The 142,094-nt window shown below is 42.9% G+C and overlaps 6 protein-coding genes across 16 annotated transcripts; 3 read left to right on the plus strand and 3 right to left on the minus strand.

Moving 5' to 3' along the window:
* The first annotated feature begins 55,441 nt into the window (after positions 1-55,441).
* Positions 55,442-64,465, plus strand: nudt3b (nudix (nucleoside diphosphate linked moiety X)-type motif 3b). Its single transcript, XM_003976292.3, has 5 exons — positions 55,442-55,748; positions 56,658-56,768; positions 61,409-61,453; positions 61,535-61,619; positions 61,769-64,465. The coding sequence occupies exons 1-5, from the start codon at positions 55,650-55,652 to the stop codon at positions 61,963-61,965; spliced, it is 537 nt and encodes a 178-aa protein (XP_003976341.1). The 5' UTR covers positions 55,442-55,649; the 3' UTR covers positions 61,966-64,465.
* A 247-nt stretch (positions 64,466-64,712) lies between these two features.
* On the minus strand, positions 64,713-66,629 carry rps10 (ribosomal protein S10). Of its 2 annotated transcripts, none has more exons than XM_003976293.3 (6): positions 66,502-66,629; positions 65,944-66,093; positions 65,549-65,723; positions 65,038-65,115; positions 64,914-64,969; positions 64,713-64,800 (listed from the first exon to the last, which is right to left on the minus strand). In XM_003976293.3, exons 2-6 carry the CDS (start codon positions 66,091-66,093, stop codon positions 64,759-64,761), a joined length of 501 nt encoding a protein of 166 aa, XP_003976342.1. In that variant the 5' UTR covers positions 66,502-66,629; the 3' UTR covers positions 64,713-64,758. The 2 variants fall into 2 exon arrangements, with proteins under 2 accessions (XP_003976342.1, XP_029682140.1); XM_029826280.1 differs by lacking the exon at positions 66,502-66,629 and adding an exon at positions 66,311-66,334.
* A 10,297-nt stretch (positions 66,630-76,926) lies between these two features.
* On the plus strand, positions 76,927-89,396 carry pacsin1b (protein kinase C and casein kinase substrate in neurons 1b). Of its 4 annotated transcripts, none has more exons than XM_029826952.1 (10): positions 76,927-77,118; positions 81,320-81,450; positions 85,659-85,815; positions 85,887-86,122; positions 86,213-86,368; positions 86,508-86,683; positions 86,763-86,883; positions 87,199-87,323; positions 87,575-87,735; positions 88,651-89,396. In XM_029826952.1, the coding sequence occupies exons 2-10, from the start codon at positions 81,379-81,381 to the stop codon at positions 88,758-88,760; spliced, it is 1,314 nt and encodes a 437-aa protein (XP_029682812.1). In that variant the 5' UTR covers positions 76,927-77,118; positions 81,320-81,378; the 3' UTR covers positions 88,761-89,396. The 4 variants fall into 4 exon arrangements, with proteins under 4 accessions (XP_029682812.1, XP_029682813.1, XP_029682815.1 ...); XM_029826953.1 differs by lacking the exon at positions 76,927-77,118 and adding an exon at positions 79,517-79,647; XM_011617223.2 differs by lacking the exon at positions 76,927-77,118 and adding an exon at positions 79,523-79,728.
* Positions 89,397-92,251: 2,855 nt separating this feature from the next.
* Positions 92,252-99,786, minus strand: spdef (SAM pointed domain containing ets transcription factor). Of its 6 annotated transcripts, none has more exons than XM_029826961.1 (6): positions 99,550-99,786; positions 95,093-95,536; positions 94,279-94,476; positions 93,694-93,741; positions 93,457-93,564; positions 92,252-93,125 (listed from the first exon to the last, which is right to left on the minus strand). In XM_029826961.1, the coding sequence occupies exons 2-6, from the start codon at positions 95,532-95,534 to the stop codon at positions 92,947-92,949; spliced, it is 975 nt and encodes a 324-aa protein (XP_029682821.1). In that variant the 5' UTR covers positions 95,535-95,536; positions 99,550-99,786; the 3' UTR covers positions 92,252-92,946. The 6 variants fall into 6 exon arrangements, with proteins under 6 accessions (XP_029682821.1, XP_029682819.1, XP_029682820.1 ...); XM_029826959.1 differs by having other exon boundaries at positions 93,457-93,591; XM_029826960.1 differs by having other exon boundaries at positions 93,694-93,744.
* An 8,072-nt stretch (positions 99,787-107,858) lies between these two features.
* On the minus strand, positions 107,859-114,092 carry ilrun (inflammation and lipid regulator with UBA-like and NBR1-like domains). 2 transcript variants are annotated; one of them, XR_965548.2, is made up of 6 exons: positions 113,799-114,092; positions 111,754-111,908; positions 111,430-111,627; positions 111,039-111,343; positions 110,139-110,417; positions 107,859-108,254 (listed from the first exon to the last, which is right to left on the minus strand). XR_965548.2 is itself a non-coding variant. In XM_003976294.3 (5 exons), exons 1-5 carry the CDS (start codon positions 113,954-113,956, stop codon positions 110,382-110,384), a joined length of 852 nt encoding a protein of 283 aa, XP_003976343.1. In that variant the 5' UTR covers positions 113,957-114,092; the 3' UTR covers positions 108,049-110,381. The 2 variants fall into 2 exon arrangements, 1 of the variants encoding a protein (XP_003976343.1); XM_003976294.3 differs by having other exon boundaries at positions 108,049-110,417.
* A 1,374-nt stretch (positions 114,093-115,466) lies between these two features.
* Positions 115,467-120,547, plus strand: snrpc (small nuclear ribonucleoprotein polypeptide C). Its single transcript, XM_011617225.2, has 6 exons — positions 115,467-115,860; positions 116,327-116,369; positions 116,442-116,550; positions 116,816-116,875; positions 117,237-117,338; positions 120,101-120,547. Exons 1-6 carry the CDS (start codon positions 115,853-115,855, stop codon positions 120,220-120,222), a joined length of 444 nt encoding a protein of 147 aa, XP_011615527.1. The 5' UTR covers positions 115,467-115,852; the 3' UTR covers positions 120,223-120,547.
* The last annotated feature ends 21,547 nt before the right edge of the window (positions 120,548-142,094 follow it).

Consider the following 142,094-nt stretch of genomic DNA (forward strand, 5'->3'; position numbering starts at 1 on the left):
TCCGTGACACTCCACCTTCTGCATCTATTCCCTTTACTAAAAGAGGCAGAAGACTAACTAAACATTTAACACACTGAACAGACACAGACACCAGGTGAAACAGAAGGTGAGGCCATGCTAGTGCCAATGATGCTCATGATCAGCAGAGTTCTGTATTTGTTTAATATGAATTATTTCTCCTTTATCGTCATCGAGTAACTAGAATTTCCCGAGTATTTAATTTTAAATAAAGTGAATCCAACACACTCACACCATGCACAGTGCACCAACGAACTCTATTAAGAAGACAGGAAGTGACACAATACGTTACCCAACGGAAGCAGCAAGAAAATTTAAGGGAGCTGACAATGAATTTGTAGTATTGGCCTAGCTTAGGCTAGGTCAAAAGGGGGGATTGAAGAGAACTTTCTGTGTTTTGTATATGTTTCTGTTTTGTATTAGAATTACTTTAGATGTTAGGGATAATATAATCATTCGTAAGTGTAATAAAGTTAAGCAGTCAGTTGACCCTTCCATGACATGACTGTTGTTTAGATAACTGTAATCAGTGGAGACGGTCAGGCTGAACGTGTTAAACGACCCATCGTAAAACTGGACAGCATAGTTTACTGGTGTTGATAAGTTCATCTGCAAGAAAAATGTGAGCTTTGACCTGGCTATATGGGAAACATTTGGCACTTTTCTTCAAAAATACCCTCTTGTCAGGTTGGAGTTAAAAAACAACGGAGAACAAGGACTGTGCCAGCATTCAATGGGACTGGAAGGAGAAAACTTGGTCATCCAAACAGAGTACAACATCATACTGGATTAGCGTCAAAGATCTGACTATTTGTTTCTATAAAAGACTGGGTCATGGGATAGTTAGGTCGTCAGACTTCATGCCCTGACAATTTTCTTTGTTATTGTAGGGTTTTGAACTGGCCCGGAGCTCTGTATTATTTGAATTTTTAATTAATTCTATTTGCTAAATACATTTTAAAATTGGCATTTTTCTTCTTAAAGTCTTCATTCAGAGAACACACGGATCGGCAGTGACACACGTGAAGGTATTGCGATCCAACTATCTATCTATCTATCTATATCTATAGATCTATCTCTCTCTCTCTCTCTCTCTCTCTCTCTCTCTCTCTCTCTATATATATATATATACTGTATATTGCTCACAAAAATTAAAGGAGCACTTTAAAGAAACACATTAGATACATCAGATCTCAATATGAAGTTGGATATCTATACAAATAACAACAGGGCAGTGTCTTAGGAACAAAAGGATGCCAAGTCTTTTAATGGAAATAAAAGTTTTCAGCCTACAGAGGGCTCAATTGTGTAGACACCATAAAATCAGAGTGAAATGAAGATGTGGCAGGCTAGTCCATTTTTTCCAAAACTTAATTTCTGCAACTCAAAATGCTTTTCAGTATCTTGTGTGGCCCCCACGAGCTTGTATGCATGCTTGACAACGTTGCGGCATGCTCCTAATGAGACGACGGATGGTGTCTTGTGGCATTTCCTCCCAGATCTGTGTGAGGGCAACTGGAGGTGTGTTTGGGTCTAGGATTAACGAATAACTTCGGAGTGATAAATTGCTGCCAGTCCCCCTCCTCAACCAGTAACACGAGGAATATAAGAATTAAGATGGGTAGGAGGAGTAGATTTGTTTAAGCTAACATACTCCTCCTCCTGAAGCCCGGTCTGTTAGACAACATAACTTAATGTGATGATCCACTATCAGGTCATCCACTAAGAGGGATTTGCACAAAAGAGATCTAATATTTAATAGTCCACATTTAATTGTTTAGCCCCTACTGGGCTTCCACCTAATCGTGGTGGAGGGGTTTGCATGTCCCACTGATCATAGGAGCTCCGTTGTCTGGAGCTTTATGCCACTGGTAGGGCCACCCATGGCAAACAGGTCCTAGGTGAGGGATCAGACAAAGCATAGCCCAGGACCCCCCAATGATGAAAAAGATTATTGGTCCCAAGTTTCCCTTGCCCGGATGCAGGTAACCGGGGCCCCCTCCTGGAGCCAGGCCTGGGGGCAGGGTACGTTGGTGAGCGCCTGGTGGCCGGACGTCTGCCCATGGAGTCCGTCCCGGCACAGCCCGAAGAGGCGACATGGGACCCCCTTCCTGTGGGCTCACCACCTGCAGGAGGGGCGAAGGGGGTCTGGTGCATTGTGTGTTGGGTAGCGGCCAAAGGCAGGGATCTTGGCGGTCTGATCTCCGGCTGCATAAACTGGCTCTAGGGACATGGAATGTCACCTCTCTGGTGGGAAAGGAGCCTGAGCTGGTGCACGAGGTTGAGAAGTTCCGACTAGATATAGTCGGCCTCACCTCAATGCATAGCAAGGGCTCTGGAACCAGTCTTCTCGAGAGGGGTTGGACTCTCTACCACTCTGGAGTTGCCAATGGTGAGAGGCCACGGGCAGGGGTGGCAATCCTTGTTGCTCGCCGGCTCAGTGCCTGTATATTGCAGTTTATCCCGGTGAATGAGAAGGTAGCCTCCTTTCGCCTTCGGGTGGGGGGACGGATCCTGACTGTTGCTTGTGCCTATGGCCCAAACAGCAGTTCAGCGTATCAACCCTTTTTGGAGTCCTTAGAGGGAGTGGTGGCGAGTGCTCCTTCTGGGGGGCTCCCTCGTCCTCCTGGGTGACTTCAGTGCTTACCTTGGCAGTGACAGTGTGACCTGTAGAGGTGTGATTGGGAAGAACAGCCCCCCTGATCTGAACCCGAGTGGTGTTTTGTTATTGGACTTCTGTGCTCGTCTCAGATTGTCCATAACAAACACCTTGTTCAGGCATAAAGGTGTCCATATGTGCACTTGGCACCAGTACCCCTTAGGATTGATGATCGACTTTGTGGTCGTGTCATCGGGGGGGATTCCGGACAGACCCGGCAGACACAAACGTATTGTGAGGGTCTGCTGAGAACACCTGGCAGAGTCTCGTGTCAGAAGGAGCTTTAATTCACATATCCGGGAGAGCTGTGACCATGTCCTGGGGGAGTCAGTGGACATTGAGTCCGAGTGGACCATGTTCCGTGCCTCCATTGTTGAGGTGGCTGACCGGTGCTGTGGCTGCAAGGTGGTTGGTGCCGTCAGGCTGAAGAAGGAGTCGTATCAGGCCTTATTGGCCTGTGGGACTCCTGAGGCAGCAGAAAGGTACCAGCAGGCCAAGCGGAGTGCAGCAACAGCGGTTGCCGAAGCAAAGACTTGGCCATGGGAAGAGTTCGGTGAGGCCATGGAGAATGACTTCCGGATGGCTTCGAAAAGGTTCTGGACCACCATCTGCCATCTGAGGAAAGGGAAGCATTGCACTGTCAGCACTGTGTATAGTGGCGATGGTGTGCTGCTGACCTCAACTCGGGATGTTGTGGATCGGGTGGAACGAATACTTCGAAGACCTTGTAGTATCTGACCTGTTCTATGCAGGCTTTACGTCTGTAAGGCCTTAATGTGTTTAACTGCCAACCTAAGCACAATATCAGGACATCCTCCACATGTGTGTCCGGTGTCTGGTTCCTTTAGGTAATAGGAGCTGCTAAAGGACAACACTGGAGCCTGGGGGCCCCTGATACCCCTCACTAGGAGGATGTATATCATGAAGCATCTTCAAGTATTACCTTTTTTGGTCATAACTGAACACCAGACCATTGGGTTGACCATACGGTATAGTGTGAGGTCATCAGAAAAGAATGTGTTTACTCGGCTCTATAAGAAGGGGGAATTGAGGTTGACTCCCCGGAGTTCTTCACCATCGGGACCTCGAGACCTCCCTCGGACAAACTGCAGTGTTCGATTGATGCCTGACTGTTCTCTCCAATAAACATCTTTGATAACCAAGTCGGTGTCTGCGAAGTTTCCTTCCTCATCAACACATCTCGGCAACCACCAGGAGAAGATTCACAACAACCTCCTTAATCCCACCAACATGCCTTCCAATGAGAAAGGGGACCTAGGGACAGGCTCTCGTATCTCCGGGGCTGAAGTTGCCAAGGTAGTCAAAAAACTCCTTGGTGGCAAGGCCCCGGGGGTGGATGAGATCCGCCCAGGGTTCCTTAAGGCTCTGGATGTTGTAGGGCTGTCGTGGTTGACTTGACTCTGCAACATCGCATGGACATCGGGGGCGGTGCCACTGGATTGGCAGATCGGGGTGGTAGTCCCTCTTTTTAAGAAGGGGGACCGGAGGGCATGTTCCCACTATAGGGGCATCACACTCGTCAGCCTCCCTGGTAAGGTCTATTCAGGGGTACTGGAGCGGAGGGTCCGCCGGATAGTCGAACCTCGGATTCAGGAGGATTCAGGACTATTTCGTCCTGGGCGTGGAACGGTGGACCAGCTCTACCCCCTCAGCAGGGTCTTCAAGGGTGCATGGGAGTTCGACCGTGTCCCTCGGGGGGGTCCTGTGGAGGGTCCTCCGAGAGTATGGGGTGCCAGGCCCCCTGATAAGGGCCATCCGCTTCCTGTACGATCGGTGTCAGAGTTTGGTCCGCATTGCTGGCAGTAAGTCAAACTCGTTTCCAGTGATGGTTGGTCCCTGCCAGGGCTGCCCTTTTGTCACCAATTCTGTTCATAACTTTTATGGACAGAATTTCTAGGTGCAGTTATGGTGTTGAGGGGGTCCAGTTTGGTGACCTCAGGATTGGGTCTCTGCTCTTTGCAGATGATGTGGTCCTGTTGGCGTCATCGGCCCGTGACCTCCAATGATCACCGGATCGGTTCGCCGCCGCGTGTGAAGCGGCTGGAATGAGAATCAGCACCTCCAAATCTGAGGCCATGGTTCTCAACTGGAAAGAGGTGGAGTGAATTATCCGGGTCACGGAGGAGATCCTGCCCCAAGTGGAGGAGTTCAAGTACCTCGGGGTCTTGTTCACCAGTGAGGGAAGAATGGAGCAGGAGATCGGCAGGCGGATCGGTGCACCGGTCCGTTGTGGTGAAGAGAGCCAAAAGGCGAAGCTCTCGATTTACCAGTCGATCTTCATTCCAACCCTCACCTATGGTCATGAGCTTTGGGTAATGATCGAAAGAACAAGATCACTGGTACAAGTGGCCGAAATGAGCTTCATCCCTAGGGTGGTTGCTCTCTCTCTTAGAGATAGGGTGAGAAGCTCTGCCATCCGGGAGGAGCTCGGAGTAGAGACGCTGCTCCTCCACGTTGAGAGGAGCCAGATGAGGTGGCTTGGGCATCTAGATAGGATGCCCCCTGTACTCCTCCCTGGTGAGGTGTTCAGGGCATGTCCCTCCAGTAAGAGGCCCCTGGGACACCTAGGACACGTTGGAGAGACTATGTCTCTCAACTGGTCGGAACGCCTGGGGATCCCCCCGGTTGAGCTGGAAGAAGTAGCTGGGGAGAGGGAAGTCTGGGCCTTTTTTTATGGCTGCATAGTTTTTGTTTTACTGAAGCATGTCATCAAGTATCATGTCAAACACTAACTGTTTCAGTTTCAGGTGTATTGTTATGTCTGAAAACACTATAGAATTAACTATAGAATTAACAACTGAAGGCTTTTATTTAGCCTTCAGTTGTTAATTCTGTTAATTTTTTTTGAACGCATAGTTTTTGTTTCACTGAAGCATGTCATCAAGTATCATCTCAAAGACTAACTGTTTCAGTTTCAGGTGTAATGTTATGTCTATAGAAGAATATGTGTTATTTGTGGATGACTTAAGGAAATGAGTAACATTATGGCATAATATACTGTACTTGATCACATACTGTATTTGATCACATGCCCAGTTCACATAAAAATGTGAATACACTAGGTTTGTCCATTATTTAACATATGCCCAATGTACATGTCATACTAACAGGAGTTTCTAGACAAGAAAGTAATATAACTGAAGAAATGAGATTTTAATGTTCCCAAAGGTTTTTCCGACCCTATAGAGTGATTCAGAGATGAATTTCCAGAAATATTAAAGTTGTAAATGATCATTTTTGTCAGTTTGTGACTATATGGTTGTTGTATGTGTGCAACATTTAGGCAATGTCTGCTCAGATGCTTTCTAACAAGAGTAGGAAGAATGTAGTCCAACCTACAATCAGTGATGATGACACGGAGGAAGATGATAATGTGGCAGATCCTGATAATACCTACCCAACAACCAGGACATTCCAGGCCAAAGTGACACTGATCCCACTATGAAGAAAAATGGATTGAACCTATAATGGAGGTGCTCCACAGTGTGGATGACAACAATGATGAATGTAACGTGCAGCCACCACTACAAGCCTAGACGCCAAGAATATTCAGTAAGTTGGTGCTCTGGCCAACCACCTGGCACAAAGTTGACCTGAACAACACAGCCCTTCCTGAATACCAGGCCTGCTCCCCTGACAACATTGAAATTGCCTTTAAAGTTCTTTGTAAAATACCATGTAAAAATGTAAAATACCAAACTACTACATTGCTTCAACACCACTTTCACCACCAATGACGATTTAAAAAAATGGCCTTTCCGGTCATTGTCATCAGTACGGTGATCATTGAGCAGATCCCTTGCGCCACCTCATTTCTTCAAAGTCTGGCCACTGTCCAGTTCCCTTTACTACATCCTACAGGAATAAGCCACAGACCCCAAACAGTCTGTACATGAGGGGATGGTTGGCTATAAAGGTAAAACAGGTAGAAACCTGAGGCAGTATATCAAACACAACCCAGACAAGTAGGGTTTTAGGATCATGTAGGTTGGTAGGCTCCAGCAAGTCCACAGCCATCTTGGCTAACAACGATTTTACCAACATGGAGCTAATGCACCCTCTTAAAGGTAACTAGAGTTATACTGTTTATGGTGACAGGTGTCTGTATCAGCACTTATATTTTATTGTTTGAAGAGAATTGTCTTTATTTTATTATCATGTGTTGTACCATATGTTTCTGTTTTCTGTTATAAGCACCTTAGAAGTTAGGAATAGTAGAATGTTTAATCAGTGGAATAAAGATAAGCAGTCAGTTGACCCTTCCTTGACATGAATGTTGTTTCGACAGTTGGAGCCAGGAGGAGACAGTTAGAAGGAAAGTGGTAGACCCCCATCGTAAAACGTGACAGAATAGTTTACTGGTGTGGATAGGTTCCTCGGCAGGAATGACCTCTGACCTGGCTATCTGGGAAGAAAATGGAGAAGAAGGACTGCACCAACACCAAATGAGGCGGGAAGAAGAAGATGAGGTCATCCAAGAAGAAGGACTGGATTGGACTGAATTAGCATCAATAATTTACATATATTGTTCTATAAAAGACTGGGCCAAGGGATAGTTAGGGGGTCAGACTTCATGCCCTGACAATTGACTTTGTTGTTTGTAGGGTTATGAACTGGCCCAGGGTTCTGTAATATTTGTATCTTGAATTCATTCTATTGTAAATACATTTTGAAATTGGCATTTGTTTACTTGAAGTCTTCATTAAAAGAACACGCGGATTGGCAGTGACACACGAGAGGTATTGCAATCCAACAATTTGGTGACCCCGACGTGATGAAGACAGAAAAGACATCTGAGGCAAAGAATTCAACAACGGTCACTTCGGAGGACAACTGACGACAAAGGGATCCCTAATAAAAGGTAAGCAGACACCTGTTTAATCAAAAGTTCTGCACATTGGCAATTTCCAAAAAATTTGTCGTCACTGTCAATTGAAGTGTCCTAGTTATAAATTCCAGATACAATATTGCAAATATTGAAACGACTGCAGTAAGTACGGTTAGAGTCCGTAAATTTGAACGGTTAGAGTCCGTAAGTACGGTTAGAGTCCGTAAGTCGTTGAGAGTAAAGTTGAACGGTTAGAGGCCGGAAGTACTGTTGAAAAAACAGGGAATAGACGGTTAGAGTAAACCGGAACTAGTACAGTGCTGTATTGCTGTACAGTGCACTGTATATGAAAAAGATTTGGGTTGGGACTCGGCGCAGTTGACGGGACGGACACTCCCGACGCCGAGATTTGTTTTTTGTGTGGGTTGGAAAATGACAGTGCGAACGTGAATTAAAAGGCTCTTTGTCCTTGGGAATTAACCCCCAGAGTGGAACCGGACCAACGAAGTTTGGTCTAGAAGCTTGTTTCACTGAGGCATTGAGTTGACCGTTGGAGTCATTCACATTCAATCTCACTTGGGAGCATAGTTAAGTTATGAGATGAACTAGAATGTGGAAATCGTGTTGGGATCAGGGAGAATGTTCTCCCTATCCTCGGTCTGTGGAAGAACAGTGGAAGTGGACTCTTGATCAGGTGGTGAGTGGCATGAAAGAAGAGGACAGGGAGAGAGAATTGGATGCAATAAAAAAGTTGTGGAAAGAAGCTCAGAAGCAAAAGATACTTCCCCCTCCAGAGGTGAAGGTTAATTTAGCTGAAGCATTGTGTAAGTGGGAGTCAGAAATTCACACTGGATTACAAGATCATTTGGATAATCCAAAATCCAAAGGTTTTATAGCAGGGAAATCATGGAAAAAACAGGGTAAGGAGTTGGAAGATAAGCGTCGAAGGATACATGTTGTGGCTGTGGCATGTGCAGCGGTGCACTATTGCAGATCTAGGGGGGTCACACGAGTGCCCAATGTAGAGAAGCCTCATTAGAAGATCCAAACCAGACACTGACACTTAACACCACTCTTTACCATCATTACCTACTACCACTTCCCCACCCCCATATCAATTGCCAGTTTTGACTACTAATAGTGGTCAGTTAGATGTGGACAGAATGAAGAAATGCAGGAGTTACGTGAGACAGTGTGGGACCTTCGGAGACAGGTTAGAATGATCAAACAGGGACAGGGAGAGGTTGGAGATAAGTTCGGAAAAATGAATTTAGAGAGGAAGCTCAGGTGGTTCGCCCTAAAATCTCCCAACAAACTACATTTAAAAAACAGGACAGTCCAAAAATCTGCATTAACGTCTTCAAAACACTTTTCAATCAACAAAACAGAGAAAAGAGCTGATCCCTCAGGAGGATTTGCCAGGGCTGAGCGCAGGGAGGAGAAGGCAAGAGTTGATTTATGGCAGTGATAAAGAGGAGAGTGAGAGTAGACAGACACCCTCAAACTTCCAGCTACATTACTGGAGAATCGGATCTTCAGGAGCCCGTTGAAGCTCAGACAAAATTATATGAAAAAGACCCAGCTTCAAGTATGGAAAATTATGAATCAGAATCATGGGAAGAGAGGAGGATGTGAGTATAGAGGTTACCGTTGACAGGGGCCATAAATAATGAGGAGGTGGGTCAAACAGGAATACACACGAGGAGTAAGGGGCCCATTTCAGGAATGCCGCAGCTACAGGCCCCTCTGATACAGAAAAGAGGACAGGAACCGGTATATGTTCCATTTGCTATCACAGACATTAATTGTTGGTGGATAAATGCCCCCACCCGCAGAGGGAGGCGGCAAGTGGATGTCCAGCCTTTTTAGTTTAACACAGAGCATGCAGTTGGCGATGGGAGACTTTAGAGGAATTTTAGGGAGACAAGTGTCTCTCTGGGATTTGGATAAGGTCGAGGTAGCAGCAGGTATTAAAGACAGACCTAACGCTGCACGTTTTGGCCCTTGTGCAACCAGGGTTGGTGAAGCTATGAGACAGATATTTCCAGTATCTCCAGGAGCAATGTAGAACTTAAGATTTAAGTGGGAGGAAAGTGAGTCGGCACATGGGTTCCTTATGAGGTGTAAAGAGGAATGGATGTGTGCCACAGGGTGCCATCCTGGCTCAGATAATCTACACACCACTTTGTTCCATCAGGCAATAATTTTAGGACTTCCACAGTCAGTGAAAGAAGCCATGGAAGGAAATCCTGACCTTCCAGGCAGTACGGCGGATGTCTGGGAGAGACATCTTCACACCACATCAACACATTTAAAGTTAACAACAGGGAAAGAAAGAGGAGGTGATGACAGCCCAGGAACAGCTCCTAAAAATGCAGTTAGATGAGGCATGGAAAAAGCTTAATGATAAACGAAAGGAAGAGAAACAGATGGTTCAGCAGTTTTTCTCGGCAGGTGCAGTCAGATCAGTTAGGTCCTCAACAAGATTTTGCCTCCGATAAACCTGTATTGGGTCAGTTCCAAGGGAAGGCATGTGTGGGAGACGTGGCGGGCAGGGATACGGCTTGATAGGCGGGTACTTAGGCCGAGATCAGTGTCATGCCTGCAAAGGGTACGCGTCATTGGCAAAGGGACTGTCCATATCACAACTACCGGAGGTGTACCAAGCAGCGTTTCCACCATCTCATGGAATTTATCACCGGAGCCGATCTCATCTGACACCGTCGAGCTTGTGGGGTTCTCAGGAAGCCCGGAGAGACTGCCGTTTTCGGTGCCATTAGTGACTCGTTTTGCCGGACAGGACTGTGTTGCCACCCTTTTTGATTTCACCACATTGCCCTATCAACCTGTTGGACGAGATCTCCTGGTGAGGACAGGAGCAGCTATTCTGTGTGGAGACAAAGCTCTTGTGGTGCAATTTCCTAATGGACTGAAACTGAACTGCTGTATTTCACACCAAGGTGTTAAAGGGACAAATGCTGATGAGTGCGACACCCTCTCCAGAACAGGGGATGTGGCGGATATTTATTGGGGAGAACTTGAGCCTGAGACCTCACCTGGTATCGGTGTTTGTGGCATTGTTTCAGAGCTGGAGGCCCTGGTTTGTCGATGCTAGGTTCCTTTTGCCCCGCCAGTTTGATCCCTATCATGTCACCCTATTTTATGACCGTGAGAATAATGAGGTGTATCAGGATGCGTTTAGAGAAAAGTTACAGGGAAATTTTTGGATGATTACATCACCGTGTTTGTGTGTTGGGCCTGAAGGTGTGGCTGCGCAGGTTGACTTTACTGCTGAACAGAATGAGTGGCATGAGAGACTGTAAAGGAAATGTTGTCATTTCTGGGTCTCGCGAGCTATAGAAGACATTTTATTCCTACATATTCAGAAAAGACTATGCCCCTACGTGCAATGGTGAATGAACAGGGAATGCGTGATTTGGCAGCTCGGTTAACATGGACAACTGAGGGAGAGAAAGCGTTCATTGCTCTTAAACAGGCACTCACCACAGCTGCACATTTGGCAGTTCCAGATTATAAGGAAACTTTCTTTTTGGATGTTTCTGAAGGAGAACATACAGTAAATGGTGTTCTCTTTCAGAAAAAAGGGGGTGAAAGGAAAGTATTAATGTATGCAAGGATAATACAGTGTAAGGCATGTAGCAGGGGTAGCAAAACTTTTACAAAAACAGCACATTTAGTTACGCTCTGACAGTTCTTACAACACATAGTGTGGTATCACTGGTCAGCTCAGCAGCATTCACCTTGACCTCACTTAGGCAGACCAGGATGGACAAGATTTTAACTGCACCACACATAACATACACTCATGAAGGGATAAGTATGGCAGATGGTATAGGAGAGGGTGAACCACACAGATGTGAGAAGAAAGTGAAGAAAGATGAAAAAATCAGAGTAGACCTCAAGGCGGAGCTGTTAAAGGATCCAGATGAAATACTAATCACAGATAGCTGTTGTTTCAGACACCCACAGGAGGGGCTGAAATCTGCCTAGGCAATAGTTAGAAAATGGAAGTGGAAACAGGAAAGATAACAGGTAAAGAGTCAGCACGACTTGCAGAATTGAGGGCAGTTATTAGAGCATTAGAAATATCAAAGGGAAAGAGAGTGACCATCAATACAGATTCAGCGTATGTAGTGGGAGTGATTCACTTCGAACTTTGTCAACTTGAACTTTGGTTGCAGGCAGGTTTTAACACAGCATCAGGATCTCCTATAAAAATGAGGCAGAGATGGCAACTGACACAGGCACTCATGGAACCAGCGGAGGTCGCAGTCGTAAAGTGCAAAGGTCACAGCAAAGAGAACTCTCTGGAGGGAAAAGGTAATGAGGCGGCAGATCAGGCAGCAAAGAAGGCTGCAGGTATAAACCAAGTTACAATTTGTTGATGGCAGAGAAAACAGTTTACGGAATTCTTCCAAGATACGACAGGGAAAGACTTGGTTGTGATCAAGAAGAAGCTTCTCCACAAAAAACAGTTTGGAAGGAAAAGGGGGGCAGTGAAAGTTGAAGGAATTTGGCGGGGGCCCAGACAGCAGACCTGTTTCTCCCGCCCGGTCTGGTAGATGCCGTTCTGGAAGAGGCCCACGGCCTGACACACTGCGGGAAACCACGAATGATGCAGAGAATGTTCAATATGCAAACACTTTAATGTAAAATCAACAATTCGACCACATGAGGGCAAGTTTCCATGGCAGGGCAAGGAAAATTATAGATTTCACCAATATGATAGACCCAGTCAATGGGTTCCGATACCTCTTGGTGGCAGTGGATGCATACACTGTCTGCCCAGAGGCAGTTCCCGTAAAAGCAGAAGATGCAAAAAGTGTTATTAAATTTTTGATTAATCCGACACATGGTTTCCCCAAACAAATTAGGACTGATAATAGAACTCATTTTAAGAATAAAGATTTACAAGAAGTAGAGAAGGCGTTAGGCGAAGGTAGAAAGAATGAATCAAACACTGAAGAGCAAAATTGGCAAGATATGTGCTCACAGTGGAATGAAATGGACACAGGCGCTTCCAATTGCCTTGATGTCAGTAAGAAGCTCTGTTAAGCTCCCGAACAGGATTCACCCCCTTTGAGCTCGAGTGGGGTGTTCTCTTTCTGGGACCAGGAGCAGAAAATCCATAGGCCAGCCTAGCAAATATGAAAATGAAATATAAATTTTATTGTGTTCAACTAAAAACGACTCTCTCAGTTTTCTCCCAACAGCCAACCTCTGTAACCACAGTCAGTGAGGATCCAGGAATTCCACACACAGCTGAGTGGGTTCTTCTGAGTGTCATCAAGTGAAAGTGGTCAGAGCACAGGTGGACTGGTCCCTTTGAAGTTGCAGAGTGAACATCACATGTTAACCCTAACATCCTAACATACTAACACCCTAACACATTAACCCTAACTCTGGTATCACTGGAATCAATGTACCCCAGCAGGTAATCCACAGAGAACGCTTGGACAGATCCAGGAACATCCAAAGAGGATGGCACCATGATTAAACTTCTATTATTCTTGATTACAGCAAAGGGAGCGGTCAATGAATTGTTATATTGGCCTAGCGTAGGCTAGGCCAAAAGGGGGGATTGAAGAGAATTGTCTTTATTTTATTATCATGTGTTGTACCATATGTTTCTGTTTTCTGTTATAAGCACTTTAGAAGTTAGGAATAGTAGAATGTTTAATCAGTGGAATAAAGATAAGCAGTCAGTTGACCCTTCCTTGACATGAATGTTGTTTAGACAGTTGGGGCCAGGAGGAGACAGTCAGAAGGAAAGTGGTAGACCCCCATCGTAAAACGTGACAGAATAGTTTACTGGTTTGGATAGGTTCCTCGGCAGGAATGACCTCTGACCTGGCTATCTGGGAAGAAAATGGAGAAGAAGGACTGCACCAACACCAAATGAGGTGGGAAGAAGAAGATGAGGTCATCCAAGAAGAAGGACTGGATTGGACTGAATTAGCATCAATAATTTACATATATTGTTCTATAAAAGACTGGGCCAAGGGATAGTTAGGGGGTCAGACTTCATGCCCTGACAATTGACTTTGTTGTTTGTAGGGTTATGAACTGGCCCAGAGTTCTGTAATATTTGTATCTTGAATTCATTCTATTGTAAATACATTTTGAAATTGGCATTTGTTTACTTGAAGTCTTCATTTAAGGAACACGCGGATTGGCAGTGACACACGAGAGGTATTGCAATCCAACATGTTCTAAAAGGGCCTTCCTAGTGTTGAAACATGTTTTTGCTGTATTTGGCAAATGATTAAATATGGTAACTTTGATCACTTTGATTTTCAAGAATTTGAAAAAAAATGATAAAGAAATTGTATTTTGACCTATAGAGTGCCCTATAAATGGCTAATATATTAATATGAGGAATACTCATTTAATGAGTTAATGTACAAAAACAGGTGGCTTGTCTTTAAGGGTCAGTTTTTCTGTTGTAGTTGTGTTTCTGCCTTTGCAAATTAGAAGACTTTGTGTCACAATGATGTGCATTGTAGAAAAACAATCTGGTTTTGAAATGTCGACAAACGTGTAACTGCACATTGTTACATTGCTGTTTTCACCTACAAATATAAGCCAAAGCTTTTCAAAAGCTGGCATATAATTATAACAGTAAATAAAGATAAATCATTGTAAATATTAAGGGGGAAAAAATCAGGAATTCAGATGTAAATGTGCAGACAAATGGAAGTCCTTGTTAAAAATGCAGTGACATGGCCACAAATGAACAGACTCCTGTCCAAATGACTCAATAAATCTAAAATGTGAGCAGTGACTCACACTACTCAGACAGCTGAGTAGATTGTATTCTATTGGGTAATTGCAATTTTCTGAAAATGGGATTTTGTCCCAAAATGCACTTTCTTTCATGGAGTATCAATTTGCTACACATTACCATGATCTAAAACTGTAACATGCCCCTATCACAGTACTTGAAATACCAAAGTAGATTTTTAAATGCTAATGTGCCTGAACATGTATTATTTAACAGGGTGGTTAATTATTTATATGCTTTTTCCAGCAAGGCTATCAGAATCCCACTAGATTTCGTGAGAAAATAATGCTTAGAGATAGCTGCAGAAGGTAATCTGTAATTGACTATTCATGCTAGACCATTTTTATTCAGGACTAAAAATTGCTTTACTATTTTTTGGCAGTTTGAGGTACTCTTCCTGCTTAAAATTGAGTACAGCAATACCATATCAACATAGTAACACGCTGCTTCAGCTCAGTGGCTCTATGATCAAATAAAAATGTCATTTCTTTTATTTTTTGCTGCTTTCAAGAACTTTATGTGATATGACTCAACATTTCTAATATACTCTTATGAGAAGCTGCATAAACAATAACCCAGTATGTCATCTTTGGTTCATGCTGAGAAACTAAGATGCACAAGCTAAGGCTGAGAGAAAATGTCAAAATGAGTGGGATGTTAAAGGCCTGTTTGGTGTTCAAAAACTTTAAAAAATAATAATTTTCTTCATTTTCAACTCTAAACTGCTCCTTTCTGCAAGTATAACTAGATACGCTTCGGTAAATGTAGGATTGCCCAGCAGTCATTTGTAACGTCAGAACATGTGACCAGTAAACTCCAGCCCAGTGAGCAGTAAAGACCAGTGTGCTCTGAGCTTCTGATGACCAGGTCATTGCATCACACACACGTGTGCACTACAGTTGGAAACAAATCAAATTCAAGTTAAATTGGCTCATTGTAGGGTTAATACTATTTTATTTTCTGAAATAAACCTCTGTCAAGACCCGACTGAGTTACTAACCAAGGGATAGACCTGGCATTACAATCTGTGTTGATGTGATTCAAAACCAAACCAGCTCAATTTAATAACACAATACATCAGACAGAGCATGTGTATGATTACGATATTTTGTCAGAATGCAAGCCACACAGGTTAACAACTCCCAGAGGATTATACCAAAATGTTCTTGCTCTCTTGCTCCAACTAGCCATGTTACTATTACACAAGACTGTATTAAAATATTCATCAAACCACTCTGGACAAGATCTGTATGCTGTTGAGTGTTGAGGAAGAATATGTTACAAGCTCCTTACTAACTAAACCAGATTGGCTACTGCAGGCTTTAAAGTTGTTAAAATATATGATTGCTTTTATGTTTCTAAGAATTTGTATGCTCAGCCTGATTGGTACATGTTCATACGGCCAAGCATGCACACAGTAATGGCTTTATCAGTTGCTGACTTTTTACACTGTGCAGGCACGTCCTTTATTAAACCAAACATGCATGTCTCGCATTAGAGCCAGTCTGTGTTGAGGTGACTGTGACTAAGTGCATAAAGGTAACCAAAAAAGACTGGATTTCTGGAAAGCCATACCTTAAGCGCACACTTAAATGTCCAAACAGGAATCTCCATTTAAGGTTTACTGTTTAATTTATAAAAGTGACCAAAGCACTTTAGATGGCAGGAACATTTGTTTATTGCTTGAGTAATGGTATTATTCAGTGGGAGAGCATGTTGACTTATTGGGGACTTGCATTTGACATTTGACATGACTGAAGACGAACCAACAAAAATCCCACTGTGTTTATCTACTTGACTGTTTTAATTATCTCCTAATCTCAAGAAGTCTGCCAACAGAAAAGGTGAACGCCACTATATACAGAGAGAGAGGAGATCAGAGAAATCCAACATTAACTATGCAAGGTCACTGCGTGCATTAAAAAATCATAGAAGAAGCACCATGCTCATGACAAATGACTCAAGGCTTCCAAATGAGCAGGGGATCAAGAGAGAACTGCAGGAGCAGAAGCTTATTTTATGTGTACCTATGAGTATGATACCACAGTATGGAATTCATGCCCAGGACATTGCAAGCATCTCTGTGTATATTATCATGAGTGTTGCCAACTGACATATTCAATGCAACAATGCATACAGAGGAAGAAATAAAAGAACAGTACAGTGGATTGATATCTAAAATTGCACCATGCAGCAGATTTATGATGTGTCAGTGTTATTCTGCATTAATGAAAAACATGATGAAGAGAGAGTGCTTCATTACTACAGATTTCCACAACCTTTGTGTGCAAGAGGCTATACAGTAGTCTACTTTACAGTAGTCTACTGTATAGCCTGTCTACTGTTGGAGATGTAGCTCTCAGATTCCAAATGTGGGTTTCCCTCTTTTCTAACAATTTCCCCCCTACCTATATCTCCATCCTTTTATATGCAGACAGCAGAAAGCGTGCTGTGAAGACACCCTTTTCAGTGATCTGATGAGAAACCAGCATATGTCAATTCTGGCAAGTCCAGCCCAGTGGACAGTGTTACCGACCATCTCTCTGGGTGTCTGACGGAAGTAGCATGCCCAGACTTGTCGGGAGGGTGCTAACATTTTACTGTTTATTTAAACCATACAACATAGATGTGCACCAAAATACATTTGCACTTCAGCACTAGCTTATCACAACGGATTTGACAAGTTAGATTGCCATTGAAGCTATTTTCATCCTTTAGTGCTGTTTTTGTTGGGGTCCAGGGTTGTACCTGTTTGTCCTGCAGGGGGCGTTGTGGAGCTCGATTGGCGGCAGCTGGCACTGCAAGCAGGCGCACCTGTAGGCAATTTACATCCTGCTGCCTAATTAAGGAGGGTGCGCATGCCTATCAGGGGCAGAGTGTTTTTCCATTGTTGAGTGTTGGTTGGCTTCGTGGGAGTGTTGTGGAGTATTGTGGCTTTGCTTGGTCCTTCTTCCCTGCATGTGTTGGATCGCAATACCTCCTGTATGTAGCTGCCGATCCGCGTGTTCGTTGAATGAAGACTTCGAGAAGTAAAGTATCAATTTCAAAATGTATTTAACAATAGAATCAATTCCAGACACAAATATTACAGAGCTCCGGGCCAGTTCATAACCCTAGCAACAACAAAGTTAATTGTCAGGGCACGAAGTCTGACAACCTAACTATCCCTTGGCCCAGTCCTTTATAGTCACACACATGCAAATTCACAATGTCCATGCAATCCACTCCAGATCCCCTGCTGAGATGTCCTCGTCCTCTTCCTCCAGTCCCTTTGGTGTTGGTAGAGTTCTTCTTTTCCATTGTTTTCCCAGGTGGCCAGATCCCCATCTTCATGCAAATGTGATCATCATCAACCCCCCTGATATCCTGTTTACAATGAGTGTTTGACACCCCCTGCCTGACTGGCTCCTGAGATAACAGTAGATCAAACAACAATCCTGCAACTGGAATGTCTCTGTTTTTAATTACATTTAGTCTACCTTGCCTAACTTCTAAGGGAAGACAGGAACATATGGTGAAACACATAACAACAAGATAAAGACAATTCTCAACAATCCCCCTTTTGGCCTAGCCTAAGCTAGGCCAATACAAACAATTCATTGACAACTCCTCTTGATGTAATGAAGAATAATAGACGTTTAATCATGGTGCCATCGTCTTTAGATGTTCCTCGATCCGTCCAAGCGTTCTCTGTGAATTACCTGCTGGGGTACATTGATTCCAGTAATACCAGTGTTAGGGTTAAGGTGTTAGGGTGTTAGTATGTTAGGGTTAGGGTTAACAAGTAATGTTCGCTCTGCAACTTCAAAGTGGCCCGTCCACCTGTGCTCTGACCACTTTTACTTGATGACTCTCAGAAGAACCCACTCAGCTGTGTGTGGAATTCCTGGATCCTTACTGACTGGTTACAGAGGTTGCCTGTTGGGAGAGAACTTAGAGATTCGTTTTTAGTTGAACAAAATAAAATCTACATTTCATAAAAGTGCTGGGCTGGCCTATGGATTGTAAATCTCTATTCTTAAAATGAGTTCCATTGTCAAATCTAATTTGTTTGGGGAAACCATGTATCGGATTGATCAAAAATTTAATAACGCTTTTTGCCTCTTCTACTTTTACGGGAACCGCCTCTGGCCAGCCAGTGTATGCATCCACTGCGACCAAGAGGTATCGGAACCTATTGACCCTATCTAACATATCAGTGAAATCTATAATTTTCTTGCCCATTGGGGCAACTGGAAACTTTATTCTCTGCATCATTCGTGGTTTCCTGCAGTGTGTCAGGCCGTGGGCCTCTTCCAGAACGGCATCTAACAGACCGGGCGGGAGAACAGGTCTGCCGTCTGGGACCCGCCAAATTCCTTCAACTTTCACAGCCCCCCTTTTCCTTCCAAACTGTTTTTTCATGTGGAGAAGCTTCTTCTTGATCACAACCTATTCTTTCCCTGTCGTATCTTGGAAGAATTTCCTGAACCGTTTTCTCTGCCATCAACAAACTGAAACTTTGTTTATAACCTGCTGCCTTCCTTGCTGCCTGATCTGCCGCCTCATTACCTTTTCCCTCTAAAGAGTTCTCCTTGCTGTGACCTTTGCATTTTACGACTGCGACCTCCGCTGGCTCCATGAGTGCCTGTGTCAGTTGCCTCATCTCTACTTCATGTTTTATAGGAGAGCCTGATGCTGCATTGAAACCTGCCCGCAACCATTGACAAAGTTCTAAGTGTATAGCTCCCACTACATATGCTGAATCTGTATAAATAGTGACTTTCTTTCCTTTTGATATTTCTAACGCTCTAATAACTGCCTTCAATTCTGCAAGTTGTGCTGACTCTTTACCTGTTATCTTTCCTGTTTCTACTTCCTCAAAATCCTCTTCTAATTTTCTAACTATTGCGTAGGCAGCTTTCAGCCCCTCTTGTGGGTGTCTGAAACAACAGCCGTCTGTAAATAATATTTCATCTGGATCCTTTAACGGTTCCGCCTTAAGATCTACTCTAATTTTTTCATCTTTCCTCACTTTCTCCTCGCATCTGTGTGGTTCACCCTCTCCCATACCATCTGCCATATTGATCCCTTCATGTGTGTATGTTATGTGTGGTGCAGTTAAAATCTTGTCCATCCTGGTCTGTCTAAGTGAGGTCATGGTGAATGCTGCTGAGCTGACCAGTGATACCACGCTATGTGTTGTAAGTACCGTCAGAGCGTGACCCATCACTAAATGTGCTGTCTTCTGTAAGAGTTTTGCTACCCCTGCTACATGCCTTACACATGGTGGCTGCCTGTTCTCAATGGGGTCCAGTATTATACTTGCATCCATTTATACTTTCCTGTCACCCCCTTTTTTCTGAAAGAGAACACCATTTGCTGTATGTTCTCCTTCAGAAACATCCAAAAAGAAAGTATCTTTATAATCTGGAACTGCCAAATGTGCAGCTGTGCTGAATGCCTGTTTAAGGGCAATGAACGCTTTCTCTCCCTCAGTTGTCCATGTTACCCGGGCTGCCAAATCACGCATTCCCTGTTCATTCACCATTGTACGTAGGGGCGTAGACTTTTCTGAAAATGCAGGAATAAAATGTCTATTATAGCTTGCGAGACCCAGAAATGACAACATTTCCTTTACAGTCTCTTATACCAATCATTCTGTTCAGCAGTAAGGTCAACCTGTGCAGCCACACCTTCAGGCCCAACACACAAATACGTTGATGTAATCAACCAGAAATTTCCCTGTAACTTTTCTCTAAACGCATCCTGATAGACCTCATTATTTTCACGGTCGTAAAATAGGGTGACATGATAGGGATCAACTGGCGGGGCAAAAGGACTTAGCATCGACAACCAGGACCTCCAGCTCTGAAACAATGCCACAACACCGACACCAGGTGAGGTCTCAGGCTCAAGTTCTCCCCAATAAATGTCCGCCCACTCCCCCTGTTCTGGCGAGGGTGTCGGACTCATCAGCATTTGTCCCTTCACACCTTGGTGTGAAATACAGCAGTTCAGTTTCATTCCATTAGGAAATTGCACCAAAATACCTTTATCTCCACACAGAATAGCTGCTCCTGTCCTCACCAGGAGATCTCGTCCCAACAGGTTGATATGGCAATGTGGTGAAATCAAAAAATGGTGCAACACAGTCTGTCTGGCAACACGAGTCACTAATGACACCGAAAACGGCAGTCTCTCCGGTCTCCCTGAGAGCCCCACAAGCTTGACGGTGTCAGATGAGATCGGCTCCGGTGATAAATTCCATGAGATGGTGGAACACTGCCTGGTACCTCCGCGTAGTTGTGATATGGACAGTCCCTTTGCCAATGACCATACCCTTTGCAGGCATGACACTGATCTCGGCCTAAGTACCCGCCTATCAAGCCGTATCCTTGCCCGCCGTGTCTCCCACACATGCCTCCCCTTGGACTGGCCCAATACGGGTTTATCGGAGCAAAATCTTGTTGCGGACATAACTGATCTGGCTGCACCTGCCGAGGAAACTGCTGAACCATCTGTTTCTCTTCCTTTTGTTTATCATTAAGCTTTTTCAGTGCTTCATCTAACTGTATTTTTAGGAGCTGTTCCTGCGCTGTAATCACCTCCTCTTTCTTTCCCTGTTGTTTAGCTTTAGATGTGTTGATGTGGTGTGAGAAATGTCTCTCCCAGACTTCCGCTGTGCTACCTGGGAGGTCAGGATTTCCTTCCATAGCTTCTTTTACTGATTGTGGAAGTCCTAAAGTTATGGCCTGACGGAATAAAGTGTTATGCAAATTATCTGAGCCAGGATGGCACCCTGTGGCACACATCCATTCCTCTTTAATCTCCTAATGCCAGCTGCCTGCTCTGTGTTAAACTAAAAAGGCTAAACATCCACTTGCCGCCTCCCTCTGCGGGTGGGGGCATCTTATCCACTAAACAATTGATATCTGTAATAGCAAATGGAACATATACTGGTTCCTGTCCTCCTCTTTTCTATATCAGAGGGGGCTGGAACTGCAGCAATCCTGAAACGGGCCCCTTACTCTGCATGTGTATTCCTATTTGAGCCGCCTCCTCATTATTTATGGCCCCTGTCAACGGTTCACCTCTATACTCACACTCACTCTCTTCTCATAATTCTAATTCACAATTTCCCATACTTAAACCCTGATCCTTTTCATATAATTCTGTCTGAGGATGAACATGCTCCTGAAGCTCCAATTCCCCAATAAATGTAACCGGAATTTTGTATGTATCTGTCTTATTCTCACTCTCCTCTTTATCACTGCCATAAATCAATCTTGCCTTCTCCTCCCTGCGGTCAGCCCTGGCAAAACCTCCTGAGGGATCAACTCTTTTCACTTGTTTTATTTGATTGCTAGGTGTTTTAAAAATATCTAAAGTAGATTTTTGACTATCCTGTTTTTTAAATGTAGTTTGTTGCGAGGTTTTAGGGTGAACCACCTGAGCTTCCTCTCTCAATTCATTTTTTCCTAACTTATCTTCAATCTCTTCCTGTCTCTGTTTGATCCTGCTAACCTGTCTCCAAAGTTCACACACTGTCTCACGTAACTCCTGCAGTTCTTCATCTCTGTCCACATCTAACTGACCACTATTAATAGTCAAAACTGGCAATTGATATGGGGGTGGGGAAATGGTAGTAGGTAATGATGGGTAAAGAGTGGTGTTAAGTGTCAATGTCTGATTTAAATCTTCTAATGGAGGCTTCTCAACATTAGGCACTCGTGTAACCCCTTTAGATCTGCAATTGTGCACCGCTGCACATGCCACAGCCACAACACGTATCCTTCGACGCTTATCTTCTAACTCCTTACCCTGTTTTTGCCATGATTTTCCTGCTATAAAACCTAATTTTGGATTATCCAGATGATCCTGTAACATAGTATGAATTTCTGACTCCCACTTACACAATGCTTCAGCTAAGTTAACCTTCACCTCTGGAGAGGGAAGTATCTTTTGCTTCTGAGCTTCCTTCCACAACTTTTTTATTGCATCCAATTCTCTTTCCCTGGCTTCTTTCATGCCACTCACCACCTGATCAAGAGTCCACTTCCACTGTTCTTCCACAGACCGAGGATAGGGAGAACATTCTCCCTGTTCCCAGCACGCTTTACCACATTCCAGTTCCATCTTTAACTATGCTCCCAAGTAAGATTGAATGTGAATGACTCCAACGGTCAACTCAATGCCTCAGTGAAACAAGCTTCTAGACCAAACTTTGTTGGTCCGGTTCCACTCTGGGGGTTAATTCCCAAGGACAAAGAGCCTTTTAATTCACGTTCACTCTGGCACTTTTCCACCCCACACAAAAACACAAATCTCGGGCGTCGGGAGTGTCCGTCCCGTCAACTGCGCTCCGAGTCCCAACCCAAATCTTTATGATATACAGTGCACTGCATACAGCAATACAGCACTGTACTAGCTCCGGTTTACTCTAACCGTTACAGCACTGTACTAGTTACGGTTTACTCTAACCGTCTATTCCCTGTTTTTATCAACAGTACTTCCCTGTGTATTTCAACAGTACTTCCCTGCTTTTTCAAACAGTACTTCCCTGCTTTTTCAAACAGTACTTCCCTGCTTTTTCAAACAGTACTTCCCTGTGTATTTCAACAGTACTTCCCTGCTTTTTCAAACAGTACTTCCCTGTTTTTTCAAACAGTACTTCCCTGTTTTTTCAAACAGTACTTCCGGACTCTAACCGTAATTCCTAACGGACTCGAACCGTTCTTATTTACAAACGGACTCGAACCGTTCTTATTTACAAACGGACTCGAACCGTAATTCCTGCAGTCGTTTCAATATTGTCTATATTTGTATCTGGAATTTATAACTAGGACACTTCAATTGACAGTGACGACAAATTTTTGGAAATAGCCAATCTGCAGAGCTTGATTAAACAGGTGTCTGCTTACCTTTTTATTAGGGATCCCTTGTCGTCAGTTGTCCTCCGAAGTGACCGTTGTTGAATTCTTTGCCTCAGATGACTTCTCTCTTCATCACGTCGGGGTCACCAAATTGTTGGATCGCAATACCTCCTGCATGTAGCTGCCGATCCGCGTGTTCGTTGAATGAAGACTTCGAGAAGTAAAGTATCAATTTCAAAATGTATTTAACAATAGAATCAATTCCAGACACAAATATTACAGAGCTCCGGGCCAGTTCATAACCCTAGCAACAACAAAGTTAATTGTCAGGGCACGAAGTCTGACAACCTAACTATCCCTTGGCCCAGTCCTTTATAGTCACACACATGCAAATTCACAATGTCCATGCAATCCACTCCAGATCCCCTGCTGAGATGTCCTCGTCCTCTTCCTCCAGTCCCTTTGGTGTTGGTAGAGTTCTTCTTTTCCATTGTTTTCCCAGGTGGCCAGATCCCCATCTTCATGCAAATGTGATCATCATCAACCCCCCTGATATCCTGTTTACAATGAGTGTTTGACACCCCCTGCCTGACTGGCTCCTGAGATAACAGTAGATCAAACAACAATCCTGCAACTGGAATGTCTCTGTTTTTAATTACATTTAGTCTACCTTGCCTAACTTCTAAGGGAAGACAGGAACATATGGTGAAACACATAACAACAAGATAAAGACAATTCTCAACACATGTTTGAGGTCTTCACGCCAATTGCTGGACCGGAGAAGTGCAGGACCTGTTCTCGAGTTCTCTGCAGTACAGGGGGGCTGCTTCTGTTGGAGGACTCGCCTGTGGACCTGTGAAGTGCTGACGTCGACTCCCGTGCTCCCTGCAGTCCTGGAGGACTGCTTCTGTTCCCAGGTTCTCTGCAGTCCTGGAGGACTGCTTCTGTTCCTGGGTTCTCTGCAGTCCTGGAGGAATACTTTTGTTCCTGAGTTCCTGCAGTCCAGGAGGACTGCCTCTATCTTCCTTGTGTTCCCCCCCGTAAATAAAACTCTTTTGGACCCTCTTACCACCGTGTCATGGCTTGCTCTCGGGTTCTGTTAAAACAGTTTGGTTTGTTTTTTTCATTTTTTGATGTGCTTCTGTACACTGCAGGCATATTGTTTAGATTCCAAACTTATTGTATTTAAATGTAATATTTATTTCAGGTGTACAATACTTGGATAGATGCTAAATGTGACTGAAATAGGTTTGTGGAGGCTGCACAACCATTAGAAATGATCAGACCCGAGCTTCCTAGACCCCCATTCAAACTGAATATATTTACTATAATGGTATCCAACATAGCACAAATATCATGTGTGATTGAAATAAGCCATAACATGCCTGTTTTTGCATCGGTAGCAAAGGTGTTGTGCAGTGCCAGAAACTAGTAGTCTAACATTCAGAACTGGAGTGGAGAAAATCTCACCATGGGGCTGAATTAATATCTAAATTATTATATAATATATTTTTTCATTTTAAAAACTTTTTTTTTTCCAAATAGATCTTTCCTCGTCTTCCAGAGCTGCAAAAGAATTCAACTATTTCCCAGAGCCTTTTCAAATTGGTTGTTGTGCTTGAGTCTGTTCTCAAAGGAAAAACATTTTCGAGTATATTTTTGCTCTCCTCAAAATGGGGTGGAACATGGGAAGTAAAGAAAAAATAAAGCAGAATTACTTAAAAACTTAATTCAATATATTTCAGGCTAAATGTTTTCGTCACATTAGACAGGCATTTTCCTACTCCAGTAACAGTGTTGTTAAGATACTAAATGTAATTTTCCTGTTTTACATTGTACAGAGAGACCAAAAAGAAACAAGATGCAAACATGTAATTAGCTTTGAGTGCATTAAGACCAAAGCAATTCAGCTAAACAGTCAATCTGGTTGAATAATTAGCTAAATAACAAAAATAAAGTAACATTAGGGATGTTATAACAGTAATACCTTCTGTCTAACCTCTCAGTATTTGTCAAATATGGGAGAATGTCTGTTTGACATAGTCAAAAGACCAGCCGGTCAGAGCATATAAGACGTCTTTCCAAATGTGTTCATTTGAGTCACCAAAGAATTCAAAGCTGTACCCAGTACGTAATTTGAGTTGAAGGTTGTAAAAATTCCATGAAAAAGTCCAAACATTGCCGAAGGCACCTTTCACTATTGTCAGTAAATGAAGAAAAGCTATTACCATGCTTTAAGAAAATGTGTTTGTAGATATAATTCTGATAAGGGAAGTAAGGTGAGGTTTTCACAGAGAATGGCAAAATAGTTCCTACTAATATTCTAATTAACCTACTCACTTTATCTTCACTTAAAAGCCTTTTGTTTTTATGAACCCAGTCACTAATTGAAAACAACCAGTTTAGGAATGCCTTCTGCTTAATTGACCCATGTTTAACATGGTGAGAGTACCGTATTTTCACAACTATAAGGTGCACCTAAAACACTGAGATTTTCTCAAAAATCGACGGTGCACCTTATAATATGGTGCGCCTTGTGTGTGGACTGAGTTCCAAAATCTGCTGTGCGCCTTTGGTTGGTGCACTACGGTAAACGCTCCGCCAATCGATTAGCGGCACACCTACGCGTAAGGATCCCCTAAAATGGCACCAGTCAAGCGAGACGCGTATGAATGAGGCTTACTTTAAACTGCAGGCCATCGAATATGTGGCTGAAAATGGCAATTGAGCAATCTTAGTGTTTTCGCTTTATGAGGAGGCGGCATCTCTCCATACGCGCGAGAACAACTGTTGCGCGGCGGCTGCCCGCGGACTACCAGGAGAGGGCGGCCATCTTCCACACCTACTGCCGCGACAAGATAACCGCGCCTAGCCACATTACTAACATGGATGAGATCCCTCCGACTTTTAACATCCCTTTGACCCACAAAGTGGAGAAAAAGGGATCGGCAGGGTGGCGATACACACAACGGGGCACGAGAAGTCATCGTTCACTGTGGTTCTCGGCTGCCACGGAAACGGACAGAGCGCTGGATGACGGAAGGCGAACACTCCTTCACAAAGACTATGAGGCAGCGGCGGGCAAGTTATGCCACCATATGCGGGTGGATAGTAGACGCATGGGCTATGATACCGTCTTCATGTATTGTAAGAGCTTTCACAGAATCAACGCTGAACCGGAACCGGTCGGTGAGTCCGATTCAGATGATTAAGAAGAGGAATTCGGCATGTTGGACATTGAAATAGTGCAGCTGTTTAATTCAGATACAGAAGATGAAAACTTTGATGGTTTTGAGGCGGAAGAATGAATATTTTGTTCAATAAATGTGTCGAAACTCACTGTTTTACTTCCATTTTTTACTGTATGTTTCAGCATGTGCCTAATAATACGGTGCGCCTTATGTATGTTTTAAATACAGAAATGGCACCCATAACTGAGACTGCGCCTTTTAATACAGTGCGCCTCATGGTCCTGAAAATACGGTATTTGTCAACAGTTTTCAAGCACATGTGATAGTGACTATTGGGCAGTGGCGGGCCGTGCATTTCACACCTAGGCCTTCAGTGGTGCTCCGTCTGAATCAATAAAACGTCCACTGCAGGTACAGCTGCGACACACATTAAAAAAAGCATCAAAAATAACCTGATAAGATAGTTGTTGCTTAGCCACCAGCTTTTGCCAAAAAACACAGCGGAAAAAGCCTCCAGGGATCAGGGAAAAAATATAAAAACATTGAAGACCAGATTCTATCACTGTTTCCAAAGTTAAAGGTTGAACAAATGATAAGCCATGTGTCTCAGTATCAAGAAGTAATTGTAGTGGAGATGTCACACTGATACTTATCTGGCCAATACAATCTAAACATGTGCGATGATGCCTTACCTTAAAGAGGCGGAGTATGTTGGCCACCATGATGGAGACAGAACTGGAAGAGGCACCTTCGACCCTCTCTGGTTTGGTGATGATTGGCGAGCCTCCTCCCAGACATTTGACATCTGTGCTGTCCTTCTCAATCAGAGCCTGAACAAAAGTCAGTGATTGCTCCAAAGCATGAGTGTCCCTGGAGCAGGTATCAAGAATGCGTGACCCAAGTGTGATATTAGGCAGTAGATTATTGTCATTATTAATGCAGTCAAGGGCAAATAGCATGGCCTCCAGTCTGTGTATGCCCTTCTCTTTTTTAAGCTCCCCGCATGGTTTTCCATCATGGCCCCTGGCATGCACTGGGAAGAGCCCTCCTAAAGAGATATCTCCATCAATGCGGATGGAGTTCAGATGTGTGTGTCCTGGTCCCTTAGGTTTGGTAGTGTCTGCTGATTTAAGGGTACTGCTAAGAAACAAGATCAGCAGCAGTGATACAGTCAGGTTGTTTTGTTGAGAGCCGGTCTGGTCCGGTCTATACACCGGTGGCTGGAACATGACCACACAGAATAACAAACCCTGGAACTAGAAAACAAGAAGTCTGAAATTACTTTAAGATAGACAGAGGATTATTTTCAATGTCTCTTGAAAGGACTAGTAGAGAAAAGACACTGTCTCATGTCTTTCATCTTTTAGAAGGATTCACTAAATGCAAAATTAGAGCCAGTCTCTTCCAGTGGTAGTAGCTCCTTTATTCTCCACTTTTCCCATCCCTTCAATCCAGCATCCCACCACATAAGTAGGCAGCAGCTCTTCAGCCTGCTGTTATTCACAGGCTTGTCTATGGAGATCCTTTACTTCAGGCATTCAGATGAACAAGGGTGAATGATAAGCTTTTTCTCACTTTCTTCCCCCTCCTTCTGTGTTCTTTTCCTCTTCACCTCAATCAGAAGTTTTTAATCTCCCTGGTCCTCCTGGACAGGGATTTGGTATATGTCAAACCCTCAGGCTTGGTTAGGTCCATAGGCTTCAGAGTGAAATCCTACAGATGAAAGAGAAGAAATGGACCACTTCTTGTCAAAGTGACAGGTTGACCTTTCCCTGAACCCGCCCACATCTCAATCAATCAATCAATCAATCTTTATTTATATAGCGTCTTATACAATCAAAATTGTTTCAAGGCGCTTTCCAGAATCCCAGAGCCTGACCCCAGACAAGCAACAGTGGCAAGGAAAAACTCCCCTTTAACAGGAAGAAACCTTGAGCAGGACCAGGCTCATGTAGGGGGACCCTCCTGCTGATGGCCGGCTGGGTAAAGAGAGAGGAGAGGTGGGAGGACAGGTAGAGGATAGGATAGGTAGGAGAGGAGAGGGGTAGAGGAGAGGAGAGGTAGAGTGAAGGGGAGGTAGAGGAGAGGAGAAGGAGGAGGAGGGGAAAGAGGAGAGGAAAGAAGAGGAGAGGGAGAGGAAAAGGAGAAGGAGAGGAGAGGAGAGGAGAGGAGAGGGAGAGGAGAGGCACAGAGCACAGAAACACAAACAAAAAATATGCACAATCACTTCAACGGGGCCGGCGGTCATTATGCAGCTCCGATGGCAGTGATACCTGCAAATAAATAGAGGGGGGGGGGGGGGGGGGAAGCAGAAAAACTACACAAGAATCAGCATAACTAGTCTGCTTGATGAGGAGAGGAAAGGAGAGGAAAGCATGACCCAGTGGAGTGACAGAGGCCTGTCAGGTGATCATGTTTCCGGACCCCGGCAGCCTTGGCCTATAACAGCATAACTAAGATGTGACCTAACGATTAGACGACCCCCTAAGTATGATAATTTGTCTGTCTATGATAGTAGCTGGAACTACTGAATTAGTAACAGTAAGCTTTTTCAAAGAGGTAGGTTTTGAGTCTGATCTTAAAAGTAGCGATGGAGTCAGCCTCCCGTACCTGGACAGGGAGCTGGTTCCAAAGCAGGGGGGCCTGGTAGCTAAATGCTCGGCCCCCCATTCTACTCCTAGAAACTCTGGGAACCACAAGTAGACCAGCATTCTGAGAGCGGAGCGGTCTATTGGGCTGATAGGGTATCACTAGCTCCTCCAGGTAGGATGGAGCTAGGCCTCTGAGGACCTTGTAGGTCAGAAGAAGGGTTTTAAAAGTTATTCTAAATTTAACGGGCAGCCAATGAAGCGACACCAGTACAGGAGTAATGTGATCTCTTTTGTCAATACCTGTCAGAACTCTGGCTGCAGCATTTTGGATCAACTGGAGGCTTCTTAAAGAGTTGTTTGGACACCCTGATAATAAGGAGTTACAGTAGTCCAGCCTGGAAGTAACAAATGCATGGACTAACTTTTCAGCGTCAGGCTGTATCAGTAGCTTCCTGATCTTTGAGATGTTCCTCAAGTGAAAAAAGGCACTTCTAGAGACTAATTTAATGTGTGAGTTGAAGGAGAGATTTTGATCAAAAGTTACTCCTAGATTCCTCACAGAGAGACTAGATGTTAATGAGATACCATCTAGAGTGATCATGTGATCTAATCTATCCCTGAGAGGTTCAGGACCAAACACCATGACCTCAGTTTTTCCTGGGTTAAGGAGGAGGAAATTTGAAGACATCCAGGACTTTATGTCTTTAAGACAGGTCTGAAGCTTCACTAACTTCTCTGTCTCCTCTGGTTTCATGGATAAATAAAGCTGAGTGTCATCAGCATAACAATGAAAATTTATCCCATGCTGCCGAATAATGTTCCCTAAGGGAAGCATGTACAATGTGAAGAGGATTGGTCCGAGTACGGAACCTTGAGGAACTCCATGGCTAACCCTACTGTATGAGGAGGGAACGCCGTGGACATGGGCAAACTGGTATCTATCAGATAAGTATGATCTAAACCAGTCTAGTGCTGTCCCTTTAATCCCAATCACATGTTCCAGTCTCTGTAACAGGATGCTATGATCAACTGTATCAAAAGCAGCACTGAGGTCCAGCAGAACCAGCATAGAAACCAGTCCATGATCGGAAGCTATGAGAAGATCATTAGTGACTTTAAGAAGTGCTGTTTCTGTGCTGTGGTGAGCTCTAAAGCCTGACTGAAACATCTCAAACAGGCTGTTCCTCTGCAGGTGCTCCAGTAACTGAGTCACCACCACCTTCTCTAGAACTTTAGAGATAAAAGGAAGGTTGGATATTGGCCTATAATTTGCCAAGACATCAGGATCCAGTGATGGTTTTTAAGCAACGGCTTAATCACTGCCACCTTGTAGGACCGGGGTACATAACCTGACACTAAAGAACCATTGATCTGGTCCAGGATAGAACTGCCTATCAGTGGTAGAACATCCTTCAACAGGTGTGTTGGGATGGGATCTAAAAGACACGTAGTGGTCTTGGATTTCTGAATTAGCGATGACGCCTCAGAAAAATATATAGGGCTGAAGGAGCTTAAGGGCTCGTTGGAGACCCTGTATGTTCCCACAGTCGGCACATCTGGTGATGGTCCAGTTGTAGGGATGGCCTGGTTAGCTTTCTCTCTGATAGCTAGAACTTTATCAGTGAAGAAGCTCATGAAGTCTTCACCACTAAGGGAAGAAGGGATACGTGGATCTAAAACACTGTGACTCTTGGTTAATTTGGCCACAGTGCTGAAGAGAAACCTGGGGTTGTTCTTATTTTCCTCAATCAAAGAAGAAAAATAAGCTGTTCTAGCCTTGCGAAGGGCCTTTTTGTAAACTAATAGACAGTCTTTCCAGGCTACATGGTAGCTGTCTATCTTACAAGAATGCCACTTCCTTTCCCTTTCCAGTCTTCGCACTTTCTGCTTGAGGGTCCTGATATGTGAATTATACCAGGGGGCACACCTCCTCTGATTTACTATTTTCTTTTTCAGGGGGGCAACAGAATCAAGCGTGATTCTCAGTGAGGTTGCTGCACCTTCAGCAATAGAGTCAACCTCAGCAGGGCTAAGATTATAATGATTGATCCCTGGGGAAACACACGGTGGTCCTGGGATCAGCACAGGGATCACTTCCTTAAACTTAGCTACAGCATTATCTGAAAGACATCTGCTATAGTAAGACTTTGTTCTGAGCATAGAAGAATCCTTAATCATAAATGTAAAAGTGATCAAAGAGTGGTCTGACAGGACTGGGTTCTGAGGGAACACTGACACATGTTCTACCTCAACACCATAAGTCAGAACTAGATCTAGGGTGTGGTTAAAGCTGTGAGTTGGTTGGTTTATCTGCTGGAGGAAACCAACTGACTCAAGTAATGAAATGAAGCCATTTCTAAAGCTGTCGTTTATAACGTCCATATGGATGTTAAAGTCTCCAATGATAATGACTTTTTCCGTTCTAAGGACCAAGTCAGATAAGAAGTCAGAGAACTCAGATAGGAACTCTGAATGTGGCCCAGCAGGGGGCCGATATACAACTACAAACAGAAGTGGCTTTTCTGTCCTCCAGTTCAGATGAGTGATGCCAAGAGTCAGGCTTTCAAATGAACTGAAGCTATGTTTTGGTCTGGGATTAATTAATAACTTGGAGTGATAGATTGCTGCCACTCCCCCTCCTCGACCAGTAACACGTGGAATATGATAATTAAGATGGGTAGGAGGAGTAGATTCATTTAAGCTCACATACTCCTCCTGAAGCCAGGTCTCAGTAAGACAGAATAAATCAATGTGATGATCCGCTATCAGGTCGTGCACTAACAGGGATTTACACAAAAGAGATCTAATATTTAACAGTCCACACTGTTGGATCGCGATACCTCCTGTATGTAGCTGCCGATCCGCGTGTTCGTTGAATGAAGACTTCGAGAAGTAAAGTACCAATTTCAAAATGTATTTGACAATAGAACCAATTCCAGACACAAATATTACAGAGCTCCGGGCCAGTTCATAACCCTAGCAACAACAAAGTTAATTGTCAGGGCACGAAGTCTGACGAGCTAACTATCCCTTGGCCCAGTCCTTTATAGTCACACACATGCAAATTCACAATGTCCATGCAATCCCCCGCTGAGATGTCCCCGTCCTCTTCCTCCAGTCCCTTTGGTGTTGGTAGAGTTCTTCTCTTCCATTGTTTTCCCAGGCCAGATCCCATTCTTCATGCAAATGTGATCATCATCAACCCCCCTGATGTCCTGTTTACAATGAGTGTTTGACACCCCCTGCCTGACTGGCTCCTGAGATAACAGTAGATCAAACAACAATCCTGCAAATGTCTCTGTTCTTAATTACATTTAGTCTACCTTGCCTAACTTCTAAGGGAAGACAGGAACATATGGTGAAACACATAACAACAAGATAAAGACAATTCTCAACAATCCCCCTTTTGGCCTAGCCTAAGCTAGGCCAATACAAACAATTCATTGACAACTCCTCTTGATGTAATGAAGGATAATAGACGTTTAATCATGGTGCCATCGTCTTTAGATGTTCCTTGATCCGTCCAAGCGTTCTCTGTGAATTACCTGCTGGGGTACATTGATTACAGTAATACCAGTGTTAGGGTTAATGTGTTAGGATGTTAGTATGTTAGGGTTAGGGTTAACATGTAATGTTCGCTCTGCAACTTCAAAGTGGCCCGTCCACCTGTGCTCTGACCACTTTTACTTGATGACTCTCAGAAGAACCCACTCAGCTGTGTGTGGAATTCCTGGATCCTTACTGACTGGTTACAGAGGTTGCCTGTTGGGAGAGAACTTAGAGATTCGTTTTTAGTTGAACAAAATAAAATCTACATTTCATAAAAATGCTGGGCTGGCCTATGGATTGTAAATCTCTATTCTTAAAATGAGTTCCATTGTCAAATCTAATTTGTTTGGGGAAACCATGTGCCGGATTAATCAAAAAATTTAATAACACTTTTTGCATCTTCTATTTTTACGGGAACCGCCTCAGGCCAGCCAGTGTATGCATCCACTGCGACCAAGAGGTATCGGAACCCATTGACTCGGTCTATCATATCAGTGAAATCTATAATTTTCTTGCCCATTGGGGCAACTGGAAACTTCGAATTGTGGTCGAATTGTTAATTTTACCTTAAAGTGTGTACATATTGAGCATTCTCTGCATCATTCGTGGTTCCCGCAGTGTGTCAGGCCGTGGGCCTCTTCCAGAGCGGCATCTAACAGACCGGGCGGGAGAACAGGTCTGCCGTCTGGGCCCGCCAAATTCCTTCAACTTTCACAGCCCCCCTTTTCCTTCCAAACTGTTTTTTCATGTGGAGAAGCTTCTTCTTGATCACAACCTATTCTTTCCCTGTCGTATCTTGGAAGAATTTCCTGAACCGTTTTCTCTGCCATCAACAAACTGAAACTTTGTTTATAACCTGCTGCCTTCCTTGCTGCCTGATCTGCCGCCTCATTACCTTTTCCCTCTAAAGAATTCTCCTTGCTGTGACCTTTGCACTTTACAACTGCGACCTCCGCTGGCTCCATGAGTGCCTGTGTCAGTTGCCTCATCTCTACTTCATGTTTTATAGGTGAGCCTGATGCTGTGTTAAACCCTGCCATATTTATCCCTTCATGTGTGTGTGTGTTATGTGTGGTGCAGTTAAAATCTTGTCCATCCTGGTCTGTCTAAGTGAGGTCATGGTGAATGCTGCTGAGCTGACCCGTGATACCACGCTATGTGTTGTAAGTACCGTCAGAGCGTGACCCATCACTAAATGTGCTGTTTTTTATAAAAAAAATTGCTACCCCTGCCACATGCCTTACACATGGTGGCTGCCTGTTTTCAATGGGGTCCAGTATTATACTTGCATCCATTAATACTTTCCTGTCACCCCCTTTTTTCTGAAAGAGAACACCGTTTGCTGTATGTTCTCCTTCAGAAACATCCAAAAAGAAAGTATCTTTATAATCTGGAACTGCCAAATGTGCCGCTGTGGTGAATGCCTGTTTAAGGGCAATGAACGCTTTCTCTCCCTCAGTTGTCCATGTTACCCGGGCTGCCAAATCACGCATTCCCTGTTCGTTCACCATTGTACGTAGGGGCGTAGACTTTTCTGAAAATGCAGGAATAAAATGTCTATTATAGCTTGCGAGACCCAGAAATGACAACATTTCCTTTACAGTCTCTCATACCACTCATTCTGTTCAGCAGTAAGGTCAACCTGTGCAGCCACACCTTCAGGCCCAACACACAAACACGGTGATGTAATCATCCAGAAATTTCCCTGTAACTTTTCTCGAAGCAAAATCTTGTTGCGGACATAACTGATCTGGCTGCACCTGCCGAGAAAACTGCTGAACCATCTGTTTCTCTTCCTTTCGTTTATCATTAAGCTTTTTCCGTGCCTCATCTAACTGCATTTTTAGGAGCTGTTCCTGCGCTGTCACCACCTCCTCTTTCTTTCCCTGTTGTTTAGCTTTAGATGTGTTGATGTGGTGTGAAAGATGTCTCTCCCAGACATCCGCCGTACTGCCTGGAAGGTCAGGATTTCCTTCCATGGCTTCTTTCACTAATTGTGGAAGTCCTAAAGTTATGGCCTGACGGAATAAAGTGGTATGCAAATTATCTGAGCCGGGATGGCACCCTGTGGCACACATCCATTCCTCTTTACACCTCGTAAGGAACCCATGTGCCAACTCACTTTCCTCCCACAATTCTAACTCACAATTTCCCGTACTTGAACCCTGATCCTTTTCATATAATTCTGTCTGAGGATGAACCTGCTCTGGAAGCTCCAATTCTCCAATAAATGTAGCCGGAATTTTGTATGTATCTATCTTATTCTCACTCTCCTCTTTATCACTGCCATAAATCAATCTTGCCTTCTCCTCCCTGCGCTCAGCCCTGGCAAATCCTCCTGAGGGATCAACTCTTTTTACTTGTTTTATTTGATTGCTAGAAGTTTTAAAAATATCTAATGTAGATTTCTGACTATCCTGTTTTTTAAATTTAGTTTGTTGCGAGGTTTTAGGGCGAACCACCTGAGCTTCCTCTCTAAATTCATTTTTTCCTAACTTATCTCCATCTCTTCCTGTCCCTGTTTAATCCTGCTGACCTGTCTCCAAAGTTCACACACTGTCTCACGTAACTCCTGCAGTTCTTCATCTCTGTCCACATCTAACTGACCACTATTAATAGTCAAAACTGGTAATTGATACGGGGGTGGGGAAATAGTAGTAGGTAATGATGGGTAAAGAGTGGTGTTAAGTGTCAGTGTCTGATTTAAATCTTCTAATGGAGGCTTCTCTACATTGGGCACTCGTGTGACCCCCCCAGATCTGCAATAGTGCACCGCTGCACATGCCACAGCCACAACATGTATCCTTCGACGCCTATCTTCTAACTGCTTACCCTGTTTTTGCCATGATTTTCCTGCTATAAACCCTAATTTTGGATTATCCAGATGATCCTGTAACATAGTATGAATTTCTGACTCCCACTTACACAATGCTTCAGCTAAGTTAACCTTCACCTCTGGAGAGGGAAGTATCTTTTGCTTCTGAGCTTCCTTCCACAACTTTCTTATTGCATCCAATTCTCTTTCCCTCTCCTCTTCTTTCATGCCGCTCACCACCTGATCAAGAGTCCACTTCCACTGTTCTTCCACAGACCGAGGATAGGGAGAACATTCTCCCTGATCCCAACACGCTTTACCACACTCCAGTTCCATCTTTAACTATGCTCCCAAGTGAGATTGAATGTGAATGACTCCAACGGTCAACTCAATGCCTCAGTGAAACAAGCTTCTAGATCAAACGTCTTTGATCCGGTTCCACTCTGGGGGTTAATTCCCAAGGACAAAGAGTCTTTTAATTCACGTTCACTCTGGCACTTTTCCACCCCACACAAAAACACAAATCTCGGGCGTCGGGAGTGTCCGTCCCGTCCACTGCGCTCCGAGTCCCAACCCAAATCTTTATGATATACAGTGCACTGCATACAGCAATACAGCACTGTACTAGTTCCGGTTTACTCTAACCGTTACAGCACTGTACTAGTTACGGTTTACTCTAACCGTCTATTCCCTGTTTTTCAACAGTACTTCCCTGTGTATTTCAACAGTACTTCCCTGTATATTTCAACAGTACTTCCCTGTATATTTCAACAGTACTTCCCTGTATATTTCAACAGTACTTCCCTGTATATTTCAACAGTACTTCCTGCAGTCAATATTTTTATATTTGTATCTGGAATTTATAACTAGGACACTTCAATTGACAGTGACGACAAATTTTTGGAAATAGCCAATCTGCAGAGCTTGATTAAACAGGTGTCTGCTTACCTTTTTATTAGGGATCCCTTGTCGTCAGTTGTCCTCCGAAGTGACCGTTGTTGAATTCTTTGCCTCAGATGACTTCTCTCTTCATCACGTCGGGGTCACCAAATTGTTGGATCGCGATACCTCCTGTATGTAGCTGCCGATCCGCGTGTTCGTTGAATGAAGACTTCGAGAAGTAAAGTACCAATTTCAAAATGTATTTGACAATAGAACCAATTCCAGACACAAATATTACAGAGCTCCGGGCCAGTTCATAACCCTAGCAACAACAAAGTTAATTGTCAGGGCACGAAGTCTGACGAGCTAACTATCCCTTGGCCCAGTCCTTTATAGTCACACACATGCAAATTCACAATGTCCATGCAATCCCCCGCTGAGATGTCCCCGTCCTCTTCCTCCAGTCCCTTTGGTGTTGGTAGAGTTCTTCTCTTCCATTGTTTTCCCAGGCCAGATCCCATTCTTCATGCAAATGTGATCATCATCAACCCCCCTGATGTCCTGTTTACAATGAGTGTTTGACACCCCCTGCCTGACTGGCTCCTGAGATAACAGTAGATCAAACAACAATCCTGCAAATGTCTCTGTTCTTAATTACATTTAGTCTACCTTGCCTAACTTCTAAGGGAAGACAGGAACATATGGTGAAACACATAACAACAAGATAAAGACAATTCTCAACAACACTTAATTGTGATATTAGTTTCTCCAACTTGTGCTTCAGTATTAATTTTAATAAGATTTTGGTGATTGACCGCTCCCCTGCTCTGTGCTTGGTGAACTTTTAACCGTGGAACAGAGACTACCTCTATAGTGTTAAATATGTTATTGTTGGTGGATGAGGGTTCTAAGGAAGCAGCAGAGAGGTGTGTAAGACCACAACTCTGCATCCTGGTCTGGACCCTGGATTGTCAGGTCACTTTGGGTCTAATAAAATTAGCCAGATTACTAGAAATGAGAGAAGCGCCATCTCGAGTGGGATGGACACCGTCTCTCCTAATCAGACCAGGTTTTCCCCAGAAGGTGCTCCAATTGTCTATAAAGGCCACCTGGTTATCGGGGCACCACCGTGACAGCCAGCGACGAAGCGATGACATGCGGCTAAACATCTCATCGCTGGCCAGATTGGGGAGGGGACCAGAGAATGCTACGGAGTCCGACATCGTTTTTGCGTAGTTACACACCGACTTCAAGTTAATTTTAGTGACCTCCGACTGACGAAGCCGGGTGTCGTTGGCTCCGACGTGAATAATAACTTTACCAAATTTACGATTACGTCTCGCCAGCAGCCGTAAATTTGCTTCTATGTCGCCCGCTCTGGCCCCCGGAATGCACCTAACTATGGTCGCTGGAGTCGGCTTCACGTAGCGCAAAACAGAGTCTCCAATTACCAGGGTCGGTTTCTCGGCGGGTGTGTCGCCGAGTGGGGAAAAGCGGTTAGCCACGGGAAGCGGTTGGTGGTGCACCGTGGGCCTTTGTTTTGGGCTACGCTTCCTACGAACCGTCACCCAACCGCCCTGGCTAGCCGGCTGCTCGGCTGCTGCCGGGGGACCGCTAGCTGAAGCTACGCTAGGCGGCTCCGCAGCAGCTAGCTTACCCTGGCTACATGACGCAACTCCAGCTAACTCCAAGCTGCGGAACCGCGTCTCAAGCTCGCTAAGTCTCGCCTCCATAGCCGTAAATAAACTACACTTTCTGCACCTATTCCCTTCACTAAGGGAGGCAGAGGAGTAACTAAACATTTCACACTCTGAACAGACAAAGACACCGGGTGAAACAGACGGTGAGGCCATGCTAACGCTAGTGATCGGCGAAGCCCTGTATTTGTTTAATATGGGTTCTTACTGTTGATATCAGGTGACTAGAAAGTCTCAAGTGTTCAAAATTTTAAGTAAAGTGAATACAACACACCAAGTGTTCAATATTAAGTGAGTACAACACACCAAGTGTTCAATATTAAGTGAATACGGCACCCCGTGCACAATGCAACCAACGAACGATAGAAGAGACAGGAAGTGACGCAATACTCACGCAATCTGGATCTGGTGTAGAAATGTGTCCCATCTGTCCCCCCCCCCTCCACCTCCCTTTCTCCCTCCCGCCTCCCGCCATTCTCCCTTGCCCACCTGTTTTTAATAAGGAATGGCGGGAGTTACAAAACAGTTACAAATCAGTTTTGCCATAGTCCTGGCATATCCATCTGTGGGCAACATGAGTAGTTCTACATCCGTGATTGGTGAGACGGCTGTGACCGTTATAAGAGAATTGTGTGGAAAAGTAGTTGAAAAATCCACGGTGTTTGTACAGCGTTCTCAGGCGTCACCTTCTGAGCCTTTGCAGCAAGAATGGTCTTTGGAGCCTTATAGTCAAACAGGGAGTTTTGGGTATGTGTTCCGTTACAAGACGGGGGAGTTGATTCTCTATCAGCGGGAAGAATCTTCCACTGAGGGGCCTATGTTGTCGGCTACGATGTCTTCCAATGACTGGGGTGTGTTGAAACTGATCAAACCGGGAATGGTGTGTGTGACTGAAGAAGGCTGTGAAGAAAGAAACAACACAGAACAGAAACCTTCCACAGAACAAACATTTTGTGAAACATTTGTGAAAACTAGAGAAGAGAAAACTATTGGAGAAAGTTAGACTGTTAGAACCCTAACACTGTGGTTCAGAAGAAAAGAGAAAAGAGTTGGTGGCCTCAAGTAAGAAATTTAGGGGCCTACGTTGTCTTCCGGTGTCCGAGGTGTGTAACTGAAGAAGCTTAAATCCCCTGGAGACCTGGAGGCCCTCCTGGAGAAAAACATTCTTAACATGAGTTATATCGCCTGAACCTGTTGTTTGGTAGAGTTCCCGTGTAGGGACTTATCCCCATGGGAGCTACATCACCACCAGTTGGTCCACCGGGGCAGTCGTCAATATCAGACTTTTCGGCGCCAATCAACTTTTTTTTTTTTTTCCTTCTCGCCAAGCATTGTAAAGCGAATATATACATGATCATCTCACAGTCATTAGCTCAGTCCTCCAGAACTTCGTCGGAAGCTTCACCGTCTGCGAGCGCGTGTAACAAACAAAGATGGCTGCAAAGATGACTACCGGTAAGCCTCAAATTCTTCCCAAACTTTTTCTCTGTAGTTTTCTAAATAGTTTTAGAAAACTATTAATGAATGAACTATTAATGATTAACTACTATTTACGAATAACTGTGTTTTAGAAGTTACAGTAGAGGTTCACCATATGCCAATTTATCCTGGTAAGCAATCCGTGATCTTTTTAACCTGAAAGTTGTTCTATTTTTATTCTAGATTTTTAAGTGTAACTTTCTGTATCTTTAAAGTCAGCGCCGATGAGTTTGAAGGAATAACCCTCACGCAAACAGACATTGGTATTTTACATACAGTTTTTTTTTTGTTTTGTTTTGTTTTGTTTTTTATGAACAGCTCAGTTGTTCATAGATTGCTGAAATATAACTTTTTATGATACATTTTTCAGATCTGTTAGCCAGGGCTGAAAGATTGGTATCCGAAGACAACCAAGAAACTGAAAAAGCAGTAAAAGCATTGCTGTGTTCTGAAACCCCACCCCCCGTGCAGGGGACAAATTGCTGTGTAACTGAAATTGGTGAAATTGAGATTGAGAGGGAAACCTCGGCACTTCAACATGGGACTGACTCAAGTAAGCAGACGAACAAACTCTCCAGAAGACGTGTGAGACAGCCAGGAGGACCGAAGTCGACTGTACAAGGTAATATATTTATCTGTGATTAGAAGTATATACAAAATATGTGCCGTTTTGATGATTTGTATTTTAACGATTTTCCCCTCTGTCTAAACAGAACCATCAAAACAGAACCTTCAAACGTGCGCCTCTCTGAGCACTGTGACTCCCACGGCAGCTCCACTCTCCCGTGAACCTTCTGCCCCTGCGAGGAGACGTAGAATACGGCAAGCGTGTACCACTCTGACCCCTGTACTTACAGCGGGACCCACGGCAGCTCCACTCTCGCTTTCACCAGATCCTTTCGAACCTGCGAGGCCGATAAGGAGACGTAGGAACCAGAGACACAAGTCTAACATTGTCAGGAGATTGTTTGATGGTATATTTTATACTATATCTTCTTGACTAATAATAATAATAATATATAAAAAAAAATAATAACTCATCTCTCATCTAATTACAGATTCAGGGTTGAGATTAAACGAGAGCGTTCCTGAACCGTCCTTCAACAGGGTCGAGGGGGATACGGGGGGGCAACGATCATCCCCAACAACAGCACAAGCACCACGAGAGCGTTCGTCAACCGTCCTTCAACAGGGTGGACGGGGATACAGCCGGATACAATCATCCCCAACAACAGCACGAGCACCACGAGAGCGTTCCTGATCCGCTCTTTGACAGGGCTGAGGATACAGGCTGCTACATTCATTCCCAACACCCCCAAGACAAGGTAGTGCTGGAGATTTTCAATAATGTCATACGGTATATTGTTTCCTCCAATTGTAACCAAAGGTGTACTAAAACAGTGTTGAAAAAGCTGTAATTTTTTTTTTTTTCCTTTTTCTGTCTTTTGTTTAAGATATGGATGAGGATTTCAATGTTGAATATTTTAATCAAGTACCGATTGTTTTACAAATAGCTGTTGATCAATTAAGTGATGAGGATTTCAATGTTGAATATTTTAATCAAGTACCGAATGCTTTACAAATAGCTGTTGATCAATTAAGTGAAATTCCAATCTCCATTCCAATAAATTTACATTTTACAGAGCAAAATGAAAACGTCCTAGAACTTGACACCTTACAACTCATAAATGATGCCCTCGAAAACCTTAATGCAGTTAATGCAGTAGAGTTTGAAAATCATTCTCCTTCATCAGCTCTCCACACGCAAAGTGATCATGTCTTACACGCGGTAACAATCAGATCAGAGACGGATTCAGCCGAGACACAATCGGCTCTTCCTAACCCCCCTCCTGAACAGGATGAGAGGCCAGGAGAAGGGGGGTCAGAGAGCAGCCCCTCAGCCCATCTTTCTCCTCAGCAAGGGGGAGGAGGGCTAGGAGAAAATCCATCCGATCTCTCTCCTGAGCGGGGTGAGAGGTTTTTTAATGATTTTATCACATGGAGAACAAGACGCTCCTTTAACATTCCCACTCGGGGAAATGTGCCTGACATTGCAACATTCTATCGAGATGTAACAGGGGTTATCAGCGAATTGGTGGATGTTGCCAGACGACATAGTAGTCGCAATGATTTAATACAGTTGGAGGTGGTGGGTGAAAACGTACACAATCATGTTACAGTTGCTGTGGATGAACAAGGTGAAAATATTCTACCGGCTTTTAATGGAATGCTAGATCGGATTGTGCAGTCAAACGGTATCATTTCATCGGATGAGAATATAGAATTCATCCTTCACGTGGTGCAGAACCCAGGAGGAGGTGCCAAACGTAAGATGGAGAAAACTCTAGACTGTGAAATCATTGACAAAAAAAGACGTCACTTATTTATCGTAGACAACAGAGACAACCAGCTTTGCTTCGCCATCAGTCTAGCTCACGTTATCTACCCGAAACTTACTGAAAGAGAATGCCTTGATATTGCGAGGAAGTTGCAGCATCAGGCTGGTTTAAATGATGAGACCCCCGTCACTTTCAGTGACATTGGTAAATTTGAAAATATTCTGGGGCGTAAAATTGTTGTGTTTTACAGAACATGCCACAGTAAACCCCTCTCACATTATGAGACAAAATTCTCTGATCGTTCCAATCAGTTGTTTCTCTTTTTACTACAAAATCACTATTATGGGATAAAAAATCTCAAAGCCTTCCTGGGGTCGTCAGTCTGTAATTATTGTTACAAGACTTTTAAGCACCCCTATACCCACTTTTGTAAAGGTTACTGCGCAGTGTGCAACGATCCTGCCTGCCCCACAGAAGGGTTCAACACAGTGGTTTGCTCTGACTGTAACAGAACGTGTCGCTCACCCTCTTGTTTCACCAGACACAAATTGGTCGGTTCAAGCAGAAAGTCCAGCCTCTGCGACCAAATCAAAAAATGCGCACGATGCGAACTATACTACAGTGTCAATTTGTCGTTAGACGATGCAAAGCATCGCTGTGCGGTGAAAAAATGTAAAATCTGTGGTGAAAAACTGCAGAGCGACTCTAAAGTCGATCATAGTTGTTACATTCCTACCCTCCAACCAGACATCTCACATCCTGATTTGGTTTTTTATGATTTTGAAACATTTGTGGGTCAAAATGGAGAGCATGTTCCTTTTTTAGTGCATACAAAAACATCCAAAGGTGAAGAGAAGGCGTTTTATGGTCTTGACTGTGCTAAAATGTTTATTTTGCATTTCAGGAAGCCACGATACAAACAGAGCATCTTTATAGCCCATAATGCCAAGGGGTTTGACAGTTATCTGGTGTTAAAAGGTATGTTGGAACTGGATGTGACGCCACAACAGATTCTGATGAACGGGAGTAAAATCCTCAGTTTTGAGGAATCCCATTATGGTCTCAAATTCATAGATTCCCTGTCATTTCTCCCCATGCGTCTCAGCGCTATGCCCAAAGCCTTAGGATTCACTGACAAGACCAAGGGGTATTTCCCACACAAATTTAGCTCAGAAATTCACCTCAATTACGTGGGGCCCTATCCCGTTCCGTCCGACTACGACGTAGATCGCATGACGGTGCGCGAACGGGAAGAATTTGACCCGTGGTACAACGAGGTCAGCCGCGGTACCTTTGACTTCAAAAAGGAGGCCTCGCTGTACTGCAAAAATGATGTTGACATTCTCACCCAGGGCAGTCTTAAATTTAGAGATCAGTTCCTAGGTGAGACGGGGGTAGACCCTTTTGGTTCTATCGCCATAGCCGGAGCCTGTATGAAGGTGTTTCGCACCAATTATCTGACTCCTAACACTCTGGCTATCCCCTGCCCTCACAACTATTTGAATCAGAGCAAAAGATTCTCTAGCGCATCGGTTCAATGGTTAGAATGGTTGATGCACAAAGAAAAAATCTTTATACAGCATGCTCTAAACATGGGTGAAAAACAGATTGGTGCATTTTTCGTAGACGGATATGCTGAGATTGACGGTGTAAAACATGTCTGGGAATTTCATGGATGTTTTTACCACGGCTGTCCCAGTTGCTTTGATCCCACAGTACAGTGCGATATGAGAGGCGTCACCTTTGGTGAACTGCACTACAAAAGTGAGAAGAGGGTGAGTGAGCTACAGACCACACATGGGGTTCGTGTTGTAGTCATGAGAGAACACACGTGGAACCAGATGAAAACAACATGCACGGAGGTTAAAGAATTTCTCCGTTGCTTTAACGCTCCTGAGCCTCTCAACCCCCGAAAAGCACTTTTCGGAGGTAGAACGAGCGCTTTAAAACTGCGACACACGGCAGCGCCCGATGAAACCATCCACTATGTTGATGTCACCTCACTGTACCCGTTTGTCAACAGTACTTGCTCTTACCCCTTTGGTCACCCCGTGATCATCTACAAAGATTTCGAGGACCCACGCAGCTACTACGGCTTCATCAGAGCCACTGTGTATCCTCCTCGAGGTCTTTTATTCCCCGTGTTACCGCACAAAAGTGAGGGAGGTAAATTACTCTTTACACTGTGTCGCACCTGTGCCGAAACTAACAATGAGGGTGGCCCCTGCGAACACGACGATGAGGGCAGAGCTCTGACGGGGGTCTGGGTCACCGTTGAATTCATCAAAGCTCTGGAGGTGGGGTACAGGGTGGGTAAAATTACAGAAGTCTGGCACTTTGACAAGAGCAGCGACACTGTGTTTACCGACTACATACACACCTTTTTGAAAGGAAAGCAGGAAGCCTCGGGTTACCCCGCTGAGGCGACGGACCGAGAGAGCAGGGAAAAATACATCAGGGACTATCAGGAGCATCAGGGCATTCTTTTAGATGCTGGCAAAATCGAGACCAATCCTGTGAAAAGACAGGTTGCTAAATTGTGTCTCAACAGTTTGTGGGGAAAGTTTGCACAGAGAGATAATTTGTTTAAAACCACCATTGTCTCAGATCCTAAAGAATTCTTTAGTTACATGTTTTCAGGTAAATACAAAGTCGAATACTTTTCCGTTCTCCACAGCAACAGAGCTCTCATCAGGTGGAAATACACCGACAGGTACGTTCAACCCCCAGGTAAACAGAGTAATGTTTTTATTGCAGCATTCACCACAGCACACGCACGACTGAAGCTGTACAGTTATCTGGAAAAACTACAAGACAGAGTGTTTTACATCGACACAGATAGTTTAATCTATCTGGTCAAAGAGGGTGAGAAACCTCTAGAGCTGGGTAACTATTTAGGTGACCTGACGGATGAACTGGATGGTGACAGCATTCAAGAGTTTGCAGCGGCGGGTCCCAAGAGTTACGCGTACCAAACACGAAATAAAAAGAAAGTCGTCATGCGTGTGAAAGGTATCACTCAGACCCGGGAATGTTGTGAGCGTGTGAGCTTTGACAGTGTCAGAGAGCTGGTGGAGGGTTACCTGAGTAATAAACAAGAGGGAAACACGATCGAGATCCGTCAACACAGCATCAGACGTGATAAAAAGGGTTTTGCATTGAGAAATGTGTCATTTGATAAAAAATTTAGGGTGGTGTATGACAAAAGACGACTCTTTGCTGACGGAACAACTCTGCCTTTCGGGTATTAGAAATGCAGGAAATTGAATTTGATCCTAGGTTTATCTTTCCTTTTTCTTGTTTAATCGTGGGTCCGAGCGGGTGTGGAAAGACCTATTTTGTAAAAAATGTATTGGAAAACTGTGACCGTGTAATAAATGTTGTACCTGACAATATCGTGTGGATTTATACCTCTTTTCAACCTATGTACGCTGAACTGCAAAAGATGATTAAAAACATTAAATTTGTCAAAGGTCTGCCTGATTCTTTTGAAGATGAAACACTGTTTCCTCCTGATCAAAAGCATTTGATTATTTTGGACGATGTTATTTTTCAAGCCTCTGACCATCCTGAAGTGGTAAAGATTTTTACACAGTATCGCCACCACAGAAACATGAGTGTTATGATGTTGACTCAAAACGTGTTTCACCAGGGTAAACACAGTCGCACCATCAGTTTGAACAGCAATTATTTGGTCATGTTTAAAAACCCACGGGATAAACTACAAATGAATATATTGGCTCATCAGATTTTTCCATCACAAAAGACATTTTTCTTGGAGAGTTTTGAAGACGCCACAAAAGACCCTCACGGGTATTTAATAGTGGATCTCACCCCCGTCTGCCCAGATCCGTACAGACTGAGAACGGGTGTACTTCCTCACCAGCAAGCGGCCGTTTACATCCCCAGAGCGTCGACGTAGATCATCATGTCAGCGCGTATAAAAAGAAACGCACCCCTGCTGAAGGCCCTGTACCGTGCCACACCCAAGAAACGTAGAGACATTCTTATTCACAGCTCCCCGGATTTTATCCAGACACTGTGTGAGATTTCTTTAAATCTTCTAAAAGGAAACATCCCCCTGACTCCTTCTCAATTTAAAAAACTGAAGAGACAGAAAAAAATTATCAAACTGTTGGCTGATAAAAGAACCAGTTTAAAGAGGAAGCAACAGGTTCTAAAGAAGCAGACGGGCGGATTTCTTTTACCTCTCCTCTCAGCGGTGGTACCTTTGATCGGGAACCTCGTCGGAGGATTGATACGAAAATGACTTTGAAAAAGGCCCAAAAAATGTTTCTCGTCACTCCTCATCAACTCAACCGCCTGACGCGGCCCTCCCAGTCCATCAGAGATGTCGCGGAGGACGATTTGGATGCTAGGATGAGAGCCATCTTAAACGAGCAGGGGCTGAGCTCTCATGAAAAAATTAAAAAATATAACGCGTTACTGCAAAGATATCTGACCTTTGTGAAGCAGGATCAGACAGAGAATCTGACAGAGAATCTGACAAAGACGGAGGCAGAGGCAGATTCTGGGACGGACGTACGGACGTCCGATAGCATCATCGACGACGTGTTGCAGAGCCTCCCACCGCGAGATCGCAAGAATGCCGAATACGTCTTAAAGAAATTATCCGACCGTCACGATGTTTGGAATACAAAAGGGGAATTTGTGTACCGGGGCAACGTTGTAAAAGGGTCTCACATGATCGATCTATTCAAACGACTCTTGTTTCCTTTTAAAAAGAAAAAATCAGAGGGTTCTGAACCTCCCCGATGGACACATTTTTTAAATACTCTCTCAGAATTAAACATCCCTTTGTCTTCTATAAGTAACCCAAAAGCGCGTAATCAATACCGACTCCTCAAGATGGATGCGATCGGATCTCAAGACTCTGAAACACCTGCGGATCTACCGTCAAAAACTAGAAGACGAACAAATGACCCCCCGCGTTGGATTAACATTTCATCGTGAATAAATGTAATACACAAAGTTTTGTCTTTTACCAATAAAGCGTTTATTAAACATTTTTTCGAGCGTACAGTCATTCATTCAAAAACTTTAAAAATCTTTAAAACATTGCAAAAAACAACACCCCTGATTGGAGGGACCATTGATTTTATTTCTAATACAGCGCTGATATTTCCTCACATAGTCGTACACCGTGAAGTCATTCTTTATTACATCATCATTGTACAAAGACAGTACTTGATCAAAAGATAGCCCGCACGCGCGGTGACAGAGGTAATAGATGCAATGTTGTCCGCAGACCGTCGACATGTGGTGCTGCAACTGAACGTCGTGGTACTCAATGTTTTTAGAACGTTTTTCCAGAAACTGTAAGATGCTCGGGGGGTAGTGATCAAAGTCCGGCGGAAATCCATAAGAATCAAAAAAGGTGGCTATGCCACCATTTTCCAGCGTCAAAGCTAACCAGTGCTCCCCCGGCATGTGAGCCGGATGTGTGTTGACGATAAAGTAGGCCGGGGTTCTAAAAGAGGGATTCAGCATGGGCAGTTGATCGGACGCCCACACCCCGCAAAACACATCTCCCAGCAGGCTATGCAGAAGGTTCTCTAGTTGAACGTTGTCCATCTTTTAATAATAGTCCACCAGCACCTGCCTCTTGGCGTTGATCTCCAGAATAGAATCGTAACAGGCGTAGACGATAAGGGTCGCGGTGTGCTGCAGGGGTGTTCTAAATCTCAACTCCAGCCTGAGGTTTCCGTTTGAGACGGTAGACAGTGCGTCGTTGTCATCGCTCGGATTGAGATTAAACACAAACAGAGAGTAGCCGTCATTAAAGTCATCACGGCTGATACTCAGGGGTAAATCTTTGAGATGTCTCCCGGTAGCCAGGAACATGTTGTAGAATTCTCTGACGGACACCCCGTTGTTAAAATCGGGTTGGAAAGCTTTAGCCGGAACTTGCCGGCCGTCCTGACAGAGAGCCAGGTATTCGATGTCATAGTGTCTGAAATTAAAAGGCGACAGGTCTCGTCTTCCTGTGAAAGCCTCGTGGTGTACCATACCCAGAACCACGTACTTTGGTATGCTACCCAGAAACAGATTCTCCTGGTTGCAAACCCTAGAGTTTGCCGGAATAGAGTAAGTTTTCACATTAACGCGTGAAAGGGGGTAGAGAGCGTTGCCCTTCATTAAGGCGGCGGCGTGACCTAACCTGACTGCAGGGGACACGGCTACTTTTTTAACAAATAGGGAAGCCCCCAGTACTTTTAGGCTAAAAGCAGAGTCACGCGTCCCCATGAGGCAGAAAGCATCGTTGGCTCGCATCAGTTTAATTCTCAAATCGACAGAGTTGAGCAATAGTCTCTCGCAGAAAAAGATGTCCCCGTGGAGAGGACCGAGCAGGTGTACTTCTCTGGAACGGGCTGTGGACGCGGCTCTCCTCGTTAACCCTTTATTTGGACCGTTCACGAGCACGATAGAGTCCACTGACCCGGCGGTATCTTTGTAAAAAAGACCCCCGGTAAACTGACTGGAGAGCGTGTCCGGTGAAAAGTTGAGCAGGGTCTCAATCATGCAGCGATAGGGGTGGGTAGCGCTCGACTGAGAGATGAGTCGATCCCCCAGGGTCACGTCGCATTGACTGAAAATTGTATTTAGAGGATAATTGATAAGACCCACCGCTGCGTCATTAGCTAGGTTCGATCCGTTAGCGTTGGTGATTTTTACACGGAGATGCAACAGAGTGTCGTTCAGATCCAGATACCGGTCCCCGTCTCCGGGGATGAAAAACTCAATGGGTCCCCCGTCGGTGATGGCTGACAGGGGAGAAATTTCCGTGTAGGTTTTTTCATCGATAGACAGCTGCGTCATAGGTGCTGAAAATAAATCCAATTCGGCCAGAGTACACTCTGGAGATTTCTGATGTACTAGAGCCATTTTCTTTTTTCTCAAAGAAAAGATATTCTTAAAAAATATCAGAGCTCCGGACGGACTTCTTCTTCACACGACGGCCTTTTGCAACTGATTTCTTCCTTTTACCGAACGGCTGTTTATTAAAGCTCGAGGGGATGCGTTCTCCGGGGGGTCGTCTTCTCTTCCTACGCGACAACACCATAATGCCCCCGGATCCTTCTTGCTTCATCTCTTGATCATCTTCTTGATCACCGGCGAACCGTTCCATCACGTGTTTGACGGCGTTGGAGGCGATGTTACTCGCAGCGGCTTTAAGATGAGGTTTAGCTATTTCGAAACCTTTCTTGGCCAAAGGGCTGACGAAACGAAATAATTTAGAAAACAAAGATCCTATCCCCCGACCGTACATGACCGGTGCACCGTAAAACCCCGGCAAATTCCCCCCTACTTGACTCTCATAATATTGTACAAATCGGTGAGGATCTTCTCTCAAACCTACCCGAGCCATTTTATTTTTCTCTATTTTTCTCTTAGCCTTGAATACTTTGTGTGTGGATAGCTGATCAGCCTCCTGAAAATGAATGATGAGGACGCGGGCGATTGGAATATATATAACCCTGGGGTTCAAGTTCTAGGTCTAAAGTGGAGAGTCGCGATAGTCTTGCCGTATGAAAATTTTACCGGTTTGTTTTGATCCGTTTTTATCTCCACCTGAATGTTTTCAATGTGGTTTTTGGACACCGGTAAATAGTAAGCAGGATTGAAATACTGTGTGACGATTTCACCGAACGTTCCTTTTACATCAATCGTTCTCAAAAGTGGCGCATAAACGTCGCCGACCATCTGCGGTGCAACTACGTCGCTGTAACAATACATGTGATAAAACCCAGCTCGTAAATCGCAGGGATAGTACGCATACCTTTGGTCAAACGTAAACCATTCCCCTGATTTCATACCCATCAAATATGCCAGGGGTCCTTCGAAGAGTACGTGGGTTTTACCTCCCGATTGGAAATCAAATCTTTTCAGAAGACTGTCATAGACGAGGTAAATATCAGACTTTATTCTTCTAAATTGTCCGTCCATCTCGAATCTAAAGGCTGAGAAGCCGTTGAAATATGATTGTTTCATCTCTTGACGATGCACCTTGCTCTCCGTGGCCGGTTCTTGAGGGTTTTCCCTCCAGTAAAAGTAGGCATCCTCCTGAGAAAGGTGATAAAAGGTGTGCGGGTATGAAATCTGCGTTAAAGCTACTTCCCAGCTTCCCTCTAAATCGATATGTTGAGGCAAATCCACGCGGTAACTGGAACTCGTGTTTTCTTTAAAAACATCGACGCTGGCGTTGGAGGGTAGGGTAATAAAAAAACCCTCGTCCTTCGGACCGTACATGATGAAATGATATCCGTTGCGATCGCGAGTTGATTTTTATACGTTCTTTAAATCTGCGGCTTTGATCCAGCTGTTGAATTTCTCCGGCCAGTTTTTCCAACTTACAAAGACTTGCTTTTCACCCCTGACGACGCGATGCTTCAGAATCTTTTCTACGTGGAAAAGTCTGTCTTCCCCCATCGTTACCTTTTGTAGCTCTGGCTCATAAAATGACCCTTGGATGGGTTCTCCATCGTAATCTTTTAACTTGTACACTGGAGGGTCGCGAGGGATGCGTTCAGATACCGTAAACACCTCGTTCGTAAAACTCTGTTCATATTTTTTATCAAACACTCCTCTCAGTTTTGAAATTCTAACTAGGTCCCCCTTCTTGAAATTCATCTTGGTTTCAACCTTCCGTCGGTTTTCAGATTTACCGTACAAGTTTTGAAACACTGTGTTCTCCGAGGTTACCTCATCGGGTTTCATCTTGATACTGCTGTGATAACTGTGATTATAGCTTTTCACCAAGTCTTGTAAGACGTCGGTGTATCGCAGAGTGTTGTTTGCTGTAAAATATCTCCACATTCTACCTTTTAATGTACGATTAAATCTTTCAATCACAGAGGCCTTAAGGTGGCTGGCGGTGGAAAAATGAACGATATTGTGTTTTCTCATCAAAGCTTCAAAACTCTTGTTAAAAAATTCTTTCCCCGCATCAGTTTGTATTTTTTCAGGCGTCTGACTTGACTCAAAAATGGATTCAAACGCCTTTACCACCTCAGCCGCTGATTTTCTCTTCAGAGCCCTGACGTAAGCTTTTTTGGAAAATATGTCTATGACCGTTAATAAATAATTATATCCGTCATTATGCTCCGACAGGGCTTGCATATCGCACAGGTCCGCTTGAAATTGGTTTAAAGGGCGGGGGGCGAAAACCCTGTTTCTTGGAAAATGTATCCTGGCCGGTTTGTGTAGAGTGTAAGTGTCCTGTCCCTGTAGAAATGTTTTAACATTTTCTCGAGGTCTTTCCCATTTCTTCTTGCACCCCCTTATGGAGCCGCTCTACACCACCGAGGCTACCGGGATGCGCGGGATCATAGTACACTTTTTCCATGAAGCGTGTCTCAGACATGTTGAAAACAGAATGAGAAGGGATGCTCGTTTGAGAGGTATTTATTTTTTTATTAGCTGTTAAGAAATCTTTAGCATACACATTTTGTGAGTAACATGAGTAAATACATTTTGTGAGTAACATGAGCAAATACATTTGTAACATTTGTAATGTGAAAGTACAGATAGTCAAAAACTAGTCTAAGACCAATGCGTTATCATCAATAGAGTTTGAGTTAAGACTTTATGATCTAGACTGAGGCAGATATCATCGTGAAATTTTCCAAGTTCTTCCAAGATGCTTACAGAATGGTTGTTTTGCACAAGTCTGCTGGTCACATCAATGAGCAAAGCATAAAAGGCTATCATATGACATGGCTTTACAACATCGTTGGACAGTTCTTTAAAAATTACTTTAAAACAATCCGACAATCCAGATTTGCTCATAAGCATCGTGTCATTTACCATCTCTTCCCAAAGTGCGGGTCCTGCACACGTTCTGGTTTTTTCCAGCAAGATGTTTTTGTTTGAAGCCGTTTTGTTCTCAATAGCCTGGTACAAGATGTTTATTATCTGACCCTTGATCAATTGGATCTTGACACCTTCTACATCGTTTACAACTTTTCCCCAGAAGCTCCCCATTTTATATCTGAAAATGGTGTTTTCAGATATAAGTGTTTTCAGTCCAGTACTGAGTCACCGTGTCCAGATGTTCCTGTTTAATCTCGCTGTCGTTGTCGGCGATACTCTCGTACATTTGTGGGATGGGAGGGTAGATTAATTCGCTGGATTTCAGCTCGAGCAAAAGGCTCTCTGCGGCGATCTTGACTTTCACGTAGTCAGCGTTGACACCGCACGCTTTCAGGAAATTTTGAATAGCAGGAATGAACTTGGGTGTGTAGAGTCTTTTCATCAACATGTAAAAGTTGTTGCGGTAGAAACCCGGTTCGATCACATCCAAACACTGGTGTTGGCGCTGGCTGGGGTGGTCGATCCGACATCCGTTGCAAACCTCACCCTTGTACAGGTCCAGGACGACGCTAAGTAGATGAAGAACGCCTTTTTTTACCAGACCAAAGAATTCAGATGCCCAGCCGTCAAGCTGGTCAGCACCGTTACATACAGCCCCGGGGAGATCCGATGCGTCGTCGGGCAAAGGCGGATCAGGGGTTGTTGAGCGTGAAAGACTCTCCACACCGCTCACAGAGATTGGAGAACCTGGACATGAAGAAGCCGGAGACGGCGCAGGATCTCTGCCTTGGAGAAGAGACTCGGACAGCTCTGGAAGTGATGCCGAGTCTCTGACGGGTGGTGTCAGTGAGGGTGAGTGAGGACTGGACACCCCAGGATCCGATGCCGAGCGTCCGAGGGGTGGGGTTGGTGGAGGGCTTAGCCAAGGAGTGAGAGACTCGTTAGAATCCGTGGGATCCGAGCGTTGGATGAGTGAGTCAAAGTCCAGCCTGCGAGGCCGAAGCCGACGTTGACGGCATTCCGCTTGTGTCTCATCCTCATCCCACAGATAGGAATTGCTCGGATTGTCAGATCCGCTCTTGACGCTTCTGTTGGTAGACATGCTCTCCTTAGTGTTTCACTCCGGTAGTGGGTAACGTATGGTTCAGACGAACGTCTTTTATACATTTGAGATATGGGTGTGGGGTTACACGAGGGAGGACTCTTTTTTTCGTCACCACAGTGTTGTTCCAAAGACGACAATGGTGAAAAAATTTTGTGATTTTATCATCCATTTCATGCATCTTTTCGATCCATGCTGCAAGAGGTAGAGTCAACACGTTGCTGAAAACCCCACAGTCTGAGTTAAAAAGATCCAAGACAAAATACTGTCTCGGTTTCCCTGACATCTCTTCCATCTGCATCTTGTAGCTAGCACGATAGAACCATCTTCCCGTACCCGAGGTTTTCGTCAACCAAATGCTCACAAATGTTTGTTCTGTGGAAGGTTTCTGTTCTGTGTTGTTTCTTTCTTCACAGCCTTCTTCAGTCACACACACCATTCCCGGTTTGATCAGTTTCAACACACCCCAGTCATTGGAAGACATCGTAGCCGACAACATAGGCCCCTCAGTGGAAGATTCTTCACGCTGATAGAGAATCAACTCCCCCGTCTTGTAACGGAACACATACCCAAAACTCCCTGTTTGACTATAAGGCTCCAAAGACCATTCTTGCTGCAAAGGCTCAGAAGGTGACGCCTGAGAACGCTGTACAAACACCGTGGATTTTTCAACTACTTTTCCACACAATTCTCTTATAACGGTCACAGCCGTCTCACCAATCACGGATGTAGAACTACTCATGTTGCCCACAGATGGATATGCCAGAACTATGGCAAAACTGATTTGTAACTGTTTTGTAACTCCCGCCCATCCTTATTAAAAACAGGTGGGCAAGGGAGAATGGCGGGAGGCGGGAGGGAGAAAGGGAGGTGGAGGGGGGGGGAACAGATGTGGGCGGGTTCAGGGAAAGGTCAACCTGTCACTTTGACAAGAAGTGGTCCATTTCTTCTCTGATGAAAAAGAGAAGACATGTGAGTAAACTCACAGAAAAAAATAGCAAAACATAAAAAGCATTTATATTTGTAGGGAGCCATTCAGTGCCTCAATACTTTTTTTTCTTAGCTCTTTTTTACTATAGTATATGTGAATGGAAAGGCAGACATGCTCCCAAACTATTATTTTCTTATATAGCTTGTACAGAAGGAAGTACATGCCCCCAGGGCGTGTTCCCGTAATGCTCAGGGGAGTTGTAAATGATGTAGTTGAAAGAAGGAAGCACAGATACAACCACATATGTGAAATAAAAGATGTTCAGGTGTGTTTGTGTGGCAATTCTATGTGATATTTGCGCTATGAAAGTATTTTTCATTGCTTCTATTTTGAAAGTGACATCAAATAGAATCAACTTTTTAAATGTTATCCTCTGTTATCCTGTATGTGCTGTGTAGTTATGACTTTGCATGGCTGCTACCTTGCAAAATAAATCTCTCAGCTTAACAGGAACTTCCGGTTGAATATGCGATGTGGTCTAAAAATACCATCAAAATTCACCCAATCATTGATTATACCCTCTAATCTATTTTAATCTGAACAACTCTGCTCTTTGTCTGTATCTGCTTTTCTATATCCTCTGTCAGCATTGAAAAATATTTTCAAATTCAACAGCTAAAGAGAAAAAATGTTTAGTTTATTTAATACTATTTTATTTTTTACTATATAGTAAGTTCCCAATATTTAACAGGGTGCTGAAAACAAAAGCGGGAAGCTGCTGCACGGCACCTGGGAGAACGAGGTGAAAGGAGAGATTCACAAATGAGGTCACCAATCGTCTGATCACTCAGAATGGTAAGTTTCACTATAACTTCTCTCATCACAGCAACCTGTCTGTCGTCATCACAGCAAGCTGTCTGGTTTGGTTCCTTAGAAGATGTGATGTAAGATTGAAGGTTGTTTTGACTGCTGTCTCTCTCTCTCTCTGAAACTGTTACTCATATTTTCCAGGAGATTACAGACAAAGAATGTTGCTGAATTAAATTAGCTTTGTAATGTTTTTTGAGTTTTCATTTTGTTTTTCTTGTGATCAATAAAGCCAAGTCTCTAGTTGATGATATGAGTTTTGTCATTTGTATTTGAAATCTAAGTATAATATAATTACCGGTAATATTGATATAAGATAATTAATATTTTCAGCATCCATGTAGTTTAAGTGAACAATTGCAGTATTCATGTTTTAATCACTGCCAAATCATGCATAATCCATCCAAGTTTAATGAGCAAGATTTTGAACGGACCTGCATTAAAAGATAAAGATGAAAAAGATGAAGTGATTCAATTCTAAAGTTAGCCGCTGTATAAATAGTGTATTTTTGTATGTGTTTCTGTGCTCTATGCCCGCCCTCTCCTCTCCTCTCCTCTCCTCTCCTCTCCTCTCCTCTCTAGCCAGCCTGCCATCAGCAGGAGGGTCCCCCTACATGAGCCTGGTCCTGCTCAAGGTTTCTTCCTGTTAAAGGGGAGTTTTTCCTTGCCATTGTTGCTTGTCTAGGGTTAGGCCCTGGGATTCTGGAAAGCGCCTTGAAACAATTTTGATTGAAAAAGACGTTATATAAATAAAGATTGATTGATTGATTGATTAGCTTTTGAAAACAATGGATTTTATTTGTTAGAAAAATATATAATTAAATAACAAACAAAACCGCATCAAATTAGCACCAATGACAACCTACAAACAAAGGTGTCGGTTTTTCCTTACTCCAGTCACAGATTGTTGCATTTTCACCAAATCTGTCCTCCTAATTCTTGGACGTGGGTTGCGTAATTTCCTTACGCTTTTTGCGCTAGTAAAGGTTAAAATACGTCGTGGGCGTAGCGGCTCTTTGTAATGGCGATTGTGCCGAAGCTGTGCCTAGGTTTGTTAAAATGAAGCGAAGAAGAAGTTATTTCTATTAATCCAAACGCAGAGGTTCCCCTGAGGAAGACTTTGCAATTAAATTTTTTATTTTTTTTTTAGAATTAGCTGTATTTTAGAATATTTGTGCTCTTGAAAATGATGAAGCTGAAGTCAAACCAAACCCGGACGTACGACGGGGATGGGTACAAGAAGCGGGCCGCCTGCCTATGCTTCAGGAGTGAAACCGAGGAGGAGGTGAGACCGGTGGACATTCTTTCTAGCGGGCCAAGCTAACATTAGCAGCCGCGACTGCTTTCAATGTCTTACCTGTGTTTAATTCCGTTTGCCTAATCGAAAAAGCTTTGGTTTATGTCAGTTTAACATGATCTGGCACTCCTAATGTAAATCAACACATTGTCTGATTGAGTTCTGTTTTCAGTGTTTTGAGCCAACACATCAATGTGTTATGTAAGCCTCTTTAGCTTCGCACATAGCAACGACAGGTTTTTCTGCCCCTTACTTTATGTCAACCTGTTAGCTCCATGCTAAGGTTAAGGATGGCTTGCTAATAAGCCATGTTGCTGCCGAGGAGTAGTCGGACATTTGTGATTTTCATAATGGTGCGAGTGAATAGAAATTATTGTCTACGTTGTATCCACTCTAAGGATGATTTTTGCCTGGTAATTATTGTTTCATACAGTGTTAATTTTACATTAGCTTCGTTAGCCAAACATCTTAGTAACATGATTGCTGGTTAGACAATGGAACCTATAAATGTCATCTCTCTACATAATTGGGTTTGTATATTTGAACTTGCCGTTGTCGTATACTGGAAACAAGAACGTGTCGACAGTATTTGTGGTTACAGCATACCACTATCAGCCTAATCTTCCACTTCGTCTCCAACTCCAAGTTCGAGTTCGTCTCCTAGTGGTCTTAACCTGGATATGTTTACTTTTTTCCATGTATCTTGTATGATGCAATTTTAGCTACTTCAAATTGTGTTTACTGTGTATCGAGATGTCACGTGGGTGATCACTTTTACAGATTACATGGGTGAAGAGCATATGTTTAAGCAGTGTGGTGTGAATATTTTTGCATCTTTCATTTTTTGGCTACTGCGTGTAGTTAAATTAATGACACCAGCATACTTATGATTTGCAGGTGTTGCTGGTGAGCAGTAGTCGACATCCTGACAAGTGGATAGTTCCTGGGGGGGGAATGGAACCCGAAGAGGAGCCAAGTGTTGCTGCGGCTCGAGAAGTGTGTGAGGAGGTTGGTTGTGTTTTTAGATGCTTTATTTTAATATGGTATAATTGTTCTTTTTGATTCACTGAACAAATCCATAGACTCTCCTCTACGTTCAGATGCAAAATGTATATGTAAAATGTGCATTTTTGGTTCATGTTTATACCAAGAAAATAGTATCAAGAACAGATTCCCAATTTGAACATAGGTCCTCGGATGTGTTGTTTCATTTTTAACTCGTAACCGTATTTAACACTGGACCTTATACTATGTTGTAAAGCCCATTTTGCAGGTTTTCCAGGTTGAATGAACAGAGAGAAAGAGAGCACTCTTGGCAACATTGGCATCATATTTGCTAGGCAGCATTTATATGCCACAATTTTTAAAAACTGACAAACTTTTGTAACCTTTTATGATTTTTAAGTATTATATTAATGGCCACTGCTTTTGTGCTTTGAACAAAGATGTGTCAAAAGGGGAGAGCAGATTTAAATCGAATGAAAAGGCTCATCAGCCAAAGACACACACACACACACACACACACACACATGCATACATAATTAAAACTCTTTGATGACCCTATGCAGGTGACATCTGAAATTTCCATTTTCTTCTCTTACCGTTAAGTCTTGTAATTTCGAGTGGTGACCCAAAACTAGAGACTTTTATCTCATTGCAGCCAACTTTTCAGCACAGTTGCTACTTTATGAAAGATGGCATTCTGATAAGATTTGTGATCCACCTAAGGCTAAGCATGTACATACAATGTTTAGGTGTTTTTCTTGCTCCAGTCATTCACAGCAGGCATCATCTTGGTATCATGGTAAAAAAAAAATCATTGCTGCAAAGGGGGCAATTTTGCAAAACAGCCATGTTTTGTTGACAGCAAAATATTGAATTCATAATTTCTTTTCTGTGCTGGCTCCTCACACACACATACAGTGAGAGTAAAAAGTATTTGATCCCTTGCTGATTTTGTTGGTTTGTCCACTAATAAAGACATGATCATTCTATACTTTTAATGGTAGCTGTATTCTAACATGGAGAGACAGAATATCAAAAAGAAAATCCAGAAAATAACTTTAAAGAATTTATTTTAATTTATTTATTTTTCATTGAGGGTAATAAGTATTTGATCCCTCTATCCAAAAGCACTTAATATTTGGTGGCAAAGCCATTGTTTGCAAGCACAGCGGTCAAACGTTTGTTGTAGTTAACCACAAGGTTAGCACACATATCAGGGGGAATTTTGGCCCACTCTTCTTTGCAGATCCTCTCTAAATCATTAAGGTTGGTGGGCTGTCGCTTGGCAACTCGGACCTTCAGCTCTCTCCATAGATTTTCAATTGGATTGAGGTCCGGAGACTGGCTGGGCCACTCCATGACCTTAATATGGTTCTTCTTGAGCCGCTCCTTTGTTGCCTTTGCTGTATGCTTTGGGTCATTGTCATGTTGGAAGACCCAGCCGGTTGACGGTGGGCACAGTGTTCCTGGGATCATAGGCAGCATTTTTCTTCCTCCACACATGACGAGTAGAGTTTAGGCCAAATAGTTCAATTTTGGTCTTGTCTGACCACAGAACCTTCTCCCAATCACTTTGTGCATCTTTGAGGTGATCATTGGCATACTTTAGGCGAGCCTCCACATGTGCCTTCTTAAGCAGGGGTACCTTTCGGGCATTTTAATCCATTGCGGCGCAAAGTGTTGCCAATTGTTTTCCTGGTGACTTTGGTCCCAGCTGCCTGGAGGTCATTCACTAACTCCTGCTGTGTGGTTGCAGGCCGATTTCTCACTGTTCTCATGATCATTGCCACCCCACGAGGTGAAATCTTCTGTGGAGCACCAGACCGAGGTCTTTTGATGGTCATGTTATACTTCTTAAATTTTCTCACAATTGCACCAATAGTTGTTACTTTAATACCCAGCAATTTGCTAATGTTTTTGTAGCCCATTCCCGATTTATGCAGGTCAACAATCCTGTCTCTGAGGTCCTGAGAGAGTTCTTTGGTCTTACCCATGGTGGAGAGTTTGGAATCTGTCTGATTGTCTGATTCTGTGAACAGTTGTCTTACATACAGGTGATTAGTTAGACCTGGTGTCTTCAATTCAGGTAACAAGTTGTTTGGGAGCATCAAACTGGTCTGTGAAAGCCAGAATTCCTAATGCATACTAGGGGATCAAATACTTATTTCCCTCAATGAAAAACAAATAAATTAAAATAAATTCTTTAAAGTTATTTTCTTGATTTTCTTTTTGATATTCTGTCTCTCCATGTTAGAATACATCTACCATTAAAAGTATAGAATGATCATGTCTTTATTAGTGGACAAACCAACAAAATCAGCAAGGGATCAAATACTTTTTACTCTCACTGTAAATCCGTGGCAAAGCATTCAACAAAGTAATAAATGAAAAATAGCACATTTACACATGTTGGCTATGTCAAGAAGGTGGTGTAGCAACTTTACTTGGATTTGTGAAGTTAAAATTGTCATTGAGATTCAGTGTAAAAACATTCTCTCTTGTCGTCTCTTTGGGCATTAATGTTGCCCCTCACAATGATTTTTGCCACGGTATTATTTCAGTCAGCAATCCCGTCAGTCATTATTTTGGTATTGTCACAACATTTCCACTCTGTCTGCTCTCAGTAGGTTAAGTCATGCAATGCCTATTTTGTCTCCAGCTGTTTGGAAGCTTAGGCTGCAGAACTCTGTGACCTGCCAACACATTCTTAATGTCACGTCACTATTGAGGTTTACTTAAATGGACACAAGATGCTTTGTGGTGGCTTTTCGTCCTGTTGAGTGCAACACCGTGTTCGGTTTTGTCTTCTCTCTTTTTGGACAGTGGTGTGACAGCACATATCCTAATAAATGCCAGTTCAGTTTTCTTATGGTCACAAGCATAAGTTGGGTTGAATAACTTGTAACCCACACTCAAAGTCCGTCGTTCTCCAAAGTTGATGCCTGGTAGTTTATAGTTACAGGAATATTGGTACTCCAGGTGGAATACATTTCCTATGTAATAAAAACATCCCCTGTGACTTTTGGCCTATTGCTTAATCCTTGGCTGCTCTCTGGGGGATTCTAGCAGTGGGCCTGTAGGGTTTATAGGATCTTGGATTCCACCACAAGTTCCTGATACAGTGAGTACAGGCTCCATTTTATTTATAGCCTGAAACTGGAACCTAAAGAAGAAGCTGCAGAGATGTCAACAAGTTTTCTTGCTGTATCCAAACCTGACCCAGTACTCTCCTTTGGGCTATAATGGTCTCATCTTTCTTGAAGATTATTTTTATTAGAATATGTTTAATTATAACAATCGAGACATATTCAGTTAGTACTATCTGTGAAAAGTTTTAACTTTTATCTGCTTCTGGGTTTAAAGTAAAGCAATGTCCATGAACAGAAAAAGGGCTGTAAAATTATTTACGATGTGCATTTTTTTATTTTTTTTTTATTACTTTTATATTTAATGCATTGTGTGGAATCTAATCTTTGACAACTCAAAAACGTGTGTTGAACTACAGCACCATATTCTTGACCAACCCGCAAATTAGCATTCACTACTTTTTGGTGTACGGCTGTTTGGGCCTCCCTGTCTCAACTGCTATGAACTGTATGAAGACTGACCGCTCCTTCCAAATCTTGAGCTTAAATCAGAAGTTTTCCCTCACAAGCTAAAACTTTTTTTTTTTCTACTTTTGTTGAATTTGTCTTCTCATTCTGCCCCCTCTGAATTTTTCACATTATCTTCCTTGTAGTCCAATTTGCTCTTAGTTCAGCAAAGTATGAAATACCATGTCAGTTCATGACAATCCAAAAACCTTATCAAATGAGATTGTGTGGGATTAAAACAGTCATATTCAATTTACTCCACCCTAAACTCGTACACCGTTAATGCACGGAATTTAATTGCAATTGGGACTGGCTTTACGGTCTGTCCACTCCTGCATCTTGAGTGAGTAGCGGTTATGGCTCCGACAGGCAGTAGTAAAGGAATCATGTACGATAGCTTAATATTACGGCTTTGTGTGTAAAATGAGACACATACCAAGTGATTAAAGTATTTCCTCCATCCAGAAGTGTAAAATAATCCACATTTGTTTTTTGTTGGTGTTAATGTGCTTGTAAAATACGTAATGCATTTATTTTTACTCAAATGTTGAATTGACAGATTAATTATTTTATTCTAGGTTCATATTTTCATATAAGTATATTTTGAAAGCATGGGTCCCTTTGGCACAGTTGAAAATAATCTGCCCTAAACACAAAAAAATCATGTTTTATTTTCTCGCACTGACTTCCTGTCCTGCCCTTACTGCACTGTACTAGTTTGATGCTCTGTCACCTTGCATTTTTTTCCTGGAGGGCTCCAGATCATTGGACCTTGTGCTGGAGTTGGATTGAAACAAAGCCACAACTGGTCTACACAGATAATTGATTTGAAACAAATCTGCTCTGTGGTCATTACGGAGCAGAGATTCATCGCAAACACATCCGGTCAACCCTTATGTTGAGTTTGGGTCTGTCATGACCCCTTTAAGTTAAAATTAAATAATAAAGGCGAGCCATACTGTTTTTATTGGAACAACACTTTTTACAGCAGATGTATAAATAGTACAAAATAATCATCGTTTTCTCAATAGCTCCTCTTTATTCAAACAGGCTGGTGTGAAGGGGACTTTAGGGCGCTTGGTTGGAGTATTTGAGGTGATGCTTGTTCCATACTAATAAGTTTTCACATGCTTTTATGTTAATGAAGGAGAAATTAATTTTGTTTTCCCCTTTCAGAACCAAGAACGGAAACACAGAACCTACGTTTATGTTCTTATTGTCACTGAGGTACTCGAAGACTGGGAGGACTCGGTCAACATTGGTAAAATTTCTGTCGTTTATGAAAATGGATGTCTAAATATAAATAATTCTGTTTTATTGTGTAGTAAAAATAGTGATGCCTCCCTTTTTTTTTCTACATCAGTATTTTGTGTGGAGCATATAATTAGTGAAAACTTGTTCTGTCAACAGGAAGGAAAAGGGAATGGTTTAAAATTGAAGAAGCCATCCAAGTGTTGCGGTGTCACAAGCCCGTGCAGGCTACTTACTTTGAAGCTCTCCAGGAGAGTTGCCTGACCAGTAACGGAACACCATTGGTGGCCACAATAGGGGGAGATTTATCCCCTACGTACAGCATCAATCAGAGCTCCGTCTCGGGTATCAGATAACTAAAAGAGCAACTCTAAACCCCCCCAGAGTTTCCGCCACCAATTGCGGTCTTATTTTCCTTTCTTTTCATATCTCTGCTCTTCTGTCAATAACATGGTTTGCCTTGCCAACTCCTTTGTGCCAGAACAGTGGCACAGACTTGATGACAAGTGTTAAGTGACAAGTCTGTAACACTTGTACATAAAAATTACATTTATATTACATGTAAATGTAGTTTTTGACCTGTCTTTTTTGTTTTTACTGACAACTGCATGAAATTGTTTTCCTGCTCCCACCTTTTGTTTTTCCTTTACCGTGCCCTTATTGTGGTGTTTATTGAATGCAAGAACTACTTTTTACTGTTGTAATGTAAAAGTGTATACTTAGTGCTTAAGCAGAAGGCTTTTGGTGGTCCTTTTTTTTTTTTTTTTTTTAAATCCTATAATTTAATTTTTCTGTGAATGATTTATGTCCATTGATGTACTCCCCTTCAGTACAGATTGAGAGAACGGCTGCTCTTGCACGAGTACTGTGTTGTTGTATCTCACTGATTGGAACGAATAATTGGTAAAGTCTGAGAATTTTGGATCTTTTCAAGGTTATTTGTGTCTTGCATATGGATTCGGTCCTCACTGGTAATTTCAAATGTCAGTAGAATTTTCCTCTCATCTGATAAGCACTACAAGTTCACTCAGACAGAATACACATTCTGGAAAAGAGTGAAAGAATGTCAACATACTGTGTAGAATGAACCACACTTTTTCCTCAGTGTCTTTACCACGTTTTTCATTTAAAATTGTGTCACTAACGTCAGTCTTCCCTCCAAATACCGAGACGGTAGAAGTTCTAAATCTCAAAATCATTGATTTGTATGTTTAAAGAAAATCAGCACATATCATAAGATATTAAATCTTATTTCATTAATCATTTGTTTGTAAGTAATTGTTTACATTGACAGCAAAGTACTGGTGCCTACAATAGGCACTTTTCCCCCCTACTTTTAAAACCCACAGTATTTAATCTGCATCTCCAAAAACAATCACAATAATGAAATAAATGAATCTCTAATACTGTCTTTGGCAAGATGCGGAACCAACAAGCCTTGTATAGTTGACACCTTGTTTTTAACATGTAAAATTATTTTGGATACGTTTTTGTTAATGTGTTTTCTCTCTAAAGGCGGGGCAAAAGTCTCATAAGCCGAGCTGCACCGCACGACCGCGAGGCGGCGTGAGGCAATGGACTCAATACTGTGAAACTGGAGGCGCTGTACTTGGCATGTTATAGGTTATTATTGTAAACTGATTATTTCTGCACAGATTAGAGTTGATAGTACATAAATGACAAAGCATTTTCCAAATATTTGAGGACTGTACACATCACGTTGAGTGATAAAAGGATTTGTTTCAATGGTATTGAAGATGATGGAACTCCGGGGAAGCATGGAGGACTACTGAGGCTAAAGAACAACCACCATGGCAATAACTGAAAGTGAGGAGGCTGTTTGGAATCAAATATAGTCCAAACCCTGTTTCTAATCTAAATTGTGTTTGTGTGGGATGAGTCCGCTCTCCACTTTGGCAGTTTCAAAGCACCATTTTAATTTAGAATTCAAGCAGATCACGACAAACTATCAAATCAGGGTTTGTTTTCCTGTTCATGTCCAACTTTCAACTGGTCCAAATTTTCTCATCACAAGCCAAAATTCTAATTATACTTTAGGAAATTAACAATTTGGATGCCTTCACGCCTCCCCCAAGCACAATTGATTTTTATCATCACCGTTGTAAGGTGGGTCATATGTCTGCTTGTGCTCTACACCATCTTCCAATGCTTGACTGTTCACACTGAATTCATGTATTTTATATATGTAGTTAGACATTCTTCAGTCTTTGGCCATGATGCCCACAAAGTCAGCCTTGTTTTAAAGTAGTCAACCTTGCACTTTGCAAAGACTTGTTAAGAATTTACTCATTTATAACATCTTAATTTGTTCCCAAGGTTTTTGACAAGAAACTTATTTAAATGTTATACAGCACCACGAGCATGGTGATTCATACTATTTGACTAAAGGTTTGAGTACAGGAGGAAACTTAAATTGTATAAAATCTGTCAGTTAAATGAAGTCTGGCATTCTGATGAAGCTGCTGCTCCTCCTCAATGGCGATCTCTGCTGTCATGGTTGTACATCACAGGACCAGTTCTTACCCATCGAGTTACTCGGAACTGTCCAGAAAAAGTAATGCCCTGCCTGGTAGCCACAATGAAAGTGAGCAGTATTACAGATTTCATTTACCAGTGAATTGATGCTCCTTTGGTCATGAGTGACTTGGGAACAGGCAAGTTTATTGATTGAAATGTTTAATAAAACATCCATACACTTTAAATTGTTGAGTTCATCCTTGAAGTTTCATGCTTGTCAATGGAATTTTGTTTCCTCATTTGGGAATGTGGAATGAAGCCAGTGAGACTTAAGATTGTAATATAAATGTGCCAACAAATAAACACAAGTATTTCACATTCAGCCCCTTGTTGATCATTGCACTTGTGCATTAAAAAAAATGTAAAGACAAGGGCTGCCAATGAGGGACTGAAATCATTTTTGACTTATATCAGCATGACAGGTGAGTGTGTTTTGGGCCAGAATTTTAGGTTAAGTGTTCAAATTAAATGATTAGATGCTGTAAATCATCTTTACCTTTTATAAGATTTGACATTTTCCACTTAATTATAAAAAGCTTTTAAACAGAACAACTCCACACTAAGCAAACTGGACAGGCATTTTTCTTTATTGTACAGAAATAGAGTAAAATTTACTGAGGCTGCTGTCCTCTGCCACGCCCAAAGCCACCTCTCTGCAATGTGGATAAATCGGGGTCAAAAAGATCAATATTTTCACTGATTCCTTTAAAATACTGTCAAATAGATGGGCGGGTGTAGGTAAAAGAAAAATTGCATTAATACTTACGAACTGGAACTCTGTGGCAGCTCCAGCACCTGCCTCTGCTTTTTTGTCAGCACCAGCTAATGGAGAGATAATTATTACCAACAGAAATAAAAGGTTTAGAAGCCCGACTCATCTGTATACTTACGAGGAGCAGCAGATCGCCTGTATGTATCTCTGTCAGCCTCAGCACGATTCAAGCGGGCAGGCCTCTCTCCTTCCATTCCTACACAATTACAGGAAAACAAGGACAAATATGAGAATTGATCAACACACCAAGATACCAGTACGCAACATAAAACGAATGCTTGGTATTGAAATGATTTCTTCATCTTTGAAATCTCCCAATTGGAGTACAGCTAAAGATTTCCAAGTTGGTTTAAAGAGTAGAGTGACTGTAGGATACATTTGGATTGGGGGGCTGAGGCAACTTTGCAGGGAGTATAAAAGCAATCTAACCTCCCAGATTATTCACTTCACTTCAAGAGTGTGGATTGAATGTTTTTGTCACCGTTTCATCTAATATCCACACACAATCTTAGCCAACCACGTACCACTGATTTCAAAAATCACCCCCAAATTAAGATCATTGGTGTAAGGCCGGAATCAGATAAAATGTTACTATTAATTCAAACGTTATTTCTTAAATAGCAGCTTACCTTTGGGCCTGGGCCTTGCAGTCTCAGGGCGAGTCTGGCGGCGCAGGGTGGCAGGCACAATCTCAGGGGGAAGATGGAGGAAGTCTCTCAGGTACTGGATGCCTTCATTGGTAAGATACCAATAATAGTGACGCCAGGCAAATTGCTCCTTGACATACCCACATGATTTCAGAGACTGGGGAGTAAACATTGAGGAAACATTTTTAACAATTGGCAAAGTGACTAAAAAGCAATTTTGCTGTATTAGCTTGTTCACTTAAAAGTGCTCTTTTCAAAAGGAACAAGGATGCCGTATTATCTATTATCTAACGCTGATGTTGCTCCTACACTGATCTTATTTTACTGAGTTACGTTTACGGTATGACGTAGCCTGAGCGATGAACATAGATCCCCACCTGCATCGCTTTCATCACATGAAGGTTGGGCACATTCTTGTCAGCAAGCTCGGGATGCTTGGTCAGATGAACATCTTTCTTAGCCACCATGACTCCCTCTTTGAAGAGGAGTTCATAAATAGCAATGCGATTCTTCTTGGGCATCAGCATCTGTAATAAGCAACATGTCACTTCTTACATACTAACCATGTTCCACACTGACTGCATACTAACTGGCTTCCACCGGAAAAGAACATAAGCTAATCTCATTTTGCGATGAAGTAGAATTCTGCATTCTGACCACAACTTGAGTTGAATAAATCAGTTCAAATGTCCCTAGCAAGTGTTTTTAAAATGTAAATTTTAAGAAATGTGATAGCTGAAATACCATGAACATCACAATCGGGTTCACTTCCACTAATCAAATGAGAATATCGACACTAAAAGGGAGTTTAAGAAACAAATGCGTATGAGAAGATTATTATTATATTAGGAGCAATCTAAAAGCAAACAAATTACTTTAATTCAACGATTGATGTAGAAGATAAATTTAGATTATTATGCCGACTAGGCCTTTACCTTTCCACTTGATACAGACCGGAGCCGGAAGGAAAGACCGTCGTTGAAGCGGAAATCTTATTCCCACAACCAAGGCTTAGTAGTGTTATGGCGCCACCTATTGCTAGGGAGGACTAAAGGCAAGCGTCGCTCATCGTCTATCCACGGTCCAATGGCCAAATAAACATATGCTGTTTTAGTTATACTAACCCATGTTTAATCTATTTAAATTGTATCATGAGAGTTAAAACAATTTTGAGATTTGAGTGAACATGTTCTGTCCTGTGTAGTTATTGGAATGGTTCAATTAAAAGTACCTGAAGAACCAATGATTATTGTTATTGTTATAGTAGGAAGCGCCAATACTCATAAGACTCTTTAAGAGTTAGACTGTAGGCAATGGTAAATGTATAATTATCAGTTTTGCCTTGAATACATAATATTGATACTGTAATGAAAGTCTTTGATACAAATTGTTAATTGTTCTGCTGTCTGGCTGCAGGTTGGAGGCAAAGGACAAAGGTGTTAATTATATCAGCTTGTAAACTCTTATCCTGGTTATGCAACCACCACACATCTGCTATGACATTCTCTAAGTTTTATGTATCTAATATTTTTTTTAAAGAAATAGTCTTAAATGAACTCTGATATTTTGCTTTGGATGTGACAATTTTACGTTTTGTGTTTTTGTTTGAAAAAAAACACACTAATCTTTGTCCCCATTTCTCTCTATATATTGTTTTACTCAGTTTATCTCTAAAACGATCAATGTGTCTTGTGAAATCCATCCATCCTCTACCGCTTCTCCGGGTTTGGGTCGCGGGGGCAGCAGCCCAAGCAGAGAGGCCCAGACTTCCCTCTCCCCAGGTACTTCTTCCAGCTCGTCCGGGGGGATCCCCAGGCGTTCCCAGACCAGTTGTTAGATCCACTATATTAAAGTTATCTCTTATTTGCTTTTACCTTGTTATATTCTTTATTTTTGTTATATTGTTTCTCATTACTTAATGTTTCTTATTATTTGCTAATGCTTAATGTTCATGATGCTTGATATGTCAACTCGAACTACTCTGGTCAAGGGCGACAGCAATGCAGCTGCTGTGGAGAAGTGACATTGACTGGAGATAGAGCTGCAGGGCATGACACAGAAGGTGTTCTTTTAATCTGTCTGATATGGAAGAATGTGCTGTATGTGAGCTAAGCTAATCAAATCAGTGAAGACCTACGTATATTTTCACCATTATGATTTACAGTCTTTTGCTTTGTATGGGACCTGCTATCTTGTGTTTTCCCCCTCCCTTTAGGCACATTTGAATTCTGTGTAACTAGGGACCTCCTATTTTCAATAAAAGAAGGATGGCAGAAGTTGTGCCTCAGAACGTGTTGGAGATCTGTAACTGAGCACATCTCTTCGTTCTCCTTGCAAGTAAAATTCAAAACTGTTGTTTTTGCCTCATTTGTTTTTGTCATGTTTTAGGTCATTTGAACCTAACACCAGTTGAGATACATGGGTCTTCCCGGGGGCCTCTTACCGGAGGGACATGCCCTGAACACCTCACCAGGGAGGTGTCCAGGGGGCATCCTGACTAAATGCCCAAGCCACCTCATCTGGTTCCTCTCAACGCGGAGGAGCAGCAGCTCTACTCCGAGCTCCTCCCGGATGGCAGAGCTTCTCACCCCATTTCTAAGGGAGAGCCCAGCCACCCTACGGAGGAAGATCATTTCGGCCAATTGTACCCATGATCTTGTCCTTGCGGTCATTACCCGAAGCTCATGAACATAGGTGAGAGTAGGAACGAAGATCGACCGGCAAATCAAGAGCTTCACCTTTTGGTCAAGCTCTCTCTTCACCACAACGGACCGGCGCAGAGTCCGCATTACTGCTGATGCCGCACCGATCCGCCTTTCAATCTCGTGCTCCATTCTTCCCTTACTCGTGAACAAGACCCCGAGGTACTTGAACTTCGCTGGAGAGACTCATCCTCGCCCACCTGCTCCGATACGGAGTAAAGGGAACTTATTCAGGACTTTGTGGAATGGAGCCTGCGGAACAACCTCCAGATCAACGCTGGCAAAACCAAGGAGCTGGTGGTGGAACAACCCCCCGCCTGCACTGGTGAACATCCTGGGAACAGATGTTGACGTGGTGGAGTCCCACAAGTGCCTGGGTGTTCACTTAAACAATAACCTGGACTGGACACACAACACAGATGCCCTTGTCAAGAAGGGCAATAGCAGACTTTTCCTGCTCAGGAGGCTGAGGTCTTTTGGAGTGCAGGGACCACTCCTGAGGACTTTCTATGACTCTGTGGTGGGATCAGCCATCTTCTATGGGATTGTCTGCTGGTCCAGTAGCATCATGGACAGGAACAGGAAGAGGATGGACAGACTGGTAAGGAGGGCCAGCTCTGTCCTGGGATGTCCCCTGGACTCGGTGCAGGTGGTGGGAAACGGGAGGATGATGGCTAAGCTGTCATCCATGCTGAACAACACGTCCCACCCCCGACAGGACACCCTGACAGCACTGGGCAGCTCCTTCAGTGAGCGGCTGCTCCACCCTCGCTGTGCGAAGGAGAGGTATCGCAGATCTTTCCTGCCGGCTGCTGTCAGACTGCACAATAAAAATAATGCCCGCTAGCACAATCTGAATATTATATATTCTGATATGTATATTGCATTCACCCTCTGTACTATGTACAGGTATATAGGGGCCGAGTATCCATTTACCTGGATTATTGTAAATATACAGTACATCCTCTCTGTATATTCCAAATTCTATTCAATTCGATTTTATCTTATTTTTCTCTGCATGCTCTTGCTGTTGTTCAAATCAATCAAATCAATCTTTATTTATATAGCGTCTTATACAATCAAAATTGTTTCAAGGCGTTTTCCAGAATCCCAGGGCCTAACCCCAGACAGTGGCAAGGAAAAACTCCCCTTTAACAGGAACAAACCTTGAGCAGGACCAGGCTCATGTATGGGGACCCTCCTGCTGATGGCTGGCTGGGTGGAGAGGAGAGGAGAGGAGAGGAGAGGAGAGGAGAGGAGAGGGAGAAAGAGAAAGAGGGGGAAGAGGAGAGGAGAAGGAGAAGGAGAAGGAGAGGAGAGGAAAGGAGAGGAGAGGAGAGGAGAGGAGAGGAGAGGAGAGGAGAGGAGAGGAGAGGCACAGAGCACAGAAACACACACAAAAATACACTATACAACGGGTCAGCGGGGCCGGAGGTCATCATGCACCTGCAAATGAATATGGGGGGGGGGGGGCTGAAAAACTACACAAGAAATAGCATCACTAGTCTACTTGATGAGGAGGAGGAGAGGAGAGGAGAGGAGAGAGGAAACCATGACCCAGTGGGGTGACAGAGGCCTGTCAGGTGATCATGTTTCCGGACCCCGGCAGCCTTGGCCTATAACAGCATAGCGAAGATGTGACCTAACGATTAGGCGACCCCCTAAGTATGATAATTTGTCTATCTATGATAGTAACTGGAACTCCAGAATTAACAACAATAAGCTTTTTCAAAGAGGTAGGTTTTAAGTCTGATCTTAAATGTAGCGATAGAGTCAGCCTCCCGTGTTGCACTGTAAATTTCACCCTGTGGGACAATAAAGGACCTGAATCTGAATCTTCCCCACTTGGGGCAGGATCTCCTCCTTGACTCCACCTTTTCCGGCTGAGAACCCTGGCCTCGGATTTGGAGGTGCTGATTCTCATCCCAGCTGCTTCACACTCTGCGGCGAACCGATCCAGCGATCGTTGGAGGTCACGAGCTGATGACGCCAACAGGTCCACATCATCTGCAAAGAGCAGAGACCTGATCCTGAGGTCACCAAACCGGACCCCCTCAACACCATGACTGCACCTAGAAATTCTGTCCATAAAAGTTATGAACAGAATCGGTGACAAAGGGCAGCCCTCTCCTCTCCTCTCCTCTCCTCTCCTCTCCTCTTCCCCCTCCTTCTCTTTCTCCTCTCCTCTCCTCTCCTCTCCTCTCTCTTTACCCAGCTGGCCATCAGCAGGAGGGTCCCCCTACATGAGCCTGGTCCTGCTCAAGGTTTCTTCCTGTTAAAGGGGAGTTTTTCCTTGCCACTGGAAAGCACCTTGAAACAATTTTGATTGTATAAGACGCTATATAAATAAAGATTGATTTGATTTGATTTGGCGGAGACCAACCCTCACTAGAAACGAGTTCGACTTACTGCCAGCAATGCAGACCAAACTCTGACACCGATCGTACAGGGAGCAGAGGGCCGTATCAGCCATACTCTCGGAGGACCCACCACAGGACCCCCCGAGGGACACGGTCGAATGCCTTCTGGAAGTCCACAAAACACATGTGGACTGGTTGGGCAAACTCCCATGCACCCTCGAAGACCCTGCTGAGGGTGTAGAGCTGGTCCACTATTCCACGCCCAGGACGAAACCGACATTACTCCTCCTGAATCTGAGGTTCGACTATCCGGCGGACCCTCCTCTCCAGTACCCCTGAATATACCTTACCAGGGAGGCTGAAGAGTGTGATCCCCCTATAGTTGGAACACACCCTTCGGTCCCCCTTCTTAAAAAGAGGGACTACCACCCTGGTCTGCCAATCCAGTGGCACCGCCCCCGATGTCCACGCGATGTTGCAGAGTCGTGTCAACCACGACAGCCCTACAACATCCAGAGCCTTAAGGAACTCCGGGCAGATCTCATCCACCCCCGGGGCCTTGCCACTGAGGAGTTTTTTGACTACCTCGGCAACTTCAGCCCCGGAGATATGAGAGCCTGTCCCCAGGTCCTGCTTCCTCACTGGGAGGCACGTTGGTGGGATTAAGGAGGTCTTTGAAGTATTCTTTCCACCGATCCACAACATCCCGAGTTGAGGTCAGCAGCACATAGTGCTTGCATACACAGTGTTGACAGTGCACTGCTTCCCCTTCCTCAGATGCAGGATGGTGGTCCAGAACCTTTTCGAAGCCGTCCGGAAGTCGTTCTCCATGGCCTCACCAAACTCTTCCTATGCCCGGGTCTTTACCTTGGCAACTGCCATAGCTGCACTCCGCTTTTCCTGCCGGTACCTATCTGCTGCCTCAGGATTCCCACAGGCCAGTAAGGCTCAAAATGACTCCTTCTTCAGCCTGGTTTGGGTATTGCCGCCACGACAGGCACCAACCACCTTGCGGCCGCAGCACCAATCAGCCGCCTCAACAATGGAGGCACGGAACATGGTCCATTCAGACTCAATCTCCCCCGGGACATGGTCAAAGCTCTCCCGGAGGTGTGAGTTGAAGCTCCTTCTGACAGGAGACTCTGTCAGGCATTTCCAGCAGACCCTCACAATACATTTGGGTCTGCCGGGTCTGTCTGGCATCCTTCCCCACCACTGGAGCCGATTCACCACCATGTGGTGATCAGTTGACAGCTCTGCCCCTCTCTTCACCCGGGTGTCCAGAACATGTGGCTGCAAATCCGATGACTTGACCACAAAGTCGATCATCGATCTGCGGCCTAAGGGGTACTGGTGCCAAGTGCACATGTGGTCGCCTTTATGTCTGAACAAGGTTTTTGTTATGGACAATCTGAGACAAACATAGAAGTCCAACAACAGAACACCACTTGGGTTCAGATCAGGAGGGCCATTCTTCCCAATCACACCTCTCCAGGTCACACTGTCGCTGCCGACGTGAGAATTGAAGTCACCCAGGTGGACGAGGGAACCCCCAGAAGGAGCACTCTCCACCACTCCCTCTAAGGACTCCAAAAAGGGTTGATACGCTGAACTGCTGTTTGGGCCATAGGCACAAGCAACAGTCAGGATCCGTCCCCCCACCCGAAGGCGAAGGGAGGCGACCCTCTCATCCACCTTGGTAAACTCCAATATACAGGCACTGAGCCGGCGAGCAACAAGGATTGCCACCCCTGCCCGTCGCCTCTCACCATTGGCAACTCCAGAGTGGTAGAGAGTCCAACCCCTCTCGAGAAGACTGGTTCCAGAGCCCTTGCTATGCGTCGAGGTGAGAGCAACTATATCTAGGCAGAACTTCTCAACCTCACGCAACAGCTCAGGCATCTTTCCCATCAGAGAGGTGAAATTGCACGTCCCTAGAGCAAGTTTCTGCAGCCTGGGATCAGACTGCAAAGGTCTCTGCCTTCGGCCACCACCCAACACACAATGCACCCGACCCCCTTGGCCCCTCCTGTAGGTGGTGAGCCCAGGGGAAGGGGGTCCCATGTTGCCTCTTCGGGCTGTGCCCGGCCGGACTCCATGGGCAGAGGTCCGGCCACCAGGCGCTCACCAATGTACCCCGCCCCCAGGCCTGGGGCTTGTAAAATATTTTATTTTAGGCAATAGTGCAATTCTTCCTTCATTTTGAATAAATAACCGGAAATGCGTTTGTTCACGAGAGTTCTCTTAACTTTCCATTTTCAACCGCTAACAATGAACGGGAGCGTACCCTTTATGTAGAGATCCCGATTACATTTTTAAAGTACCAAAATAAGAGGAATAAAAATGCTTTGGTGAGTTATTCTTTTTTTTTTTTTTTGCATTACAACTCACCATGAAGATAAGTTTCGCTGCTAACAAATTAGCTTAGATTTTTGGTGGACTCACACTTTTTCATATGTTTTATCGTGTTTAATGTACGGTGAGCTAAAAGTGGATTATGATGAAGACTAGTAATTGTTAGAACCCCTCACAATAACAAAACATTCCATTTTGTGTGAAACTATGTTGACCTCAACAACACCCACATAAACTAAACAATACCCACATGCAGCCACTTTCTAAAATCATTCATTTTTGCTGTTTCTAGGTTTATTGAATTGTTTCGGTGCGGCAACAGGAGCAAACTGTGGTGACAGTGGCAGAGGGAAGTCTCCTTGCTTTATTAGTATCCCTGGGAGAGCCTGACTTCCTCCAGACCCACATCTCGTTTGTTTGTTACTGTAGTTCACCTGCATGTGGGTCAGGTCTGTGCTGCTCATTTCTGGCCAGAAGCTCTGAGTTCTGTCCATGGTTCTGATCACTTAGACTACATATTATTATGCAATAATATCAACAATACTATCTCTTCCAAAAGTTTTAGATTTCCAAGTTTATGATGTAAATGTCTTACATGGTGCACACATAGCTTAAAGACAACAAATCTACCAGACATTGTAATTTTACTCCGTGAACTGCTACTGTTTGTATGCTAGAAATTGTATGAATGGCGTGATTTATTATCATGCCTGTCTTCAAAGCAAGTTCAAACACAAGACATCAACCAATAAATCAATCTTTATTTATACAACATCTGTTACAATCAAAATTGTTTCTAGGTGCTTTACAGAATCCCAGGGCATGACCCCCAACAAGCCACAGTGGCAAGGAAAAAATCCCCTTTAACAGGAAGAAACCTTGAGCAGGACCAGGCTCATAAAGGGGGACCCTCCTGCTGATGGATGGCTGGTTAGAGAGGTAGGAGAAGGGTGAGGACAGGTAGAAGAGACTAGTTAGAGATCATGAAATACATTAATTATATTAATTATAATGAACTGCTGGTAGAATTAAATGGGTCAGCAGGGTCGGAGGTCAGTAGGTCAGCATACAGCTATGAAGGCGGCGATACCTGTAGATGGATACGGGGGGGAGCAGAAATAACATCACTGATCTACTTGGAGAGGAGAGGAGAGGAGAGGAGAGGAGAGGAGAGGAGAGGAGAGGAGAGGAGAGGAGAGGAGAGGAGAGGAGAGGAGAGGAAGCCATGACCCAGCAGAGTGACAGAGGCCTGGTTCCATAGCAGGGGGGCCTGGTAGCTAAATGCTCAGCCCCCCATTCTACTCCTAGAGAATCTGGGAACCACAAGTAGACCAGCATTCTGAGAGCGGAGTGGTCTATTGGGCTGATAAGGTATCACTAGCTCCTCCAGGTAGGATGGAGCTAGTCCTCTGAGGACCTTGTAGGTTAAAAGAAGGGTTTTAAAAATTATTCTAAATTTAACGGGCAGCCAATGAAGCGACGCCATTACAGGAGTTATGTGATCTCTTTTGTCAATACCTGTCAGAACTCTGGCTGCAGCATTTTGGATCAACTGGAGGCTTCTTAAAGAGTTGTTTGGACACCCTGATAATAAAGAATTACAATAGCCCAGCCTGGAAGTACCAAGAGCATGAATTAACTTTTCAGCATCATGCCGCGTCAGCAGTTTCCTGATCTTTGTGATGTTCCTCAAGTGAAAAAAGGCACTTCTAGAGACTAATTTAATGTGTGAGTTGAAGGAGAGATTTTGATCAAAAGTTACTCCTAGATTCCTCACAGAGAGACTAGATGTTAATGAGATACCATCTCGAGTGATCATATGATCTAATCTACTAAGAGGTTCAGGACCAAACACCATGACCTCAGTTTTTCCTGGGTTAGGGAGGAGGAAATTTGAAGACATCAGGACTTTATGTCTTTAAGACAGGTCTGAAGCTTCACTAACTGCTCTGTCTCCTCTGGTTTCATGGATAAATATAGTTGAGTGTCATCAGCATAACAATGAAAATGTATTCCATGCTGCTGAATATTGTTTCCCAAGGGGTGCATGTACAAGGTGAAAAGGATTGGTCCAAGTACAGAACCTTGTGGAACTCCATGGCTAACCCTACTGTATGAAGACGGAACGCCATGGGCATGAGCAAACTGGTATCTATCTGATAAATACGATCTAAAACGGTCTAGTGCTGTCCCTTTAATCCCAATCATATGTTCCAGTCTCTGAAACAGGATGCTGTGATCAACTATATCAAAAGAAGCACTGAAGTCCAGCAGAACCAGCAGAGAAACCAGTCTATGATCTGAAGCTCTAAGAAGATAATTAATAACTTTAATAAGTGCTGTTTGTGGTGAGCTCTAAAGCCTGACTGAAAGATCTCAAACAGGCTGTTCCTCTGCAGGTGCTCCAGTAACTGAGTCACCACCACCTTCTCAAGAATTTTAGAGATAAAAGGAAGGTTTGAGGCCTATATACTTGATCATAGGATCAAAGAGGTCATTGGCAGTAGCTTTGACAGAACACTAAATGACTTTGATATAAAGCAACAAACAGCATTATATATGCCTTCTGCTACTTGTATAAATTAACTTTTGTCAGTCAGCAACTATCGAAATACAAAACACCAGACTTTTATTCAAGAGCTGAGAGGCGTGAGTAGATACCTCTGTCACATTTGCCAGCTTAAAAATAACTGAAGTCTTATTACTGAAGGGTCCATCCGAATTAATCCCCCATCCTGAATCCTGCAAATCTGAGTGCATTCCAGTCCCTACTCAAAAAGGATTTTATATCGTAAGTTGAACGGGATAGTTTGTATCATTGAATTTTATAACTGCTTTTGCACCATGTAGCAAAAATTTACAACAGCTTTACATTTTAAATTTAGAACACTAAATTTGTCAGCTGTTGAGTGATTTTTCACTCTTAATCTCAAACGTCTTTTATTTTTTTAAATTTATAAATATGTAAATATCAGCTGTGAAATCAAAGTGTAACCATGTAATTGGTGAGGGTCTCATTTGGGATGAAGTTTCTCATCAGAAACCTCACTTACACTTCCCAGCAACATCAATGCACACCGATAATGACTGAAACCAGCCATCATTTCACTCCAACTGGTGCTGCATAGGAACCAAAACCAGGGAGGCCAACTGTATCTTCGTACCTTTAGGTGTTACTGTAATAATGAAAAGGCCATCCTTGCTATTACATAGCAGACCATGCTGTGTTATGCAATCATTTAGAGTTGTGTGGTGTGGGAGGTTGAGATGACACTATTTTTCACATTATTTGCCAGAGAACGTCCCTGTTTTTATCTGTGTTCAAGCAGAAGACACTTTTGTTTGTATGTAGCTTTCGTAGCTCTTAAAAAGGGATTTTGAGTTCCATATTTCGTAAGTGGTGACTGATTAACAATTAACTAACAACAATTAGCTCTTTAGTTTAGATAGTGTTTTAAGCTCTTTTACTGTTGAGATTGTAGTTGAACTGTGGGGTAGTTGTACGCCTGAATCCTGTAATGACCAGTTATGTTTATTTCCTTTTGCAGCTTGTTTATCTTGACTGTTTTAATTTCATTTGGAAAGTTGAACTATCTGTATTAATGATCTGATTTTTCTGTGCCAATACCAGTAGAGATGCAGCTTAAAGACTGATGATTTATCAGCATTGCACCAACACAAGTGCGTGTGGAAGTTTAAGGAATCGTTTAATCAGGGAATTACTTGGAGTTGCTCTGGACTCGCTTCACCTGAGCCACCTATTTGCTAATACAATAATTAGCACAGCGTAGTGAAAGGGCAACGTTATCATCAATCCCTGTCTGTGCAATGAGTTCATCCTTCTATCTGTCTGGATATGACCACATGGCACCTTGTGTGTGACAAAGGAGAGTCCTTAGTCTCCACCCTCCTCGAGTGCTAGCTAATTATTAATGTACTAATGTGTCCTCACGGGGCTCCACCAGAGCTCCGGCATATGTGCATTTGCAGCCAGAGGCTGTGGGATGTGTCACAGTCGCAGGTGAATTGTGATACCCTTAAACTGGGCAGTTCAGGTTTCAACTCCCTTGAAAGCTGCCAGAAATTACTTGGAGTGATGCTGCCGAGGACTGAGCTGCTGTAGAGAACACATCAGGTTCAGTAAACTGCTCTCATATGTAATGACCCTTCTGAATACCTATTTTAGGAGTTCAGTTTAGCCACTTGAGTATTTGTGTTTTATACTTGAGTTTCCTTAACTGAATGAGGGTTTTCTACAATAGATGTTACTTCACAAAAGTCAAATTGTGTGCCAATGGGCCTTGATCTGATTTCTTATCTGATAAAGTGCTACGGACTCTACCGACTTGCACATTGAACTGAGTTCATAATTTTAGTCACCCAAGTAGAAAATTATTCAGGCTAGATGTCACAAACTGTAAAAGTAATAACATCGTAAAACCAAGCGTCAATGCAGGACTTCCGACATTCCAAGGAGCAGTACACAATATCTGACTGGAATCCAAAGTGAATTATTAAACAGGTGGAAGACACATAGAAAGTTTAGTTCTGTGAAAAGGATGTAATATTGTGACCTTTTGAATCAAGAGTGGCTTTCAGTACCGCAGTTGTTCAGACTGATTGTGTGACGTTAAAATTGGAGTTATCAGGATTCACCGGTAATGGTGGCTTTTTTAAAAGCAACTCTTCTCACTGATCATGTGACATAATTATGTTAGCCCTAAGCAGCATCTTCACTTGACTCCATTTGGTTATCGGTTGACATGACGTTTTGAATTATTCATGAGTGCAGTTCTATATATAAATCCGGAATCTGATGAGCAAGATATCGCTGTATCTCTAGAAATACCTGTACAGTATGTCAGTGGAGGACACATTTGTCTGTCTGCTCTTTTCTGTTGTTTCATCATGGCCATCTTGTCACAACGGTGATCAGTTTGGTCTGACAAATGCTGGAAACCCAATAGTTAGTTAATATCTGACTGAACATTTGTTCTGCAGCTATGTATTACACAACTTGTGTAATTATTAATCATTTTACAAGTGGGATGACAACAGAATTGACCTTATGGGTACAGATTCACAGTAGCTTGTGAATACCTGTGTCAAGGTCATCTCAACACTCAGTTTGATATTATATATTGTTTCTGAAGTGTCACGAACCAGATGAGAACCCAAATGCGACACAGGAGTTTGGCTGAACACCGCTTTATTGTCAGACACAGACAACAGACAGGATTCACCAGGGAGCGAGCAGAATAGAATAGTCGGGGACAGGCAAGGTCGAGATCGGGCAGAAGGCAGACAGGGTTTACCGGGGAGCAGGCAAGGTTGGAACCGGGCAGGCAGGCAAATAGGAATACGCTGGAAAGTCATTGGAACACGAATAACGATCTGGTAGGGAGCAGGTGTGCCGGATTAAGAAAGGGGCTCATTAGTGTCCAGATGCACAACAGGTGTGCGGGGCGAAGTGACTCACGGGCATGATTGTCCGCAGCTGTGACACTGAAGTGGATAATGTATGCAGTGTTTTACATTACACTTCTGAAATTAAGTAAACAGACCTGCATTTTTCTGTTTTTATTTCCTATCCTTTCCAAATTGGATCTAATCTGAAACTCTGTTCTTGGAACAGTCTGATCCAATCAGTCACAGTTCAAATGTTGACTGTCAATCACACATCATAATTCCTATAGAATATAATACAAAAAATATTGTTCAACCAAATACACAACAGGTGTAAGATTCAGTTAATCTATGTTGAATATGATTTAAAATATAATCCACAAAGTAGAAAAAACTTTAACATTGACTTGAATTTGAATTTAAGGCTTGCATTTGGACATGTGGATAGAGAAAACAAAAATATACCACGTTTAAAAGGCGTGGGAGGCATAAGCTTACCCCTTCTCCATTAAAGCTGTCTCATGCTTTAACACTGCTTCACGTCCTCACACAGGCTGTTCCACACTTTAACTGCTGAAATGCTGAATATTTTTTAAATTAGGCGAGATTACGCAGATGTTTTAAATGATGTTTGCCCCGCAGATCACAAGATTCTCTTTGCTGAAAAAGTTTGTAAATATTTTAAAGGATTTGTATAGTTCCTGTAAGCACCTTTAAGAATTAACCTAATTGCTCTTTTTTTTTACAGAATTGTCAATGGTTATGGCATTTATTTAATGTATATGTATTGTGCCAGACCTCAGCTTGGTACTTAAAATATGGTAAAACCAGTGAGGAGAGAATGGTGATGGTCCAGAAATGTTTAGCCCTACCTATGACTGAGATTCTGTAGAATATATTTTATGTCATTTAGACAAGAATGTATAAAATAATGTTTGTGTTCAACTCTGTTTTTTCACTAAGACCAGATCGCTAAAAATATCTGCAGCCCTTTTCTTTTCCACCTCAATGTCAGCACTTGATTATATCTCATTCATTGACACACATCATCCCCCTCCACACACACACACACACATACACACACACACACACACACACACACGTGAGCGCGCACATACACACACAAACACGCGGTAACACACATTGTTCTGGGCAGGAAGATCTCACTTCATAGATTTGACGTTGATTCCCCCCACTCTCCCGCTGATGCCCGATCAGTCATAACAGCTGTAGGAATAAAAGGAGGAGAGCCAAGGAGGTGAGATGAAAGGAGGTAACTGCTGGAGGAGTCCATGTGTCTTTAGCTGCAGTTTTAGCAGCTGCTAATGGAGGACTGGCGGTAAGCTTTTATAACTATGGCAGGGGGGGTCTCCCTGGGTGTAGTCATAGTCTTTGTTGCTTGAGCTACTGGTTTTTTTAAGCTGCCTGGGTTGTGCTCTTGTCTCAGAGAGATGGGGAGTCCTGATTTATTCATTTTATTGCTTTGTAGTGTTGCACTTATAAATATCTTTAACTGTGACTACAGGTTTCCCTGATTTAAGAAGATAATTCAGTGTTTGGTAGGCATTCTTTGTGTTTCAACACAGTCCAATTTATCTTCTTTTTAAACTTTACTGATGGGTCTTGATCTGAAAGCAAACCTGAGATAGCAGTGAAGTTGTGTTCTTTCTGCCTTGCAATCTTCTTTTCTGTGAACTAAGTAAATGGCTGTCCGGACAAAAGCCCCTTCTCAACATGCAGCTAATGGATTAACCAAGCGTGATAAACACCCACCTCCCAGGCTCCATACCACAACCGCTCATTACACTTGTTTCGCTTAAAAAACTGTTTGACCAGTGTGTTTTCCTTGGATTTCTGAATCTACTCTTCTCTCTACCCGCTTTCATTCCCCTTTACTCTTTATTGTTAAAGCGATGCTTCAACCATTGATTCACATTTGACCCAAATACCCATTTCTGTCTCACCCTCCCCCAACCTCCTATCAAACATTTGCATTGCTCCTTCCTTTTCTGTTGTTTAGTTTTCTCTTCTCTATTTCATTTGTTAATCTATAGCTTGTGCTTTTACTTTTTTTCCCCATGAAAACCCTTTCTGTTTATCACATTTTTGTGATTTATTAGAAGGATGCAGTGTGATTTTAAAAAGAATAAATTATGACTTTTATGACCCTGAAAAACACAAAAACCAAAAACATAGAAAGCATTATGGTGCAACTTGTGGTTCAATTTCTGAAGATCTAGTTTTCTTTCACTTTCTTTTTATTTGAAGTGTTTGTGCTAAGAATAGCTAATACACTGCTAGGCATAGCTTCATATTACTTTCACATTAGAAAAATGTTATTGTCATCTCTCCCCAAAAGACAAAATGACTAAATTGAGTCCATAACATATCTGTTAGCATTTCCTCTCATCTCCTCTTCCTTGTGTCATCATTTGGCATTGTCTCTGTTACCCTTTATGGTGTGTTTTTTGTTGTCTGCATCCATCTCATTTGCGTAAAAACTGTGCCTGTATAACCAAGCAGTTTCTATCATATATCCCATAATCAATCCGTTTTTTTTCCCCCACAAGACTCTATTGAGACGTTTTTACTTATGTTTAATGTTTCAGCTTTGAATAGATTATTTCTATTATGCACAAGAGGTATTTTATTTATGTCTTGATTATTCTATCTTTTAAGGATGTTATTGGTTTAATTTAAATCATTTGAAATTAGAGGTATCTCTTAAAGTAAAAGAACCATAATTTATGACAAACAGTAGATGATATTAATGCTAATCTTTGTTGATAGAACAATAATATAAATAATGCTAAGAGTGTACTGATTGATCTTTGTTGATTTTTTAAATTAACATAATTTCAGCTAATTTGCGTGATTATCAGCTCCAGTTCTGTTTGATTGAAGACTTTTGCACTCTTCTTTTTTCACAGTGGGTAAGGAACATTACTTTCCTGTTGAGCACCACAGCCAAGAAAGAGACCATAGTGACATGTCTGGTATCATGTCTGGAATTTTTGATGAAACCGGGAGCCAGGAGGAAACTTCAAACAGTTTCTGGGAGGTAAGATAAAACCGAAATTTTATGGCTATAATTTCTGTCCCTTGAAGGAGAGGAACGAGGTACAACTCATTGGTATGGGATATCACGCCCTCACATGGCCTGCTGAAGAAACCTCTATTCACGCCTTTTAAGGCAAATGACCTGTGGTGACGTATGTGAGGTCTGCCCTCACATATAAATTCCCACTGCCACGTTCATTTCTCAGTTCAATAGCCACTCTTCACCGAGCCTGGCTGCACAGTGGGGCAACCTAGTGTTGTACCTCATTCCTCTCCTTCAGGGAACAGAATTTATAACCATAACATTTCGTTCCCTTTCAGTCGATTGACTCGGTAAAACACATTTGTATGAGACATGTATACATGCCCCACAGAGCAGCTACCAAACAAGAGACAAAACCTCAACACGCTAGTGTATCGTTGACCCAGCAGAGAGGACAGAGTGAGCCATCGAAGGGGTTGTCACGTCCAAACGATAAAACCGTACAAAAGTGTGCAGTGATGACCTGGCCGCAGAGCAGATGTCACTCAAAGTTACTCCTTTAAACAAAGCCCATGTGGTCGCCATGCCTCTGGTTGAATGAGCTCTCACACCCAGAGGCAAAGGAAGACCCATGCTGTTATACGCCAGGGAGATAGCCTCCACAATCCAGCGGGAAAGCCTCTGTTTAGACAGTGCTTTGCCCTTAGCCGGATGAGCATAACAAACAAACAATTGGTCACATAAACGCCCACCTTGGGTGCAGTCCATATATGTGCATAATGTACGCACAGGGCATAAGGAGTGCAACCTCCTCTGCTCCTCAGAAGCAAATGCAGAGAAACTCAAAGGTTCAAATGCCATAGAATTAATAGACGAGATAATGTTAGGTAGATAAGCTGCACTGGGATGCAATGTAACCTTATAACCATCCAGAGTGAACTGGGTTCATGAGGGATGAACCGACAAAGCATGAAGATCACCCACTCACTTCGCCGAAGTCAGAGCGAGAAGAAGTGCAGTCTTAAGAGAAAGAAACGTCATATCAAAGGACTCAACAGGCTCAAAAGGGGAATCACAAAGAGCCTCTAGCACCAACGGCAAATTCCATGAGGGAACGCTGGGCTTAATTACAGGTCTTAACCTGCGGACTCCCTTTAAGAATTGCATGGCCAGAGGGTGAGCACCTGGTGTGACCCCATTAAACCCGGCATGACAGGCAGAAATTGCTGCCAAATAAACCTTAATTGTAGAAAAGGAAAGACCCTTATCCAATAGTTCTTGAAGGAATGTTAACACATTCACAATGGAACACTGAGATGAGAGAATATTTTGGTCCTGGCACCACTTCTCAAATGCCTGCCATTTGGAGGCATAAAGGCCTCTAGTAGATGATGCCCTTGCACTCTCAATTGTTGCCATCACATTAGGGGGTAAACCAGTAGCTAACAAGTTGGACCTTTCAACAGGTAGGCATGCAGCCGCCACAGTTCCGGTTGTGGATAAAGAATCGCCCCCCCTGTCTGGGAAAGGAGGTCCCTGTGGAGAGGAAGTTGCCAGGGTCTGGATGCCAGTAAACTGATTATCTCCGCATACCATGATTTTGCCGGCCAGCAAGGGGTCACCAGGATCAGGCAGCCCCCTGCTGGCGTACTCTCTCCAGCACCGGCAAAATAATTTCTACTGGGGGGAAAGGCATTACAGCAGAGTGAGGGGGCATAGGTGTGCTGAGGTCCATCATTGAAAAGAACAGGTGGGAGGTGGGTGTTTGTCCTGGAGGCAAACAGATCCACCTCTGCCCTGCCAAAAGGGCTCCAAATCTGTGCCACCACAGATGGGTGGAGCCTCCATTCTCTCACTAGAGGACTGCCTCTGGAGAGAAGGTCCCAGGTTCAAGTGACCCGGAACATGCGTAGCTCTGAGACGCTGGAACCGAGCATTGCACCACAGCAACAGAGAGTGAGACAGGTTCAAGAGGGGAAGAGAACGAGTCCCTCCCTGTCTGTTTATGCAAGAAAACACTGTCATATTGTCTGTCCTGATCAGAACATGATAGCCTGTAAGAACAGGATGGAAATATTTCAGAGCCAAAAAGGTTGCCAACAGTTCCAAATAGTTGATGTGATGCCTGCATTGCACCGCAGTCCACAACCCTCTCACTGCTGCTCCGTCGCATAGTGCCCCCCACCCCACCCACTTGGTGGACACCACTTCGCGAAAAGACACTCTCCCTATGGGAGATCCTAGGCGTAACAGACCGGGATCCCTCCACGGGAGGAGAGTCATCATGCAAGACGGGATTATCACCAGTTTCATTTGGAGGTGACGTGGAACACAAATCCGGTGAGATAGCGTCCAGCGATGAAATGCTCACATCTTTAACAGCCCGAGTGGTACCACTGCGATCACTGATGCCATCATGCCTGTCAGCTGTAAAACCATTCGGAAATGCAGTCTGCGTCCCAACTGAAATTGAGAGATAGCGGTGAAACACCGCCACCCTGTGCTCCGACAGATGTGCCCGACCTGAGAGGGAGCATATTTCCAACCCGAGGAAGGAAAACTGTTGACTGGGGATCATCAAACCTTTCTGAAGATTTACTGAAAACCCCAGTGCTCGGATGTGCGTCAGTGTTTTTTACAGCTGCACATCCGCCTGCTCCTCGGAGCTCGCAACTAAAGCCCAATCGATCAGATAGGCTAATATGCAAACACCTTGTTTGTCGAAGTGGAGCCAACGCTGCCTCAACACATTTGGTGAAGGTGCAGGGAGCAAGCGATAGACCGAACGACAGAACAAAGTATTCGTAGGCTGTGCCTTCGAATGCGAACCTCAGAAACTGCCTGTGGTATGAGTGTATCACTATGTGAAAGTAAGCGTCTGTGAGATTGAACGTTGTGAACCAATCTCCTGGGCTTATAGCGTTCAGCAGCTGTCTTAGTGTTAGCATCTTGAATCTTTAAGTGTGTAGGAATCTGTTTAGCACTCGAAGATCGAGAATAGGACGGAGTCCTCCACCTTTCTTCAGAACAACGAAATAGCGGCTGTACCAGCCTTTGTTTGTGTCCGAAACTGGAACAACTCGTATCGCTCCTTTGTTCAACAAGTTGTTCATTCCTTCCCTCAATATTGTTGCCGTCTCGTTCCCCACAACTCTATATACAACACTGTGGAAAAGAGGGGGCTGAACTTTGAACTGTAAATGGTAGCCTGTGGCAATGGTCCTCTCTACACAAGGTGAGACTGCGCATGCGCACCACCGAAGGAGGTGAATGGCCAGCTGACTGACCTGCAGAACTGTAGGCGAGGGACTGTTGCCCCCTGGTGTGCCGGTGGGAAACGGCATTACCAGTCCACCCTCATGTTCATGATTCATTTTTTTGGGACGATAATTGAACCTGTATTGAACTTAATTGCACATTTGGAACATTCACACAGTGAAAAATGGGCACCTTTATTGGGGCATTTGTGTGATCTGAAACGCTGTGCTTTGGAGACTGTATGAGGAAAACGGAGTGCCTCTTGGGACTTGTTGTCCGAACAAAATGAAGGCGCGGCCTTTTCAGCGGAAACAGACGAGGGGCAGCAGTGTCTCCCTGTTGCATAAGTCAAGGAGTCAATCCTAAATCAGGATGACTGAGGCTTTTTCCGTCCAGGTGCTGAGCCTTTATGGAGGTTACGTGGTGGGCCCTTGTTCCAAGCCGAGTGGCGCGGGTTTCCACCAGACAAACTCTTTGTTGACTGAGGCTCCAACCCCACAGCTGGTGTTGATCTTTTAGGAGGATGCGGTAGTGCAGCTCTGCGGAGGTTAGCAGGCTGTTTAGGTTTGGTATCGTGGCTGGGAATTATGTTGCTTAGAACTTCAGCGTGCTTCTTCCTCAGGTGCTGTTGGATGTCAGATGATGTCATCTGACTGGCTGCCCTGTATATCAATCAAGTGACGGGATGGATGATAGGCTAACATCTATTTTTTTTTATTGTCATGTGATCTACCAATTGACAATCGACTGGTAGATCACCCGTGATCTAGATTATCAGTATAATCAGATAATTGTTTCTTTTACCACTGGGACAGCAATTCAGCTAGCTTGGTTCCTGACAACCGATCACAATAGGGGACCTTTATTATAGATGAGGAAAAAGTATCTCTCCTATCACACCTAAATCAGCATCACTATATGACCAAGGGTAACTACTATTCCAATAATCACCAATTCTTTTTTTTCAGATCGGCAATTACAAACATACAGTGAAAAGGATTGACGATGGTCATCGGCTCTGCAATGACCTGATGAGCTGCATCCAGGAACGGGCCAAAATTGAAAAATCCTACTCACAGCAGCTATCTGAATGGTCCAAACGATGGAGACAGTTGATAGACAAAGGTAATGATGTTAGGCCTTCACATAAAGCCATTTATCATCAACATATTTTGTATATTTCATTGTCGCACCAGGGCCTCAGTATGGTACTGTCGAGCGAGCATGGCTGGCACTAATGACAGAGGCCGAAAAGGTGAGTGAGCTCCACCAGGATGTAAAAAACTGCCTGATGAATGAGGACTTTGAAAAAGTGAAGAACTGGCAAAAAGAGACATATCACAAACAAATGATGGGAGGATTCAAAGAAACCAGAGAGGCAGACGAGGGCTTCAAGAAAGCCCAAAAACCCTGGGCTAAAAAGCTGAAAGAGGTAAGAGAGGGTGCCTTTATGCCCTATACTGATAATTAGGCCAAGTACCACACAGCAGATATGTTGTACTAAATGGTACTCTTTCTATAGCTCGAAGCTGCCAAGAAGTCCTACCACATGGCCTGCAAGGATGAGAAGGTGGCATCTGTCAGAGAAGCCAACAGTAAGGAAGAAGCCTCTGTGACGGCTGACCAGCAGAAAAGACTCAACGACAAATTAGACAAATGCAAACAGGAGAGTGAGAAGGTAAGAATGCTATTTCCTGCCCAACATGACAAGATGTAGAGCTAACTCTTCAGGATTGAACGTGCTTGTGAGTCATCAGACATGCTAGTGTAGCACTGCTAACTGTTAGCTGATTATAAAATATTATCTTACAACTTAGGCCAAAGAAAAGTATGTGAAGGTCCTGGACGAGCTGAACAAGTGCACTCAACCCTACAATGAGAACATGGAGCAGGTGTTCGACCAGTGCCAGCAGTTTGAAGAGAAGAGGCTGCATTTCTTTAGGGAGGTGCTGTTGGATGTGAAACACCACCTCAATCTAACAGAGGATCAAAGGTTTCAGGAACACTTAGAAGAACAAGACTCATCAGGCAGTTTAATGCACCGACATTAACAGCTTATTGTTTTCTCACAGTTTGACAAATGTCTACAGAGAGCTCGAATCTACAGTCACATCAGCCAGCCCACAGGAAGATTTGAAGTGGTTCTTCAACATCCACGGCCCTGGCATGCACATGAACTGGCCACACTTTGAGGTAGAAAAATTACATAGCTTGATCACTCCAGACTCAATAAATGCAGAAAATAGATTTTCATCTGCTCTCTAACTAAGCTTTGACAAAAACTGTATGTTGTGTGTTATGGGTGTGTGTTTCTGCTAATCTGGATTAAGTTCTTGTGATCTGAGTAAAAAAAAAAGGTTCTGCAGTCAAAAGTTTTATTAATATGCTTATGTTTATAATATTTCCCGTTTAGTCAGCTCAGCATTTTGCAGAGTGAATGCGCTCCACATTATTAACCAAACAGTCCTCTATGAAGAGTTGTACAAAACATAACATATTTTATTTCAGGAATATAACCCCGACCTCACTCACAGCATCTCAAAGAAAGAAAGGTCAAAGAAGGGCAGTGATGGAGTCATGCTTACTAACGTGATGTCAGCAGTTGGTCACTGTCCAAGTGGAGACCAAAAAAGGTGAAGCTGAACACTGATGAATTTAAACGTACGGCGCACAGCTTTTTGTGTTTGTGTCGATTGCAAACTGTTGTGATTGTTATTTTTCATTAATTCTATTCAAATATATATATGGTAATTACAATTGTTGTATTTCTTTGAGATGATATTGTTGTACAATAAGGAGTGGCAATAGGAGAAATAGTTATTCACATTGGCAATGACGCTCTCAGCACATGAAACATTTCTTCTGCGCAAAACGCATTTTGCAGCATCAGCAGTTATGAGCAGAACCAGACATACACAGCCTATGCACACGAAGACACGAATGGAGGTTTTAACCCCTTCAATGAAGACGTGCACAGAGGCGTGAGAGTCAGGGCACTCTACCACTATGAAGGCCAGGAGCAGGATGAACTCAGCTTCAGAGCAGGTGAGAGGGAGACCTGAATTCTTCTTAGAAACCAAACACACAGACCAAGCTTGCCACTCACCCAATGTTTCCGTGACTGTCATGAGCGTGTATTGAAATCAAAAGTCATCTGTGCTACGCTAACCTTGCTAAGATAGCTGAGCTAAACTTACCTACCTGTCTATTAAGAACATCTCAACTGCATCAGCCTGGAAGCCTTTCTGCAGGCTTGGTTTTTACCACATTTGATTGGATTCTCCAACGTAAATGCTGGTCTTTGTTCATTCCTTCTGAATTTCTCATCTCCTTGTCATCTAGTCACATTAGGGTTTTTTTCTTGTGTCCATACTGTGGCCATTTTCCAGAATATATCTCTTGAGTTGTTAGAAAATTTTGATACTATCCTGCTTTCTAGTCTGATACTAAACAACAATATCTGCAGGTACATTAACCCCCACTGCCCCAACCATCTCACATGATTGTCTGTATGTGGTTTGCTTTGTGTTGACTGTGCCGCTAGATGCCTTCTGATGTTTACGACCCCTGTGATTTCTGAGACTAACAATTAACAATTAATAATCAAATAACAATTTGAGATAAAAATGAAACAGCACTGCAACCATGCAGGATTGGATAGTTCACGTTTACGGAATCATTTAATTTTTCTCCAAAGCTAATTGTCAGCATGTTCCATGAATATTAGTGCACTAGTGATTTGTGGATCTGTCTACATTCTACTATTTTCTTTGTAAATTTGGGTCTGACTAAATGAGGAGGGAATTTGGAGGATGCAAGAATGAATTGAACTGCACATAAGGCATAAAATTAGGACAAAGAAGAAATTCAATATTGTATTTAAAGTTCTTTAATGTTTTTATTGACATCGACCCTCTAGTATACTGATTTGTGTTTGTGTTTTTCCTTTGACCTGTAAAGGAGATGAGCTGACCAAGCTGGAGGATGAGGATGAACAGGGCTGGTGTAAAGGTCGTCTAGACAATGGTAAGCTAGGTCTTTACCCAGCCAATTACGTGGAGCTGATCTAAACTTTCCAGCTTGTCTCATCGGACTGAACAACGCAGCGACAATAACATCTTGAGATAAAAATGCAAATCTTCCCCTTCCTTCTGCCGGGACAATCTTTCATCATCACTCATCTGGGAGATGAGGGAATTCAACAGATCATCTTCAGATACTCTGGCTTATATCAATATTATGATGTTCTGAAAAGTTATGCATGGCGACTGAGCTATGTATTTAAAGTTTCATGTACAATTGAATCTTTTTTAAAACATTTTTCCTCAAATACATTGTTTTCCATCCATCCATCCATCCATCCATCCATCCATCATCCATCCATCCATCCATCCATCCATCCATCCATCCATCCATCCATCCATCCATCCATCCATCCATCCATCCATCCATCCATCCATCTTCTACCGCTCTTCCCTCTTGGGCTTGTGGACAGTACATTTTTAGTGAAATACATGTTTAGTAAATAGAATTATTTTAAGAAAGGTGCTTTTTAGATTGATTCTTTACATAAATACCGCTCTGTTTTTACAGGAAATAAGTTCATTCGGGAGTTACCCTACATTCATGCACTTTACAACATGTATGTAGTCGTAGCTTCTGGTGTTTTATATGGGTTTAGCAGGTGTATTAAAAAAGAACTGAAATTTAAACAGTTCCTTAGCATTTATTTGCAAAATTGCAAAACTATATTTCTTTAAGTGTAAAATTTGTGTATTTTTTCAAGTGAAAGATGCCCCCCCACACACACACATATAAAGCAGATGGCTTAGTAAAGCTAAAGAACTAGAACCCACAGCACGGCTCAAGTTTGCTAATGTTTTTCAAGCGAGATGTAACATACTGATAATATTTTGTTTGTATCCTATGTAATGTAATGAGCGATGTAACATATCAGTACTGTTCAAATTTGCTAATATGTTACATCTCTCTGGAAAAGGATGTGCTAAACTAACCAAGTGCTGGTGGCAATCTGATATTTAGTTCAGAGAAGCAGTTGAGATGGAAATCTTTTGTATCCAACAGGTGTGTTGCGCTAGCTTCCTTGTTTTTATTTAATTGAAAACCTAATATATACAGTAAAACTGTACAGTAAAACTGTATATATTAGAAAAAACCCTAGAAAAAAACTAGAAAAAGCCTTGCCAGATAACTATTTCATTTTAGCTATGATCAGATGCCCCCCCCCCTTTTTTCTGTATTCATGTGCATGGTGATCAAAGTGATCACAAGGGATCCAAATTCATTTCAGCCATATTGATATATTATTGGTGAACGTATACTGTAGTAGCAGGGCCATTTCACAGATTTGTCAGCACAAAAACGTATCTATTGAGCTTGAATGCACAGAGATAGTGGGAGCGCCTGTGGCAGCGCTGCGCATGATACAGAGGTCTTTTATTCATGGTTACCATGCGCATTGGTGAAATTGGACACCCTGATTACTGTTGTCCTGCACAGATAGAGAAAGCCGCAACAAATGCTGCATAATTAAGCAGGCAGGATATTTGCCTCTGAAATATTGATGAGAGTGCTACATTTTCAGCTGGAGCAAAGAAGTTCAGTTTTTAGGCAGAGTAATTTTCTTCCATATTTCTACAAACCAATGTTGCATTTTCTGAAAGTAATATTTCATTTAAAATCCAAGAATCATACTGAAATCAACAAAGAATTGATACAGAATATCTTAGGCCTGACATGCATGTCATCTAAAGATGATATCAAGGAAATCCCACTAATGCCCAGGTATCAAAATAAGTAAAAATAAAGTATCATCAGAAGGGTAATAAAACAGTAAACAAATCCATAAGTCCAAAGATATTTTCATTGTAAGAAATGCCATAAAAGCCAAAAGGTACTAGATAGATAATCATTTTAAAACAATGTATCTTCTGGCCCATCAGTGCAAATAATTTAAATGAGACCACGACTGTCTGCATAGTAAAGTGAGGGTATGGAAGTTCTTTTTTCCCTTCTTATAATCCTTATCATATTTATATAGAAAGATGTACCGGTAGTCTAAATGAGGTGCACTTAAACCTTGTAACAGATTTGGCCACAAGAGAGCAGCACAAGCCCCCGCTCAGCTCACTATTTTCTTAGCAAGTACTGCAGGATCAATTCTCTCAAATCTCAAATCTCAATTAACCTCAATTAACCACACATTCCCTTAGGATTATGAGGACCAGTTGCTCACTTCTCAATAATGTTCTCAGTTTGCTAGTAGAATGTATATTGTGGTACTAGCAAATGCAAGAACACACATGCACCTCAAATGAATTGAATACTGGACCCTGGACAAGAGGCCTTTTAGTTAACATGAGACATGAGTTTCATTGTAAATCTTCGGTTTTCCTTCAGGGTTTTGTGTGAATTAAAATCAGACATTAAGGAGGACACTTGAGAATGATTAAGCAGTAAGCTTCTGTGTTCTAAATGAAATATGACAAATGACAGATCAATTGCATGTAGCACAGGCAATTTGTGCATCATTATATTACAAACTACAATGTTGCAGTACTGAAAAATTTATATCTGCATGTTTGGAATTTCTGAATCAAATCCTGCCAAAACTGAATAGAATACAGAGAAAAGAAATAAAAAGATGAGCTCAACCATCCCATCTGTAGCACATGTCTATAGAAGCATAAATTAGTCTACTTATATACTTATCAGTGTTTGGGTTGCGGTATCTAGCACTGTTGCCTGGTCTTGTTCACCTGAGAGTGAACCAACGCAGGCGCCTCATTGACAGGTACTTCCTGTTGAAGCCCCAATGAGGATAAGACTCTACTAGGACTTAACTTTTCCTCTCATTGTTTCCCCCTTTTAATGCTGTCTAGCATAGTGAATAAACTTTGCAAGGTCATCGTTGGTTAGAGAACATTTAGGTGAACCTGTGACATCACTAAAAAGGTCTGGAAAAACATTTAAATAGTCAAACATGCCTGCAAAATACAGTGGACTGGTTGTCTGAAATCTGACAAGGGACCAGCTGAAAACAGATGAAAATGTGAAAACAGAAAAAAACCTGAAATTGATTCCAACTGGATTACGGCCATAGAGAGGGTCTGAAATACAAACTGCTGCTAAAGGGAAGCATGAGGTGAGGCTGATCAAACATACTGCACAGTCCTTACGGTTGTTTGCTTTACCAGTCAGCACTTTCTCGTGTTCTCAAACTTGTTACCGCTTCACTGCTGTTTTTAATCTGCAGTTCCATCAGGATTATTGCAAAAACCATACAGCATAATTGCACCCCCAGTTTGACATCTTAAATCCTTTGTTCCTGCATCTTCCCCGTCTGGCACGTGCTACACTCGGCGTTGTCTCAAAACCAGCTGGGAATTATGAAAACAGAATAATAGCAGGCAAACTATTATTTATAAACTATTGCAAACTATTGTTTATAAAAACCAGGGTATCTAATGATTTTGTTCCTGCCTCTTAAGCTGTTTAAACAATAGGGGATGCACTTGGGGTACATAATAAGAGGCAGTACTTCAGTTTCCACAATGCAGCTCCTTGATGACATAGGCTGTAATTTTGCCAATATACACTTTATTAAAAAAAATTACATTTAACTGTCGTTGTTGATACAGTTGGACTAGATACAGCAAACTACCAGTCTCTTTATATTCATAGTGCAGTTAAAAAAAACAACCATCTCGTATGATTATGTGTATATAACGGCCAGGGCCAAACCCAAAGAAGAACAAAAACAGTGTTAACCACATGTATGACTGCGACAGAAAATCCTTGTGCACGCAAATGAGCATAAAGTGGAATGATAAGATGATCGAAATGCTTCATGAAATGTTTTCTCTGAAATATCCATCTGAATGTGAACAGATCACCAAGGAATATTTGAAAAATCACATATAATGGAAAAAGAAGAGGCAGATCATGCAAATGAAAATACAGTGCATTTATCTTTACGGTGGATGGTTGTTTTATTCTGCAGTAGGAAAACAAAGCCCCAACAGTAACACTGGGTTGTCGCCTCTCATGCACAAATAATTTCACACAACTTTCCCTTCACTGAAAACAGAAATGTGTACCAATGGGGTTGGTCAGTGCATGTGTCTCATGACGCATTTTCACGTAAGGCTTAGGTGTTCTTAGTGCATGACAGCTAGTTTACTTTGCTGGATGAGGTTTATAACCTCACAGCACACCTCCCAATACTGCCCTGCCTCACACTGGGTGCACAAATTGGTAGACCAGTCTCTGGGACACGTCAGGCTTGCGGATGATCCCCTTCTTATAGTATTGGCGTATGGACCGGCTCAACTTGTCATAGTTCATGGCAGGTCGATTCTTTCGCAGCCCCCATAGTCTTGCAACATGAGCGGAGTCTTCAATTTTAAAAATACCTGATGGAAAAAGAAAACAGTGGATATTCAGAACAAGGAAACATAAGTTCTTATAGTTGCTATTTACCTTGGCCAAGGAGGTTATCTTACACACGGTATTTTATATGTTATGCTGCACAATGCAATATTTCCTTTATGAGGTATTTTCTTCTTAAACTTTTTAGATTTTAGACATATTCTTACAAGTAAACTAAAAAAACAAAACAAAGGAATTTGTATTACACAGTTTAAATTAATCCCATATTTGAATCTAAATTTATACCAAGAATAACATCAGTATTTCTATTTTTTACATCTATTTTAAAAATGTAAATATGAGGAGATGAGATACCTTTGTCTTTGTTAAGCCAGCGAATACAGCGTCCATAGTTGTGGGGTTTCTGTAAAAGTTCTCTGAGGAACTGCCACAGATGAATGGGCTGACCGGAACAGGAAGAATCTGCCTCAGACCAAAGCTCCTCATCAGCTATGCCAAATATATTAAATTAATTTGAACCATAGTGTGCATTCACCATGCTTTGAGAATGATAAGATTTTCTACCAAATGGAAGATGTCTTCCAAACGTACCGTGTGTTTTTTCATCTCCAGTTGAACATCTCTCTTTCATCCAGGCAGCTGCTAATAACAATGTGTAGAGATTATTTTAAATGAATGAATTGGTACTGCTCAAACACCGATCTGCCTGCCTGCCTGCCTGCCTGCCTGCCTGCCTGCCTGCCTGCCTGCCTGCCTGCCTGCCTGCCTGCCTGCCTGCCTGCCTGCCTGCCTGCCTGCCTGCCTGCCTGCCTGCCTGCCTGCCTGCCTGCCTGCCTGCCTGCCTGCCTGCCTGCCTGCCTGCCTGCCTGCCTGCCTGCCTGCCTGCCTGCCTGCCTGCCTGCCTGCCTGCCTGCCTGCCTGCCTGCCTGCCTGCCTGCCTGCCTGCCTGCCTGCCTGCCTGCCTGCCTGCCTGCCTGCCTGCCTGCCTGCCTGCCTGCCTGCCTGCCTGCCTGCCTGCCTGCCTGCCTGCCTGCCTGCCTGCCTGCCTGCCTGTCTTTAACCAGTGCTATATAAATAAAGATGAATTCAAATTCATTCTAATTGAGCAGCTTTGTTCATTGACACTGTTTCTAAGCACACACAATAATCAAAGTTTCAATAAATTTTCAAACACACCTGACTTCCATATATCCAGATGTGCATGTAGTGTGTCTCCACACTGTGGTGAACGCTGGTGAAATTCCTCTTCACTCATGGCACATAGATCTTTTCCTGTTAAATCTTGGAAGGCCTTCCCTGCGTGGGGCAGCCGGTACAGATGTTCAGTCCACAGCAGCCACTTCTGTACATTCCCCGTGTTCCACTCGACAGGATCTACAAAATAAAACAATAATAGAGAAAGTTTCCTTACAGTGAGCTGATTCATTACAATGCACTTGTTGAAGTGACCTACAGTCCAGTTGGTTCAGTTGTCCGTTTATTTCATGTTTTCACAGAATAAATTATGTTCTGCCTCTTGAATTTAGATTAAATGTATATTGTCAGCACAAGGTAATCGTGCTTTTATGCCACCATAACTCTGATCAGCAGTACAGATGACTGAGGATTGCTTAGGTTTATGATAGCCAAAAGGCTCACAATGGCTAATGCTTACTCTGTTTGCTTTGCAAGGAGGAGACCTCGCCCTTAAGACTGTGTACACGTTTGATAGCAAGACAGAGCGATCACTGTAACAATCCAGGAGTCCTCATTTAAATGTCAGGATTATACAGATCCTGGAGCAGGCAAACAGCCTGTGTTTCATTAAAGATATGATTTATATCATCTTTCTTGTTTTCTGGACTAGCCACAAAATGATGAGATGACATTGGAAACAACCACTGGAAGGTCAAATATCCCTCGGTATCTCATCACTTAAAACCAGCAACATTTTATGACATGAAAATAATTTCTGTGCTTTAAATGAATAGAGAGGTAGATTCTGGCCTACCTGGGGTGATATTCAACAATTTGCAGGCCGTTTCAATGTCCTTCAGCACTTCTCCTACCACCAAGCTCTGCACCTGCTCCAGGGAGCGCTCCTCCTGGCCTTCCAACCCAGGAGAGAGGCCCTGCTCCTGGCTGTCGATGACAGGGCACTGTTCTGGTTCGTCCTGGGGTGCCATGCGTGCCATGGGGAGAGTCAGTGTTTGAGAGGAATCTGAGACTTTCACGAGCCAGGTGGTATCTTCAGTGAGCAGCATGTCAAAGCACGAGAGGTAAAGCCCAGGCACCCCACGTTCTAAAGTTTCCATGTTGGGTTTGCTCTCCTCTGGATCCCAGGGTTCTCCAGAAGTCCTGCTTCGCTCCATGACGGTGAGGGATTCATCGGTCATCCCAAGCCGCGGTTCATATACCATGCTTTGTGATAAACTGCCAACTGGATTTGACATGACTGAGACAAGGGCACGTTGAGAAAATTAGTCCCACAGTGTACATTGATTTTTTTAAAAGTGAAATTCAATCATATGAAAAATCTGATTACATTTTAGGTGATTGACATTGCTACATTATGTTTTGAATTACCTTGGCAACAAATGTAGGCAGTCATAAAAAATTTCAGATATAATCTTTAAGGCTTTCAGCCAGTGAAAATGTTGAAAAATAACTAAATGAATAAACCAAATGCTAGGTCTAAAACACAAACAGCACAATTTGTGCTGCAAGTCATAATGCAATATTGGAATATACTGGATTGGCTGTAATCTATAACAAGAAAACATTAGGCAAATGCAAGGAAAAATAATCTAATGAATAAATACAAAGAAATCAATGCTTTAGAATAAAAGTACACACCAAATACATCCAATCAATGAGCAGCACCGTGCTCATAGACACTTAGGAGTACAAAATCGTGAGTTTTAAACTGCAGTAATAAAGAATCAAGTACACTACCTTTTCTCTCAGTTTTAATCCAGTAAAAGGGTTAGTTGAGTCAGAAACTCCATTAAAGAAGCTGTAGCTATTTCAGAAGGACTATTGTGAAGAGTTCCACCAGCAGAATTGTGATGACTTCTGTTCAAGGGTCTTTAAAAACCCCATGGCTAATGGAAATGCTTGTGAAATGACCCTCAAGGGTAAAAACCCACCCAGCGCTGATAGGTGTGGGGCAAAATGGATTTGACTGAGTCTCTTATTTGTGGGTCAGTGGCCCAGAATGACTGAAGTCTTTGGGGGTAGGTGACTGGTATTGAGACCTCTGCCGCCTGCCTCGCCTTTCAGAGTCTCCGGAGTTCTCTGTCTCCACTGTCAGCTGGAGTTTTTTTAATCAAGTCAGATAATGTGGTGAACTGAGTGTTTGAAAGGAACCAAGGTGTTTACTTAAAAAGACACAAGTGTGCAGCTTTATCTTGAGGAAATGACCGTCATTTATGGACGTCAGGTGTAGCGCAAGTGTCGTAATCCTAGTGAGAACTCACATATGGCACTCATACATAGCTGCTGCCACAGCTGGTATATGGGGAGGCACACCACTGGTGCACACACTCTGTTATCAGTGGCTAGGACTGATGCCACTGTAAAGGAAGTGTGCTCCTACAGAGCACATGTTCAGTGAGAGGCAATATTTGTCAAGTCGCAAAGAAAGTCATATAAAATGTGTAAGATGGCACAGCTCAGTATCCTGGAGCAAAAATCATTCAAAAGTAGCACAAGAGAGGACCCCAGAAATACCTATGTGTATGTGGCAGGCTATGTGTTAGGTGGCTAACCACAACATAGCCTGTGTGCATTTTGAAAAGAAATATATACTTTAGCTTGCATTTCCAATACAGGCTGTGCAGGCTGGTAGTTAAAGAATGCACCTTCAAGAACTGTAAATAGTGCCATTATTCCTGCACAGCACAGCACCCCTAACACACTTACTTAAGAAGACCCCAGTACAATTAACAGAAATTAATCTATGCAGTTTCCACACAGTTGGCATTTTGATGCTTTTTATTATGTCATTGCAGAGCAGTTTCAATTGTCTGCTGACCAGTCAACAGACTGTAATTGTGCCCACCTCAACTCAATGAAATACCATGCTAGCCTGCCTAGTACTCATAATAAAGTGTGCCAAAAAAAAGTACAGATTGATGACTTGGATGCACATTTTGCAAAGTTTGACAGTGAAATATCGACAAAATATTTACAGCATTGAGAGCTTAACTGAACCACTTTGATAGCAAATTATTTTGTTGCAATCAGAGCAACCTGTGTCATACATATCTACACTACTGTGATTGGAATGATTTACTATTTGTGTGAGGCAGCTCGATTCCCTATAAATTCATTCATAAAGGATATGGCTTTAAAATAGGTAGAGAGAAAAATAAGACAAATAAGTGGTGCAAATAATAAATATATATTTGAGACAAGCTATGTTGTAGTTTTTATTTTACTATGGCTATTTTTAGTTTCAAATTAGCTTAATCCAAAATGTAACAAAATTAATAACCAAAATCATTTCTCTCCAAACTTAACTTATCTTTCTATTATGAGAGAGCTTTCCATCAAAGTCTCTTTAGTCTTCAGCTCCCCCACTGGAAAACCACCACCAGCATTCCTTTTATCTCGCAAATTCTGGTAAACTCTAACCCACATCTCCCTCCCACCCCGTCAAGACTCAGGAGTCAGATTAAAAGGCATTGGCATCCAGCCTGCGCAGCTGCTGTGTGTTAACTCTGCTCTGTAACAGCTTGCGTTAAGCCCATTAGCAAAGCAAATTTAGCCATATTACCTTATTCCAAAAGGAAGAAGGGGCACAAGAAAAAGACACAAACACATACCCCTGCAGAGAGGGATTAAGACCCTGACTGATCTCTAAATGAGTTTGGTCAAGATGCTGATATTCATTTCAGGAGTATTAGAGCCATTTACTCAGCAAAGTCAGGTTTTGGAGTCCCTCTGTACAGACGTCCACCCTGGGAAACAGATTGTTCACCACAGTTACTCTAAACCATGTTTTTATTTTGTTCTTAAAACTAATATTATTAAATAAGATCTTGCTGTTGTAGTTTTTTCTTATTTTTTTAAAGCTTGTGTGTGTGTGTGTGTGTGTGTGTGTGTTTGTGTGTGTGTGTGTGTGTGTTAGAGTGCAGTGTTAAAGGAGTGTTTGCTCTGTGCACATAAAAGAGAGACTCTTTCCTTGTTATTGTCTCTCATGGGAAAATTGGTCAAGCTATGGATGTCATTGTTCCAGAGAAAAGTAAAAAAGACCTCATCTACATGTTGTTCCCTCAATATTACCAATGCTGGGTGGGGGGAGACTGAGGATAGCAGGAAGTTATTAGGATCTGGTAATTGCTGCCATAGATCCCCTCTCATATTCACAGTTGTGCATTGTTCACATTATAAGCTTTGGCCAAACAAATTATTGCATCTTTTATGTATTCTGTCTTTTCTATTGTTCTTTAACTGTTGATGGCAGCTGTCACAACATCGGTTGTATTAGTTGTATAAACTGTTATTACTGTTAGTCTCTGATATTATGCAAATCTCACAGTGGTCAGAAAATATAATTAAAGATGTGTTGCTGCACAAAAACTGTAGATGATCTTCAGAAATGGTGTCACCTTAAAACTTACATATAAACTCCATGGATGCTCTCAATAAATATATTGAAGCATGAATAGGTGAATTGAAAAGGAATTTCAAATACTAATGCACAAAAAAATCAAAAGATAGTGGAGTTGGTTTGCTTTGGTTACCCCTTATGATGATTTTTGCTTTATGCTGAGTCAGGAAGATAATCCACATTCAGTGGATGCCAATTTAGGCAATGTAATTATGAAATCCTTCCAAACCTTTTTTCTGGACCCTTTTTTCTTTTTATTCTTCTGTATGAAACCTACTTTATTAAAATCACAAAAGCAGCCTGGAATGACAAAACTACAGAGAGCTCAGTTATTACAACGTTGAGTAAAGCTTGAGATTATGCTGAATAATTATCAATCATTTAATTGTCTGATATGCCTTTATTGTATAATTATTTGTAAGATTATACTATAAATAACTGCGATGAAGTAAAATAAACCCCAAATAAACATTTTAAGTAGCAATCATTTTGTTTTAATCTGTATCTGAAAGATCACAAACAGATTAACTATAAAGTTATAATAAATAGGCCTAAAATTATAAATTTTCTGCTCAAGATGGGATGATAAATTATGTTAATGTGCAAGTTGTATATCTTCATGTCTACAACATGGATTTTGAGAAAATCGGCCAACGAAACATCACTCTCCAACTGCCTCAAACCAATCCCCCCTGACCCCCACCAAGAACCCCCCCCCCCCCAAAAAAAAAACCCAGTTCTTTAGTTTATTTTTTTAAAGATACACATCACACAGGGAACAAGCGGAGATCTGACTTGATGCCATGTCTATTCAAGTTGAAGAAAGGTAAGCTAATTCATGGAGGTGTTACCTGAGGCCAGAGGTGCAGGCAGGCAAACTGGCAGCCAGGCAGCCAGGTAGGAAGGAAGGAAGAAGACCAATTCACTCTGTCCCAAACTTGCTGCGTGCTTCAGAGTTTAAGGGTCAGTCCTCTAGTGCAATTAACCTGAAAGTGACAGCCTAAAGCACAACTGTAAACTAAACCCCAAGTGATAGCACCTGCTGGGGGTGTGTACAGAGCAGAGATGAGGGAAAGGGAATGAGCAATGGAATTCCAGCACCATTGACTGCAATTTATATTTATAGGGCTGCCCTGTTTACTTATGCACACATCCCTGTGTGTGTGTGTGTGTGTGTGTGTGTGTGTGTGTGTGTGTGTGTGTGTGCAACCTTCCAGAGGCTAAAGATTGTATATAAGCTGCCTACTTTTATTTTACAATTGACATTCCTCCGGTGATAATGAACTATACTATATTTTTTAATGATGATTTTGAAATAATAATGAAAAAAATGATGAGGAATTATTAATTTGTACTTATGTTAATTGAAAATGACATCTGCAAGTGGAAGCCCAAACATAAATCAAAATAAACGTGCATGTTGTTAGTAAATGGATGCCAGGTAATATTAGATATCAGATGCAGATGTTCAAATAGTCTAACTTTTGCCGCAACACAAGAAACAAAGAAAACAATCATGTTTCATTTGTTAAGAAAATCATCAAACAAAACCAGTTGATTATATTTTATTTGTGCCAGATCTGCATCACAAAGATTAATTATGACTTACCCAAGCAGAGGCAGAAACTTGAATGGATATCAGATGTCAATTTATTTTTGGGACATCATTGAAAATAGAAATAATGTAAAACTGTGATGTATACAATAAACTGAACTTATTACATTTCAAATATAAAACTTCCTTTGCTTACTATACTATACTATACTATACTATACTATACTATACTATACTATACTATACTATACACGTGTGGATAGATAGATAGATAGATAGATAGATAGATAGATAGATAGATAGATAGATAGATAGATAGATAGATAGATAGATAGATAGATAGATAGATAGATAGGCAGGCAGGCAGGCAGGCAGGCAGGCAGGCAGGCAGACAGAGAAACAGATAGACAGAGAGACAGAGAAATTGGCACGCAAAGATTTTATCAACACATTTTTTAATATTGATGTTTGCACAGATGAACAAACTTTCATCACTGTTGCCCTTGTGAAACTTAATGTGTTGGTAAAATGGTCCATTGTAAGTTTGAAACGTCTGGCTTTGTCATAGCAACTGGGAGAACAGCAGTGAAGCCATTTCTAATTCTACTGTGAATGTACGGTGCTAACTACTGGTTAGTTCTAAATTTCATTGGTCTTTCTAAGTAATTTTGTCTCTTCTCCAGGAGTAAAACATCAATAGCCTGGGTGAACAGAATACTAATTTGTCAGTTCCAGAAAGGGCATGCACAAACTGCGTCAAGACTTCTGACTTCTGTGTTTAAACACACACCAAATCAAACTTCAGTTGACGACACCCTTTTTTCACGAGAATAAAATGTCACCTTTGATGTTTCATTTTTTTTTGCACTCTAATCACGTAGTGCCACAGTTAAATTGCATCATTGCAAACACAAATTGCACCCTAATAATCTGTGCAAGTGAAATCCTTAGAGTACTTTACCGGAGGGGGAAAAAAGGCATTTGCTTTCAGCTTAACCTGTCACTGAAATTTGCATGGCAGTTTCTTCAACTCGCTTTTGACTTTTTCTGTGACACAAGAAAAACAGTTTCATGGTTGAAAGACAATGAGCGAAAGGAAGCAACGGACTGGATATCGCACACAAAGCCTTGCTTGGTGCACTGATGTCTTGAAACGAGGAATTGTTATGCAGGTGTCCTGACCGTCAACAGGTGTCCTTGACCCACCTGAGTTTGTCTTAGCAAAGTCAATAAACATCCATATCCTTTAACCCTTTAAAGCCGCTTGTATCATATTTGATACGCGAGATTCTGAGACGTCTCTTTTTTCTAAACCAAAATCAAGTGTGGCAGACCACTGTCCTCTCCAGAAACAACTCCAACACCACCCCGTAAAAGAGGCTGCAGTGTGCCTCTTGTGCTAAAAAGTGCTATGCAAAAAAACCAAAGAGAAAAATGTTGTTGTTCATGTTCTATATTGTCAAAATGTTATGGGCAAACTTTGTTTTTGTGTCTAAAGTTAACATAGTCGTGAGCTAAAAGTTGCCGAAATCGCCTAATGTATCATATTTGATACAAAAAAAATGTCATAAACAAAATCAAAAAAAATTTGGGATTTTGTTAAAAGGTTCAATAAACATCTAATTTCCAAAAAATTAGAATTTTCTGGCTATTTTTTGATGTGTCAGGCTTTATAGGGTTAAGAGTTACTGGGAGAGTGAATATCACACTGTCAGCCACTGTGTTATGATGGCTTTTCTAACTGTTCTGCAGGTATAATTGGGTTGTGGTCCATTTGGAAACGAGTTTTTCACTGAATCAGAATTATCTGCAGTTATGGTGCATCTACAACTCTATTAATTGAAACAGCTGAACTAAATAGTCAGTTATACATTGGAAAACTGATCCCCATTTAAATACGTTCCCTTTGAAAATTAGCAGTGAACAAATCTTTACTATTCCATTTGTTATGACAGTTTGTGATCAGGTTACCTTAACATTCTGATGCTCCAATATAATTTCAGAATGCGACCTGCTCGCTGATGCAGGCATGGTAAAAACATGGTTTTCCCCTTGTGATAATGTGAACAGTTGCAAAGTTGGAATAGAACCAGATAATGGGGGCAGATTAGTGAAGCTGATAAATCGTCAGTTTGATGCCATTTCATGAGCTGAATCATCAGTGTGGGAACAAAAGCCAGGCAGTTAAGACTTCAGGGCAAAGTTGTTGCCCCTGAGAAATGGAGTAAAATCTGATTATATCATCAGCAATGAGCATTTGCTCAATGACAAAAAAGAAAAAATATGACAATGTCTTTTTATTTCATAACTGTGAATTCCAAATCCTCAGTCTTGAGATGCTAATTCCACTAACTTATCCTTATATGTGACATGACAAGCAAGAACACCAAACAAACAAAAAAGAGACAAAAAATAGGCTTTCCAGGCACAGCTGGGATGGTTGCAGAAAGGAGCAGGAAATGGTGACAGAACAAATACAGATTGTATTATTCTAGTTCTGTAAATATAATTTATAGCATTGTATCACAGGTGCGTGCCTCCCTGACTTATGCAACAGAGCAGGAGAACAAATAGTGTGAAACACAATACAAACATGATACAAAGGCTTCATTCCAGCAAATTGCGGATTGAATACATTGAAAATTAAATAGATATCGGCAAACACTGAGCGGTTGAAGAACTGTGTTCACCTTGAGGGTCCACCCAATGCCTCTGGTATCAGCTTAACAGCACATCTGTCATAGATGCTTTTTACTTCAGCAGAAGAGAGAATAACAGTAACTTATTTCCACATACATTAGAATATTAACTAAGGATGTTGCACTTGTTAACAATATTATCAAAGGAGGATAACATTGTTGATAACACTGCACTTTATTCTGCCTGTTGTTTTGAATTCCATGAAAGAGAATCTCTGCAGAATTTGTCAAATATACTTTTTACAGTTCCTTCATGTCTCCCTCACCCGTACAAATAAAATCTCTAATCTAATCACGTCAGTGCTCCAACATAGTACGAACTCTAAAAGCCAGATGGTGAATGAAATCATGCATCTGTTTCCTGTCTCCAACTAACTGCAAGAGTCTGCTGCACTTTTTCATCGTGGAATGTCTGAGCCTGGCTCTAATAGGGCGGTGACAGCCAAGATATGATAATAATTTAGGAGAAGATCTTAAATAATACAAACATGCTCCATTATGATGTATTCAAATTCAAACCTGCATTTGTATCTGGATTCCTATAATAACATGATCAATCTACTATTATTATTTTTTATTGTTATTGCTGTTATAGTTCTGGTCATGGAGCATCATGTTTAATGTGTATCAGAGAAATGATGAGAAGGTATTCATCATTTAGTAAACACAGCTATTGACTCAAGTAAATTGACAGATCACAGATATGAGAGCAGCTTTGGAGAAGCCAAGCTAAGCCAAAAGTCAATATTTGCCTTCAATCACCCTGTCACACAAGCCCCATTCAGAACTCAACTGAATGCACCAGTGTGCACAAACATGGTCAGATGTGATACAGCAGCTACCTGCAACATTCAAGTTGCATTACCAATTTCTCAAGTGAATAAAATTTAGCAGATGATTTTAAAATTTAAAAGGCCTATTGTCAACAACTGTCAGTCCTAGACATCATTCTCCTGGTAAAGCTGCTAAACCAAGTCAATTGTTTTATAAGGCCAATTGATTTTTAGAAAACCTTTTCCAATCCACTTTGTGGGAGATTCACTAGGAAGGATGGAGTGAAATCTCTTTGGATTACTTTAAAATATTAACAGCTAAAAAGGCTGCAAAAGTGTGTGTGGTTTTTTTTAAGTCCAAGTTTGAAAAACATCTTGTCCTGATAATTTGCTATAATTTCTATTCAGTTATTACAAGTTTACATGGAAAACAAGAATACTTCTACAGTAAGTGATCCCATATAGTGGAACCTTCATGAAAAATAACAGCTGGTATATGCTTACATTCTATGAAGGTGTCAGATATAGCCTGGATCAGACAGAAAACACATCCTGAGCCAGTGTAGATTTTACTTGCAAGGGGGAGAAGGTAGCTTGTTCACAGTCAAACTGTAACAGCTCACGCCAAATCCCAACCTGCCTCTTGCATGCTTCTTTTATTCAGTGGAAAACAGTGGATAATCAGATAATAACAACCACTGTTTGTGGTTCGCACGTTTCCAGCAGGGTAGGGCTAACCTAATTGGAGCACCTGGCCAGTGATCTGCAGGTTATATAGCTCCACCTGATCCAGTATTCTGAGGCTTTTTCTTCTACCTCTGCAACTCCATCTCACGTGCCCAGCTGCTTTGCCTCTTGGTGAATTATTGGCTTTTGCACCTACAACATACCTCACCCCTTTACTCACTTCATCCAGGCACATGCCCACACCATTGATTTTCATTCTCAACTGCCATACTCGTGTTTTCTTTTTGGTTTAGAAAATAAATGTTAAACAGCGCGTCTTCCTCATTTGTTGTGGACTTCACGAGTGGGCCATAACAATGACCATGAAGATTTTATTTTCTATGTCTGTCTGCATAGCTGATCTAATCTAATCAAATCAATCTTTATTTATATAGCATCTTTTACTATCAAAATTGTTTCAAGGCGCTTTCCAGAATCCCAGGGCCTAACCCCAGACAAGCAACAGTGGCAAGGAAAAACTCCCCTTTAACAGGAAGAAACCTTGAGCAGGACCAGGCTCATGTAGGGGGACCCTCCTGCTGATGGCCAGCTGGGTAAAGAAAGAGGAGAGGAGAGGGAGAGGGGATAAATGAGTCTCCGCTCTTCACAATCTTAGCCTAACTGTTTCATAGGATAACTACTGTACATTTTTCCAACATTTCCCTCCTGTTTATCATTTGAAACCACAGAGTGGTGCTACATTTCTTCAGGATTTTCATAGCAATAATCACAACAGAATGAATATCAACAATATCATTCTTCACACATCAGTTTCAGCATCATAATCAGTTACAAAGTAGTCATCCTTTCCTTCTCTTATCAAAGCCGTGTAATCATCCGCCAGCATCACATTTGTTACAGCTCTAGAATTCTAACTAGTTATCAAACTACATAAGCAAGGTAAAAGACATCCAAAAAATAAACAAAAGAACAATAACACAATGAAAATAGAGTCAGAATTTTAAATAGAATGCTTGTCCATCCTGCAAAGGTGAACCAAGAGAGTGGATTTGTTTGCAAAACTCCCAGTCAAATCTTCTCCTTCCTTATCCAAGGCAGTTTTCTCTGTCAACCGGACTGTGTTTCTTCTCTGTGAAAACGTTTCGGCTTCTATTCAGAAGGCTTCTTCAGTTCTGAACTCACTGGGGACCGAGCTTGAAAATATAGCCCCTGTGGACCATTGGCATGTTAATGATCTGAGTGGTCACCTGAGAGTCGTTGGCAGGGTCGTTGATAGGGTCGTTGACCTAGTTTCGGTTGAGGTGTCTCCCCTTTGTCTGCTGGCTCACATGGTGGTGAGTGTGAGAAGAATTGTTGTTATTACTATTATCGTTTAGATGCTGTGATGTGTAGATTTTAAGTGTTTGAGGAATGCTGACAGGAAAGAGGAATGTGTGAATGTGTTACAAAAGTGCTGAAGCTGTTTACAACCGGACCCAGCACCCAGATGTATCATGTTTGTCAAAATATGAGAAGTTTGTTAAGATGGGAGATGTCAGAAGACAAGGAGTTATGAAATCCTGTTTCGAAACATATTCTGTTTGCACCAATAAAAGAGGCAAGCGAGCAGCAGACAATCAGACTTGACAGAGGAAGCTTGAACTGCTGCTTGACTCTCCCTTGCAAGGAACTCTTGTTGTTTGCGTGGTTGATCTGAGTCTAGTGACGAACAGCATGAGTAACTAAAACTTCACCCTCACATGAGTCACCAGGTCTCCTGGAATGGTATGAATGTTTGATTTGTTGTTGGAAGGAGTGGAGGACTGCATTGTACGTGGGTCATAGGAAGTGCCTCAGCCCACCACCTCTGTTTAAGGATGGTTTTTCCAATTTGACATGGATAGCTTCCTTGACACCCCTCTCAAACCAGTGGTTTTCTCTGGCCAGTATCCATACTTTGCTGTCCTCAAAGGAGTGCCCGCTCTCCTTTAGGTGTAAGTGGACTGCTGAGTGCTGGCCTGAAGAGGTGGCACGTCTGTGTTGTGCCATTCTTATGTGGAGAGGTTGTTTGGTTTCACTAACATACAGTTCCTTACATTCCTCCTGGCACTGTACCTTGGTTAACATCACAAGGAGGAACATCACAAGGATAAGGAAACTACTGAAACTGCAAGATGCTGAAAAGTTAGTCCATGCATTTGTTACTTTCAGGCTGGACTATTGTAATTCTTTATTATCAGGGTGTCCAAACAACTCTTTGAGAAGCCTCCAGGTGATTCAAAATGCTGGAGCTAGAGTTCTGACAGGTATTGACAAAAGAGATCACATTACTCCTGTACTGGCGTCTCTTCATTGGCTGCCCGTTAAATTTAGAATAATTTTCAAAATCCTTCTTCTGACCAACAAGGTCCTCAGAGGCCTAGCTCCATCCTACCTGGAGGAGCTAGTGACACCTTACCAGCCCAATAGACAACTCCGCTCTCAGAATACTGGTCTACTTGTGGTCCCAGTTACTATCATAGGCAGACAAATTATCATACTTAGGGGGTCGTCTAATCATTAACATCTTAGTTATGCTGCTATAGGCCAAGGCTGCCAGGGTCCAGAAACATGATCACCCGACAGGCCTCTGTCACCCCACTGGGAAATCTCCTCTCCTCTCCTCACATTCTGGCCAAGCTCTTCCTGGCTCAGCCATGCACTTTTTTAATCTGCTCTTTATTATTCCATTAGCTCTCTTCACCAGTCCTGCACTTTGTGGGTGGTAGGAACAGTGGTGTTTTTGCTGAATGCCAAGATTTTTTCCTGTTTTCCAAATGATTTGTGGAATGCCCTACTGAGGAACAATATTTACATGGTGCTTTTGCCACTGTGATTGCATCTGGGTGTTTTTCTGGAACAATTTCTACCCATTTTGAGAAAGTGTCAATCAACACTGAACAATATCTGTACTGCCCTACCTTTTTAAGTTCAATGAAATCCAAATCCACAGTCTGAAAAGGATATTGTGCTTAGGGAAACTGCCCTCTCTTCGACCTTTTGTTTCCCTATGGGTTGTGTTTAGCACAAATCACATATGCTGGACAAATTATTAATTATTGAATCCATATGTAGTAAAGTCTGGTTTCCACTGAATCCTTCTGCACAGGAATTTTATCTGGTGACCATGAAGATTTTATTTTCTGCATCTGTCTGCATAGCTGATAAATGAGTCTCTGCTCTTCACAGTCTGTTTCATACAATAACTACTGTACATTTTTCGAACAGGCTAAAAAATTTAGTTTACACCACTATTAAACAACATTATTTAAATCCTCACTCATTCTAAAAGATCATTTACAGATTATATTAAACTGTCTTTGTGGGCCACTGAATATATCTATAAAACCAACATTACTTTTCACTGCATATATGTCTAAGTGTCTGATATTGAAATGAGGTAATGATCACATGGACACCTTCAAGTTGGTGGCAACAAAAATATAATATAGTATATATTTTGTAGCAACGGTGTGATTTTATCTTTGCATGCTCTGTTGATTTCAGGGACAATCATCCATCACACTGACCAGTTCAATTATTTAAATAATTTACATCCACATTTGCTAAACGGGGTAAAGGTCTGAACCATTAATCATGCAAACGCTCAGTCACCAATACTGATGGGAAGCTTTATTTCAACAGTTTGTTTTCCTCAGCTAAATGTGCTATTTTATGTTTTTGTAAACTTTCATCTCATCCACTCACCATCCAGCCTCATTCTGTACATAAAAGTATAGAATGAATCCAGCAATGAATCAGGTTCTTTTCTTCTTCCACACCAATGCACACATGAACTGACCAGGTAGGGCTTGTAGATTTGACTGAAAGAAAGAAATGCAGTGCACGCCATTTGACTGTCACATGATGTGAAACATGTACAGCAGTGTAAACACAGAATGTTGGTGAGTTTTACACACATTACTCCTGTAGATCACTTCATTAGCATGAATAACGTGTTCCAGGATTACGCAGTGGACAAATTTTTGATCAGACACATGAATTTGCGAAAAAAATAACATTATCTTCAAAGGACAGTGTAACAATATTGTGCAGCTCTATTAGTTTTCCCGTTATTTTTCCCTATCCCCCCAAATTATATGATGCAAACTACTGGCTGAAAACCTGAACATGGCAAGAACAAGTGTAGTAATAGATTAACACATATATTCTTCTTTTTAAAAAGTAGACAGCAGTGAAATCCCATTGAACTCTTTATGGTTACAAGCTTGGAAAATCAACCAGGCAATATTGAAGATGGGCTTTTAGAACAAAAAGCATAAGCAAAAAAAAAAAAAAAAAAAATCAATATAACTTTGTAAAAATGCTGGCAATGCTAGAAAAAAATAACAATAATAATCCCTCTGTTAAGGGTTGAACAGCCTTGTGCAAATAGCAGTAACAGTACATCAGTGCTAATCCTGATGCCAATCAATCAACTCTTCACTTTATCTTTCAAGTTAAGCTGACTGTGTGACTTCTCACGCCACCTGCTGGTCGTAAATGGGCATCCACGGCGCACAATTGAACAGCAAATAAATAACAGGGAAGGAAGTGAGTGGCAATACTTCAGGAGGTGAACACAAGTAGAACACCAGCTATAAGTGTGTGTGAACATACACTTCGCCCTTCGCCTGAATGTAAACACCATTTTCAATGTTAGTTACCCTAAAGAGAAACCATGACATACACAGATTCACACTCTTATGCACATTTTATAGACATAGATTTAACCTTACACTCACACATTAGGCAAAGTAGATTTAGATGGCTTTTTTTTTTTTAAACCTTTCTTCACGTTCATATCAGCACACATCCATTTTACATTTCCCATAGCCAACACCCCACACAATTAATGAGAATGTTTAGATTTCACTTTTAAATGACTCCTACACAGGGCTGCCATTTACATTTACTTGGAACATTGAAACATTTGAACTTGATTCTCCTTGTACAAATCATGTCTCATTTCACATAAGGTGGCTTTTGTATTTGTGACGGTAGAAATGTGATGTGAAACTAAAGCATTTGCGAACTGACAATACTATGAGAAATATTTAATGTCAGACAGGTGCATATTTGTGGTGATCTCAGACCAACAAACCTCATAAGTTTGCAGACAAAAACAGCAGTCAGTCCATCAATAAATTCAGCTTTTCATAGTTTTAAGGTCCATTAGTTCCCATTTTAATAGTTGCATTTTTTTGGGCTGTAAATTGTATTTACACACACATTCTATGTCTTGTTATTGTGCACACATATGAAATGAGCCAATGATGTGAATAAGTTTAAATATGGAAATAAATGTTCTCCATATCAACCACTGACATTTTGGGAATGTCTCTGCACCATTTATTATTTGCATCCATCCATTTTCTATGTGTTTTACTAATGTGGGTAAACCTGGGTAAACCAATTTATTTAAAGGAAAATTTAAAGGATTTATACCATCCTTCTGCAAAAACCTCTTTGGTGGTTTGTACCTGCTTAAAATAAAACCCTACATTCCACCTTTTCAGGCCTTTAAACAAGGGATCCACTGACAATTTTCAAACTCAAAAGATATCCAGACTTGTGAGGGAACTTCCCCAAAACTAGCATGTGGCCATTGAAGGATGTCCAAGATGGAACTCCCATTTACATAAATGTGTTACAGTTGGAATCAATCAAGACATGTGTTTAAATATCCAGGATTCAAGAACTCTTACATGATGCATTCACGCATGCAGATCCAGGTGTGATCTCAGATGGGATGCTTCACTGGAGCTGAGGGGATCCATCAACCCACAATAGTTGGTTTCTGTGGAAAGGCCCATTGAGGCCAAGGACAGGGTTTCTCATGAGTCATTAAAAAAACAAAAAAGAACAGTTCTTCCCCCCACCCCAACTCCTTGGTTTTTAGTGCCTCCCACTCTTCATCGGCCAAGGAGGGTAAGGGGGTCTTTGTCATTCTAGCTCTGCCCAAATGGATAGGGTCCATGAATGCCCTGTTTAAAAAAAGGTTCGCAGTTAATTAAGATGAAAAAGTAAAAGCAAAACACACAGACCTGATATAAAAAAACAAAATAGTTTGCTGTTTTTAACTTCAGGCTTTCAACTTCTTACTTGACATATATATGACAGCATTAGTCTTCCTGCAGTCCCGTTGAGATTTACATCTTATGACAACACACTAAAACAATGTTCAATGTGTTTGAATTCAATCACATGGTCAGCGGTTTGGTCTTTTTGAGCACTTGAAGCAAACATTTATGTTGTAAGTTAAGCCTATCTCTGATAAAAAAAAACTGATTGGTTTTTGTGCTTTCCAGAAATGGGGAAACATTGAAATTAGATAATCTATTAAATATGGACAGAGCTGTTTGTTTTTTTGAATTATTACTTTAAGTGCGAGTCAATCTGCCAAATATGTTTTTCAATATATTTTAATTTAAAGACTGTCGGGCCTTTCTGCATTCAAGTATATAAGAAGGTGATGTTCTGGTTTCATCTGGATAACTAGGTAAAAATTGATATAAACACTAATCTTAATACATTTAAGCATGCACAACAACATAGAGAGCACTACCCATGGATTAATTAAATTATTTCTTATATTCAATTCATACCTGACCATATGTCACCACAGAAAGATTGGTTTGGAGACCATTTGATGCTCTATTTACAGCATTATGTGACAGTCCATTTTGATCTTCTTGGTTTGGCTCTTGTGTTTGATCCCACACTCCGCTAGGGTCTTTGAAGCTATTGTCAGGTGTGTCACACTTGTTCTTCTGTGGGGAGGCAAAAGGGTTGAAATCTTCCTGGACGTTACGCTGTGGTTGTGTGTTGAATTCTGTCTCAAAGGAGGACAGCTGCTGGGTAACCCCAAGAAGCCCTCCAACTTCTACACTTATAATCACCCAGATTACATCTGTGGAGACGATCAAGAAAAAAAAACACAGATCAAGTAATCTGTCCTCTTTTACAAACAAATGTGTAACAATATAGATTTGCTACCTCCATAGAACAATCCAGTTGCTGTACACATCCTCCACTGGCCTTGGTACATGCCTGGAGCTGCAGGACTTTTCATTTGCACACTTATATCTGATATTTCCTGGGGGTCTAGTGACTTTACCATAACTGTGTTAACATGCCCAAACTGATGCCCACCAATGTACTTTAGAGTAACCCCAGGGGGCCACGCATCTGTACCTATAACCCACAAAGATGGCAAAACTCAGCTCAACAACCAAAGCAATTACAAAATTAGCATTTACTGTGGTAGGTCCACATTCAGAATAGTTACGTATACTGTACCGTACATGGGAAAGTACAAACCTGTGTTTTGTATTCTCCAGGTCTTTGTGAAGGGGGTATCTGGAGGAACAGATTCTCCTTCGCCAATTGTCACATCTTCAACAAAGGACATGGACGGTGTGTTGGCAATGGGACTTTCAAAGTCATAATATGCACCAATAGCAGCCTGCAGGTTCCTGTTCCGATGACAAAAAAATTCTGTTTAATATAAAAGGTAACATCAACATCAGCAAGCGTTCGGGTAAAGTGGCAAAAACAGCTGGAAATGTGCATATTTACTTATTGAAAGAAATTACAATGAACAAACATTATTCAACTACTTCTTACTGGAGTGTGGCGGACAGCCCTCTCTTTTGCAGGCTGCAGTTTTTGTTATGTTTTTATCTTACCGTTTACATTTAACTGAACTCAATCCTACACTTAAACCATCTGTCAATTTTCTCATTAAGTAAAACCTAAAAACATTTTTACATTTGTGACAACCATTAATGAAATGCAGTTAGAAAAAAAATGCAAAAAAAAAGTTGCACTAAAAAGTAAAATTTTAAATTGATATTCTACATTTTTGAGAAACATTTTCCCTCTTCTGACCTTTGAAAACTAACAGCATAGAAACTGCTGGAAAAGACAAGACATACAGGTGCTGGAGGGAGAAACATCTACTGCTTGCTGATTGTTTTGGTCTGTGATGCTTTTCAACCAGAAAATAATTTCAATACTGACCAGTTGTGTAAGGCCATTCTTGTAAATGAATAGTACAGACTATTACTGTATAAATACATATATTCCTGTGTTGTGCTACTGTATGGAAAAAGGGCAATATTTCACCTAATTGACCAACAAGATATACTTTTGACCGCGAATGTAAATATGATCATAAATTCTTTCATTGTATGAAAATTCTGAAACCCATAGCAAAATAATTATTGTATAGTTGTTAAATGTACCACCAGCAATAAAAGATGATTGGGTAAAAATTTCTATTGATCACCCAGTGATAGGAAAATGTTAATAAATGTAGTATCAGTCTAAAAGTAATTTCCACTGGAACAAGAATTTGGGAAGAAAAAAAGGAGACTAATGTAGATAACACTCTACTGAACTAATCTTATTCACTATTTACCCTTTAAAAGTATCAAAATAGCATATCATATATAGCACTTTGTTTTAATTATTATTATTTCATTCTATCAATGAAAGCCACTTTCAATGAAAGGCAAGATAAATGTTGCACTATGTTGTAAAATAGCTCTTTGCTTTAATTATCATATTCTACCAATTTGGATTTGACCCTCAACCCATAATTTCTATTGTCCCCCATGACATCTTAGAGTCTTGGTGATGGTTCTGAACAAATCTTTATATTATTAGTACACAATAATTGCACATGGACGTCTGAAAATCTTCCTGAAACTCTTAAACGTTGTTATAATCTGTAGAACACCATATAACTGCAGATGGCCAGTAAACCGTAGTGTGCAAAGTCTACCAAATAACACTTGCGGTCATTCATCGAGTTTGACGCGCAGTTTTGGAAGCACCTTTCATTTTCTATTGTTTTTTTTTTTAACATGTCAATTGCAACGACAGTACTTCACACATAAAGTGACATCCCATACTGAGGATACAAATTGCTGTGATCAAGCCTGTGAGCAGATAATCACGACTAGCAAGTAAGACTAAAGGTGCAAGGTATTACTAGAATATGCTGAACATGAAGCAACTAGGTCCAGAGTTTTCTCAACAAACTATTAATTAAGTTAAAGTTATTTACTGATAGTTAATTTCTCCCCTTTCAGAAAGCCAGCTGATAGTCTACCTCATCTTTTTGCATAAATATCACCATCAAGCAGAAAAACAAACTTTTCAATTTATGCTTGCTGTCAAAAAGCATCACTAAGGAAACTCATATATTCCAAACAATACCATAAGGAGTCTAACTAAATAATTTTCATCGTATGCTTTAGTTGTTCTTAGCAATTTTTTGTATGCCAACAACCCAATTAGATCAGTAAGTAGGCTTCCATTAGCTGTCCGACAGAAGGCCACCGAATCCCCGGACTCACCAGTTGGTCATATCCAGGAAGAATGCGCACCCGGCTGGGTTGAGCTGAAATCCCAGAAGCTTTTGAAACTCGGAAATGAGTACATCTTTGTCCGTGGTGCCCATGCAGCGGAACTTTTGCATAAGCTCCGCGTCCACGTCCATGTCTGTGCCCTCCATGAGCAGCGGTTATCCCGTAGCCAAGACGGGGTGTTGTGGGGGTCCTCTCTCAATTTAGTCCGAGGCCTTGTCCAGCCATAATAACCAGCTCTACAACAACAAGCTTCAGTGCGCATGGCATGAACAGGGGGGACGATGTTTGACGTTGCAACAGCCCGCACGTCACTTTCGCCAATCAAGTATTAGGCGTCGACGTCATCTGTTGCTATTTGTAGCCTGGTTTTCATTGGTTTCTCAATAAAAAAGAGAAAGTCCCCGTTCGTCAGACACCCAAACAAATTTAGAATCTGAAAGTAATTCATTCATTTATTCATCCAGCCAGTCACGCATTTACATTATGTTTCAATACAATGATCCTAGGATCACGAATCGAAACATTGCAGTTCTTTGTAACAAAACTTTGAATTGTAGTAGTTTAGTTTTACAATATAAAGATACATCTCACAGTGCAATGCAGTGAAAGAGACATACTGCAGCATAAAGCCCAATTCAAGATAATTAGACATAACACAAAAGTGACCAAATCTGTCCTTCTGTAAGTCCAAATTTAATGTGATTAAAGACCAAATTTAATGTAATTTTCTGACACTGGTACTTTGAAACCTACCAAGACATTTTAGCAGTGGCTGGAACAAATCCTCAAAATAGAGCGTTGAAAAAATAGTTTTTTTATTTTTATTATTATTATTGTTACCTTATATAGGAAACCCTCTGAAGATCTCACATATTAGGGGAATTAAGGATGGGCGATACCACACTTTTGGGATTCGATACGATACCGATACTTTTTCTTGTATTTTCATCGATATCGATACCGTTCATTTCTTACTGGCAATTTTTGTCAGTCAAAATATTATTACATTGAAGACAAATCACAAGACAAATACAGAGCATTTATATACAATTTATTATGGTCTATTGATTACTAGGATTTCCTTATCCTTTAAACCTGCATAAGACAGTTGTTCCATGAGATGTCTGTGTAGATTCTCAATGTTCCATGAGAAAACTAGAACAATGTCTGACACCATCACACCTTTAGTGCACTTGAGGTATGTCATCACACTTTACTGAAGTCTCAGATTGCTGTTCAGAAAAAGTATCATATTCACATTTTCTGCTTTAAAACGATTGCGTCTCTGGCTGATTATTTCCTCGGGCTCTGCCTTTTGCTCTGACTGTGTCGGCTCGGCGGGCTATGTTGAACGTTGATGCTCATTCGCTATCTCCTGTCACGTGACATGGACAGCTCAATACGCCGCCAGGTATAGGGGTGTCCCGGCACATGTTAATTTAAGTAACTAATCTAAAACGGCGGAAAGTGATGCATACACCCCCCAATTTTTTTTAGTTAGTATCGATATTTTTAAAAGAAAATCGATACCAAATCAGTAGCTTGTGAGTATCGATATATCGATACCACGGGATCGATCCGCCCATCCATAATGGGAATACTTTTCGAGAACACCCAGATCCGCCAGAAGATTCGAAGAAGAGTCGGCTACAAATTCGATAGTTGTTTGTAACAATAAAATTGTCTCTTCTAATTTGACCCGTCGTTTCTGCAATTCTATGTTTTTTGGGATAGGCATGGAAACTGAGAATGTAATTTCACGAAGTGCTGTCCTCCCCTTTTTAAAAGCATAATTTGTTCGTTTACACGTCATCCTGAAATTTAGTCGATATGTTGTAAATACCATGGATTCAATAAACGACACAATCAAAAAATAGCTTCGCATGCTGTTTGGGTGACTTCTGCTACTGTTTTGTTATTGCCCTATTCTTTGGTGACCGGATGTTAAGCAACGTCCTGAAATTTTACCGGAACTACGTCACCGCCTCTTGCGCATATTGCCCATTCCGGAATCGCGCTTTTGGCAGAGGTAGCTGTGGACCATGCCTAAGTATGTATAATATTTACTCTTTATGTTTAGTGTGATTTTAGATTATTTTTAACCGACTTGACGATTGTTTATGAGTAAAAACAATGGAGGTAGCGTATGCATCAAACCTAACTGTGTCCCATTTAGATCCCTGTATATCTCGGTTTGTCTTCAGATTAAAACAAGCAGCTTTGTTCGGGCTTCGTCTATTAGCTGGAACTAAACTTGTAAACCCAAGAGATTAACTAACGATGATTTTAACATGCATTGCAATGAATATATAGAATAGAGCTTCAATGATTTTGGTTGTAAGAAACGAAGCTTTTTTGTCATTTTATATCCAATGGGTTAGTAGGATAATGCTCAATTTCAGTTGAAACGTAGAATGTGTATGGTCTAGAAGAAAATATATTGCTACATAATAGCAATTGTCTAGACATTGTGCTAGACGCTGTTCTTACGTGTTTTTTAATCTTCTTTTATAAAGGTTTTACTGTGATTATTGTGACACCTACCTTACGCACGACTCGGTAAGTTCGTTGTTATTGATTTGTACATTTCATATGCCAAATATCATTACGTTTGTTCTATTTCCCTTGTAGCCATCAGTGAGAAAGACTCACTGCAGCGGCCGTAAACACAAAGAAAATGTGAAAGACTACTATCAGAAATGGATGGAGGAGCAGGCTCAGAGCCTAATCGATAAAACAAGTACATACGTTTTCTTTTTTACAAAAAGAAGTATAAGTTTATTAAGATGTGCTTAATAAAATACAGTCCATACAATGTTCACCACCTAATAACTCTGCAGTTTCTTTTTTCTCCCAGAAAAATCCAAATAATCAGTTTTAAGTCATTTGAAGCATCATTACAAATAAAAAAAAAAATGTATTTACAAAAACTTGTAACCTAACAAATATTGCATTTTTGGTTGCCTTTATCTGATGTATTTTATTATTTTTATTATTTTAAACAGCGGCTGCTTTTCAACAAGGAAAGATTCCTCCCACACCTTTCCCAGGTGGTCCTCCCCCAGGTGAGTAAATTATCTTTGTTTGGCAATCTAAACAAAAATCAGAAGACTTTTGAGTTGTATCCTTTATATGGAGAAAACTATTGTGATCTTGTCATGTAGTTGTGTCTTTGTTAAGACAAGCTAAAACCTATGCATATTATTGTTTAGTGGTGTAGTTTTAACCATTTTTCACAGAAAGAGTTGTTAAATTCATAAATTTCATTCTGTGTTAAGTATAAGTAATGTGTAAAGACTGACGTGTGCATCCATTGTGAGGGGTACCAACTCCTAATATGGTTTAAATCTCTTTTAAAAAGCATGTCTCTTATCAGTTTTAAATGTTGTTTAGAAGTCGGAGGTTACATTATTGTTTGGAATTTAGGTGGCCCTCCTCGACCAGGAATGCTCCCAACTCCCCCAATGGGAGGCCCACCTATGATGCCCATGATGCCTCCACCCCATGGAATGATGCCTGCTGGACCAGGTAGGACTTGTGTACCAAAAAGTCTTCTTTATTTTAATCATTTATCATCATTGCAATATTAATTTATTTGATATGGCATCGTAAAAAACAGCCCTTGAACTCACTCTCATTATCTCCCATGTTAACTTAAAAATCTGTCAAAACTGGAAAGATCTTTGAGTTTTAACTTGTTTTTTTCTACCTCATTTAATGTAATCTAACAAAAAACTCATACACATATATTCTAAAGTTTCTTGGGTTTAACAAATCCACAAATCACATAACGATATAGGTAATTTCTAAGTGGTGGAAATAAGCATTGGATTACAGGTGGATTCTGTGCTAATTAATGATCAGTCTCAGAGGGAGGACTGAAGTGTCGGCCTATATAAAATTAAAAAATGCTACGATAAAATGTGTTCCCAACACATGTTGTATTGATACATATAGTTTATATTCAACTTTACTTATTAAATCATTCTTAGCCAATAATGTGGGATATTTTGTTTTTGTTGTATTTTATTTTGCAAAAAATTGCCCTCTCTTTAGAATAAATTCCTTCATCATATTGCAACAAGCTTATACCCTTAGACCTGATAGAAAAGCCACTATACTGGTGGAATATCTTTGATGGATTTGTCATTCAAGTCAGATGCTGATTTTTTTTTTCCCCCAATAAAACTGGATTGTTGGAATGTATACCGTATTTTCACAACCATAAGGCGCGCCGTATTATAGGGCGCACCTTCAATTAACAGCCTATTTTAGAAATATTTTCATACACAGGGCGCACCGTGTTATAAGGCGCATAGCATAGAAACTGCGTAGTGCCTGTGGTTTCATGAAGCGTTCACTAGATCGAGCTGCGCTAAAAGGAATGTCAATAAAACAGCCAGATAAGTCAGTCAAACTTTATTAATAGAATACAAACCGTCGTTCTCACAACTCTATTCACTCCCAAAACGAATAAACAGCTGTTTTATTATTTTTCCCGAGTGACGTAGTGTTTTCGCGTAACACAGTTCGTTTAATAACAGCGAGTTATAACAGGCAGTGCAACATTTTTATCACAAGTGGATAGTGGAGTTTAATAAATCTTCGATTTAGTGCAACATTTTTATCACGTAGTACCGTTGCGGTAAATCAAACGTTAGTGCAAACACAATATACGGTAACTCGAACTCTCGAAGTAGTGCAAAGCGATAGCAATAGCAATATAACAATAGCAATATAACAACGTTGTTCAAACGGTAATTTCCATATTCACAGTATGACCAGCCTTGTTAAGTTGTAAACACACAAAAGAAACACGTAAAGATCACTTTATCAGTTCATTCCTCATCCAGGAATCCCTCGAATTCTTCTTCTTCGGTGTCCGAATTGAACAGTTGTGCGAATACGGCGTCCAACATGGCCGGCTCCGTCTCGTCAAAGTCGTCATCAGGGTCGGTGTCGCTGGTGTTGTCTGGCATTTCAGTGACAATCCCTGCCTTCCTGAAAGCTCGGACCACGGTCGATGCCCAGGCATTTACGATCCACTGGCAGATAGTGACGTATGACGCTCGGCGCCGTCTCCCCGTCTTGTTGAACGTGTGTTCGCCGTTCGTCATCCACCGCTCCCACGCAGTTCGCAGTCTAGTTTTGAATGCCCCGTTGACACCAATATCTAGCGGCTGGAGTTCCTTTGTTAATCCACTTCTTGCTTTGTTTCCTCGGAAGCTCCGTTGAGTCTTCTTTACCTGGCGCAGGTCGTCTTGTTGCTTCCTCCACTTCCGCACCATTGATTCGTTCACGTTAAATTCTCTTGCCGCTGCTCTATTTCCGTGTTCAACTGCGTGACTGATAGCCTTCACTTTGAACTCTGCGTCAAAAGCGCGTCTCTTGCAAGGAGCCATTTTGGGGTCTTTACAGACAGAAATGGTTTGGGACTGAATTTACTGCTGTTACCTCGGCCACGCCTACTGACTACGGTAGCCGCGATTAACCAATATTACCGTAATCCATACAAAAGGCGCTCCGGGTCAAAAGGCGCACCGTAGATTTTTTAGAAAATTCTAGGCTTTTAGGTGCGCCTTATAGTCGTGAAAATACGGTAAATCTTTTTCATTATTTTTTTTTTCTAGTGTTGATTCACTAGTCACTTGTCAACAAAGTAAACCTAAAGCTGAAATAGATTTGAAGTAAAATATTTAATGTTTGTTTATATATCGTAAATCATATTGCCATTGCATCATTTTTCTAATACCGTATTGGCCCGAATATAAGACGACCCTGATTATAAGACGACCCCCTCTTTTTCAAGACTCAAGTTTGAAAAAAGACTTTTTGAACACCAAATGTCATTTTTATACAGAAAATAATTACAGTACATCTGAAACAAATGATTATATCTTCGACCCACTTTTCTCCAGATTGTCGCTACATTTCTCTATTTTCTGTTATCTCTTCTCTTATTTTCTTCTCTTTTCTTTCTTATCGCTATTTTTTTATTTTTCTTCTTCGTGACAGGGGTTCGCTTTGGCCTGCGACGTTAAGTTCAGCATTCGCTTTAAATATATATGGCGCCATCTAGCGTTGTGAATGGGTATAATGTCTAGACCGCGAATGTAAGACGACCCCCACTTTTTCAGTCTTATTTCAACGCAAAAAACACCGTCTTATATTCGGGCCAATACGGTATTGTGCAGCCCTACTTTAATGTGTTATGGAAGAAGCAGTGGGGTGGAGCCAGGTGAGTCATTTTTGGTACTAACTACTGCATTTTACATGACTGTCACATTCAGGTGGTATGAGGCCGCCGATAGGTGGACCCATGCAGATGATGCCAGGACCCCCACACATGATGCGTCATCCTCGACCTATGATGATGCCAGCCAGGCCGGGCATGATGCGACCAGACCGATAAGAACTAATAGATATTGTCTCTTAATCATTGCCATCAAGACTGTCTCATCCAGACATTTGCTTAAACACTTGGATTTGTCTTTTGTCCCCTGTTAGAATTGTAATATTTATTACTTTTCACATTACTTTTCAATTTCAGACCATTTTAATTTTTTCCCCCTATTTTTAAAAAACAGTTTTTTCTTTTTGTTAGAAAAATCTTGACTTGCCACTTTTGAGAAGTCATATTTTACCACCTTATTTTCTTGCTTTGTTTTAGGTTTTATATATTTTTGATGTATTTCACAGCATTGGTTTGATAAATAAAGCAATGATTTCAAACAGGGTTTCAGGCTAAACTTCATGTCGATAAAGACACCTTGCTATCAATATCACGACAGAGCACCTTTCATTGACAGCAGGAAGGACTAACAATTGATTGTTATTGTGGGCTTTAGCAATTTGTAATGACACCTGGGATAGGCACCAGCCCCTCTGCGACTGCACTCATAAAACAGCAGATGATATGGATGGATGGCTTCAAGATAGGCAAGTTGACTTCACTTAAAAATATGCACCTTACATTAAATGTACTGTTTTAATATCTATTTCTTTGAAGTAATTTATTACACAAGTGATGGTATAAAATAACAGCTGAGGTTAAATTAAAGGGAGATTTCAAGTTTATTGGCAACACTTTTTAGATTAAGACTGATTCCAGATGATGGAAAGGTATGGTGATGTTTGTAAAGCAGCTTACACTAGAAATAAAAACGGCAATATTTTGTCACATTTAGCTTTAATCGTTCAAAAAGGTGATTTGATGTTTTTTTCCAAGTCACGTTTTAGAATGATTACAACAGAATTTCCAACCTTAGTTTCCAACTTAATTAGTCAAATGCAAATATAAAATATTACATGTAAAAGTTAAATCTAAATGTTGAAACTGAATCTAAATAGGTAATCAAAATACTATTCAAATCTCTCGGATGAGACTAAAGTAGTTAAAATACAAATTTACACTGCCGGTAACAGGAAGTACCAAAATAAAAGCCCTTCACTTTAGACTGTATTAATAGATTCAATAACTAATTAAACATATTGGGGGGGAAATGGGCATTTGTACATATTTACCATCATGATAATTATCTAAAATAATAACGCGTGTTTTGGGGAAATGCATATTGATATTGTCATTTACCGTACCTTCAATGGTGGGCTTCCGACTTATGACCTGCCAGCCATGAGGGGAGCTCACTGTGTCTCAATTATTATACCTGCTTTCCCGAGGGCCTGCATTCTCCTGCCCCTTCCCGATTACACTTTACTACTATTGTAGGTCGCCAACCGTCCCTTGAAAAACAGAATCGTCCCGTATTTAGAAACAAATATACGCCGTCCGTATTGATAAAACGGGACGCACTAGTTATCCTAGTCTGAAAATACAGAATCGTCACTACAATTTGCGTCACCTAATGAACAAATCAAGATTAATACATTTTGGGCGATATTTATTTATTGCTCTGCCTCTCTGGAATGAGCTTCCCATTGTCCAATGAGCCACCGTTATGTAACTGTTACCTTTACAACACTACGGATCACTTTTGACCAATCTAAAGTGCTGTTAGTGTTGCTAAGGTATGCCTGAGACGCTACTTTAGTGGCTGAAGTGCATCATTTCCCCAGAGATTTGTCATCTCATTTTGTAAACAGCGTAAGTTTATGGGCCTTTATTTTGATAGTTCCTGTTACCAGCGGTGCAAATTTGCATCATAGTATTGTACTGGCGTGGCTGATATTTTCTTCGCACACTTCGGGCCCGTAGTACTAATTGAGCTTTGGTTACACTGCACTGCCTATCTGAGTGTTGCTGATAATGTCCATCCCTCTGCTGATGGCTACTTCCAGCAGCATAATGCACCATGTCACCATGCTTATATAATCTCAAGATGGTTTCTGAAACATGACATTGAGTTCACTGTACTCTAATTGGTCGACACATTCACCAATCTAAAAGAGCACCTTTGGGATTTTGTGAAATGGGAGTTTTGCATCAATGAGGTGCAGCTAACAAATCTGCAGCAACTGCACGATGCTATCATATCATAATGCATCAAAGTCTCTGAGGAATATTTCCAACACGAATGTGTGCCACAAAGAATTTAGGAGGCTCAGAAGGCAAAAGGGGGTCCAACCTTTTACCGGCAATGTGTACCTAATAAGGTGGCCAGTGATTATATCAGCCGGTATATCTGCAGGGAACATCTGAAAACTACAGCTCTCTGCAATATGAGTTACACTGTAACTCATAACAGTGTTGTGTGCGGAGCTGAACGAACCCACCAATCACGGTCTGGCGGCACCACTAAAAGTCCATCACTCTGTCACAGCCAATGAAATAGCAACACAATGGCGGGGTATCATAGCTCCGAATACATCCCAGAGTCGGAACCTCTCATAAACAAAACGTGAAGTACTGTCATTTAAAATAGTTTTTATTAATGCTACCACATGCGTAGTATATTGAAAGATTTATATTACTAAATGTAGATTTTTGCTATATTAAAATAAAATGGTAAATATTGGTGATTGTGATATATCCCTACCACCATCCCTATATAAACCTACACCAATGGTGGGGGATGCGTCGGCTAAACACTGAAACAGAAACTTCAGTGGCACCAAGTGGAATTATATAAATTCATGTCTTTTTCAAAGCCTGCAGTGAAGAGAAAGGTGGGTGATGAGCACAGACAATTTCAATTTTTTCTATTATTATTATTATTAGTGATTAACAAAATAAATCACTCATTAATTCTTAAGTTGTTTATTTATTTTTCATCTTATTTTGTGTTTAAAAAATAAAGATATTTGCGATTGTTGGAATGTTTTTATCAGAGCTTTTCTTGTGGAAACCCTGATGCGGCCCAGCCTCTCCCAGACTCTGCCTCCAGCGGCCCCCAGGAAAATTGAGTTTGAGGCCACTGAGTTACAGAAACTATCATGTGCAGACGCCATAATTATGTTTCAACAGATGGCGCTAAAGAGATATGCTAACTCGATCTAAAAGAATGGATGATCTGAAATGAGATTGCATAGAATATATAAATTCTCTCAATCTGACAAGATATTTTTGTGGTTTTATGGTTTGCAGGCTGTGCTTGAATTGACAAAGCAGATTCTTTTTTTAACCTAATGCCTCAATGCTTTATGAATCATTAGCTAGTAGGCCTATATATGTCCACACATGCTGAAGGAAAAACTCTAATCATAATTTAATTTAGTAATTTTTCCTCTTTAAAAAAACTTTTGTGGTAATCATGAATTTTTCTATGTGATTGTATATCACATAAAATTTGACCCCACTTTAATGGACAAATTCAATTTTGTGTCCTGTAAAAGACTATCTACTCCATGAGACAGGAATAAAACCATGCTAATGCACATTTCATGCATATGCCGAGTAAAGGCGGATGCACGTATGTCACCCAAGATCAAGAGAGACTTATCAATATTCAATCCAGTCCACAGAGTTGAGAGTTGCCCTCCAGGGGATTGTTGAGAGGGAAAAGTATTTTAGGTCAATAGCTTGAAGAAGTATTAGATGAAGCTGAATTGAGTTTTTTCAGACATGTACAGTATCTTGTTCCTCCCAGCATGTACTCGGCCAGGTGGAGAATAATAATCCCAACTTCGGTGCTGATTCTGTACATCCCCCAGGCACCTAATTGTGCAATGACCAACACTGTCACACACGTGGCTGCAGGGTGAGTACGGTAATTGATGAAAATAATTAGAGAGAAGAACAATTGTCAGGGCAATTGGTAAACTTCAATAATCCACATTGCTACTTCTATCTTCTTTCTTGTCCGCACCTCTGTCTCTGCTCTGTCTCCTCCCCTCTCTCTCTCTTCTGCCCAGTGCTACTCTGTAATTTAATCCATTTAGTCAGGGCTCCAGATCAATATCCATTTTCCTTTGCCACAGAGAGCCCCTTGATATTGCCTGTTTCAGACAGAATTTGCGCCAGCCAGCAGGAGCCCCCATGGGCACACAGTCAAATACAGATGTAGTACAACCAACTATGTATATCAGAAAGCAAGCATAGGCTAAAGCTAATCTTTTTTCATCTGCACTAGGAGTGCAGCTGCATATATGAGGCAGAATATGTGGGTTCATTGCACACTTTTATATTCTTTGTGCCTACCACCTCAGAGGGATCGTTGTCTCCCACTGACACATTGATAGGCAAATGCTGGGGCTGTTAGCACATGAATTACATCAAATAAGATTGATTTATGGATAATTTTACTAATTTAAGTGACCAGAGAGAGAGAGTGAAATTATTGATTTATTGTCAGTTTAATACAGCATAGATGGGTTAGAGATGGTCATTAAATACAGAATGTACTGAAATGAAAAGGTTTCTATCACTGGCAATAGCCTTTTCTTCCCCTTCGGCAACAAAATTGAGCACTATCTATAAGCATGCTTGTGCCACTGGGTAAATATATTGAGCATACTGTTGGCTGCCCTACTTCAGTATGAACACTCTTTAGTCCATCCTGCAGCCTCCCCGCCCCTGGCCAGCTACATGCTCTGTAGACACTGACAGGTAATCTCCCATCACCTGCACTGCTGTGTCCCACATTGCCACGTTTTATAAATAAGCATGTTAAATATTCATCCTTCTGCATTTGCATTTGTTTGGTAAAAGTCAAAGGTTGTTCCCCTTTCGCTGCTAAAATTGCCCTGTCCTGTTAAGGCATGAACTCCACTAGACCCCTAAAGTCTAGTACACACACACACACACACACACACACACACACACAATCAAAGTAGATTAAATCATATTATAATTGTTGCTTTCAATTTCCAATCCTAAATGTCTAAATTTGGGATTCTTAACCTAATTTTTCATAGAACCTCACCTAAGACTAGAGGATTTGAATTTTTTATCCTCGTCAACTCAAACATATGGTTCTCATTCATACATGCATGTAAAAGCAGTTGCAAATGTATGCCTGGTCTGAATTTACTGGGCTCTATAAGAAAATATTTTCCTGTGAACACATTTGACCTGCCAGTGTATATTTCCTCATGATTCATCCTGAAACTGAATGTGATTATTTGTTATTCTTTTTTTAATCATTTGATATCTGTTGTAAAACTGTTCATAAAGCTATAATTACTAGTTTATGATCTCTGTAAGTAAAATTTGTAAAACCACAGTCAATCTTGTGGGAGATCAGCTATATTTAAATCCATCCATTCTCTACCGCTTATCCGGGTCGGGTCGCGGGGGCAGCAGCCTAAGGAGAGAAGCCCAGACTTCCCTCTCCCCAGCTACCTCCTCCAGCTCATCCGGAGGGATCCCCAGGCGTTCCCAGGCCAGCCGAGAGACATAGTCTCTCCAACGTGTCCTGGGTCTCCCCGGGGGTCTCCTACCGGAGGGACATGCCCTGAACACCTCACCAGGGAGGCGTCCAGGGGGCATCCTGACTAGATGCCCAAGCCACCCCATCTGGCTCCTCTCAACGCGGAGGAGCAGCGACTCTACTCCGAGCTCCTCCCGGATGGCAGAGCTTCTCACCCTATCTCTAAGGGAGAGCCCAGCCACCCTACGGAGGAAGCTCATTTCAGCCGCTTGTACCCGTGATCTTGTTCTTTCGGTCATTACCCAAAGCTCATGACCATAGGTGAGGGTAGGAACGAAGATCGACCGGTAAATCGAGAGCTTCGCCTTTCGGCTCAGCTCTCTCTTCACCACAACGGACCGGTGCAGAGTCCGCATTACTGTGGACGCCGCACCGATCCGCCTGTCGATCTCCCGCTCCATTCTTCCCTCACTCGTGAACAAGACCCCGAGGTACTTAAACTCCTCCACTTGGGGCAGGATCTCCTCCTTTACCCGGAGAAGGCACTCCACCTTTTTCCGGTCGAGAACCATGGCCTCGGATTTGGAGGTGCTGATTCTCATCCCAGCCGCTTCACATGCGGCGGCGAACCGATCCAGTGATAGTTGGAGGTCACGGGCCGATGAAGCCAACAGGACCACATCATCCGCAAAAAGCAGAGACGCAATCCTGAGGTCACCAAACCGGATCCCCTCAACACCATGACTGCACCTAGAAATTCTGTCCATAAAAATTATGAACAGAATCGGTGACAAAGGGCAACCCTGGCGGAGGCCAACCCTCACCGGAAATGAGTTCGACTTACTGCCAGCAATTCGGACCAAACTCTGGCACCGATCGTACAGGGAGCGGACAGCCCGTATCAGCGGGCCCGACACCCCATACTCTCGGAGGACCCCCCACAGGACCCCCCGAGGGACAAGGTCGAATGCCTTCTCCAAGTCCACAAAACACATGTGGACTGGTTGGGCAAACTCCCATGCACCCTCGAAGACCCTGCGGAGGGTGTAGAGCTGGTCCACTGTTCCACGGCCAGGACGAAAACCACATTGCTCCTCCTGAATCCGAGGTTCGACTATCCGGCGGACCCTCCTCTCCAGTACCCCTGAATAGACCTTACCAGGGAGGCTGAGGAGTGTGATCCCCCTATAGTTGGAACACACCCTCCGGTCCCCCTTCTTAAAAAGAGGGACTACCACCCCGGTCTGCCAATCCAGCGGCACTGCCCCCGATGTCCACGCGATGTTGCAGAGTCGAGTCAACCACGACAGCCCTACAACATCCAGAGCCCCAAGGGACTCCGGGTGGATCTCATCCACCCCCGGGGCCTTGCCACCGAGGAGTTTTTTAACTACCTCGGCAACTTCAGCCCCGGAGATACGAGAGCCCATCTCCAGGTCCCCAGGCCCTACTTCCTCACTGGAAGGCGTGTTGGTGGGATTGAGGAGGTCCTCGAAGTATTCCTTCCACCGATCCACAACATCCCGAGTTGAGGTCAGCAGCACACCATCACCACTATACACAGCGTTGACAGTGCACTGCTTCCCCCTCCTCAGACGCCGGATGGTGGTCCAGAACCTTTTCGAGGCCGTCCGAAAGTCGTTCTCCATGGCCTCACCGAACTCTTCCCATGCCCGAGTCTTTGCCTCGGCAACCGCCGTAGCTGCACTCCGCTTGGCACGCCGGTACCCATCTGCTGCCTCAGGAGTCCCACAGGCCAGTAAGGCCCGATACGACTCCTTCTTCAGCTTGACGGCATCCCTCACCGCTGGTGTCCACCAGCGGGTTCGGGCATTGCCGCCACGACAGGCACCAACCACCTTGCGGCCACAGCACCGGTCAGCTGCCTCAACAATGGAGGCACGGAACACGGTCCACTCGGACTCAATGTCCCCCGCCTCCCCCGGGACATGGTCAAAGCTCTCCCGGAGGCATGAGTTGAAGCTCCTTCTGACAGGGGACTCTGCCAGGCGTTCCCAGCAGACCCTCACAACACGTTTGGGCCTGCCAGGTTTGTCCGGCATCCTTCCCCACCATCGGAGCCAACTCACCACCAGGTGGTGATCAGTTGACAGCTCCGCCCCTCTCTTCACCCGGGTGTCCAGAACATGCGGCCGCAAATCCGATGACACAACCACAAAGTCGATCATCGATCTGCGGCCTAAGGCGTCCTGGTGCCAAGTGCACATGTGGACGCCTTTATGTCTGAACAAGGTGTTCGTTATGGACAATCTGAGACGAGCACAGAAGTCCAATAACAAAACACCACTCGGGTTCAGATCAGGGGGGCCGTTCTTCCCAATCACACCTCTCCAGGTCACACTGTCATTGCCAACGTGAGCATTGAAGTCACCCAGGAGGACGAGGGAGCCCCCAGAAGGGGCACTCTCCAGCACTCCCTCTAAGGACTCCAAAAAGGGTGGATACGCTGAACTGCTGTTTGGACCATAGGCACAAACAACAGTCAGGATCCGTCCCCCCACCCGAAGGCGAAGGGAGGCTACCCTCTCATCCACCGGGGTAAACTCCAATACACAGGCACTGAGCTGGGGAGCAACCAGAATTGCCACCCCTGCTCGTCGCCTCTCCCCATCGGCAACTCCAGAGTGGTAGAGAGTCCAACCCCTCTCAAGAAGACTGGTTCCAGAGCCCTTGCCGTGCGTCGAGGTGAGGCCAACTATATCTAGTCGGAACTTCTCAACCTCGCGCACCAACTCAGGCTCCTTTCCCACCAGAGAGGTGACATTCCATGTCCCTAGAGCCAGTTTGTGCAGCCGGGAATCAGACCGCCAAGGTCCCTGCCTCCGGCTGCTACCCAAAACACAATGCACCCGACCCCCTTGGCCCCTCCTGCAGGTGGTGAGCCCACGGGAAGGGGGTCCCATGTTGCCTCTTCGGGCTGCGCCCGGCCGGACTCCATGGGCAGAGGTCCGGCCACCAGGCGCTCGCCAACGTGCCCCACCCCCAGGCCTGGCTCCAGGAGGGGGCCCCGGTGACCCGCATCCGGGCAAGGGAAACTTGGCACCAAAGTTGTTCAGCATCATTAGGGGGTCCTGGGCTACGCTTTGTCTGGTCCCTCACCTAGGACCTGTTTGCCATGGGTGGCCCTACCAGGGGCATATAGCCCCAGACAACGGAGCTCCTAGGATCATTGGGACACGCAAACCCCTCCACCACGATAAGGTGGCAGCCCAGGGAGGGGCTATATTTAAAGTTAGATCAATAACATGCAACATAATTAATGTTAAAAACATTAAATTAACTTTTTTGGCTCCATCAGATGAAAATGTTTTCTTAGATTTGTCAGGTTCCCAGTTTCTTACGTCTTACGTCGGGGTACCACCCACAGGCCAACGGGCAGGCCGAGAGAACCAACCAGAGCCTGGAGGACGCCCTAAGGTGTGTGGCAGCCCAAGACCCATCCTCCTGGAGCACCTACTTGCCATGGGTGGAGTACGCCCACAACTCCTTGGTTTCTGCCTCCACTGGTCTGTCTCCCTTCATGGCTTCCCTGGGCTACCAGCCTCCATTGTTTGAGGGGCAGGAGGAGGAGGTTGCTGTACCGTCAGTGCAGGCCAACATTCGCCGTTGCAGGAGGGTGTGGAGGCAGGTCCGTTCGACTCTACTGCGGACTTCTCGTCGATCCCAACTGCAGGCCAATCGACACCGGATGCCAGCCCCCTCCTATCTACCAGGTCAGAAGGTCTGGTTGTCCACCAAGGACCTTCCACTCCAGGTCGAGTCTCGGAAGCTGGCTCCTCGCTTCGTGGGTCCCTTTGAGGTGGATCGGATGGTGAACCCCGCAGCCGTCCGCCTGAAGCTTCCCCCAGCATTGAGGATACACCCCACCTTCCATGTTTCCAAGGTAAAGCCCGTTGCAGAGTCGGATCTGGTTCCCCCGTCTGACCCTCCACCTCCTCCCCGCATTGTGGATGGAGGCCCTGCCTTATACGGTCCGGAGTATCCTGGACGTCCGCCGACGAGGCCGTGGCTTCCAGTTCCTAGTCGACTGGGAGGGGTATGGTCCGGAGGAGCGATCGTGGGTTCCCCGCCGGTTCATCTTGCATACCAGCCTCCTCCGCGATTTCTACCATGCCCACCCGTGGAAGCCTAGAAGGACGCCCGGAGGCGCCCGTTGAGTGGGGGGTAATGTCAGGTTCCCAGTTTCTGGGAACTCTGGCGTGGTGGAGCCATGCCTCAGCCGCAGGTGGTGCCGGGGACTGGTGCACCTGCAGACTATTGGTAATCAAGCCACCTATTTATGGACTGTTCTCACGGTTGGCCAGCGTTGGAGTGTTTTGTCTGTTTCGGAATACCCCGGCTATACCCTCCTGGACTTTCGTGAGACTTTTTCCTTCGTGGATAACTTTTGAACCCGTTTATCGGATTATTGTTTTGTCTTTATCCTTCATGGACTGCTTTCGACCCCGCTCGGGATTTTTGTCGAAAGTTTACATTCCCTGTTTTGATTAAGAACCGAGTCGTGGTCTCCACGCCTTTTTTTGACGTTCTATAAACTTTAATAAAGCTTCTCAGAACGATACGCCACTGTGTCCTGCCTGCTTTCGGGTCCTGATACAACTGCTCGTAACAAGATTTTTGCTTCTAAATTCTACAAAGTGTACCTAGGGCAAACTGTAGTATCTACACTTTTGGGAGTTCAATAATCATACTAAATCTTTGTATCCGTTATGCAGTTTTCGGCCTGAAAACTTTCAATTTCACTGCCACCGTTTCTGCTGACAGTAACAAAATGGAGTTGCTGAAGAAAAGGGTCACCTTCACATCCGCACTGTATTTTTCCTCATTAAGAATTGTAGAGTTTACATCCATCACTTCTTTCATACACACACTCCTGGATGTGCCATATCCCGACTGCAGAATATTCTGATTTACATGCAAAGATTGAGCAAAATTAAACAGAAAATCCCTGTCAGGAAGCAGTCTTTGCAATCAAGAGCTTATCTTACTTAACCATATTCGGTTGTTCCCAACTCTCTGTACCCACAGTAGCTTTGAAAAGTCCATCACATTTTTGTTTTATCACAAGAACAAGTTTAATTTAAGAACTGCACGCCTGTGAGTGGAACTGGTCTTGTCAAAATATCTGGATAGCTTTTCTTCTCTATTAGTTATTTATTCCTTGCCAATGTTGCCTTGCCTTGTCAGTTCCTTGTTAATTTAATGTGTTTTTACCCCCATTTTGCCAAAAAAATCCCTCAAACCAAAGCTCTTCACAACAAGCACACATTTCACAAAGAAAAAAGAAAATCTACATTTTAAGTACTGGTAGTCATAAAAGCAAATTACAGCTGAATGCTCTCTTCTATTCAGTAAAGAAGCAAATTTTTTTTTTTTTAAAAACACTTCTAAAATATGCTCAATATGGAGTCAAGGGCAGAGTCTATTTTTAAGAAAGAAAGAGGTTCTTACTCTGTGATGTTCCACAGTTAAAAAGGTTAAAAGCATATGCCTCTACACTGACCAGGATGTCAGATTCAGCCATAAATTTTGGACCAGCCTTTGTGGCCCAGACACAGTTTTTGTACGAGGTGCAGAGCATCCCTGCTTTATGCCTTGTAGAAAATCTTTCACAAATATATTCTCTTGATCTTCAGCTAAACTATTAATACTTTAGCATTTTGTCTGGATTACTAATATGTCTCTTTGTATTGTCTAAGCTATCATAGAACAGAGGTATATTGTGTTATGGTACCATTTCTATGAAGAAATCTGAAGCATAATATTTATCTAAATGATTCCTGACATCCACAATCATCACCGAAGTTAAGAGAATGCAAAGCTTTGCCAAAGGCGGTTACCATGCAAGAGTTACAATGAAAGTGACCTCACTGTGAACCATCAGCATTATCTGTAGATTAATTAAGGTACCAGTGTGCTCCATCAGACTTGTTTGTCAGATGGTTGAATAGCTTTAGAAAGTGGGGCAAAGGGTATGAGGATGTGAGCCACATTCTCACACTGGATTATATATGGCGAATATGTATAACCACCTTCTGTCCTCAGTGTTATTTTGTTTGTATGCAAGTTCCATCCATCCATCCTCTACCGCTTATCCGGGGTCAGGTCGCGGGGGCAGCAGCCTAAGAAGAGAAGCCCAGACTTCCCTCTCCCCAGCTACCTCTTCCAGCTCATCCGGAGGGATCCCCAGGCGTTCCCAGGCCAGTCGAGAGACATAGTCTCTCCAACGTGTCCTGGGTCTTCCCGGGGGCCTCAGCCTCCCTGGTAAGGTCTATTCAGGGGTACTGGAGAGGAGGGTCAGCCGGATAGTCGAACCTCGGATTCAGGAGGAGCAATGTGGTTTTCGTCCTGGGCGTGGAACAGTGGACCAGCTCTACATCCTCAGCAGGGTCCTCGAGGGTGCATGGGAGTTTGCCCAACCAGTCCACATGTGTTTTGTGGACTTGGAGAAGGCATTCAACCGATGCCCAAGCCACCTCATCTGGCTCCTCTCAACGCGGAGGAGCAGCGTCTCTACTCCGAGCTCCTCCCGGATGGCAGAGCTTCTCACCCTATCTCTAAGGGAGAGCCCAGCCACCCTACGGAGGAAGCTCATTTTGGCCGCTTGTACCCGTGCTCTTGTTCTTTTGGTCATTACCCAAAGCTCATGACCATAGGTGAGGGTAGGAACGAAGATCGACCGGTAAATTGAGATTCTCTCTTCACCACAACGGACCAGTGCAGAGTCCGCATTACTGCTGATGCCACACCGATCCGCCTGTTGACCTCTTGCTCCATTCTTCCCTCACTCGTGAACAAGACCCTGAGGTACTTGAACTCCTCCACTTGGGGCAGGATCTCCTCCTTGACCCAGAGAAGGCACTCCAACTTTTTCCGGTTGAGAACCATGGCCTCAGATTTGGAGGTGCTGATTTTCATCCCAGCCGCTTCACATGCAGCGGCGAACCGATCCAGTGATAGTTGGAGGTCACGGGCCGATGACGCCAACAGGACCACATCATCTGTAAAAAGCAGAGACCCGATCCTAAAGTCACCAAACCGGACCCCCTCAACACCATGACTGCAGTGACAAAGGGCAGCCCTGGCGGAGACCAACCCTCACCGTAAACGAGTTCGACTTATTGCCAGCAATGCGGACCAAACTCTGACACCGATCGTACAGGGAGCGGACGGCCCGTATCAGCGGGCCCGACACCCCATACTCTCGGAGGACCCCCCAAGGGACACGGTTGAATGCCTTCTCCAAGTCCACAAAACACATGTGGACTGGTTGGGCAAACTCCCATGCACCCTCGAGGACCCTGCTGAGGATGTAGAGCTGGTCCACTGTTCCACGCCCAGGACGAAAACCACATTGCTCCTCCTGAATCTGAGGTTCGACTATCCGGCGGACCCTCCTCTCCAGTACCCCTGAATAGACCTTACCAGGGAGGCTGAGGAGTGTGATCCCCCTATAGTTGGAACACACCCTCCGGTCCCCCTTCTTAAAAAGAGGGACTACCACCTGGGTCTGCCAATCCAGCGGCACTGCCCCTGATGTCCACGCGATGTTGCAGAGTCGAGTCAACCACGACAGCCCTACAACATCCAGAGCCTTAAGGAACTCTGGGCGGATCTCATCCACCCCCGGGGCCTTGCCACCGAGGAGTTTCGGCAACTTCAGCCCCGGAGATATGAGAGCCTATCCCCAGGTCCCCAGGCCCTACTTCCTCACTGGAAGGCGTGATGGTGGGATTGAGGAGGTCCTCGAAGTATTCCTTCCACCGATCCACAACATCCCGAGTTGAGGTCAGCAGCACACCATCACCACTATACACAGTGTTGACAGTGCACTGCTTCCCCTTCCTCAGACATCTGATGGTGGTCCAGAACCTTTTCGAGGCCGTCCGAAAGTCGTTCTCCATGGCCTCACCGAACTCTTCCCATGCCCGGGTCATTGGCTGCCCATTAAATTTAGAATAATTTTTAAAACCCTTCTTTTGACCTACAAGGTCCTCAGAGGCCTAGCTCCATCCTACCTGGAGGAGCTAGTGATACCTTATCAGCCCAATAGACCGCTCCGCTCTCAGAATGCTGGTCTACTTGTGGTTCCCAGAGTTTCCAGGAGTAGAATGGGGGGCCGAGCATTTAGCTACCAGGCCCCCTGCTATGGAACCAGCTCCCCGTCCAGGTACGGGAGGCTGACTCCATCGCTACTTTTAAGATCAGACTCAAAACCTACCTCTTTGAAAAAGCTTATTGTTACTAATTCAGTAGTTCCAGTTACTATCATAGACAGACAAATTATCATACTTAGGGGGTCGTCTAATCGTTAGGTCACATCTTAGTTATGCTGTTATAGGCCAAGGCTGCCGGGGTCCGGAAACATGATCACCTGACAGGCCTCTGTCACTCCACTGGGTCATGGTTTCCTCTCCTCTCCTCTCCTTTCCTCTCCTCATCAAGCAGACTAGTTATGCTGATTCTTGTGTAGTTTTTCTGCTTCTCCCTCCCCCCCCCCTATTTATTTACAGGTATCGCCGCCCTCGGAGCTGCATAATGACCTCCGACCCCGCTGAAGTGATTGTACATCATATTTTTTGTGTGTGTTTCTGTGCTCTGTGCCTCTCCTCTCCTCTCCTCTCCTCTCCTCTCCTCTCCTCTCCTCTCCTCTCCTCTCCCCCTCCTTTCCTCTCCTCTTTCCCCTCCTCCTCCTTCTCCTCTCCTCTACCTCCCCTTCACTCTACTTCTCCTCCTCTCCTACCTATCCTATCCTCTACCTGTCCTCCCCCTTCTCCTCTCTCTTTACCCAGCCGGCCATCAGCAGGAGGGTCCCCCTACATGAGCCTGGTCCTGCTCAAGGTTTCTTCCTGTTAAAGGGGAGTTTTTCCTTGCCACTGTTGCTTGTCTGGGGTCAGGCCCTGGGATTCTGGAAAGCGCCTTGAAACAATTTTGATTGTATAAGACGCTATATAAATAAAGATTGATTGATTGATTGATTGATTTGCCTCGGCAACAGCCATAGCTGCACTCCGCATGGCCTGCCGGTACCTATCTGCTGCCTCAGGAGTCCCACAGGCAAGTAAGGCCCGAAACGACTCCTTCTTCAGCTTGACGGCATCCCTCACCGCTGGTGTCCACCAGCGGGTTTGGGCATTGCCGCCACGACAGGTACCAACCACCTTGCGGCCACAGCACTGGTCAGCCGCCTGAACAATGGAGGCACGGAACATGGTCCACACGGACTCAATGTCCCCCGCCTCCCCCGGGACGTGGTCAAAGCTCTCCCGGAGGTGTGAGTTGAAGCTCCTTCTGACAGGAGAATCTGCCAGGCGATCCCAGCAGACCCTCACAACATGTTTGGGCCTGTCCGGCATCCTTCCCCACCATCGGAGCCAACTCACCACCAGGTGGTGATCACTTGACAGCTCCGCCCCTCTCTTCACCCAAGTGTCCAGAACATGCGGCCGCAAATCCGATGACACAACCACAAAGTCAGGCTCCTTTTCCACCAGAGAGGTGACATTCCATGTCCCTAGAGCCAGTTTATGCAGCCGGGGATCAGATCGCCAAGGTCCCTGCCTTCGGCCGCTACCCAAAACACGATGCACCTTGGCCCCTTCTGCAGGTGGTGAGCCCACAGGAAGGGGGTCCCATGTTGCCAGGCCTGGCTCCAGGAGGGGGCCCTGGTGACCCGCATCTGGGCAAGGGAAACTTGGCACCAATGTTGTTTTTCATCATGAGGGGGTCCTGGGCTTGGCTTTGTCTGATTCCTCACCTAGGACCTGTTTGCCATGGGTGGCCATACCAGGGGCATATCGCCCCAGACAACGGAGCTCCTAGGATCATTGGGACACGCAAACCCCTCCACCACGATAAGGTGGTAGCCCAGGAGGGGTGTATGCAAGTTAGTTTTTAAAAGTCAAGAACAGTTTTAAATATCAAATCAAATCAAATCAATCTTTATTTATATAGCGTCTTTTACAATCAAAATTGTGTGAAGGCGCTTTCCAGAATCCCAGGGCCTAACCCCAGACAAGCAACAGTGGCAAGGAAAAACAACAGGAAGATGATAGAGAGGAGAGGAGAGGAGAGGAGAGGAGAGGAGAGGAGAGGAGAGGAGAGGAGAGGAGAGGAGAGGAGAGGAGAGGAGAGGCACAGAGCACAGAGCACAGAAACACATACAGAAATACACTATTTATGCAAGCCGCCGGCCGAGTGGGTCAGCGGGGCCGGAGGTCATCACACAGCTCCGAAGGCGGCGATACCTGCAAATGAATACGGGGGGGGGGGGCTGAAAAACTACACAAGAAATAGCATCACTAGTCTACTTGATGAGGAGAGGAGAGGAGAGGAGAGGAGAGGAGAGGAGAGGAGAGAGGAAACCATGACCCAGTGGGGTGACAGAGGCCTGTCAGGTGATCATGTTTCTGGACTCCGGCAGCCTAAGCCTATAAAAGCATAAGTAAGATGTTAACCTAATGATTAGACGACCCCCTAAGTATGATAGTTTGTCTGTCTATGATAGTAACTGGAACTGCAGAATTAGTAACAATAAGCTTTTCAAAGAGGTAGGTTTTAAGTCTGATCTTAAAAGTAGAGATGGAGTCAGCCTGCAGTACCTGGATAGGGAGCTGGTTCCACAGCAGAGGGGCCTGGTAGCTAAATGCCCCCCATTATACTCCTAGAGACTCTGGGAACCACAAGTAGACCAGCATTCTGAGAGCGGAGCGGTCTATTGGGCTGGTAAGGTGTCACTAGCTCCTCCAGGTAGAATGGAGCTAGGCCTCTGAGGACCTTGTAGGTCAAAGGAAGGGTTTTTAGAAATTATTCTAAATTTAACGGGCAGCCAATGAAGAGACGCCAGTACAGGAGTTATGTGATCTTTTTTGTCAATACCTGTCAGAACTCTGGCTGCAGCATTTTTGATCAACTGGAGGCTTCCTAATAATAATAATATTCTGATAATAAAGAATTACAATAGTCCAGCCTGGAAGTAACAAATGCATGGACTAACTTTTCAGCATCATGCCACATCAGTAGTTTCCTAATCTTTGTGATGTTCCTCAAATGAAAAAAAGGCACTTCTCGAACCTGTTTTAATGTGTGAGTTGAAGGAGAGATTTTGGTCAAACGTTACTCCTAGATTCCTCACAGAGAGATTAGACGTTAATGAGAAACCATCTAGAGTGATCATGTGATCTAATCTATCCCTAAGAGGTTCAGGACCAATCACCATGACCTCAGTTTTTCCTGAGTTAATGAGGAGGAAGTTTGAAGACATTCAGGACTTTATGTCTTTAAGACAGGTCTGAAGCTTCACTAACTTCTCTGTCTCCTCTGGTTTCATGGATAAATAAAGCTGAGTGTCATCAGCATAATGAAAATTTATTCCATGCTGCTTAATAATATTTCCTAAGGGAAGCATGTACAAGGTGAAAGGGATTGGTCCAAGTACAGAACCTTGTGGAACTCCATGGTTAACCCTACTGTATGAAGAGGCAACGCAATCGACATGAGCAAACTGGTATCTATCTGATAAATACGATCTAAATCAGTCTAGAGCTGTCCCTTTGATCCCAATCATATGTTCCAGTCTCTTGTTGAGAATTGTCTTTATCTTGTTATGTGTTTCACCATATGTTTCTGTCTTCTCTTAGAAGTTAGGCAAGGTAGACTCATTGGTAAATGTAATAAAAACAGAGACATTCCATTTGCAGGATTGTTGTTTGTTCTATTGTTATCTCAGGAGCCAGTCAGGCAGGAGGTGTCAAACACTCATTGTAAATGCGACATCAGGGGGGTTGATGATGATCACATTTGCATGAAGAATGGGATCTGGCCACCTGGGAAAGCAATGGAAAAGAAGGACTGTATCAACACCAAAGGAGGCTGGAAGAAGAGGACGAGATCATCCCAGCAGAGGAACTGGATTGGATTGCATGGACATTGTGAATTTGCATGTGTGTGACTATAAAGGACTGGGCCAAGGGATAGTTAGGTTGTCAGACTTCGTGCCCTGACAATTAACTTTGTTGTTGCTAGGGTTATGAACTGGCCCGGAGCTCTGTAATATTTGTGTCTGGAATTGATTCTATTGTTAAATACATTTTGAAATTGGTACTTTACTTCTCGAAGTCTTCATTCAACGAACACGCGGATCGGCAGCTACATACAGGAGGTATCGCGATCCAACAATTTGGTGACCCCGACGTGATGAAGAGAGAAGTCATCTGAAGCAAAGAATTCAACAACGGTCACTTCGGAGGACAACTGACGACAAGGGATCCCTAATAAAAAGGTAAGCAGACACCTGTTTAATCAAGCTCTGCAGATTGGCTATTTCCAAAAATTTGTCGTCACTGTCAATTGAAGTGTCCTAGTTATAAATTCCAGATACAAATATAAAAATATTGACTGCAGGAATTACGGTTAGAGTCCGGAAGTACTGTTTGAAAAAGCAGGGAAGTACTGTTTGAAAAAACAGGGAAGTACTGTTTGAAAAAACAGGGAAGTACTGTTGAAATACACAGGGAAGTACTGTTGAAAAATACAGGGAATTACGGTTAGAGTCCGGAAGTACTGTTGTTGTAAAACACAGGGAAGTACTGTTGAAATACACAGGGAAGTACTGTTGATAAAAACAGGGAATAGACGGTTAGAGTAAACCGTAACTAGTACAGTGCTGTAACGGTTAGAGTAAACCGGAGCTAGTACAGTGCTGTATTGCTGTATGCAGTGCACTGTATATCATAAAGATTTGTGTTGGGACTCGGAGCGTAGTTGACGGGACGGACACTCCCGACGCCCGAGATTTGTGTTTTTGTGTGGGGTGGAAAAGTGCCAGAGTGAACGTGAATTAAAAGGCTCTTTGTCCTTGGGAATTAACCCCCAGAGTGGAACCGGATCAAAGACGTTTGATCTAGAAGCTTGTTTCACTGAGGCATTGAGTTGACCGTTGGAGTCATTCACATTCAATCTCACTTGGGAGCATAGTTAAAGATGGAACTGGATTGTGGAAAAGCGTGTAGGGATCAGGGAGAATGTTCTCCCTATCCTCGGTCTGTGGAAGAACAGTGGAAGTGGACTCTTGATCAGGTGGTGAGTGGCATGAAAGAAGATGACAGGGAAAGAGAATTGGATGCAATAAAAAAGTTGTGGAAGGAAGCTCAAAAGCAGAAGATTCTTCCCTCTCCAGAGGTGAAGGTTAACTTAACTGAAGCATTGTGTAAGTGGGAGTCAGAAATTCATACTATATTACAGGATCATCTTGATAATCCAAAATTAGGGTTTATAACAGGGAAATCATGGCAAAAACAGGGTAAGGAGCTAGAAGATAGGCGTCGAAGGATACATGTTGTGGCTGTGGCATGTGCAGCGGTGCACAATTGCAGATCTAAAGGGGTTACACGAGTGCCTAATGTTGAGAAGCCTCCATTAGAAGATTTAAATCAGACACTGACACTTAACACCACTCTTTACCCATCATTGCCTACTACTAGTATCAATTGCCAGTTTTGACTATTAATAGTGGTCAGTTAGATGTGGACAGGGATGAAGAAATAGAGGATTTACGTGAGACAGTGTGGGACCTTCGGAGACAGGTCAGCAGGATGAAACAGGGACAGGAGGAGAATGGAGATAAGTCAGGAAACAATGAATTTAAAGAGGAAGCTCAGGTGGTTCGCTCTAAACTCTCCCAGCAAACTACATTTAAAAAACAGGATAGTCAAAAATCCACTCTAGATATTTTTAAAACACCTAGCAATCAAATAAAACAAGTAAAAAGAGTTGATCCCTCAGGAGGATTTGCCAGGGCTGACCGCAGGGAGGAGAAGGCAAGATTGATTTATAGCAGTGATAAAGAGGAGAGTGAGAATAAGACAGATAACTTCAAAATTCCGGCTACATTTATTGGAGAATTGGAGCGTCAGGAGCCTGTTGAAGCTCAGACAGAATTATATGAAAAGGATCAGGGTTCAAGTACGGGAAATTGTGAGTTAGAATTGTGGGAGGAAAGTGAGTTGGCACATGGGTTCCTTACGAGGTGTAAAGAGGAATGGATGTGTGCCACAGGGTGCCATCCTGGCTCAGATAATCTACACACCACTTTATTCCGTCAGGCCATAATTTTAGGACTTCCACAATTAGTGAAAGAAGCCATGGAAGGAAATCCTGACCTTCCAGGCAGCACAGCAGATGTCTGGGAGAGACATCTTTCACACCACATCAACACATTTAAAGCTAAACAACAGGGAAAGAAAGAGGAGGTGGTGACAGCGCAGGAACAGCTCCTAAAAATACAGTTAGATGAAGCACTGAAAAAGCTTAATGATAAACAAAAGGAAGAGAAACAGATGGTTCAGCAGTTTCCTCGGCAGGTGCAGCCAGATCAGTTATGTCCGCAACAGGATTTTGCTCTGATAAACCCGTATTGGGTCAGTCCAAGGGGAGGCATGTGTGGGAGACACGGCGGGCAGGGATACGGCTTGATAGGCGGGTACTTAGGCCGAGATCAGTGTCACGCCTGCAAAGGGTATGGTCATTGGCAAAGGGACTGTCCATATCGCAACTATCCGGAGGTACCAGGCAGTGTTCCACCATCTCATGGAATTTATCACTGGGGCCGATCTCATCTGACACCGTCGAGCTTGTGGGGCTCTCAGGGAGACCGGAGAGACTGACAGACCAGGATGGACAAGATTTTAACTGCACCACACATAACATACACACATGAAGGGATAAATATGGCAGGGTTCAACACGGCATCAGGCTCACCTATAAAACATGAAGTAGAGATGAGGCAACTGACACAGGCACTCATGGAGCCAGCGGAGGTCGCAGTTGTAAAGTGCAAAGGTCACAGCAAGGAGAACTCTTTAGAGGGAAAAGGTAATGAGGCGGCAGATCAGGCAGCAGGTTATAAACAAAGTTTCAGTTTGTTGATGGCAGAGAAAACGGTTCAGGAAATTCTTCCAAGATACGACAGGGAAAGAATAGGTTGTGATCAAGAAGAAGCTTCTCCACATGAAAAAACAGTTTGGAAGGAAAAGGGGGGCTGTGAAAGTTGAAGGAACTCCAACTTTTTCCGGTTGAGAACCATGGCCTCAGATTTGGAGGTGCTGATTTTCATCCCAGCCGCTTCACATGCAGCGGCGAACCGATCCAGTGATAGTTGGAGGTCACGGGCCGATGACGCCAACAGGACCACATCATCTGTAAAAAGCAGAGACCCGATCCTAAAGTCACCAAACCGGACCCCCTCAACACCATGACTGCAGTGACAAAGGGCAGCCCTGGCGGAGACCAACCCTCACCGTAAACGAGTTCGACTTATTGCCAGCAATGCGGACCAAACTCTGACACCGATCGTACAGGGAGCGGACGGCCCGTATCAGCGGGCCCGACACCCCATACTCTCGGAGGACCCCCCAAGGGACACAGTTGAATGCCTTCTCCAAGTCCACAAAACACATGTGGACTGGTTGGGCAAACTCCCATGCACCCTCGAGGACCCTGCTGAGGATGTAGAGCTGGTCCACTGTTCCACGCCCAGGACGAAAACCACATTGCTCCTCCTGAATCTGAGGTTCGACTATCCGGCGGACCCTCCTCTCCAGTACCCCTGAATAGACCTTACCAGGGAGGCTGAGGAGTGTGATCCCCCTATAGTTGGAACACACCCTCCGGTCCCCCTTCTTAAAAAGAGGGACTACCACCTGGGTCTGCCAATCCAGCGGCACTGCCCCTGATGTCCACGCGATGTTGCAGAGTCGAGTCAACCACGACAGCCCTACAACATCCAGAGCCTTAAGGAACTCTGGGCGGATCTCATCCACCCCCGGGGCCTTGCCACCGAGGAGTTTCGGCAACTTCAGCCCCGGAGATATGAGAGCCTATCCCCAGGTCCCCAGGCCCTACTTCCTCACTGGAAGGCGTGATGGTGGGATTGAGGAGGTCCTCGAAGTATTCCTTCCACCGATCCACAACATCCCGAGTTGAGGTCAGCAGCACACCATCACCACTATACACAGTGTTGACAGTGCACTGCTTCCCCTTCCTCAGACATCTGATGGTGGTCCAGAACCTTTTCGAGGCCGTCCGAAAGTCGTTCTCCATGGCCTCACCGAACTCTTCCCATGCCCGGGTCATTGGCTGCCCATTAAATTTAGAATAATTTTTAAAACCCTTCTTTTGACCTACAAGGTCCTCAGAGGCCTAGCTCCATCCTACCTGGAGGAGCTAGTGATACCTTATCAGCCCAATAGACCGCTCCGCTCTCAGAATGCTGGTCTACTTGTGGTTCCCAGAGTTTCCAGGAGTAGAATGGGGGGCCGAGCATTTAGCTACCAGGCCCCCTGCTATGGAACCAGCTCCCCGTCCAGGTACGGGAGGCTGACTCCATCGCTACTTTTAAGATCAGACTCAAAACCTACCTCTTTGAAAAAGCTTATTGTTACTAATTCAGTAGTTCCAGTTACTATCATAGACAGACAAATTATCATACTTAGGGGGT

This window comes from Takifugu rubripes, chromosome 19 (assembly GCF_901000725.2).
Source record: "Takifugu rubripes chromosome 19, fTakRub1.2, whole genome shotgun sequence".
Lineage (NCBI taxonomy): Eukaryota > Metazoa > Chordata > Actinopteri > Tetraodontiformes > Tetraodontidae > Takifugu > Takifugu rubripes.

What these genes read in the sequence shown, in the direction of transcription:
- nudt3b (XM_003976292.3), top strand. Translation starts at nt 55,650, where the DNA reads ATGATGAAGCTGAAGTCAAACCAAACCCGGACGTACGACGGGGATGGG. An exon ending in GGAGTGAAACCGAGGAGGAG is followed by an intron (nt 55,749 to 56,657) that starts GTGAGACCGGTG and finishes TATGATTTGCAG; the next exon opens with GTGTTGCTGGTGAGCAGTAG. An exon ending in GCTTGGTTGGAGTATTTGAG is followed by an intron (nt 61,454 to 61,534) that starts GTGATGCTTGTT and finishes TTCCCCTTTCAG; the next exon opens with AACCAAGAACGGAAACACAG.
- rps10 (XM_029826280.1), bottom strand. An exon ending in CAGGCGATCTGCTGCTCCTC is followed by an intron (nt 64,970 to 65,037) that starts GTAAGTATACAG and finishes TCTCTCCATTAG; the next exon opens with CTGGTGCTGACAAAAAAGCA. An exon ending in CTGCCACAGAGTTCCAGTTC is followed by an intron (nt 64,801 to 64,913) that starts GTAAGTATTAAT and finishes TCCACATTGCAG; the next exon opens with AGAGGTGGCTTTGGGCGTGG.
- pacsin1b (XM_029826952.1), top strand. Translation starts at nt 81,379, where the DNA reads ATGTCTGGTATCATGTCTGGAATTTTTGATGAAACCGGGAGCCAGGAG. An exon ending in GGGCTAAAAAGCTGAAAGAG is followed by an intron (nt 86,123 to 86,212) that starts GTAAGAGAGGGT and finishes CTCTTTCTATAG; the next exon opens with CTCGAAGCTGCCAAGAAGTC. An exon ending in TGAACTGGCCACACTTTGAG is followed by an intron (nt 86,884 to 87,198) that starts GTAGAAAAATTA and finishes ATTTTATTTCAG; the next exon opens with GAATATAACCCCGACCTCAC.
- spdef (XM_029826956.1), bottom strand. Translation starts at nt 95,534, where the DNA reads ATGTCAAATCCAGTTGGCAGTTTATCACAAAGCATGGTATATGAACCG. An exon ending in ATTGTTGAATATCACCCCAG is followed by an intron (nt 94,477 to 95,092) that starts GTAGGCCAGAAT and finishes TTTATTTTGTAG; the next exon opens with ATCCTGTCGAGTGGAACACG. An exon ending in CTGGCTTAACAAAGACAAAG is followed by an intron (nt 93,126 to 93,456) that starts GTATCTCATCTC and finishes TTTTTCCATCAG; the next exon opens with GTATTTTTAAAATTGAAGAC.
- ilrun (XM_003976294.3), bottom strand. Translation starts at nt 113,956, where the DNA reads ATGGAGGGCACAGACATGGACGTGGACGCGGAGCTTATGCAAAAGTTC. An exon ending in TTCCTGGATATGACCAACTG is followed by an intron (nt 111,909 to 113,798) that starts GTGAGTCCGGGG and finishes TCATCGGAACAG; the next exon opens with GAACCTGCAGGCTGCTATTG. An exon ending in CTGTGGTGACATATGGTCAG is followed by an intron (nt 110,418 to 111,038) that starts GTATGAATTGAA and finishes TTTTTTAAACAG; the next exon opens with GGCATTCATGGACCCTATCC.
- snrpc (XM_011617225.2), top strand. An exon ending in CCTACCTTACGCACGACTCG is followed by an intron (nt 116,370 to 116,441) that starts GTAAGTTCGTTG and finishes TTTCCCTTGTAG; the next exon opens with CCATCAGTGAGAAAGACTCA. An exon ending in GAGCCTAATCGATAAAACAA is followed by an intron (nt 116,551 to 116,815) that starts GTACATACGTTT and finishes TATTTTAAACAG; the next exon opens with CGGCTGCTTTTCAACAAGGA.